At 39.9% G+C, this 142,735-nt stretch overlaps 1 protein-coding gene across 1 annotated transcript; it reads left to right on the top strand.

Moving 5' to 3' along the window:
• Positions 1 to 32,234: 32,234 nt before the first annotated feature.
• On the top strand, positions 32,235 to 122,992 carry LOC126277995 (T-complex protein 1 subunit theta). The gene is made up of 9 exons (XM_049977669.1): positions 32,235 to 32,483; positions 66,126 to 66,428; positions 83,894 to 84,092; positions 90,630 to 90,691; positions 90,767 to 90,904; positions 96,432 to 96,677; positions 105,975 to 106,178; positions 106,617 to 106,853; positions 122,631 to 122,992. The coding sequence occupies exons 1-9, from the start codon at positions 32,424 to 32,426 to the stop codon at positions 122,817 to 122,819; spliced, it is 1,638 nt and encodes a 545-aa protein (XP_049833626.1). The 5' UTR covers positions 32,235 to 32,423; the 3' UTR covers positions 122,820 to 122,992.
• Positions 122,993 to 142,735: the final 19,743 nt, after the last annotated feature.

The following is a 142,735-nucleotide window of genomic DNA, read 5'->3' as shown; positions in this document are numbered from 1 at the left end:
AAACGGTAGCCATAATTTTTCGACTTGAGTAAGGAGAGTGCACAAGGTTTCTGGTTTTGGGGAAGTTGAATGGCACTACACTGAATGTTCTTTCAATTGGTGTATAATATCCGTATCTGTCACCCAAAAGAATGAGAGAACAATTCTGCAACTTGGCGCCAGTGAAATTTGCTTCTTGTATTGGTCGATAAGCATATGCGGTGCTCCTTTTGCACACAATTTGTGACATCCGAACTTTTCATGACATTCACGAAAAATCTTCGAGCAGATCGCAAGCTTTTGTCCATTTGTTACACCATTTTTTCATTTCTGATACTGACTTTGTAGCTGGCTGGAACAATAATTTTCGTGGCCATAATCGTTTGTTTTCATTAACGAACAACGAATAATAATAATAAGAATTCAATTGCTTCGTACACAATCAATAGATGACTCACAATTTCAAATAACTCATACGCAATGGCATTCCTAGGCCCACAATCTACAGTAGAGTCACTCCGCCACGCTTGTATTACCAACCGCGGTAGCAATGCGCCAAGCAGCCAATAAGTTAAACTGTTGAATTCGGCGGGATTTTGTGAAATCGAAAGCGAATAGTACTTCGACACGCTGACTATTGGAAGCGACAGTGCAGGCTTTTCCCATTTACAGTCGCTCCCGTCAGCCAATGCGCCGACCGGCAACTGAGTTTGCGGGAATAATAATTGTTTAAGAGATTGGTTTGCAGAATAGCTTTTACATACGCGATCGTCTGTGGGGCAATAAACTGCAACAACGAGAAAATCACTCCACATCTGTCTTTCTTTAGTTTCCTAGGGGTATTGGAAAGGTGTGAAACGGTACGTTGCAGGCAAGGTTATATACGATCCTCTAGTAACCTACAGATATTTACTGAAAACTGCTGATATCTTTTAATAACAGTAAATGGTTAGTAAACAGCAGCAGACTTTACTTTTAGCACAAAGACGACGTATATCTACTCAACAACGTGGAATTTTGTTCACTACACTTCCAGTCAAAACAGTGAATTCGGAACCTAGGAAACTTGTATGCAATGCATCACCTAATACACTATTTAACGTGCCAAATATTCTACCTTAACTGTAACTGAAGGGCAAACCACACAGACGTGATAATAAAATGCCAAAGCAATAAAACTGTTTCCCAACACAAAAGAAACCCATTCCACAATTGTTGCTACATTTGAGCAACAAACGCAAGACTCTCCTACTCATTCACTTTGGAAGCAAAAGTAATTAAAAAAATATATCGAGCGTCATAAGGTCAACTAACTTGTAAGAAAGTGCGGATCATTAAACGCCATACAGAACTGTTACGCTTAAGAAAAGTGCCTATCATAATAAGAACAGATAGCAACAGAAATATATGCTTCTCATACATGAAATACTGTGTTTATATTCTCTTGCTTTCAACAGAGTAAGCTGCAACTGTGCACATATTCGAAAGTGTTTCTTCGTGGTTAAGTTGTAGCTCTTGACACTGAATCGATGAGATTCGACTCTTATTACATTTATTTCATGATCGTTAACATCTCTTGATAATTTATTGATGCTTGCAACGCAAACATATTGCTACTATTTCTTTAAGTAAGTAGAATGATAAGTCAAAACAAATATTAATCTTAGGAGCTGCTTTGTCACCGCTAGGGGCGGTAAAAACGTTCACAGCAGTGTGTGTCGTGACTATTTACGTTAAGATGTGTTTACACCTGTGCACCTTGCGGCTAGCCGCCGTGAGGCGCTAGCTGGTCTCACACGGAAATAGAGGTGCTCAGTGTAAATACAGATATGAATGGAATCCAGTTGCACGCAGATGTTGAGGAATAGGCATGTACTTACACGTGTGCGATTTTATGTGTGTGTGTGGGGGGGGGGGGGGGGTGCAAGCACATTCTCACGGCGACTAGGCGCAGGTGTAAAGGCACCTTTAGACTGTGGAATGTGCCTAGAGGACTGCAGTCCACATCGAAATCGAATACCAGCTCTGTGGTGGTGACAAAATTTTTAGGTTTTCTTTCTGTCGTTTCATTCCTGTCACGAGAAATTTGTAGGATTTTCCCTGTAAGCTCTTTATCATAGATACAAGTTTCAACAACACATCTAAATTAGTCACTGGTTTTCAAGTTTGGTAGAAACATAGTCTGGAACTTTACAGCCTTAAACGTCTGAGAAACATCAAACTTGTTTTGAAAAACGCAAAAACTATTGGAACAAGTTTGTCAATATAACAGTTGACGATATTACCCTGAGAGCATCTGAAACAGAAAAAAAGGAAGTGGAGAAATATTTTAAAAAGACTGGTGGACGTCACTATGCTTTTGGCTGACGAACTCTTTCATTTTGTAGGCACAAAGAGTATATGGTGGCCGAAAACAAAAGAAATGTCTACAGTTGATTAGATTGTCTTCTAAATATGATACTATACAAAGAGAACACTTGATCAAGCTAGAACATTTCACTCATTCATGGTTGGGAAAAAGATTTAGCACTGCAGCTATTTATTCCCCATTATACAAACTGAATTTGTCTCACTTCTGGGCGGAATTGTTATGGATGAGTTATTAAATGATGCAAAAAAATTAGAAATATTTTTGTGTCATCTTTAGCAGTCCACTAGCATCTCACGCCTAGATGAAATCAGTAATATTATTCGTTATGTTCATGTAGAAAACAAAAAAGTAAAAGTAAGTAAGTCTTTTCTAGGTTAGTTTTAGGTAACTGGGAATGAAGCCATTGACATTTAGATCGAAATGGAAGCATTTCGTAAAAACCCGTAGTCGCTAGTTTTGTTTACGTTTTTTAGGCCAAAATTTCGCGCGAGTGCAGCTTTTCGTTTTTTTACTAGAGTTATCGCTTCAAAATCAAAATAATTCGTCCCTGACATACAGAGTTTAGGTAGTTAAAACTTTCGGAAGTAAGTTTAAAAGTTTTTGTACATTAGTGTTTATTTACTGACTAGTCCAGGTTCCGAAACTACTGTGATCTTGTGCCAACTTATTCTCTGCTTTTGTGTTACGTTTGTCTACCAAATCATGTGGGACAAATGTTCTGGTTGCCGTAGAAATTTGAAAGAGGGGGTGTTTGTGTAGACTGTAAGTTATTGCTTCATTGGGGTGAGGCCAGCAGAGCGGCCGAGCGGTTCTAGGCGTTACAGTCTGGAACCGCTATGGTCGCAGGTTCGAATCCTGCCTCGGGTATGGATGTATGTGATGTCCTTAGGTTAGTTAGGTTTAAGTAGTTCTAAGTTCCACGGGACTAATGACCTAAGAAGTTAAGTCCCATAGTGCTCAGAGCCATTTAAACCATTCAGGTGAATGTAGCGGCGAGGAAAAGAGGGTAGAAAATGTGGCTCTTCCATGGCAGTGTAGGTTATGTAGAAAGGACAGAAAAATCGCTGAAAAGCAGACAAAAATTTGTGTCCTTAAGGCTGAATTAGATCATGCTAACTTGGAATTGTGTAGATTAAGGGAGGAAAAAGAGACGGGGAAGCAAAAGGTAGGAAGCAAATGGCGAAAAAGGGAAACACTTGAAAAAACTCCAGAAATTCAAATAGTAAATCAGTTTGGCTTGTTATCTGAAGTGGAGGAAGGGCCTCATCCCGATGTAGTTGAGAGTAGGTTGAAGCAGAATATTAGCTTAAAGAAAAAAGACAGGTCAGGATCAAACCAGAATGGAAGAAGAAGTATTCTGCTTATAGTCAGCAGTCATGGGAGGGTTGTGGTTAGCATCTTCAGGAGAAATTAGGTGCAGGGTACCAGGTCACAAGTTTTGTGAAACCAAGTACTAGCCTTAGGCAGGTGACAGAAAACTTAGGTCAGTTTTTCAGGGATTTTGAGAAGGAAGATCAGGTAATTATAGTTTGGGGAGCAGGATACAGTCTGGCTTTGAATACGAGATATGGTATTAGGAGTGACCTGGATAAAATAGGAGCAGAAACTGGAAACACAAATGTGGGGTTTGTAGAGGTCTTTCAGCGACATGATCAGCCCTAGGTAAACACTGCTGTAAGGCATGTTAACACTGAGCTGAACAGGATGCTCCGACACTGGCAAAATCTCACATAAGTGTTGTTCCATTTAATTCTATTGGTAGGTGGGGATACACAACACATGGCCTGCACCTGAATAGGAAGGGGAAAAATAAGTTGGCTACTCTCATAGCAGAAACTATAAGGGGGGCCACACTCACACAAGGGGGTGATCCCAGTGATTAATGGGTCCAGGCAGAGAGGTTTACATTGTTCAAAAACGGATTGTGAGAATAACATTTGGTGTTCACCTGTGGCCATCTTGAAGACATCTGTTTAAGGAGTGAGGCATTTTGACAACTGCTTCACAGTATATAGATTTCCTCATGAAATTTGTTGTAAATAACCCACTACAAATCGACATGAATCGCTTTAGGAAAATGCCAAGATGGTTCCTTTGAAAGGGTATGATCGACTTCCTTCCCTGTCGTTCCTGAATATGATTTCTACTCACCACACAGAGAAGGCATTGAGCTGCAGACAAACACAATGAAAAAGACTCCTAAACTTTTTAGCTTTCAGACATAAAAGTCCTTCTTCATGAACAGAAAATACTCTCTCTTCTCTCTCTCTCTCTCTCTCTCTCTCTCTCTCTCTCTCTCTCTCTCTCTCTCTCTCTCACACACACACACACACACACACACACACACACACACACACACACACACACACACACACACACACACACACAAAATCATGGTAAGAACACTTGACAGAATAATGGATGGAACAGAAAAAGTGATCCAAAAATTGCATGTGCACCTAGCATGTCATTTAACGACATGTCATTTAATGATGGTCGGCGAAAAAGCCTAACTCTTATTCTTGCCGCTACCAGAAGCGTGCAATAAAAGGTATGAGGTGTGTCAATTGCAGAAATATTTATCATTTTAACTGTGTAAACATCGCTTCAGACTGGAAGATATGAGTTAGTTCGCAGCCTATCATTGACAATCTCGCTCACAAAATAAATAAACAAGACAGCGAAGGCGATTGAACTGCGGTGCTCTCAAGTGACAAACGGGCATCAAGTTGTAGAAGTGACTGACTAGAGAAGAAAAACAGTCAATGAGGGAAACATTTACACTCTGAAATGACTCCAAATACTCTATCACGAATAATGTAAGTTGTGCTGCAAAAAAAAAAAAAAAAAAAAAAAAAAAAAAAAAAAAAAAAAAAATAATACTGGTTCTGAGAACCTACATGCAGGTGTAAACACTCCAACTGTAGAAAAACGAGAAGTGAACAATTTTGCAAAACAGAAATTCGTACACAAATACGAAGTGCAACAGTTTGGTAAACCTACAGAAACTGAGGTATTTTTTCTGACATCGTGAACGCAATCTTGCAGAACTCTTACATTATGAGCTTAGTACGAAAGCATACGGCTATGCTAAACCTGGGGCACCCAAATATGAAGGTACCAAAAACATCTAGCAAGACAGCTTAGAAAGCAGCAGTAGAGATATTGTGTTGACTGGAGAAGCAAACGATGTTTGTAGAAATGAACTGGTGACTTAGGCTAGTTCTTCATTCTGCACGAAAAGCCATCCTAATTTTAACACATACACCACACAGACACGATGTCATTCCTACTTCCTGTGTACATTTTGAAATTAAAAATGGAGATGGGCAGTTCCACGAGATCTGCAAAATGTACTCAAATGCCTATTTTCCTAGTGTGGATTTTCTCCAAAGGTGAAAAGAAATGAGGTAGTGAGTGGCTAGGGCCTCCCATCTGGCAGACCAGCCGCCTGGTGCAAGTTTTTTTAGTTGACACTACTTAAACGAGTTGTGTGTTGATGAGGATGATAAGATGATGAATATATGACACCCAGTACTTGAACAGAGAAAATCTCCCACCCAGCCGAGAATCGAGCCAGGACTCGCTGCATGGCATTCTGCTGCATGGAGGCGGACTTTCCAAAGGTAGAAGTATACAAAACATGTAATACATCTGAACAGAAATGGCAAAAATCGTTCAAACATTAGGAAAAACAGCCTGCAGGGAAACAGTCTGAACAAATCAGCCAACCCAGTGGTGTATCTAGAAAGAATAATGCAGTCATTTGCATCAGTCAACTACCATTCTGTAAGCAATGGTACAGAAAACACAACCCCAGCTGAAGTGACAACAGAAACAAAAACAACAGAAGCAGTAGGCTTAGCTGCAAAAATGAAACCAACAGAAAGAGCCCTAGAAGTGGATCGCCTCCACACCCACATCAAACGGTGATCATCACAAAAGTTCTACTGTCACCTCTGCAATATGGTCAGTTTCAAATGTAAACATCAAGACGACTGTCACAAACTTTTTCAAGCCTAGTGCAGATCTGGGTCAGGTAACAGAGGATTTTAGTTCTCTATGTAAGGATTTCACGAAGGAGGATGCCGTGGTTATAGTAGGTGGTCCGGGAAACAGCATTGACAGAGACTCTGAATATTCCATAGAGAGTGACCTGGTGAAGACAGCATCAGCAACGAAGCATACGAGTGTGGGATCTGTGTCTGTGTTGAAACGCCATGATCGGCCTCATTTGAGGGAGGGTGAACTTGGAGTTGGAGTGACTGCTTAGGACGGACATAGTGTCCCATATTGGTTTGATTCCTGTGGATGCTATTGATAGGAGGGACTACACTAGGCATGGCCTTCACCTCAATAGGAAAGGGAAGGGAAAACTGTCTGGCTTGATTGCAGAAAACTTAAGGGGGGACACTGTCACAAGTGGTAAAATACCAGTGGTCACAGGTGTCAGAGGGATGCCTTTTTTAGGATAGGGAAGGGGGATAGAAAACGAGTTTTAAGAGAGATTGTCAGACAGACTCAGTTTGAGAAAATAGATGAACAGGGGTCAGATTTTATCATACAGCCTCCATTTAAACAATGTTTAACAGAAAGTAATCAGAAACTGCGAGTTCATCTTCACCAAAGCAGTTATAATCCCATTAGTATGCAGTATCAGTTATCTTTATTACACCAGAACATTCCGGGACTCAGATATAAAGTTGATGAACTGTTCATTTGTATCGATGAAATGAATTCATCTATCGAAATGGACATAATCTGCCTCTCTGAACATCAAGTGACCACTGGTATAGATATGTTAGACATTTAAGGATTTAAGCTAGCTTCCTACTTCTGTAGTCAAAAGATGGAGAAAGGAGGAGTTGCCACATTTATTAAAAACTGCCATAAATTCAAGAACATTGACATTAATAAATTCTGTTTAGAGCAGCATCTAGAAGCATGTGCAACAGTAGTAGAGTTCCATAACAGATACTGCACTCCTGGAAATTGAAATAAGAACACCGTGAATTCATTGTCCCAGGAAGGGGAAACTTTATTGACACATTCCTGGGGTCAGATACATCACATGATCACACTGACAGAACCACAGGCACATAGACACAGGCAACAGAGCATGCACGATGTCGGCACTAGTACAGTGTATATCCACCTTTCGCAGCAATGCAGGCTGCTATTCTCCCATGGAGACGATCGTAGAGATGCTGGATGTAGTCCTGTGAAACGGCTTGCCATGCCATTTCCACCTGGAGCCTCAGTTGGACCAGCGTTCGTGCTGGACGTGCAGACCGCGTGAGACAACGCTTCATCCAGTCCCAAACATGCTCAATGGGGGACAGATCCGGAGATCTTGCTGGCCAGGGTAGTTGACTTACACCTTCTAGAGCACGTTGGGTGGCACGGGATACATGCGGTCGTGCATTGTCCTGTTGGAACAGCAAGTTCCCTTGCCGGTCTAGGAATGGTAGAACGATGGGTTCGATGACGGTTTGGATGTACCGTGCACTATTCAGTGTCCCCTCGACGATCACCAGAGGTGTACGGCCAGTGTAGGAGATCGCTCCCCACACCATGATGCCGGGTGTTGGCCCTGTGTGCCTCGGTCGTATGCAGTCCTGATTGTGGCGCTCACCTGCATGGCACCAAACACGCATACGACCATCATTGGCACCAAGGCAGAAGCGACTCTCATCGCTGAAGACGACACGTCTCCATTCGTCCCTCCATTCACGCCTGTCGCGACACCACTGGAGGCAGGCTGCACGATGTTGGGGCGTGAGCGGAAGACGGCCTAACGGTGTGCGGGACCGTAGCCCAGCTTCATGGAGACGGTTGCGAATGGTCCTCGCCGATACCCCAGGAGCAACAGTGTCCCTAATTTGCTGGGAAGTGGCGGTGCGGTCCCCTACAGCACTGTGTAGAATCCTACGGTCTTGGCGTGCATCCGTGCGTCGCTGCGATCCGGTCCCAGGTCGACGGGCACGTGCACCTTCCGCCGACCACTGGCGACAACATCGATGTACTGTGGAGACCTCACACCCCACGTGTTGAGCAATTCGGCGGTACGTCCACCCGGCCTCCCGCATGCCCACTATACACCCTCGCTCAAAGTCCGTCAACTGCACATAAGGTTCACGTCCACGCTGTCGCGGCATGCTACCAGTGTTAAAGACTGCGATGGAGCTCCGTATGCCACGTCAAACTGGCTGACACTGACGGCGGCGGTGCACAAATGCTGCGCAGCTAGCGCCATTCGATGGCCAACACCGCGGTTCCTGGTGTGTCCGCTGTGCCGTGCTTGTGATCATTGCTTGTACAGCCCTCTCGCAGTGTCCGGAGCAAGTATGGTGGGTCTGACACACCGTTGTCAAAGTGTTCTTTTTTCCATTTCCAGGAGTGTATATAATAGTAACTGTTTACTGAACACCTGCAGGAAATTATAATCTATTCAGAAATCATCTAGAAGCTCTTTTGGGTTATTTAACAGTAAGAAACAAAGAAATTTTGATTGCTGGTGACTTTAATACAGATTTTCTAATTCAATCTTCCAGTAAACATTTACTGCAGTTAGTAACGTTGCCTTTCAATCTAACTCACACTGTAAACTTTCCAACTAGGATCACTAAATCCTCAAGGACAGCCATTGATAACAATTTTATAGACAAATCAAAGAAACAAAATCATATCATAAAACCTGTAATAAATGGACTATCAGATCATGACATGGAAATTCTAAGCAGATTATCAAGACTGCTAAATCTGAGTACAGGATAGTATTTAATCAACCAAAAATTGAGTGTTTTAGAAAACTGCTCAAAGATATGAACTGGAAATATGTTTGTAGTGCTCAGAACAAGAATGAAAAATATAACACATTCATGAACAATGTCAGTACCATGTTTGAAAACTGTTTTCCTCTAAAAGTTACTCAAATTAAACAGGAGTCTATAATAAAACCATGGATCACACAAGGAATAAAGATTTCCTGTAAGACAAAAAGGAAAATGTACCTGTCGACCAAGAATAGCTCCAATGCTGATGATTTAGCTAAATACAAGGAATACTGTAAAATATTAAAAAAAGTAATTCAGACATCTAAACAAATACACTACGCGTAGAAGATAGCGATGTCAGGGAACAAAATAAAAACAATATGGGATATAGTGAAAGAGGAGACTGGTAGAACCAGAAAGGAACAAGAGCAAATAGCACTAAGGGTAGATGACACATTAGTAACCGATGGGCATAGTGTGGCAAATCTATTTAACAAGTACTTTATATCTGTTACTGATAGAATGGGATTGTCAGGATCAGTAAATAATGCCTTTGAATATTTGAAACTAGCCTTTACAAATAGCTTCAGGTACATGTATATGTCACTCACATCACCAAAAGAAATAACTCCATAATAAAGTCTTTAAAAAATAAGCATTCTAGTGGTCACGGTGAAATATGAACAAAGTTAATTAAGGCATGTTCTTGTGAGTTTAGTACAATTCTAAGTTACTTGTGTAACCAGTCAATTATAACTGGTACATCTCCTGACTGGCTGAAATATGCAGATGTTAAGCCTCTATTCAAGAAAGGGGATAAAGAGATGCCATCAAACTACAAGCCGATTTCACTTTTGCCAGCATTCTCAAAAAATTTAGAAAAAGTAATCTACAGGCAGCTTCTCAACCATCTGACCACAAATAACATATTATCAAGAACACAGTTTGGATTTCTGAAGGGTGCTGATATCGAATATGCTATTTACACCTACAGTGACAATTTACTTAATTCATTAAATAACAAGTTACAAGCAGCAGGTATTTTCTGTGATTTGTCAAAAGCATTCGATTGTGTAAACCACAACATCCTTTTAAATAAATTAGAATTCTATGGTGTCACAGGCAGTGCTGCAAAATTCTTCAAGTCATACCTCGCTAACAGGAAACAAAGGGTGTCAGTGCAAGGGACTAGTGAGTTAAGTCGTCAGTCATAATCAGAATGGGAAGAAATTACATGTGGTGTCCCACAAGGATATATCTTAGGGCCATTGCTTTTTCTTGTGTACATTAATGATCTCTCATCAGTTACATTGCCAGAAGCAGAGTTCGTTTTGTTTGCAGATGATACAAGTATTGCAATAAATAGTATGTCGAGTGTAGTTCTAGAAAGACCTGCTAATGATATTTTCATGGATATTAATAAATGGTTTAAAGTCAGCTCACTGACATTAAACTTCGAAAAGACTACTATATGCAATTCAGAACCTGTAAGAGGTTTCCACCCAGTATATGCATAAAGTACAAAGAAGAGCAGATAGAAGAGGTTGACAGTCTTAAATTCCTGGGATTACAACTAGATAATAAATTCAGTTGGGAGGAGCACACCACAGAACTGCAGAAACGCCTTAAAAAATCTGTATTTGCAATTCGAGTGTTAGCAGACATAGGTGACATAAAAGTGAAAAAGCTTGCATACTTTGCCTACTTTCATTCCATAATGTCATGTTGTTGTTGTTGTGGTCTTCAGTCCTGAGTCTGGTTTGATGCAGCTCTCCATGCTACTCTATCCTGTGCAAGCTTCTTCATCTCCTAGTACCCACTGCAACCCACATCCTTCTGAATATGCTTAGTGTAGTTATCTCTTGGTCTCCCTCTACGATTTTTTCCCTCTACGCTGCCCTCCAATACTAAATTGGTGATTCTTTGATGCCTCAGAACATGTCCTACTAACCGGTCCCTTCTTCTGGTCAAGTTGTGCCACACACTTCTCTTCTCCCCAATCCTATTCAATACTTCCTCATTAGTTATGTGATCTACCCATCTAATCTTCAGCATTCTTCTGTAGCACCACATTTCGAAAGCTTCTATTCTCTTCTTGTCCAAACTAGTTATCGTCCATGTTTTACTTCCATACATGGCTACACTCCATACAAACACTTTCTGAAATGACTTCCTGACACTTAAATCTATACTCGATGTTAACAAATTTCTCTTCTTCAGAAATGCTTTCCTTGCCATTGCCAGTCTACATTTTATATCCTCTATACTTCGACCATCATCAGTTATTTTACTTCCTAAATAGCAAAACTCCTTTACTACTTTAAGTGTCTCATTTCTTAATGTAATTCCCTCAGCGTCACCCTATTTAATTTGACTACATTCCATTATCCTCGTTTTGTTTTTGTTGATGTTCATCTTATATCCTCCTTTCAAGACACTGTCCATTCCGTTCAACTGCTCTTCCAAGTCCTTTGCTGTCTCTGACAGAATTACGATGTCATCGGCGAACCTCAAAGTTTTTATTTCTTCTCCATGGATTTTAATACCTACTCCAAATTTTTCTTTTGTTTCCTTTACTGCTTGCTCAATATACAGATTGAATAACATCGGGGAGAGACTACAACCCTGTCTCACTCCCTTCCCAACCACTGCTTCCCTTTCATGTCCCTCGACTCTTATAACTGCCATCTGGTTTCTGTACAAATTGTAAATAGCCTTTCGCTCTCTGTATTTTACCCCTGCCACCTTGAGAATTTGAAAGAGAGTATTCCAGTCAACATTGTCAAAAGCTTTCTCTAAGTCTACAAATGCTAGAAACGTAGGTTTGCCTTTTCTTAATCTTTCTTCTAAGATAAGTCGTAAGGTCAGTATTGCCTCACGTGTTCCAGTATTTCTACGGAATCCAAACTGATCTTCCCCGAGGTCGGCTTCTACTAGTTTTTCCATTCGTCTGTAAAGAATTCGTTTTAGTATTTTGCAGCTGTGGCTTATTAAACTGATTGTTCGGTAATTTTCACATCTGTCAACACCTGCTTTCTTTAGGATTTGAATTATTATATTCTTCATGAAGTCTGAGGGTATTTCGCCTGTCTCATATATCTTGCTCACCAGATGGTAGAGTTTTGTCAGGACTGGCTCTCCCAAGGCCGTCAGTAGTTCCAATGGAATGTTGTCTACTCCAGGGGCCTTGTTACGACTCAGGTCTTTCAGTGCTCTGTCAAACTCTACATGCAGTATCGTATCTCCCATTTCATCTTCATCTACATCCTCTTCCATTTCCATAATATTGTCCCCAAGTACATCGCCCTTGTATAGACTCTCTATATACTCCTTCCACCTTTCTGCTTTCCCTTCTTTGCTTAGAACTGGGTTTCCATCTGAGGTCTTGATGTTTATACAAGTGGTTCTCTTGTCTCCAAAGGTCTCTTTAATTTTCCTGTAGGCAGTATCTATATTACCCCTAGTGAGATAAGCCTCTACATCCTTTCATTTGTCCTCTAGCTATACCTGCTTAGCCATTTTGCACTTCCTGTCGATCTCGTTTTTGAGATGTCTGTATTCCTCTTTGCCTGCATCATTTACTGCATTTTTATATTTTCTCCTTTCATCAATTAAATTCAATATTTCTTCTGTTACCCAAGGATTTCTACTAGCCCTCGTCTTTTTACCTACTTGAACCTCTGCTGCCTTCACTACTTCATCCCTCAAAGCTACCCATTCTTCTTCTACTGTATTTCTTTCCCCCATTCCTGTCAATTGCTCCCTTATGCTCTCCCCAAAACTCTGTACAACCTCTGGTTCTTTTAGTTTATACATGTCCCATCTTAATGTCATATGGTGTAATATTTTGGGGTAACTCTTGAAGTCAAACAAAAGTTTTCAGAGTCCAAAACCGTGTAATACGTATTATTTGTGGAGTAAACGCACAGCCGTCTTGTAGAAACCTCTTCAAAGAACTGGGTATACTAACTACTGGCTCTCAGTATATTCACTCCTCAATGAAATTTGTCCTAAATAATATATCTCTTTTTCCAACAAACAGCTCAGTTCATACATACAATACCAGGAACAAAAATGATGTGCACAAGGACTTAAAAGCACTTACTTTAGTTCAAAAAGGGGTCCACTACTCAGGAACACTCAGATTCAATAATTTGCCAGCAAACATAAAAATTTTTTGTTACAAATAGAGATAAGTTTAAAAGGAGCCTGAAAGACTTACTAGTGGCCAACTCCTTCTACTCCATTGACGAATTTTTTAATAGAAACAAATTATGTGTTGTATGTATTTATTCTATTAGTATTGTTATTGCAGCTTAAAAAATAAAATAAAAAAAGGTGACATGTTCCACATGCACGAGGATCTCATCAACACGGATCTATGGAACGAAAAACTAATCTAATCTAATCTAATCTAAATTGTGATGTCATCCATACACGTTGTAAGTAGGGTATTTTGGTTTTTATGTTGGTAACGACATGTGTTGGTCTGTATGAAAATCGCTGACTGCACTGTGGGCAATCTGTGGCTGGTTGGACTCATTGTTGTGATATTCGCTTGTGTAGTGTTGGGCAGGTGGATGTGAACAGCGCGTAGCGTTGTGCAGTTGGAGGTGAGCGACCAGCAGTGGTGGATGTGGGGAGAGAGATGGCAGAGTTTTGAGAGCGTAAAATCTGGACGTGTGTCCATCAGAAAAAAGGAATTTGTAAGACTGGATGTCATGAATATATATATAATGACTCTCAAACATTATTGAGGTAAATACATTGTTTGTTCTCTATCAAAATCTTTCATTATTAACTATGCCTATCAGTAGTTAGTGCCTTCAGTTGTTAGAATCTTTTATTCAGCTGACAGTATCGGCGCTCGCTGTATTGCAGTAGTTCGAGTGACAAAGATTTTTGTGAGGTTAAGTGTTTCATGAAAGGTATAAGTTATTGTTAGTCAGGGCCATTCTTTTCTGGGGATTATTTCAAGTCAGCTTGTGTTGCGCTAAAAATATTTGTGTCAGTTTAGTGATGATGAGAGTAAGTAAAGAGAGAAATGTCTGAGTACGTTCAGTTTTGCTCAGCTGTTTGAAAATCAAATAACTTAGAAGTTCACCAGCACAGTAATTTATAATTTTCCAATGGGGACGTTTCATCGTACATAATTTTCAAAAGGGTACGTTTCATATATCAACCCTTAGCTGAGAATACCTCACTGGAATCTTTTGAATTTTTTCTTGTAGTTTGTGTAATTAGTGTAGTTATTGTTTATTGCTAGCGCGTAGTTGTAGAGAGAATCTCCTTTGTAGTTGGAGTTTTTCTTTCTTGTACTGTAAAACAATTGTGGCATACATGTAGATCTGCACCAAATATTTTGTAGCTGAGCTTGCAATTAATCAGATATTATTTTCAGTGCCTGTTAATGTGTTTTTTTTATTTTGCTCTTCATATTGTGCTTTTCTAAGTTATTGTGTGAAATATTCTGACAATTATGGCGTGTAAAAAACGTAATTCTAGGCTCCAAAGTAAACTGAGAAATGATAGTGAAGACGAGAGTAGTGTGTTAGCGCCACTGTGTAATGAATTAACTAATGTTCAACATCGTAATTTGGTAACTATGGATAGGGAAATGGACCAGGCAATAAATAATGGTGTAGACAGTGAAACAGTGGTCTTGTCGATCGGTCGGTCGGCAACAGCTCGCCCCACGAACCCGAAATGACAGGACACAATCTTGCAAATACCATAGATTCAGGGTTTACGTCATTACCCGTTTCTCAATAAAGTCAATACTCATTTTCTGCTTTTCAGAATGCGAATGTTGCCGGTGCAAATGCACTACCGAAAAGTACAGAGGAACGTGTTCCAGACACCAGTGCATTGTTACTACAGTTAATGCAACAACTGGGACAACAGCTTCAGAAGTTAGACGCTATGGTACAAAATCAGGAACGAACACACCAACAGTTACAAAAGTTAGACACAATGGAACAAAATCAGAGACAAACACAGCAATGGCTTCAAAAGTGAGACACAGTGGAACAAATGATTGAAGATTTAACTGCAGAGTTATTTAAAATTGAATCTAAATGTCAAAAAGTCTGCAATGATGCAAAAGCACAACCAATTTTTTCGTGTCATGAAAATGCATTACAGAATAACGAAGCAGCCGTAAAAGAACTGCAAACTATTGTTCATGAAAATCATGACACCTTGCAACCTAAAACTGACTCAGTTACATTTACCGATTCGGTTATGCAACTGGCAAAAACTCAAGGAAACTTAAAGGACATAGTAGATACGCTTTCAACACAAATGGAGACTCTGAATCTTCGTACAGATAAACACACTGAGGAAATCAGTTCATTAGCAGAGAAAGTAGCCGAACTTTCGGATCAGTTCACTAACTTATCTACAAAGGTAGATGATGATCTGAATGACACAAGACCTGTCGCCTTCACAAACACAGAAGAGTATGAACAAATTAAGAAATTAAAAAAAAATCAAAACCAAATTGATATGCAACGCAAAAGAGAAATCCTGGAAGTACAACCTCAGCAGGCACAAGTAAGACAAGAATTACATATTTCAGAGGACACTCGTGCTCCAATGTGGGTAGAGTGACACAGAAATACGGAAAAGCCACAAAATAACAACTCAGGGCATTTCGGAAATTATGAAAGAAATTGGCAAGGTACACCAAATTTTGAGATGGAACCGCCGACACGACGTAACAATGACCGATATGCGACTAGTCGTCATGAATACTTTGACTATAATCTGTTTATTACTACATGTAAATTGAAAACATTTAAGAATTCCGGCAATGACATTCATCCACAAGCATGGCTTCATCAATTCTCTCATTATTTTCCTTCTATCTGGTCATTAGAGCACAGACTGGAATTTATGTGTGGCTATTTAGAAAATTAACCTGCTCTAAGAATGCGTTCGATCTTTCGCGATTGTCACAGTGAAGGAGAATTTTATGATGCTTTCCTCTCAGTACATTGGTCTCAAGCTACTCAAGACCTAGTAATACATAGCATCGTAATGATGAAGCATTTTGAACAGTCTGAATTTTCGAATCCGGTAAAATATTTTGTAGATATGTTGCACAAAAATCAGTACCTGTCAAACCCATACAGCCCTTCAGAACTCATCCGCATTTGCTTAATCAAATTGCCTGAACATTTAAGACATATTATTTTGGCAGGACGTTGCAAAGACGAGATAGAAGGCTTTCAGGGACTTTTACAAGAATTAGAAATTGGTACAGACAATCGCAGGACGCGAAACCAGGAGAACAACAATTACAGGTAACATCCGTCACAATACGGTGACGACAGAAATAATAACTGGACACGATAAGGCTACTCTTACAGCGAAAGTCGTGACCAAAACAGACACCACCTGTATGACAACCTATTGGCGGAGAAATAATAATTACAGGGAAAGATCACCTCTCCGCGGTAATGTCTATGACAATCAGAGAAACAGACAATATGGGAACCAGAATACTTATTATCAGACGCAACGGTCCACCGTGCAGTTACGACTCAGGGAGAAATTCTGAACCACGTGTCCGACAAGAAAGAAATTACAAAAACTACCGACATGACGAGAGACGATATAACTTTAACAGTAGACCAGAATTTAATCAGAACTGGCGGGATTCGAACAGATCAGGGCCCTCTCGACAAGCTGAAATTGTAGAGGTTAGATCTCCACATCCCAATTACAACATGCGACAACAAAAAGACAGTAGACAATGACTCACACTGCTGGCAGCCACAAAACGTACTTATGAAGCTGATGACGCAGCTGCCGTGGCTAGTACTTACGTAAAAATGGAAGACATTAGGGACATCTCACTCCAGGAACACGATGTAAAACATCGCAACACTGCATATCCTGTAATTTACATCACAGTAAATGACATAAAATTTACGGTAGTACTTGACTCTGGCAGTCCCATTTCAGTAATTAGTAGAACAGCCTTTAGCAAATGCAACAAATCGAACGATTGCCCTACACTTCCATTACCTAAGACTAAATTACAATGTGTAATCGTTGGCAAAAGTGTAAATGTACGCCAACAAACCAACTTAGAAATCTTTTGTCAAAGCCACAGTTTCTCTATGAACTTTCTTGTTGTTCCATTACTGTCGACAGAAATTATATTGGGAGTAGACTTTTTGAATGACAACAAAGCAATCTTTAACTTTCATGATGCTGAAATAAGTTTGGAGAAAGAAGGTAAATCAATAGCTTTGAAAATTGAAGATTGGCTCTCAAACCATGACGAAGAAATCAATCGGCTTTACTTCCTGTTAGGCAACAGTTCGGATTTTTCGACAGAACTTGACCCTAACAATCACTCCGTAAGTATTGACGGGGATAATATCGACGACGTATTTGATGCTAATGACTTAATTCAGAATAAAATTCAAACAATTGAGAATTGTAATGACACTGATAGGCAGGACCTTCTTGAGATTTTACAAGACATTCCACAGTTTCTACTCACAAAACAGGAACAATCAAGGGATTTCAATACCAATTTCGTGTTAGTGAGAATATTAAATTTTGTGTAAGCCCATACGTAATTCCTGCCTGTGTTAGAACAGAAATACAATCTATTCTTGACGAGGGCATTATTGAGCCAGCAGTAAGCTCATACAACAGTCCATTATATTTTGTTGAGAAGAAAAATGGATCGAACAGGCTTGTCTTAGATTCGAGACAAATCAATATTGTCGTAATTCCTGAAATAGACAGGCCGCAAACATTGGAAGAACTTCTTCAATATATTAATAGTGTAAAATTTTTGTCTTCCATTGATCTCAGCATTTATCAGATTGAACTTCATCCAGAATGTAGAAAATACACAGCTCTTCTTTGTCTGCGGTTTTCTAAGTCTCGTAAATTTTTACTGTCGTTTTCTGAATATGCAAATTCTAGTTACATCAAAACTTTGTCCTCTCACTGGAGAGAATACTATTTGGAACTGGGACGAACAGGCACAATTGGAATTCAATTCTTTGAAAGAACCGCTACTTAACGCGCCAATAGTAGTTCATCCAGATCTGTCACTAGATTTCTTCCTTGCACAGATTCTTCTAAAGTCGGCCTTGGTGCCCATTTTCAAGAAGCCATAGAAAATGACACTACTTTTCAGAAAACCATTGCTTTTGCTAGCCGCATGCTAACAAAATCTGAAAAGAATTAATCCGTCACTGAATAAGAAGCTTTAGCTATCGTTTGTGCATTCGACAAATTCTGTGTCTTTCTTTGTAATACACACATAAAAGTATACAGTGATCATCGTGCATTACAATTTCTTATGTCTTCAAAATTAAATCTTGACAGGTTAAAACGTTGGGCATTGTTTCTGTAAGAATTCCACATCACAATAGTCTACATTCCCAGCAAGGAGAACATTGCACTGTCACGCGCACTGGCTGGGCTTGAGAAAAGTAACACAGAAGGCAACCGCGAGAAAAATTTCAGTATTCTTCACATTCAAAAAACCGCCTTTGAAAACTTCATCACGACATCTTTAAAGGACATTGCTCATGAACAAGATAAAGATCCAATTTGGAAATACATCGAAAGTAAATGGCACGAAAAGACACACACACAGATTCGGCATTATTATCTGGTTAGAAACAACATACTCTTCAAACGCTGCACTGTTGATGACAAGCTATGGGTACGATTTCTGACGATTTCTGACGATTTTGTTAATAAGCTCATTTGGTACATTCATTTCAGCTACGCACATTTTGGTCCACAAAAATGTTACCATATTCTTCGGAAGACTTGTTATTTTAACAATATGGAAAGAAGAATTCGAAGAGTCTTGTCTATTTGTAAACTTTGTCGAAAGGCTAAACCATCTACTATCTCAAATGGTGCTTCAATGTTTCTTATAATTCATTCCAAATTAAAAGAATGTGCAGCTGTTGATCTCTTGGGACCCCTTGTCACAACATCGAATGGATTTTCGTACGTTTTAGTCGCTGTTGAACTTACTTCAAAATTTCTTTCTTTCACTCCATTATGTATAGCCACTGGACAGTCTGTATCCAACGCCTTTGTTAAAAATTTCTTACATGAAGTTGGACACCTTATTAAAGTCATTTCAGATAACGGACCACAATTCAGATCTGCTGTTTGGTCATGCATGCTTCGGAATCGTAAAATCAAACCTGTTTTTATTTCATTGTACTCACCGCATTGTAACCTGTCTGACCGCATTATGAAAGAAATTAATAAGCTTTGCAGACTTTATTGTCACAGAAAGTATCAGTATTGGGACAGATATTTACACTTATTTCAAAATGTGCTCAATGAAATGCCTCATGACTCCACTGCTTTACCACCTATTCTTGTACTGAAGAATGAAGAACCACCAAAAAAGAATCAGAGAGCTTGTACCTTTCCCAAACACACATAAACTTCGACACAAAGACAAAATTGATTTGCTATTAAAAATATAAATTCTGCTGCAGACAAAAGGAGAAAAGTACATGGTAAAGCAAATACAAAGAAATTATATACTGCTCAGAAAGTTCTCATTGAAGCTCATTCATTGTCACATAAGGAGAAACACTTGAGTCACAAATTCTTTCTGATTTACAACTGACCTTACAGAATTCGACGTATACCAAATGATAATTGTGTTGAAGTTGAAATTCTGTGTTCTAGGAACAGCAAAGGATTGCACCACATTTCACTTGTAAAACCGTTTATTGAGAGATTATCTGCTTTTTAACTTAGTCTTTGCCACTTAACGTTACTAGTATGCTTTGTCACACTTAGAAACTGTTAACATGCAGCAATGTTTGAAGTTAACTATCCAGTCAAGAACCTAGAGAACTTATTTAGACAGTAATTATGAAGCATTGTTATAGTGAACAGACGACACAGTGTTCCTGTGTGTATATTCTTGCTTGTTAACTGCATGATTACATAACGACTATAAGGCTTACACATTGGAACAGATACTGCTAAAGAAATTTTAAAGCAACATTCTGGTTTACTTGAAAAGACATTCTTTATTTAAAGTACTTGCTGTGAGAGTACAGATGACTTAGTGTTTGGTATGTTTGACAGCTACACGATTATATCATGGTGCTACTAATGTGTGACACAATTTAACATGCTTTAGTAGTAACTTTGTGGTATAGCTACAATGAGACAGCCTTTTCCATAGCACAATACTTTACAGTACAGTACTTTCTTCATCACGGCAATAAGCATAATAACTACGATATTTATACGCAAAGCATTTCACTTTAGTTTATGATGAGGTAAGTACACTGACTTCTGCAGAACTTTCCTCATGGAGGCCGATAACTACGACACTTCCACAGAATTATCTTACAGCAAGACGCACAGTTTAGCGCTATAGGACATGCATTTGAGTGATTAATTTTTGTACTTAAAACATTTATTTTAAAAGATCTTTGAATTACAAAGATACAAAGAAGTTTTTCGGTGATACATTTCATTCGATTTCTGTAATCTGGAACATCTGATGGTATAATTACATTTATCCTTAGGGGGCACACGCCTACTTTTTGTACTAAGTGTGTGGCAAAGTCTAGGAGCCCTAGCTGATATGGTATTTGGCTATACAACTTTACACATCGGTAACATATTTCTCTAACACAGAATTACACAGCTATCTGATCATTTAACTGAGAGAGAGAAACTTTTTCTTTACTATGTCAGTGACACAAATTTACATACTTACACAGTGAAATTAATTCATACTTACGAAACTGTATTTTGTCTGTACTTTGTGAACACTTCATTTGTTTCGGGACTATTGTGATACTATGTGAGCTTTGAATGATGTATTTGGTATGTGATCATGATTTTTTAAGTACGTTTGAGGTAGATGACTTTACTGAAACGAGCAGAGAGCATTTTTTTGAAGGTTTTGAAATTATTGAAAGAAGCTGCGACGATTTTGAGGTGTGATTGATCTGTTATGATGAGGTTGTTACGACAACGATGTGTATTATGCTGGTGAGATATGTTTATGATCAATAAGATGATGGTACGTGAGGAATGTGATTATGTGTTTATATATATATGAATGATGAATAGTGGTTAGGGACTCTGACTTGTGAAAAGGATGTTGGAAACCAAGAATTGTACTTAAAAAGTTACGAAATGTGTACATGCATGAATGTGAGTGTCACAACACTACTATTTCGTTTCTACACATTTCTACTGTAATTTTTCGACCTGTGAAATGTTATTGGTATCAAACTGTCACTGTTGCGGAAACTGCTGTCGCAAATCTTTAGGTAATGAAGGTAAGTGACCTTGATGTAATGCGTTGTGGGCGCCTAGCTGCGCGAAAGTCGCCTGGAAAAAAAGCCATTGGCTGGAGAAAAAGAGGCCATTAACTTCGCTATTGACATCTCTTTGTAGAAAGCATTGCAAATACGACACGCTCAAACTTGAAAACATATGATTACACTTTGGAGCTCGTACTTCCTGATATTTACTGGAATGCATATAAAACGATGACAGATATTATATGTCTCTACACTGCATTATGACTAATGTCTTTCTAATTGAAAGATATTTTATTGCCTTATGAAATGCCATACGACTAGTGAATGACATTTGATGCCTTGCTTTATGTAAATATTTGTTCATTTTGTTTAATATCTAGTTTCTAGCTGCACTGCAGCAGTGGTTAAAATAAAATTTAATAGATGTAGTAATAGAAAAGTTTTCTGTCTACAGACCCAGTAAAGAATAATTTTATGATCTACATTCTTAGAAAATGAAGCACATATAGACATTTCCCTTCACAGGAATTGCATACATAATTTTTTCAGAGATTTGGTAACTTCTTTGGTAGAGTAAGTTATTGTGATACATCACTCTAGTGTGAAGATGTGACATAGGTATTAGAATTTTCCTATCTGTACTGTAATATTTTTTGTGCTTGAGCTTTGTCATGTTTAGGTATAAGTTATTGAATTTGCTGCTGCTGTTTGTTAGGCATTGTCCTACTGAATTTTACATTGTATTAAGCCAGCTTTACTACTGATTTATTTTTCTAGTTGCTGCACATTGGCTAATATTGCATTTGCTTTGCTAGTTTAGATATAATGCTGCTTGCTTTGCTAATTTAAATTTTTTGTCATTGCTGTTTGTGCTAATTGTTTTGTGCTGCTGAATTGCCTTGTCCCTTAGTTTATTAATCTGAGCTTAGAAGAGCTAAGTTAGCTTTAGGTGGTGTAGGCTATATAAGAGAAGGAGTTGCAACGAATCTGAAGAAATGCATTGAGGAGTTACACAAAAAGAAGTTTGTGAAAGAAAGTAGTGTGCAATGAAGAAAAATTATTTTGAAACAGGATATGAACAAAAAATTAGGGTTTAGGGATAACAGTTATAGATAGGACTTCTTGGGAATAATGATGAACTAAGGGAGATATCCAAGAATTAAGAAAGTTTTGTTTGCAAATGAAATAGAACAAACACTGTAGTACCAAATGTCATACTGAAAACAAACCCTGCCCTTTCCTTTTGTGTTATTCCGCTATATGTTTGTGTAACATTGTATATTTGTGTTCTTTCTGTCTTTATGTGTTTATCTGATAAGAGGTACGTGGTAGACTTTTTCTAATACTCAGCTTCATTCACTATGATGAGGAATACTGTTATCTTCTAATGTAATTTGCATTAATAATATGTTATTTACTCTGTAAAGATATTAAGACATTATTTATTCTGTTCTGTTTTAATGCTCATATGTGAAGTTAATGTTTCGAAAGCTCTTCTCATTTTTTATTTCTTTACTTATGTCATAATTCCTGTAATACATATGTATATGTTTATTTCTATTCTTTTGTAAAGCCTGTATTACTAAAAATGTTATCTGTATTATTATATTCTTTGATGACGTTTTCTGTACCTTTGTAATTGATTCTCATGCCATAAAATTGTAAATGACACCAGTTCTTCAAATTAAGTTTCATTTCACTGCACACATTTCTGTTGGTCATAGTATAAGCACAATATGTGAGTAGTTAAAAAAAAGGGATTGTTAGTGCTTGCACGTGTGTTGATAATTCAGCAAGGGACTGGTTAACAGCATTGCTGGTTTTAAGGACATTTCAAAAATTTTATTTGTGATTGTGTAAGTGGTGGTTCATGGACTTTCTATATTATCCACAAGACTCTTTGACAGTGATTGTGCGCCCTCACAGTCACAACGGACCACTGCTAGCCATCTCTACAAGGACTACAGTGGGTCTGCACCTTTGATGGCCCACCAATACCATGATCTCTACCAGGAATACAGTGCATCTTCTCTGTGGAGACCTACCTACCAATATTCTTCAAACCTTCGACTCATTCTACTGTGGCTTCGCTCTGTTGTGGCCCATTACCTGCCTGCATGTAAAGAGTTGGCACTATCTTGCCATTGGAAGGACAACACTACTTCTTCAAGGTTGCATGGAAATTCACTACTTCCGTGTGCATTTTCTTTTACTGGTCAGACTTTGTGCAGCGTAATTACTACTGTGATGAATGATCAAGACTGTCTTTTTAGACAGTGGAAAATTTTTGCTTTTGACCAACAGTGTGTCGATAAGTGTGTGCATTTGGTATATTTATTAGTGTTAATATAAAAAAATTAACAAATATGTAGTGGCCATTACCCAAAACAATTTGTAAAATTTTTTGTGCAGAGCGTGGGGCTATGTAAATAGGATATTTAGGTTTTTATGTTGGTAACGCCACATAATGCTCTGTATGAAAATCACTGACTGCACTGTGAGCAGTCTGTGGCTGATTGCACTCATTGTTGGGATATTCGCTTGTGTAGTGTTGGGCAGTTGGATGTGGACAGCACCTAGCGTTGTGCAGTTGTAGGTGAGCGGCCAGCAGTGATGGATGTGGGGAGACAGATGTCAGAGTTTTGAGAGCGGACGATCAGGATGTGTGTCCATCAGATAAAGGAAATTTGTAATACTTGATGTCATGAGCTGATATATATATATATATATATATATATATATATATATATATATATATATATATATATATATCAAATTCGAGTAAAGTAGATTTTTGTGAGGTAAGTGAGAAATGTCTGAGTACGTTCAGTTTTGCTCAGCTGTTTGAAAATCAAATAATGTAAAAGTTTACCAGCATAATAATTCATAATTTTCCAATGGGGACGTTTCATCACACATAATTTTCGAAAGGGGGAATTTCAATGTGAGCACAGTCACACACTAATTCGGTCCCATTTAGGACATAGATGAGCTTCTGGTTTGTTTAGAAGATTTAGAATCTGAGGATGAAATAGATATACTATGCCTGTCTGAGCATCACATTGTTACTGATATCGATAAGGTAAATGTAAGTGGATATAAGCTCTCTGCATATGTAATTAGAGAAAATATGGAGAAAGGAGGAGTTGCCATATATGTGAAAAGTTATCATTGCGCAAAAAGTATAGAAACAAAAAAGCTTTGTGTAGAGAAACATATAGAAGCATGTGCCTGTGAGCTTAAATTAAATAAAGGCACATTTATAATTGTATCTGTTTATTGGTCCCCACTGGGAAATTTTCATCTATTTCTGAAAAATTTGGACTCCTTGTTGAGCTATCTGTCAGACAGGGGGAAGCAAATTGTTATATGTGGGTACTTCAATGGAGATTCTCTGAAAGAGGGTAATAGGAAAAATGACCTTGAAGCATTACTCGGTTCTTTCAGTTTGACACCCGTTATTGATTTTCCTACTCGGGTGGTAAAGGATAGCAGCTCACTGATGGATAAATTCTTTATAGACCAAGATAAGTTTAACCAGATAAATGCTCAGCCTGTTGAGAATGGTCTTTCTTATCATGGCGCACAGCTAGTTACAATATATGACATAGCTCCATTCAGCAGTACTAAACACCCCTTTAAAGTAGTACGTTCAGTCAACGATTTAACAATTGTAAATTTCAGGGAAAGCCTACAGCAGTTAGACTGGGATGAGGTGTACCACGAACCTGATGCCAATTTAAAATATAATTTATTTCATGACTCTTTTGTAAATGCATTTGAAAGCTGCTTCACCAAGAAAATAGTTAAATATACTCGTAAGAAACCATGTAACAAGCCATGTCTTACTAAGGGTTTAAAAATACCTTGTAACCGGAAAAGGGAAATGTATCTGACAGCAAGAAAGAGTAGTGACCCAGAAACTATCAAACATTATAAAAACTACTGTGTTGAATTAAGAAAAGTCATTAAAAAATCCAGAAGTATGTGTATCATGTCTGAAATCAGCAACTCTGATAATAAAATTAAAACAATTTGGAAATATAGTTAAAGAGAAACATGTCAACCAAGAGCACAGGAAGACAGTATTACCATCAAATTGAATGAAAACTTTACATACAAAAACTCAGAAGTTGACAATATTTTTAATAATCATTTTCTAAATGTTGTGGATATAGTAGGATCCAGGTGTTCATTAGAAGATGCTAGACTGTTAATGGAAGAGGCCATACCTATTCAATTTGATACAATTGAAATCTCACCCACTTCTCCCTCTGAAATTAGGAAAATAATAAACTTGCTTAAAAGCAAAAACTAACATGGAATTGATGGCATTTCCACAAAATACTAAAAGCTTGTTCTCAACAGATAAGTAAGATTCTCAGCCCCCTGTGTAATAGCTCTCTGGAACAGGGCATTTTCCCTGATAGACTGAAATATGCTACTGCATAAAAAGGGGATACATCTAATGTCAACAATTACCGTCCATTCTCCCTTCTAACAGCTTTATCCAAAAATTTTTGAGAAAGTAATGTATTCGAGAGTAGCTTCACAAATCTGTAAAAATGAAGTACTAACAAAATGTCTGTTTAGTTTCCAGAAAGGTTTTTCAACAGAAAATGCCATATATGCTTTCACCAATCAAATTTTGAATGATCTGAATAACCGAACACCACCCATTGGGATTTTTTGTAATCTCTCAAAGGCTTTTGATTGTGTAAATTATGAAATTCTGCTAGACAAGCTCAAGTATTGTGGCACGAGTGGGACAGTGCACAAATGGTTTAATTCGTACCTAACTGGAAGAGTGCAGGAAGTTGAAATAAGCAGTTCTCATAATATGCAAAGATCAGCACATTCCTCAAACTGGGGAACTATCAAGAATGGGGTTGTACAAGGGTTGGTCTTGGGCCCTTTGTTGTTCTTAATATATATTAATGACTTGCCATTCTATATTCATGAAGAGGCAAAGTTAGTTCTTTTTGCTGATGATCAAGTATAGTAATCACACCTGACAAACAACAATTAACTGATGAAATTGTCAATAATGTCTTTCAGAAAATTACTAAGTGGTTCCTTGTAAACAGACTATCACTGAATTTTGATAAGACACAGTACATACAGTTCCATACAGTAAATGGTATGATGCCAGTAATAAATATAGACCTTAATCAGAAGCATATAGCTAAGGTAGAATATTCAAAATTTTTAGGTGTGTCCATTAATGAGAGATTAAATTGGAAGAAACACATTGATGATCTGCTGAAACGTTTGAGTTCAGCTTCTTATGCAACAAGGGTCATTGCAAATTTTAGTGATAAACATCTTAGTAAATTAGCTTACTAAGCCTATTTTCAGTCATTGCTTGTATATGGCATCATATTTTGTGGTAATTCATCACTGGGGAATAAAGTATTTACTGCACAAAAGTGTGTAATCGGAATAATAGCTGGAGTCCACCCAAGATCATCCTGCAGACATTTATTTAAGGATCTAGGGATATTCACAGTAGCTTCTCTGTATATGTACTCTCTTATGAAATTTGTTATTAACAACCAAACCCAATTCAAAAGTAATGGCAGTGTGCATAACTACAATACTAGGAGTAAGGATGATCTTCACTATTCAAGATTGAATCTAACTTTGGCACAGAAAGGGGTGAATTATACTGTCACTAAAGTCTTTGGTCACTTACCAAATAGTACCAAAAGTCTGACAGATAACCAACAAGTGTTTAAGAAGAAATTAGAAGAATTTCTGAATGACAACTCCTTCTACTCCATAGAGGAATTTTTAGATATAAATGAAGAAAAACAAATTAAAATATAAAAAAGTAAAAACCCCCCAACAAAGTAAAATAGTTGCTATATTAACTTAATTATGTTGTTAAATTAACTTAAGTATGTCATGTATTGGAAAATTTGACTCATTCCACACCTTTATGAAATATCATATTTATGATCCATGGAACTAGTATTAATCTAATCTAATCTACCTGACAGAAAGCAATTGAAGGGTAGTGGTTTTAAGGACAGAGGGATAAACGTCAGGGGAAAAAACCCTGCACTACTTCGGGTGGTTAGAAGTGCTGCTGGGTGGTTTGTGCCACTAGTGAAAGTTTGTGCTTGGGCCTTTGGATATGTTAATGGAGAGATATTGCCATTGTAGCAGTCTCTGACGAAATCTCCAGGCACAGCTACAGCATCAGTGTACCTGCAACATACCACGTCATCATCTGAGTGATCAATTTGATTACAAATTTTTCTGCAGGTTGTATGGGGTTTGTTTGTATCTTGCGTATTCGACTTTTCTGTTAAAGTTTTCTAGTTGGCTTTAAGAGTAAAGATGGCAGTGCCAGTCAGGTTACAGTGATATAGGGGTTTGCATATGTAGGAGTATCAGACCCAGTCTCTACAGAAATAACTGAGTAGTTATCAACATCAGAAACATTTGAGCAGGCATCAGCATAACTACAAAACCTGCAGTATCAACATTGGGTACAGTAGTACAAGCAAAGGGAGAGGTGACATCCAATGTAGAAAAAACACAATCAAAATATTGTATGAATTAGGAAAATAGTGCAGCCTGCTAGTTTGAATAATTTTTTGACTGAAGGCAGAAGGAAGGGAAGCACACAACATAAGCGATATTAGTACAAATAATATATTTTGTAACATAATTAATGTTTAGACACTGGTGTAAGGGTCCATCTCTGTGTTACAAAAGTCTACACAAGCATACCTCTTTTACAGAGACATTCACTGTAGTTTACAGAAAAATCTGATAAAGGTTCTAAATTTATAGCACTTCACCAAAATGTACAATGTACTTTCAATAAATCAGATGAAGCTACCGAGATGCAAAACTTTCTTGTTAAGATGGAGCTTGGGCTAAAAGAAAAAGAAATTACGCTGTGTAATCTACAAGGGTATAAAATGGCCTATTATTGTAGAAGTAATCACAAAAGTAGTGATGTAGCTGTATATGTTGAGAGTAACATAATAGAATGTACTGCATACCAAATATCTAACCATGCAGAACTAGTGACTGAATGAACAGCCATTCAAATAAAGCTCTCAGGAAAAAATGTTTTCTAGAAATACACTGCTTACCAAGCTCAAGAGTGAATTTCAGGTATTGCTAAGCAAAAGTACCAGAGAATTCAATTTTCGATAGTAACAGGTGACTTTAATATTTATATGATGAGAGGAAATGTTTGTGCAAGAAGTTGCCTTGATATATTAAGCTCATTCAACCTGCAGAAGCACATAAAGAGGCCAAAATGATGTATATATACACTAGATACTATTATAGATGATGTAATCACTAAAATAACTGAGAACATACTGACTGTCTCTAATGACTTGGATGTCAATGAGATGTTAAACGTTAATTTTCCTTCCTTTCTTCAGAATGCCCTTAGTGTACAATTTGTAAACAAAGTAATTGATGACCATTGTGACCAATCAATATCTTAGTTTTGTGGACTATATATCAAGAAAGCCATTTGACTACATACTGAAATCAACAAAAGAAGTCTGTGGTACTTTCATTGAGTTCAGAACATGAGTAAACAATTAAACTGGTCGCAAAATTAGCATATTTCGAACAGGTAATAGAAATGAGTTTGTAAATCAGCTTATGAAGTCATTGTTGAAGGTGAATGGAATTCTACTTGAAACGACAATTTCTTACACATCAGAACAAAATGGAGTTGCGGAACTCCTGTGTCAGATGACTGTTGGAAAAACAAGTCAGAGTTGACTGGTGCAGGATCGAGCAAACAATTTCTGGCCTGAAGTCGTTAACACAGCAGTTTATCTTAAGAATCGATCTCCAATGAAAACAGTTCAAAATGTTACCCTAGAAAAACTATGGAGGGATCATGTAATAAATGACAGTCATTTAGAACGTTTTTACATATACTGAAAGAAAAACTAACGAACGTAGAAGACAAATCCAAGAAAGTTATCTTTGTTGGATATTGCGAAGTCCTGAAGGCCCATGACGTGTAATTCATTGAAAAATCAAAGTGCGACTGCAGAAACAGCACCCCAAACATTAATCCAATTGACGATAATGGCATAGGAAACGCCCAACTGGTGGCAACACATACCATCATTCAAGGGGCAATTAAATAATCCCAGCCAGCTGATCTTGAATTAGCACAACGTAACACTGAGCAGATAGTGAATGTCAACTTAGATAGGAAAACTTGTTAATCAGATACAGAAGCTGAACAATTAGAAATTCTTGATGTGAAAGAAAACTGAATCCTACAATTTCAGGTAAAATCTGTTATATTCAACAATCCCTTTCTGTGATAACAATTGAAACATAGAGCCTTTACAGCGCTGTATGTATATACTATGAAACGTCTATGTAATTATTTTCATTACAGGCAGTAACTGCAAACAGAAATTTGCACCATGTAGTATTTATTGCATGTGCAACTAGCAGTTTACAACATCGCTGCATCACCCACAACATTCTTATTTTAAAATCCTTAGGCAAAATCTGTCATGTGCAGCTACACTATCTGTGACAGTAATTGAAACAAGGAGCATGTACAGCGTCATACAAATTTTCTAAATTGAATGTTCTGTGGGATTATTTTCGTTACAGTCAGTAAGTGCAAACAGAGATTTGCCTTAAAAACTGTACTTGAAATCTATACATACACTACTGGCCATTAAAATTGCTACACCAAGAAGAAATGCAAATGATAAACGGGTATTCAATGGACAAATTATTATACTAGAACTGACATGTTATTACATTTTCACGTAATTTGGGTGCATAGATCCAGAGAAATCAGTACCCAGACAAACCTCCTCTGGCCGTAATAACGATCTTGATACGCCTGGGCATTGAGTCAAACAGAGCTTGGATGGCGTGTACAGGTACAGATGCCCATGGAGCTTCAACATGATACCTCAGTCCATCAAGAGTAGTGACTGGCGTATTGTGACTAGCCAGCTGCTCGGCCACCATTGACCAAACGTTTTCAATTGGTGAGATATCTAGAGAATGTGCTGGCCAGGGCAGCAGCCGAACATTTTCTGTATCCAGAAAGGCCCGTACAGGACCTGCATTATCCTGCTGAAATGTAGGGTTTCGGAGGGATCAAATGAAGGTTAGAGCCACGGGTCGTAACACGTCTGAAATGTAACGTGAACTGTTCAAAGTGCCGTCAATGCGAACAAGAGATGACCGAGACGTGTAACCAATGGCACCCCAAACCATCACACCGGGTGATACACCAGTATAGTGATGAGGAATACACGCTTCCAATGTGCGTTCACTGCGATGTCGCCAAACACAGGTGCGACCATCATGATGCTGTAAACAGAACCTGGATTCATCCGAAAAAAATGACGTTTTCCCCTTCGTGCACACAGGTTCGTCGTTGAGTAGACCATCGCAGGCGCTCCTGTCTGTGATGCAGCGTCAAGGGTAACCGCTGCCATGGTCTACGAGCTGATAGTCCATGCTGCTGCAAACGTCGCCGAACTGTTCGTGCAGATGGTTGTTGTCTTGCAAATGTCCCCATCTGTTGACACAGGGATCGAGACATGGCTGCACGATATGCTACAGCCATGTGGATAAGATGCCTGTCATCTCGACTGGTAGCGATACGAGGCCGTTCGGATCCAGCACAGCGTTCCGTATTACCCTCCTGAACCCACCGATTCCATATTCTGCTGTCATCTGGTCCAACGCGAGCAGCAATGTGGCGATACGACAAACCGCAATCGCGATAGGCGACAATCCGACCTTTATCACAAGTCGGAAACGTGATGGTACGTATTTCTCGTCCTTACACGAGGCATCACGAGGCAACGCCGGTCAACTGTTGTTTGTGTATGAGAAATCGGTTAGAAACTTTCCTCATGTCAACACGTTGTAGGTGTCGCCACCGGCGCCAACTTGTGTGAATGTTCTGAAAAGCTAATCATTTGCATAACATAGCATCTTCTTCCTGTCGCTTAAATTTCGCGTCTGTGGCACGTAATCTTGCTGGTGTAAAAATTTTAATGGCCAATAGTGCATACAATGAAAACCAAAGAAATTAATACATCTGCCTAATATCGTTAGGATCCCCGCGAGCACGCAGAAGTGCCTCAACACGACGTGACATGGACTCGACTAATGTCGGAAGTACTGCTGGAGGGTACTGACACCATGAATCCTGTAGGGCTGTCCATAAATCCGCAAGAGTACGAGGTTGGAGAACTCTTCTGAACAGCACGTTGCAAGGCATCCCAGATAAGCTCAAAAATCTTCATGTCTGGGAAGTTTGATGGTCAGCGGTAGTACAGATAGTGTGGCTGAATACTACACATTTTACTTGGACATTTAGAATAAGAATGTTATGGGCGATAAAGTGATGTCATACACTGTTAGTTGCATTTATAATAGTACATGTGGTCTGAAGATGGTAGTTAAGGTACTGGTACTGGTAGCAATTTGTAAAGATTTTTTTATATGTTAAATGTGACTGAGAAATCATATAGAAAATATTAGAAAGTTTTAGAAAATTTATGATCTATATTCTATTGTTTGCTTACCCTCGCTTGCTCTTATTCTGCTAATATATTCACGTATCACTTATTTCGTGTTTTAGTGTACATGTATGAATTCTTTTTTATAAGAAACTCAAGGATGGATTTTTGAAGATTGCTGATCAGCCAAAATAATGTTAAATGAAACGTAAACTATAGATTGGTTTATCTTATCTAGGTACAATGGACTGGCGCCACTGAAATTTAGGCTGAACTTTGGTGCAAGTTGGTAGCTTGGCAGAAGAGACTGTGGCAGAAGTGTGTAAATGTGTTTCCTCTTACTTTCGTGTGTATTAACTTTCGGCGAAAGTCTTTGGTAGTGTTTCGGTGTAGTCCTGTGTCAGAAGCGTGTGTGGTCCGTACATTGCCATTTACGGCAATATTTCTCTTGAAGCACGTTGTTGATTGTATTTATCATTTAATCATGGCCTTACATGTTCCCAAAGCGCCAGGAATGGCGCAGATGCTTAAAGACGGTGCTAGAGTAAGTATGTGTTCGGAACGAATGTAATGTTTGTTATGAAATTGGTGAGTTTCTAGAAGTATCATCGTCTGCGAATAACGACTGTTATAACGTTAGCAAGCTGGCTTCATAAACACGCATCTTGGTGTAAGCGTCAGCATATTGCAAAATAATGTGGAAACTCGCGAACGCCGTGCAGGGTTGTTTGTAATTTTCGGCTCCCTAATAACGCAGGGTGAGAAACTTCAACTAATTCCATAAGCCATCGATTCAACGTTTCTTAATAGGCGTTCTGTTTAATGCCGTACCTCGTTAAATGTCGAATTAAACATCAGGTTTAAGCCATGTTAACAGGTTAGTTGAAACACCAGAAAATAGAGATTGTCCTAAACGCAATAGTGAGCTTGAACAAATTCGCCATTAGGCCACCGATATATATCGTAGTCAGAATGGAACTGTCATTGAAATGAAACTGATTAACTCCAAACTTCTAGATACTGATAATTCTACTAATTTGATGGTCCAATACACGACGCCCAGAAAATACAAAGAACCACATAGACGGCCGTCAGTCATGAAATCCTAACGCAGGGAGGAAATTCAGATGTTTTTATCAAATAAGAAAAAACGATGTTATGGTGAAATTTGTCTAGAGTACAAAAAGCAATTTATATGTACAGGGACCTTTATATATTTGGATGGTTATCTGGACAAAAATGGAACTAGTGGTTGGCTGTGGCCTGTGATAGAACTATTGTCATTTGCACGAAGCCGACTAGTCAAGGGAAATCATGAAGAACCTAAAACAGGATGGCTGAACTGTGCTTCGAACTTCTATACTCGTGCTTTGAGCCCCCATACGAATACAATGTCAGTCAATAAGAACTTCATTATGTTAAACCTGCTTCTCATTTGTCAACACTGTCACAGAATAAAATGTATAAAGCTAGTTTTACACTGTGCTGTCGTTTCTCATCATCACTACAGAAAGTTCGGCAACTTCCCATTTAATAGCAAAAAAGTTTACATATTCCTCCATAAGAAGACAGATGTTACATTCAGGTTGATGATATATTATAGTATGCACAATTTGCGCTTCCTTGGAGTGATTGAAGTATTGGCTGACTTAGGTTTAGTATGGACTGTTTCTGCATGTTGCCAAACTGAGCTATGTCGCCAGTGAAGCAAGCCGTAAGAATATGAGCGTGTAGTAGGCATTGTGACTGCAGTGTGGCTCTTGGTGTTAGATTAGATTACCCCATAATATTATAGCATACGAAAGCAGTGAATGAAAGTAGGCATAGTAAGCTAATTTACTGAGATTCTTATCACCAAAATTTGCAATAACCCTAATAGCATACGTAGCCGAACTCAGACGTTTCAGCAGACCATCAACGTGTTGCTTCCAGTTTAACCACTCGTCAATGGACACACCTAAAAATTTTGAAAATTCTACCTTAGCTACAGACTTCTGTTCAAAGTCTATATTTATTACTGGAGTTGTGCCATTTACTGTACGAAACTGTATATACTGTGTTTTATCAAAATTTAAAGAGAGTTCGTTTGCTGAGAACCACTTAATAATTTTGTGAAAAACATTATTTATAATTACATCACTTAGTTCTTGGTTTTTGGATGTTGTTACTATACTTGTATCATCAGCAAAAATAACTAACTTTGCATCTTCATCAATGTGGAATGGTAAGTCATTAATGTATATAAAGAGCAGTCAAGGACCTAAGACCGAACCCTGTGGGACTCTGTGCTTGATAGCCCCCCCCCCCCCCCCCCCCAGTTTGAGGAATCAGCTGTTGTATTAACATTACATGAACCACTTATTTCAACTTTCTGCATTCTTCCAGTTAAGTATGAATTAAACCATTTGTGCACTGCCCCCCTCAAACCATAATGATTTAGCTTATCTAAAAGAATTCCATGATTTACACAGTCAAAGGCCTCTGAGAGATCACAAAAAATACCAATGGGTGCTGTCCGGTTATTCAGAGCATTTAATATTTGACCAGTGAAAGCGTATATAGCATTTTCTGTTGAAAATCCTTTCTGAAAACCAAACTGACATTTTGTTAGTACTTTATTTTTACAAATATGGGAGGCTACTCTTGAATACATTACTTTCTCAAATTTTGATAGAGCTGTCAGAAGAGAGATTGGGCGATAGTTGTTGACATCCGATGTATCCCCCTTTTTTATGCAATGGTTTTATAATGGCATATTTCAGTCTATCTGGGAAAACACCCTGCTCCAAAGAGGTATTACATACGTGGCTGAGAATCCTACTTATCTGTGGGGAACAAGCTTTAAGTATCTTGCTGGAAATGCCATCAATTCCGTAAGAGCTTTTACTTTTCAGTGGGTTTTCAAACTGCACAGGTATGGCCTCTTCTATTAGAAGCCTTGCCTCTTCTAGTGAAGATCTAGATCTTATTTTCTCCACAACATTTAAAAAATGATTATTGAAAACATTTCCAATTTCAGATTGTTTGTTAGTACACTTGTCATTCAGTTTTATGGCACTAAAGTCTTCCTTTGCTCTTGGTTGCCCTGTTTCCCTTTCAATAATATTCCAAATTGCTTTAGTTTTATTATCAGAGTTACTGATCTCAGACATGATACACATGCTTCTAGACTTTTTAATAACTTTTCTTAGTACCGCACAGTAGTTTTTATAATATTGAACAATATCGGGGTCAGTACTCCCTCTTGCTGTTATAGTTCTCTTTTACGGTTGCAAGATATTCTTATTCCTTTAGTTAGCCAAGGTTTTTTATATGTTTTCTTGGAATTATGTTTCATTATTTTCTTGGGAAAACAATTTTCAAATACCCTTAAAAATGTATTGTGAAATAAGTTATATTTCAAGTTTGCATCGGGTTCCATATACACTTCATCCCAGTCTAGCTCCTTTAGGCTTTCCCTAAAGTTTGCAGTATTTATATTGTTAATTGAACGCACTGCTTTGAAATTCTGATTTGATATACTGCATGGAACTATGCCAGGTAATGTAACTAGCTGTGCACCATGACCTGAAGACCATTCTCAACAGGATAAACATTTATGTCCTTAAACTTATCTTGGTCTATAAAAAAGTTATCTGTCAATGTCCTGCTGTTCTTTGTTATCAGAGTAGGAAAATCAATGACGGAGCTCAAATTGAAAGAACTGAGTAATACTAAAAGGTCATTCTTCCTATCATACTCTTTCAGGGAATCAACATTGAAATTCCCGCAAATGATAATTTGCTTACCTTACAGGTAGACAGTGTTAGTTCTTCCAGCACCTCTCATTTTATCACAACTGCGCATGTGCTGGCTGATTGTCTTCTGACTCTCAGCATCCCCTAAAATATGTTCAAATTTATGTTCTGTGTATAGTGATGATGATGATGAGTCCCATACTCCGTTTACCGAGCGTAGGGGAGCGACGCGGGAGACCCGCGCCGCCATACTAGGCAAGGTCCTAGTGGAGGTGGTTTGCCATTGCCTTCCTCCGACCGTAATGGGGATGATTGATGATGATGATGAAGACGACACAAACACCCAGTCATCACGAGGCAGGTGAAAAATCCCTGACCCCGCCGGGAATCGAACCCGGGACCCCGTGCTCGGGAAGCGAGAACGCTACCCGCGAGACCACGAGCTGCTGTGTATAGTAGCTATTATAATATCACCAAAATTAGAGTGGCATTCCATGTTACTGTTGTAGGGATATCTGTATTTACCTCAAAATATACCATTTCATAAAAAATTTTAAGTTTCCTATGCAATCTGTGAGAAATAGAACCTCCTCCTCAACACGTCCACTTCATGGGATGTAGTGGACAACTGCTGTGGCTGGCTGCTTAATTATCTATCTTGCAAATGCTTTAATTATTCACACCTCTAAAACATCTGCTGCCTTGGGTAAACAAGGCAAACACTGTGCCTGTCATGGCAGTCAGCAGTTTTAAGACCTAGAATAGTGACAGTTAACAGCTGTTGCAAACTCAGTTTTATCCAAGTTGATTTGACTTGAAAACTTAGAAAATTTTATCTAGTTGTGGCAACGTGAAGAGGATGCATGGATGTTTATCATTATGATACAGTATTTTTTGAACCATTCTTGTTTATTTCGTCAGCTGATGAATACTCATTCTTCAACTATACAGGTGACTTTGAGATATTTTAATTCTGCGTTGAGTAGCTCTAGTTCATAGATGTTCCTTGCTCTATCCACTTAATGTTTTTAGAGTGAATTACTTAACTTTGGATGACACGTTTAACCTGCATGTAGGTAATGTCCTCTGTGTGTGTGTGTGTGTGGGTTTCCAGTATACTATGAGGCCCAAAGTACCAGCTTTTCTTCAAGAGTAGCACAGCTAGAAAATTTGGTCTGCCATATATGCCTAAATTTATCCTCTATGGTTAACTGAACCTTTGGATTAATTCTATTGAGTTGTTACTGAAAACAACCTAGGTCCTCCCTGCCATGTCTCCACAAAACAAATGCTTGTAGCCAGGAGACTACTGTCTAATTGAGCTTATAAAAATGTCAGCTAATAGTGGATAGTATGATAGATTATACATACAGGTGTTAGAGATTCCTAACATGCCAATTATTGCGAGTGGAAGGAGGTTTGGGTTAAACTTATTGATATCTGGAGACATGTTTTAAAGGTGTGTATTAGTGTCACTGATGGGAACTAGCAGGTGACACTGATTAATAAAGTCCATTTGTGCTCGAATTTTCAAAATGTGATGTCATTCCTCTACATTGTAGCAGGTGGAAATGAAATTTTACTTCAGCCAGCAGTGAGCCAGTGTGTGGATCGGACTGTCATAAAACCTTAACCGCAACCTGCTCCATCCTTGAACGTGTTTTTCTCAGATGCACATGAAACAGTGGGTTTCTGCTACAAATTTTGCAATGGCACAATATTACCAACATGGTCCATCAAACTGCACATAAAGCAATGCCCAAGTTATAATCCAGAAGGCTCGTGGATTTGAAGGATGTGCTGCATAAACTGTTCCAATCTGTATCATTCACAATACATTGTGAAATTCATGGTTCCACATGTACCGGCTGTAATTAGTTTGTCTCCCCCCTGCCCCCATCTTATGTTTTGTTTGGTCTTTTGTGCTGTTTTGTTCCCATTTTTTTTTGGATCTTCTTTCTCTAGTATTGGCCTCAGTCATGTTCATGGTATGGTTTGGAGATATGGATGATTCGATGGCAGTGCCAGCTACTCGCACTGCTTAGCACCTCTGATGTACACCCTGGTCGGTGTGGAGATATGGATGATTCGACGGCAGTGCCACCTACTCGCAGTGCTTAGTGCCTCTGATGCGCACCCTGGTCTCACCCCTCCCTCCTTTCCCCTTCTGTTGTTTACTCTTCCTGCCACCTCAATGTTCCTTCTGCATCTTTGTCTATTTTCCTTTCCCCAGTGACGAGGCTGTGCTGTTGGTATTCCTCTTTTAGTTTCTGCCACACACCTTAGATCTGGGACTGACATCATCGCTGTTTGGAACTCCCCCTCCCCCCCCCCCCCACTCAAAAAATCAAGTAACTGACCAAAATTTGTTTTTACATAAATATACAGAGTTCAGTATGACCCCTGTCTAAATTTCTTTTTGGTTTTTGAGTGTAATATTTATGAACACTGAACTGTAGTGTATGTTTTTGTATTAGTTTACTGCCTTCATATCCAGTGTAAATCACATTGGCTGTATGACACCAGTGGTACTCTTTGTGTGTGTGTGTGTGTGTGTGTGTGTGTGTGTGTGTGTGTGTGTGTGTGTGTGTGTGTGTGTGTTTTATTTTGAGCAATTTCAACTGTTTCTCAGTATCACAGACACTTGGGAATATTTAAAGCAAGTTGCCAATCTTTGCACCTTTTTGAAATCTTATCAAGCTCTGATTGAATGTTTACGTGGCTTCTTTCAGACAGTACTTTGTTATAAAGAGTACAACTGCATCATCTGCAATAAGTGTGAGGTTATTATTAATATTGCCTGCAAGGTGATTAATATACAATATGAACAGCAAGGGTCCCAAGAAACTTTCTTGGCGTACACTCGAAGTTACTTCTGATGGTTACTTTCCATCCAAGATAACAAGCTGTGTCATCTACCAAAAAGCCCTAATCCAGTCACAAACTTCATTTGATATCCCATATGAGTCTGCTTTTGACAATAACTGTGACACTGAGTGAGATAGTTTTCACAAATTGAGAAATACTGCATCTGACAGCCTTGGTTCAAAGGAGAAAAGTGCAGTTGCTTTTCACACGATCAATATTTTCAGAATTTGTGTGGCATTCTGTTTGAGATACCTCACTATGTTTGAGCCCGGAATATGTTGTAAAAGTCTACTACAGATCAGTGTCAGGGATACTGGGTGGTAGTTTCACAGATAACTTCTATTACTCTTCTTTCCTGTGCTTTCATCCATCTACAGGACATAATTATTTGTTTGAGGGAACTGTGATAGATTATAGTTAGAAGAGGGCCAAACTCGGCAACAGATTCAGTATAGAATTTAAAAAGAATTCAATCTGGCTGTGGGGCTTTGTTTAGTTTTATCTATAGTGAAGGGGAAGGAAATAAAAATTAATGACATAGCAGTGGGTCTTGGACACTCCAAAATATAAAACTAATATGTGTATCAAATAATGGAAAATCCAGGATGGAATGTAACAGTATTATGAAAAGGAAAGTTGCTACTCACCATTCAGCGGAGATGCTTAGTTGTAGATAGGCACAACAACAAGTGTCACAAATACCGCTTTTGGCCACTAAGACCTTGTCTAAAATACACACACACACGGCTGCAGTCTCAGGCAACTGAAGCCACACTGAGCAGCAGCACCAGTGCATGTTGGGAGTGACGACTGGGTGGGGGTAAGGAGGCGCAGGGGCGGGCTGGACAGAGGGTAGAGCAGCTATATGCAGTCGGGAGGTTAGATGGGGAGGGGGGGGGGCAGGGCGATGGAAAAGGAGAGAAGTAAAAAGATTGGGTGCAATAGTGAAATGAGGGCTGTGTTGTGTTGGAATGGGAACAGGGAGGGGGCTGGATGGGTGAGGACAATGACTAGCAAAGGTTGAGACCAGGAGGGTTATGGGAACATAAGATATATTGTGGAGAAAGTTCCCACCTGCGCAATTCAGAAAGGTTGGTGTTAGTGGGAAGGGCCCATATGGCACAGGCTGTGAGAAGCACTCATTGAAATTGTCATGTTTGGCAGTCTGCATCCTGTGACTGGTTTCAGAGGTAGCTCTGCCTTTGATGGGATAGGTGATGTTTGTGACTGGACTGGAGTAGGTGGTGGTGGGAGGATGTATGGGACAGGTCTCGGATCTAGGTCTATTACAGGGTATGAGGCTTGAAGTAAGGGGTTGGGAGCATCTCTTTGTGACTTCATGTCAATTTTAGTGAGTTTTCGTCTTTCGCTATTGTCTGCTCTCTCAGATTTAGTCTTGTTTCTCCCCTTTTACATCCATTTCATTCTTACGATTTTTCACACATTTTTGGGTGTGTTTTGCAAAAATTTTCGGATATAATGCTATGTTATTTAAGCAATTTTTCACATTTTCCACCATGGAGCCTTGCTCCTTCCATCTGCATCAATACAGAAAAGTTTCCTTATCCTTTGCCAAAACCCAGTCCCACATACTGTTTTGGCATTGTTGCTTGGCTCGTGGAATCTCCCCCCAAATGGCCTTACCATCAAATAACCCACTGCGGCTATCACATCTCCTTCCACAATGACCTCCACCTGTTCATATTCTGCCAATCCTTAGCCGTCAGCAACATACTCCTGCAAAACCATATCAACCAAGCCCAAACCTCCTTGCAGTACCTTCTCTCCATCTGCAAAATTCTCTTGCTATGCAGCCTCAAATTAGTGGAACCAATAACACATGCTGAAACTTGTGCCTCTCAGGAACTAGAACAACATGTCCATTGTCACCTCAGAAAGCTCTTGACCCTGCTTACTCCCTACTCCCTACTCCCACCTTGAAGTACCACTGTCCATCACCTTTACCAAACCACCTCCAAACTTCCCCCACACCCCTTCATAGCTGACAAACCCTGTCTCGCAGACCTACTACATTTACTCCAACCTCTAAAACTCACTCCCACCACTACACAGAATCTTGAACCTAAACAGACCTGAAACATAGTCATGAACCTTTCCTCCAGAAGCTTTAGCCCCACAGAAGTATCAGTCCTTTCCAAAGGCCTCACCTTTTGCCCCACTACCAAATTCAATCATGCAGGCCTTGTTAAAGACCTTCTCTCCTTCTCCCGGTCGCTACAGTGGAAACGCTTTTCGCTACCAATCAAACTTGACCAAAGATCAATGTTGAACCCTGACTAACTCAGTTCACTCCTCCATCCAACCATGATTCCCTCCCCCTCTCAAATCAACCCCTATTAACTTTCCAGAGTTTCTTAACTTCAAACTTTTGCATCACCATAATTCCCCAAATCTCTCAACATGCAAACTAACCTTACATCTGCAGAAGGAACTGCAGTCCACCATCTAAAAACTGATCCCGACCTTATAATCCTACCTGCAGACAAAGACGCCACCATGGTAGTTTTGAACTGCAAGAATTACCTGGCAGAAGGACTTGCTAGCTGTCAGATACAGCCACCTACAAACCTTGCCACAGTGACCCCATTCCAGAAATCCAGCAGAATCTCCAGTCACTCTCTCAGAACCTCTCCCTGGAGTCCATCTCTTACCACTCCCCACACTCTGGCCTTCTACATGCTTCCTGAAGTCCACAAACCAAACCAGGACGCCACATTGTGGCTGGTTACTGCGCCCGCTCAACCTATTACCCAGAACCTACCCTCCTCTATAAAAGATACCAAACATTTCCTCCGCAGACTCTCCACAGTTCCTGTCCCTTTAGCACACAGTTCCCTGCTTGTCACTATTGATACCCTCTCCTTTTACTCTAACATCCCTAATGCCCATGGCCTTACTGCTATTGAACACTACTTTCCCAATGCTTAAAAGATTCCAAACCAGCAACTTCCTTCCTAGTTGCCATGACCAACTTTATCCTCACCCACAATTACTTTTTCTTTGAAGGCATTACCTACAAAGAAATCTGGGGTACAGCTATAGGCACCCGGATGGCACTATCCTATGCCAACCTATTCATGGGCTATCCTGAGGAATCTTTCCTACACACCCAGAATCATAGACACCTCACCTGGATCAGATTCATTGATGATATCTTTGTGATCTGGATCCATATTCCTCCAGAATCTCAACTACTCCCCTATTTGCTTCACCTGGTCCTACTCAACCCAACAAGCCACCTTCGAAGATATTGAACTCTACCTCAAAACATGGCTACATATGTACCTCCATCCACATCAAACCTTCTAACCACCAGCAGTACCTCCAATTTGACAGCTGCCACCCGTTCCACACCAGAAGTCCTTTCCATACAGCATAGCCACCTGAGGTCATTGCATCTGCAGTGATGAGCAATCCCTCTCAAAATAAACCGAAGGTCTTGCTGAAGTCTTCACAGACCATAATTATCCTCCCAACCTTGTACAAAAGCAAATCTCCTGTGCCTTGTCGTTCGTCTCCCTCCAACTCCCAAGGTCCCACCATCTGGCCATAAAAGGGTATTCTCATCATAACTCAGTATTACGCAAGACTGAAGCAACTGAATTTCATTCTCCGCCAGGGTTTCGACTACCTCTCATCGTGCCCTGAAATGAGAATTGTCCTGTCCTCTCTTCCCTCCCCCCCCCCCCCCCCCCCTCTCTCTTACACACACACACACACACACACACACACACACACACACACACACACACACCCACACACACACAGCGGTATTCTGCCATCCACCGAACACAGTGTACTCATCCATCCCTACACAGCTGCTGCTCCAATCCTTTACCTGTTGGCTCATACCCCTATAATAGACCTAGATGCAAGATGTGACCTATACATCCTACCACCACCTCCTACTTCAGTTCTGTCACAAACAACACCTATTCCATCGAAGGTTGGAAACCATCCATGTGATCTACAAGCTAAGCTGCAACCAGTGTGCAGCATTCTATGTGGGCATGAACACCAACAAGAAGTCTGTCTGTATGAATGGCCACCAACAAACTATGGACAAGAAACAAGAGGACCACCATGTTACTGAGCACACTGCCAAACATGGCATCCTTCATTTCAATGATTGCTTCACAGCCTTGTGCCATATGGATCCCTCCCACCATCAGCTTTTCTGAATTGCACAGGAGGGAACTTTCCGTGCAATATATTCTACATTCCCATAACCCTCCTGGCCTTAACCTTCATTAGTCATTGTCCTCACCCATCCAGTCCCTTCTCTGTTCCCACTCCAGCATTACACGGCCTGTAATGCACTACTGCTCCCAGTCTTGTATATTCTCTCCTTTTCCACTACCTCCCCCCCCCCTCTCCCCCCTCCCCAACTCTTTACTGCCCACTGTCTCCCGACTGTACAGAGCTGCCCTACCCTGTGTCCATGTCATGTCATCCCTGTGTGCCCCCCCCCCTCCCCCCAGCAGCACTTCACTGTCTGCTGCCCCCACCCTACTATCTATCCCTCCCCCTCCCTGCCCTGCCCCAGCCTCCTTCTTACCCCCGCCCAATTTCCACTCCCATCATACACAGTTGCTCCCAGTGAGGCTTCAGTTACATGAGACTGCACTGTGTGTGTGTGTGTGTGTGTGTGTGTGTGTGTGTGTGTGTGTGTGTGTGTGTGTGTGTGTCTGGCCGAAAGCTTTGTGACAATCTTTTTGTTGTGCCTATCTGTGACTGCATCTCTGCTATATGGTGAGTAGCAACTTTCCTTTTCGTAATATGTGTATCTTGTATCTTCCTTAGTAAACAAACATTTGAAAATGGAGTTAATTTCTCATTTTGCTTTTCTGTCCTCCGTTTCATATGGTGTCTTCCATTAGTGACTGCACATTAACTTTGGAGCACTGACAGTAGGCATGTATTACCAAGAATTTTATGAGACATCTTTCTTAAGGTTCTGTTGCAGTAGTCAGAGAAGGCTTCATTCATTGTCCTTTTGTCAGCCAGATGTATTTCATTCAGCATCTACACTCAAGCTCATAAATTAAGGATAATGCTGATACATGGTGAAACAACACTGATGGGCAGTTTGCGGGTTTCAATCACCTCGGAGTATGACCATGCGGTGCATTTGACATCTGGTTGTCGCACGGTGGTGCTGGCAGCAGTCCACATACAGAGGTGTGTTGGTGCATGTCAGAGTATGGTGCAGTGAGTAAGTGTGCATAAGTTTCCGTCCGTGCCAATGGTGACCGTGTTGAAAATGGCTCAAAGAACACATTGATGACGTTATGAGGAATAGAATACTAGAGTGACTGGAGGCTGGCCAAATACAGCAGGTTGTAGCACGGGCCCTCCGTGTGTCACAAAGTGTGATCTTGGGATTATGGCAATGATTCCAGCAGACAGGAAATGTGTCCAGGTGCTACAGTACGGGACATCCACAGTGTACAACACAACAAGAAGATCGATATCTCACCATCAGTGCCTGAAGATGGCTGCAGAGTACTGCAGGTAGCCTGGTTCGGGACCTTACTGCAGTCACTGGAACAGTTGTCTCCAGACACACTGTCTACAGATGACTGAACAGACATGGTTTATTCGCCTGGAGAGCTGCGAGGTGCATTACACTGACCCATGGTCACAGGGGAGCCCGTAAAGCCTGGTGTCAAGAACACAGTACATTCTCATTGGATTAGTTGTTCCAGGTTATGTTGACGGGGGAGTCCAGGTATAGTCTGGACAGTGATTCTCGCCGGATTTTCATCTGGCGTGAACCAAGAACCAGGTACCAACCCCTTAATGTCCTTGAAAGGAACCTGTATGGAGGTTGTGGTTTGATGGTGTGGGGTGGGATTATGATCAGTGCGCATACACCCCGGCATGTCTTTGACAGAGGAACTGTAACAAGTCAGGTGTATCGGGACGTCATTTTGCACCAGTATGTCTGCCTTTTCAGGGCTGCAGTGGGTCCCACCTTCCTCCTGGTGGGTGATTACGCACGGCTCCACTGGGATGCCATCGTGGATGAGTACCTGGAAACAGAAGATATCAGGTGTATGTAGTGGTCTGCCTGTTCTGCAGACCTAAACCCCATCGAGCACATCTGGGATGCTCTCTCAATGTATCGCTGCACGTCTTCAAACCCCTACGACACTTCAGGTGCCGCGACAGGTATTGGTGCAAGAATGGGAGGTTATACCCCAGCAGCTTCTTGACCACCTGATCTATAGTATGCCAACCCACTGTGTGGCCTGTGTACGTGTACATAGTGATCATGACCCACATTGATGTCAGGGTACATGTTTAGGAAACAGTGGCATTTTGTAAAACGTGTTTCGGGATGGTTTTCTCAACTTATCACCAACACAGTGGACTTACAGAACTGTGTCGTGTGTGTGTTCCCTATGTGCCTATGCTATGAGCACCAGTTTTGTGTAGTGCCATGTTGTGTGGCACCACATTCTGCAATTACCCTTAATTTATGAGCATGAGTGTGTATAAAGCACAATGCTTTTAATCTTAGTAGGCAGAAGTCAGTTTTTTAGGTTTCAGTCACTAGCATATATTTACATACAGTGTTTCTGTTGGAAATACTGGAATTTCGCCTCCTGAAGGTAAATTCTGATCGGCCATCTTTTATATTTACCTTCAAAACATTTGCTTAAGTGTGGTAGTTTTCCTGAACAAATTGTCGTACTTATAGTTCACTATACATATTCCAATTCATTAATGTGAAATGGACTAATATTCTGGAAGTATTTTATGGTTGTACAAAAGGTTCTGTGACCTCCACTGTAACTTAACCTGTGTCTGGTGTAGAAAGGTGCAAATAATGTAGTAATAAAAATATTCAACAATAATTATAGTGAGTTAAAGCTGCTGGTAGCCGATAAGAATGAGAACACACTCATTGTGCAACCTGTGGACAAGATTCAGATGGCTCATTAGTGTGTGATCTGTTGAGCCATTGTTCAGCAGACTTTTGAGTTCTTGTACCATAATTACTGAGAGCAACAAGACCATTTGGGATCTTATCTGAAGAGTACCTCACAGATTAGGAGCAGGATGTATACAAGGCTGGGTCAAGTTTCTTTTATAGCTGAGACGTGCTGATCCTCTTGTCATAGTTTTTATTTATGTGATCTGTAGCAATTTGTTTCTGAAGGCTACTATGATTTTTAGAAATTGCGTCTGTGCTTCAGAGAAACTACAGTGACATTCAGCATTGAAATACTCACTCTCATGATATTCAGATGAAATGAAGAAATAGAACAGCCACACATTGAAACATTGGGATTTATGTGTCATGCAGATTTGAAACGAATAATGTTCTCTTCAAGCAAATTTTGTAGTGTCATCTCACCCTTTCATGGCTGTGACATTTACACATTAATCTCAGAATATATGTGAATGACCTGAATTTTGTCTTTTTCCAATACACCGTTGTCTAATATTTCATTTTGAACACTAATAATCAGGTCAGTTTCAAATATAGCTGTCAATGACCTCTTTTGGAGAAATGTTTTCCTCAATGCAGAGAAGGATGGTACATACATTGATTGTTGCTGATGTAATTATTATCCAACAAGCCTGTTGAGGAAAATTAGGCTATGAAACATTTTTGCAAGTATCTGAGACTAAATTTATCTTGAAAGTTCATGTTCCATTTTTACTCTTTTAACTCTTAACTGTAACATCAGAATGACATATTATTGTGTACTTCACCATATATTTTCCATTGCTGTAATATTAGAATTAACCCAGTTTCTACCATTCACACAAACTGAAAGAAAGGTCATTTAATTTTCTCTAACTTTTTGAAGTCCTTCCAAGTGGGACAGCCACAGTAGTTAAGTCACTGGGCTTAACATTCAGGAGGTGCTAAAGTGTGCTGTTGCATAACAATCATAAACTACACACAATCTATGGGTGGCATTGGATGATGAGCATCAAGGAGCTTAGCCAAATGTGATGTTGTAGTACATGTGAGCTCTGAGCACACATCAGCGATGAGAGCAGAATATACTACAGGAGTGCGTTTAACCACCTAGGTCAGATAGATTACACAATCTTTCCAAAACTGTCCATTAGGAAGTGACCTGTATGCTGAGTGCCTGTAAGCCAAAACATTTGGTAGCAGGCAACCTGTGGGCATATAGCCACATCAAAAAAGTATTGGACTTGCTGAGGTATGGGTCAGTGTTACTGGGGAAGTTTATACAGTTCCTTAGCTTTTTGTGGAAGCTAGATGAATCTTCCAAATGCATCTTGTAGTTTTGTTAAGTCATTTCTGGTACAAGACAGTATTCCTATGGATTTGGTCAGTTTCTTCTCAAAGCCTTCTTTAACCTGAGATTGTGATCACACTGTAATGAAAAAGTTGTTAATGGGATGGCAATGACCTTTCAAATTCCTTTTCTGAATTTTCTGTTGGAGTAGGACAATTAAAAGAAACTGACTTGGAGTTATACGAAGATAGTAACTGTTCCGAAAGAACAGATACCAGTGATGACCATGCAGCTTCTTTAGAAAGAAATGATAATTAATCGAAACCCTCAGCTGCCAACAGGTGTTGTTGATTTACCTCAATGGGGACAGCTGAAAATGTGTGCCCCGACCAGGACTCGAACCCAGGGTCTCCTGCTTACATGGCAGATGCTCTATCCATCTGAACCACCGAGGGCACAGAGGATAGCACGACTGCAGGGACTTATCCCTTGCATGCTTCCTGTGAGACCCACATTCCCAACTGTCCACAACCTACATTTGTAATGTTCCACAGTTGGGAATGTGGGTCTCATGGGAAGCGTGCAAGGGATAAGTCCCTGAAGTCGTGCTATCCTCTGTGCCCTCGGTGGTTCAGATGGATAGAGCATCTGCCATGTAAGCAGGAGACCCTGGGTTCGAGTCCAGGTCGGGGCACACATTTTCAGCTGTCCCAGTTGAGGTATATAAAAAACAAATGTTGGCAGCTGACTGTTTAGATTATCATTACTGATGTGGAATTGCTAAGCTGAATGCAAACACAATTGGAAGTTTTCTGTGGTGGTGGGTTTGTGAGATTGTTTTACAAGCCAGTGGACACATTTAAAACTTCAGGTCTGCAGAAAAAGTAGCTTAACAAAGGGGTATGTGAAGTGAAAAACATAATTGTGTACAAACCTTTGTTTTGGGCTAATATTTGAGTTGCCTAATTTGTTCAGGCTTATTAATGCTATCTGTTTGTTCTAACTCAGTAGTTAATTTTTTATTATCTTTATTTGACCATTTTAGGCAATTTTATAAATGGGTTTTCAGCTTCCTGTTTGCACATTACTTCATTCCCTTGGCTCTCAACTCAAGTCACCTTTCCTATTGTCTGTAAGTTTTGTAGTCTAGTTAGTTTATCTTTGAGTTATTTAACTTTCCTGTTTTGTTTTTAAAGCTTCTGTCATAATTTGTAGTTCCCTCACATCTTCTCTGGATCTTGGTTCTTTAGTCCATCTGATGTTGTTGTTAATGTTCCATAATTTATTTATTATTTTTCAGATTATGTTATCTGGTACCCTTTTTAAATGTCTGAAGAATGAAATGTCTCATCCTGATGGTGATTGTTACTTGCTCAATTTCCTTGTAGACTGCTGCATTTAAAGTTAGTCTCCAGTGTCTTGTTTTTTTGGTATTCTTTTTTTATTTACACACATTTTGATTCTTCTTCTATCTTGAATATTCTGCTCGACACGTGTGATATTTTGCCACTTGTAAACCACCCACCCCCCACCCCCTCCCCTGCTCTCCATGGAGATCAGCATTTGTTTTCTTGGTATGGACTTGGCGAACCCAGATTTCGTGAGCTAGAGGCTGGTGAGTACCACTAGCCCTTTGTAACTGTAACCTTTGGGCATGCCTTAATGACCCTTGTGGGAGAGGTGGTGGAATGTTTTGTGTCTTGTGGAACTGGGCTGGACTGCCTGGATTGCAAGGATGGTAAAAACCTCTATATAAACACTTCAGTCTCAATGTGTGCTACATGACAATGAGATTGCAATGCTGTTTAGGCGAACAGTTATTAGTGGGCAGGCAACCTCTGGGAAACCGGCTGTACCTCTGTTGTATAAGGTTTACCCAGGCAAGCACGGGTCTGTCTAGATGTATACTTACTTCCCCTTTTGCTTGTGTGGTTTCCATGTAGCCTGAATCACTTTTCTGTGCTCCAAGTAGTTTGAGTGATCCAGTGGGAACTATTGACACCCAAACCCAAAGAGGTCTCATGTAAGATGGGCTAAAATTTACAGACGCGCGAAATTTGGTACGGACTTCAATGTGAGATGCCTTTAATAGGTTCTACAACGAAACATTGTCTCGAAATTTGGTAGAAAATCCGAAGAAATTCTGGTCGTATGTAAAGTACACAAGCGGCAAGACGCAGTCAATACCTTTGCTGCACAGTGCCGATGGTACTGTTACCGACGACTGTGCCGCTAAAGCGGAGTTATTGAACACAGTTTTCCGAAATTCTGTCACCAAGGAAGACGAATGGAATATTCCAGAATTTGAAACACGAACAGCTGCTAGCATGAGTTTCTTAGAAGTAGATACCTTAGGGGTTGTGAAGCAACTCAAATTGCTTGATACGGGCAAGTCTTCAGGTCCAGATTGTATACCGATTAGGTTCCTTTTAGATTACGCTGATACAATAGCTCCCTACTTAGCACTCATATACAACCGCTCGCTCACCGATAGATCTGTACCTACAGATTGGAAAATTGCGCAGGTCGTGCCAGTGTTAAAGAAGGGTAGTAGGAGTAATCCGTCTAACTACAGACCTATATCATTGACGTCGGTTTGCAGTAGGGCTTTGGAGCATATACTGTATTCAAACATTATGAATCACCTCGAAGGGAACGATCTATTAATACGTAATCAGCATGGTTTCAGAACACATTGCTCTTGTGCAACACTGCTAGCTCTTTATTCGCACGAAGTAATGGCCGCTATTGACAGGGAATCTCAAGTTGATTCCATATTTCCAGATTTCCGGAAAGCTTTTGACACAGTTCCTCACAAGCGACTTCTAATCAAGCTGTGGGCCTATGGGGTATCGTCTCAGTTGTGCGACTGGATTCGTGATTTCCTGTCAGGAAGGTCGCAGTTCGTAGTAATAGATGGCAAATCATCGAGTAAAACAGAAGTGATATCAGGTGTTCCCCAGGGAAGCGTCCTGGGACCTCTGCTGTTCCTGATCTATATAAATGACCTGGGTGAAAATCTGAGCAGTTCTCTTAGGTTGTTCGCAGATGATGCTGTAATTTACCGTCTAGTAAGGTCATCTGGAGACCAGTATCAGTTGCAAAGCGATTTAGAAACGATTGCTGTATGGTGTGGCAGGTGGCAGTTGATGCTAAATAACGAAAAGTGTGAGGTGATCCACATGAGTTCCAAAAGAAATTCGTGGGAATTCGATTACTCGATAAATAGTACAATTCTCAAGGCTGTCAATTCAACTAAGTACCTGGGTGTTAAAATTACGAACAACTTCAGTTGAAAGAACCACATAGATAACATTGTGGGGAAGGCGAGCCAATGGTTGCGTTTCATCAGCAGGACACTTAGAAGATGCAACAGGTCCACTAAAGAGATAGCTTACACTACACTCGTTCGTCCTCTGTTGGAATATTGCTGCGCGGTTTGGGATCCTTACCAGGTGGGATTGACGGAGGACATCGAAAGGGTGCAAAAAAGGGCAGCTTGTTTTGTATTATCACATAACAGGGGAGAGTGTGGCAGATATGATCTACATCTACATCTACATCCATACTCCGCAAGCCACCTGAAGGTGTGTGGCGAAGGGTACCCTGAGTACCTCTATCAGTTCTCCCTTCTATTCCAGTCTCGTATTGTACGTGGAAAGAAGGATTGTCGGTATGCTTCTGTGTGGGCTCTAATCTCTCTGATTTTATCCTCATGGTCTCTTCGCGAGATATACGTAGGAGGGAGCAATATACTGCTTGACTCTTCGGTGAAGGTATGTTCTCGAAACTTTAACAAAAGCCCGTACCGAGCTACTGAGCGTCTCTCCTGCAGAGTCTTCCACTGGAGTTTATCTATCATCTCCGTACCGCTTTCGCAATTACTAAATGATACGCGAATTGGGATGTAAGTCATTACAGCAAAGACGTTTTTCGTCGCGGCGAGATCTTTTTATGAAATTTCAGTCACCAACTTTCTCTTCCGAATGTGAAAATATTTTGTTGAGCCCAACCTACATAGGTAGGAATGATCATCAAAATAAAATACGAGAAATCAGAGCTCGAACAGAAAGGTTTAGGTGTTCATTTTTCCCGCGCGCTGTTAGGGAGTGGAATGGTAGAGATAGTATGATTGTGGTTCGATGAACCCTCTGCCAAGCACTTAAATGTGAATTGCAGAGTAGTCATGTAGATGTAGATGTAACTAGTCCACCTGTGAGATGTCTGTGAATATCAGTCCAGGCTGTAATGATGATGGAACACATCCTGTGGGAAGGTAATAAACTTATTGTTGTTAAACTTGTCAAAGGCAGCTCTGCATAGGTTAAAGTGCCTTCTGACTGCACAAACCTTGTGGCCTTTCAGGTAGAGATGGCGTACTATCGAAGAATTATTAAGAGATGTCAAAAAGAGTTCATGGCAACAGTTCCTGACCACCATAAACCGTTCCACTAATAATAAAGTTGAATTGGGGGGGGGGGGGGGGTGCCCAGTGGGTCCTGTGATGGGAGCTGGAAGACTCCAGACTAACCTGAGAGACATTTCCCAGTCTGTAGCAGCTTATATTGCAGTTACCTCCACAACCACTGTGGTCTAGGAGTAGTGTCTTTATCTAATAATGAAAACACTGTGGGTCTATGTTCAAACCCAGCCACTACTGAAAAGAAGCCACCCTTGTTCTGCCAACAGCTTCGTCAAAGAGGGTGGAGGAATGGACTGAGGCTCAGGGCATCTTTGCCCTTGGTGTGGGAAATTGCCCCTAAAATGCAGAAGAATCAGCAGTGATCAACAGCATGGGAATGCAGAAGGCAATGGAAACAACTAGATTAAAGACACTTATCTACATGAAGTGTGGCCTATATTTGAAGAAAGTGTCATGATAATCTGTACCTTTGCAAAAGATTCCAGATTAGTCCTCCATTTGTATCTTCACCTGTTATGTGCTCAGAATTTGTTTACTGGGTATGGGCTTGGTGACCCAGGGGTTCCTGAGCTGTGGCAGGTAAGCACTGCCAGTCCCATTACCATAAGCTCTGAGTGTGCTTCAGCGACCACTGTGCAATGTGGCAGTGAACATTGTGTGTGTCACAGGGAACAGGGATCTTGGCCTGACTCGCAGATCACAAAGATGGTACAAACACCTATAGAAAACCTCCCAATCTTAAGGTGGCCTGCACACTGATGAGATGCAAGGCCGTTGAGGTGGAACAGTTGTTGTTGCACAATCTCTGGGGAACCTGCCATACCTTAGTTGTATAAGGTTTACCTAGGCATGCGGGATTATGTCTAGGTGGACTTTTATTTCCCTAGCGACTCAATGGGAGCAGCATAGACCCTTCGAAAATTTCCTCTCCTCACAGTGGAAAGGTTGGGCACTGGTAGATACCAACACACAAACAAGAGGGCTCATGTAACTAGTCCTCCAGACTTAGGAATTACGTAGACTCTTTCAGTATTGATTAACAAACACATGCTGGTGGCCAGAAAGTGTTACTTATAATTAAGTGGAAAGAGAGGAACTTTAAGAAAGTTTCACCTTTTTTGTACAAAATTGGTTAGAGAGAATTGCTGGAAGCTTAAAATCTGTCAGGCACTTGCGAAACGGGACCGTGTTGGTAAAATCATCCAATTTGCAACAAGTGAAGAACATCCAGAAAGCTCTTTGCCTCGGGAAGTGTGCTATAGAAAGTGAACTGCACAACACCTTGAACTGTAGTAAAGGTGTTGTTACTTGTGGGGATTTGGTCCACATTCCCCAAGAAGAGCTGAAAGCTGAGCAGTCCCAAGAAGGCATCGTTGATATACAGAGCATAATAAGGGTGGATGGTGATCTTGTGAAATAAGTCATTTATACTGACTTTCAGCAGCACAAAACTTCCTGAGCATGTTAAGGCCGATTTCTTCCGACTCAGCATGTGGTCTTATTTTCCTAACCCAGTGCACTGTTCTACATGCCAGCACTTTGGGCATATCACCTCAGGTTGTATGGGAGCAGCCACATGGGGCAAATGTGGTAAGACCAACCATGAAGGTGTTGGTTGTTCATCTCCTCCACCGTGTGCTCTTCCTTGAAGAAAGGAAGTTACAAGAGATCAAAACAACCGAGAGTGTCTCGTATGGTGAGGCCAAAAGGATCTAAGAGGCTATGCAGCCCCCAAAGTTTGCAACCTCCTCTTAAACAACCAGTTCAGAAGACCGATGCTGCTACCCAAATGGAGGTTCCTAGTGTCAACACTAGCACCTACTTTGCCAGTGAACCTGTTGTTGCAGTTCCTTCAAAGCCTATACATCCTCCCAAACCGTCAGACAAGTCTGTTGTTGGTAACATTGTGGAGCTTGCAGAGCTCCCTGCTCCTCCAGAGGTTCCACCATCCAGCACGCTGCTACTACTGCTGTGATTTTGGCTCCAAAGCCTACCCAGGGCAGGAAATCAAAGGCCAAGTGTCCGATAGAGTTGGGAAGAAACAAGTCAGACAGCAATGGCATCATACTATCTCATGTCTATCTTGACCCTTTGGTAGAGCTAATGGAGCTTGATGTTGGACTGGGGCAATCGTCTTACCCCAAGCTGGAACCCCCACTCGTTAGGGGCTACCTTCCCTGGCAGAAAGACAGGGTGAAAGTGCAACCTCCATGATAGATGGTTCCCCTGTTACAGTGGAACATTTTGTGACACTTGTAGAGGAAGTGAAACTACTAGTGCTAGAATGCCCCATGTACCTGTTTTTACAAGAAACACATTTTAAAGCTACTAACACCCCTGTGCTATGGGGCTGTACCATTCACTGAAAGGATGATGTGACTGGGGAGAGAGCCTGGGAAGGGGTTGCTGTGTTTGTCAGTAACATGCATCATTCGGATTACTCTTTATTCACTGTATCTACCTCCGCCAAATGCAGTAGACCCTGAGGCTCTCATACATTTTGTGGAACAATTCCTACGACCATTTCTTCTAGTGGGAGACATCAGTGCCCATCATGTCTGTGGGGCTCGACCTCTACTTGCCCTAGGAGTCGGGTTTAGGAGAGCCTCATGATGATGTCTCATGAGCTCTGACTCCTCAACACAGGTACACACACTCATTTTTGCACTGGTAATCAGTCACTCAGCCATCGGCCTCTCTTTCTGCTCTCCAGCCCTCACAGACTGCTCAGTGGGAGGTCTTGGATGACATTCATTCCAATAACCCCTTTCCACTCCATATTCACCTACTGGATGGAGCACTACCTGAAGAGAAGCCACCAACATGGATGTACAGCTGGTCTAAGTGGATGCTGTACAGCCAGCTGGCTGTGTTTGAGCATCACAGTGTCCATGAATGGGTGGACCACATCATGTGAGTGATCCATTATGCCATGGACTTATCCATCCCAAAGTCCTCAGGTCATCGTAGGATGCTATCTCTACCTTGGTGGACAGATGAGTGCTATCCATCCATCCAGGGCAGGTGTGTGGCTCTTTGATAATTTAAATGCTTCCGCACAGCAGACAGCCTCATGGCCTTTAGAGTTGCGGGAGCCGTCTCGACCCATAGTTAAGGAGAGCAAGAAAAGATGACAAGCATTCCTGGACTCTATTGACCGTTCCACTTGATCTACAAAAGTATGGGAAGCCATCAGGAGGATTTCTGGTGAACACAGCCGTTTACCAATAGCAGTGGTGCTGAAACAGGGAGACCTCAAAACAGCACCCAGATACATTCAAACACTGAGAGTGAGTTTTCACAAACCACTGACAACCAAATCCAGTACTGCAAATTTAGACATTTGCCAGCAGTGTCAAAGGAAATCATTCTTGAATGTTTTAATCTTATATGTTATACAAGTAACTTCCCCAGTTTGTGTAGAGAGGCACTGTTTGATTCTGCACCTCAAACCGGGAAAGGACCGCACATGTCCCAGAAGTTATCGGAGTATCACTTTAGCAAGCTATCTAGGAAAGACCATGGAGCGAGTGGCTGACCGTTGTCTGGTCTAGTTGTTAAGACCAGGCAACTCCTTAGCTGCTCTGTGTGATTCCGGAGATTTCGTTCTACCGTCAACAACTTGACCCTGCTAGAGGCATTCAGCAGGCCTTCCTTCGTAAACAACAGTGTCGGCGAATTCCTTGACATCAGTAGGGCATACATGATTACTTGGAGGCACTGTGTTCTTAAACAACTGTGTCACTGGGGCTTTTGTGGCCATCTCCCCATCTTCGTACAATATTTCCTATCTCAGCAGTTTTTAGGACCAGAGTTGGTGAGACACTGTCAGATCAATTTGAGCAGGAGCGTGGTGTCCCTCAGGGCAGGGTTCCAATTTTATGCATGCATGTGTGTATGTTCATTTTAATCACATTTTAGACACTCAGTGAGGTTTCTATGCCTCATTTTTTACTCAGAAGTGTTGTTCGCCATACCAGAGATACCTGAAAGCCAGAACCGTGAAGTCATTGAATTTGTTAGTGTCTTAGCTACAGGTCTTGGGAGTGGACAACATGCATCTGCTCCAGTTTTATAGGGTTTTGGTGCATTCACAGCTGGTCTTTGAATGCACAGTGTATGGATCAGTGTGGCCTTCGTGTTTGAAGATCATTGACACTCTCAACCATGAGAGGATTTGGCTGGCTACAGGTGCTTATAGGACCAGTTCCATACCCATTCTCTGTGCTGAGGGCAGGAAACTACCACTCACCATCCGGTGGGAGCTCCTCATTGTGTGTCATACCAAACTTTTGCTCGTCATCCTCTGGAACATTTTCTCTCCAACTGTCCATGAGCCACATGCTCTTTGGGATCTGCATGTAGCATGTGCTGGAGTTACTTGGTGTGGAGCAAAGCCATGGTTTTAACCATCTGCTGCCCTGGTTACTGCAGAGGCCCAGCATAAGTTTAGATTTAATGCAGTACAGGAGAGACTGGTCTCCTCCTCCTGGTTTTAAAGCAATATTTTCTGACATTTTATGTAAGCATCACAGCTATGTAGCTATGGATCTGAGCAGGGGTACTCTGTTGGTTGCTCTATCTATTTCCTGGATTGTGTTCTCAAGGTCTGACTGCCTCTAGAATGTATTGTTTTTGTTGTAGAATTATATGCTATCTTGCAGGCACTGAAGCAGATGAGACATTTTGCCAGTAGTAAATTTCTTGTCTGTCCTGATTCTCTGAGTGCCCTTCACTCTCTCCAATGTTTGTACCCTTGTAACCAGCAGATAAAGTAATCCAGAATATCCAGGATGCCCTCCTCCAACTAAGACGATTGGGGAAGGAGATGTCTTTCTGCTGGATATCATGGCACATGGGTATTGCGTGAAATGAAAGGGCAGAGATAGCAGCCAAGGAGGCGTGTCCTGATCCTCAGTTCTTTCAGTGTGCCATTCCCCAGCATGGTATCACCTTGCTGCTGAGATACAAAGCCATGCGTCAATGGGAAGATGATTGACTGGAAGTGACCAACAATAAGCTCAATGTAGAGAGCCCACAACTTGGCTGTGGCATACCTCCTTCTAGCCATGTTGATGGGATGAGATCCTCCTTAATTATCTTTCCATAGGCCATGCCCTAGGATGCATGTTCTTAATCCAGTGAGAGGACCCACCAGTGTGTGGTGCTTGTGGCATCACTGTATGCCACATTTTATTGGACTGTGTGGTTTTTTTTTTTTTTTTTTTTCGTCTCCTGAGCAGTGGGCTTCAGTGGACTTGCTGATGGATCTGCCCTCTATTTTTTAACGTTCAAACGAATGTCCTTTAAGTTTTAAAGTTTTGTGAACCATCCAGCATCCTTCCTAGATTTTAAGGAGATTGCTTCAATGCGTTAACGCTGTGACAAGCTCACCCATATTTTTTGTAAATAATCAGCCACTGATATACCTCATGTATACTTCTACTTTTTCACTGTTGTTTTAGCACATGTGAGATTGTGATTTTGTGGTCAGTTCAAGTGCATGAGTGTGGAACAATTTTCCGCTGTTTAGCCACTTTTTTTTAATGAGTGTAAGTGCGCTGATAACCTCACAGTTGAGTGCCCGTAAGCTCGAGTGACGGAGTAACATTCTAAGACTTGGAGCACGGAATGTCAGTAGTATGAGTGTAGTAGCAAAGGCTAGAAAATCTGAAAAGGGAAAGGCTTAGTCCAAGTATAATGGGGGTCAGTGAAGTCAAATGGACTAAAAATGAGGATTTCTAGTCAGCCGAATACAATGTAATTTCAACAGCTGCAAAAAATGGTATAACAGGAGTAGGATTAATGGTGATTAGGAAAGTAGGGCAGAGTGTGAGTTATTGCGGACAATTAAGTGGTAGTGTTCTTCTCATTAGAATTATCAGCAAACCAATTCCAGCAACAGTAGTTCAGGTGTACATGCTGTTGTCACAAGCAGAAGGTGTGTGTGTGGGGGGGGGGGGGGGATGGAGAGAGAGAGAGAGGGGGGGGTTAAGGATATTGAACGGGTAGTTCAATATGTAAGAGAGGATGATGATTTAATAATCTTGAGGGATTGTAATGTGGTTATTGGGGAAGGAGTAGATGCAAGATTCTTGGAAGATTACGGGCATGCCAGTAGAAGTGAGAGAGGACAAAGACTAACTGAATTCTGCAAGAAATTTCAGATGTAATATTGAATAACTTGTTCAAGAAACACAAGAGGAGGATGTATACTTGGAAAAGATCCAGAGGTGTGGGAAAATTCCAGCTGGATTACTTCATGGTCAGACAGTGATTCTGAAATCAGATATTGGACTGTAAGGTATATCAAGGTGCAGATGTAGACTCAGATCACAATTTAGTAATGAAGATGAGTAGATTGAAGTTTAAGAGAATTGTACTGAAGAATCAGTATGGAAGAAAGCAGGATATTGAAGTGCTGAGAAATGATGAGATTTATTTAAAGTCTGCTGAGGATGTGGATACTGCGATAAGGAATACCATAGCAATGAGTTCAGTTGAAGAGGAGTGGACAAAACAAGTAATCACCAATGTTGGACAATCGACCATCAGTACAAGGAAGTAACAGCAAAGAAACACTAGGTTAGAGAAGAAATACTTAAATGGATCGATGAAAGAAGGAAGTACAAAAACATTCATGGAAAGGGAGGAATACAGCAATAAAAATGCCTGAGGTACGAAATAAACAGGAAGTGCAGGACTGTCAAGGCGAAGTGGCTGCAGGGAAGACATGAAGAAATAGAAAAAGAAATGCTCATCAGGAGAACAGACTTGACATATAGAAAGTCAAAACAGTCTTCACTGAAATTAAAAGCAAGGGTGATAACGTTAAGAGTGCAGTGCGATCTCCACAGAGGAAAGATTGGATAGGTGGAAAGAGCACAATCAAGGGCTCTGTGAGAGAGGTCTGGTTTGATGACTGGATAGAGGAAGAAACTGGAGTTGAAAAGGAATAGGTAGGGCTTTCACTATTGGAGTCAGAATTTAAAACGGTGCTTGAAGACTTGAGCTCAAATAAGATGTAAAGGATAGATAACATTCCATTGGAATTTCTAAAATCATTTGGGGAAGTGGCAACCAAACAACTGTTCAGGGTGGTTTGTAGAATCTAAGAGACTGATGATGTATCATCAGACTATCGAAAACATCATCCACACAATTCCAAGGATAGCAAAGCAAATTAAGTGCAAGAAATCTCTCACAATGCATCCAAGCTGCTGACAGGAATAATATACAGAAGAATAGAAAAGGTAATTGACAATCTTTTAGATGATAATCAGTTTGGCATTAGGAAAAGTAAAGGCACCAGAAAGGCAGTTCTGACTTTAAACTTAATAGTGGAAGCAACACTGAAGAAAAATAGACATGCTCATAGGATTTGTAAACATATAAAGGCATTCAACAGTTTAAAATGGTGTAAGATGTTCAAAATTCTGAGGAAAACGAAATTAAGCTGTAGAGAAATACTGGTAATATACAATATGTACAAAAAACAAGGGGGACATTAAGATTGGAAGACAAGTGATTAGATTAAAAAATGATGTAAGACAGAGGTGCACTTCTTTGTCTCTGCTGTGCAATCTGTACAACGAAGAATGGAAATAAAAGAAAGGTTCAAGAGTGGGATTAAAATTCAGGTTGAAAGAAAGTGAACGATGCGATTCACTGATGACATTGCTATCATCGTACAAGTGAAGAAGAATTACAGAATCTGTAGAATGGAATGTACCAGTTGTGGCTTGTAATTAAAGGTTCTGAGGTGGAGCTGCCCCAAAATATATATTGAAATAAATTTCTCAATAACATATTACAGAATTTAAAGTATCGGAACACATTTCACATATTTCCCACACAGATCAGTGTTTTTGGAACTGTTGATATGTGATGTAGTTTTTTCAAACAGTTAGTAACTAGTCTTAAGGCTGCACCTTGAAATCCCACATAGCTCATGGGGCAGAGTACAGCTCTTATGGGCATCCTGAAGTCTGGGGTTTCAGCCTAAGGGTGTCCTCCTACCAACTTGCACACAGTTTTCACGTTCCACTATTTACATCAAAAGGGAATGGACAGAGTTGCTGAAATACACCGACGAATCCCTGTCTCTATATATATCTCTGGTAGAGATATAGCAGGAGAACCATTCTGGAAATAGCTGCGGAGAAGCCCTTGGACGTTGGTGCGCCAGGTACATATAGTCTGTGGCTGCGACCTCGGCTCCAGTCCAGCACCAACAAGGAGGGGTGAAACTTTGACAATGTCAGCCACTCATGCTGGTGAAATGTCAGAAAAATTATCAGATAAACCTTGGCTGAAGAACCTGAGACAGAAGCAGACAGGCAGTTCGTCAACAAGTGGCCACGAAAGCCTTAACAATTTCGTATTTCTGTTACACTTTGATTCATCTTTAATCAATCTTTAATACAGGTTTGATAGTGTTCGACAGTTTGTTTTCTTTCTGCAGTTGGCTATTCTATTGACTGCTGGTATAAGTTTGCAAATGTCCTGCCAGAATGCACTAGTGTGGCACCACCACCTAATGATAGTTTCATGAATGACTAGAAGATAGTGTGTGTGTGTGTGTGTGTGTGTGTGTGTGTGTGTGTGTGTGTGTGTGTGTGTGTGTGTAATACACCACTTGTACAAAATATGCCCCATTGCTTTAGTTTCTTTGCTCATTTCCTTGTATTATGCATGAGTTTAGTGAGTTTTACTTTCTTGCGAATAACAGCAGCATAGCAGCATACCCCAAGTTCAAAAACAACGCAGTATGAATTCAGTGTGCAGTTTACCTTGTGAAATTTTGGAACATGTGATTGGGATGAAAGTGCGGGAACTTGGTGCACCCTGTTCTGATGTAAACTTGAATCAAAAACAAAACAGTATAAATACAGGCAGCGGTATACAGGCAAGTCTAACAGAGCAGTGTACAATGCAGCTGAGTGGTTGTGTGTTATACCACTTGAAATGCATATTTTTGTAATACACAAGTTTAAAGCAAACAAATATGGTGCGTAAATTTCCATGGTGGTTGTTCGGGTTGACAGTGTCAGCCAATCATAGCACAATATCTGTGACGACATGGAAACATTACTGATTCGCCACGCAAACTCATAAACACCATATTTGAGGGCACGAAACATTGTCTGAAGTTTAGAAAGGAAAATACCAAAAACATTAAGCATTCAGCAAAGCTAACATGCAACACATTAAAGATCTCTTCAAATCACATCATTTAGTACAATTTGTTGTTGCAAACTGTTGGAATATGTGGCATTGAGGGATAAATAAGCTACCTATAGATTTTATCTTGGAGTTAGCATATGATATTGTTTAGTATTTGATTATGAAACTGAAAGAAGACACAATATGTAAACGTTTGACTAACCCTTGATGGACAAAGCAAGGGCAACATAAAAAGCAGGCTAGTAGAGACCAAGAGGGCATTCCTGAATTCCTGACCAAGATAATTGTATTGGTATTGAGCATAGGTCTTAATCTGGGGAAGAAATTTCTGAGAATTTACATTTGGAGTACAACATTGTATGGTACTGAATCAAGGACTGCTGGAAAACCAGAACAGATAAGAATGGCCATTTGAAATGCAGTGCTACAGCAAAATGTTGAAAATTAGGTGGGCTGATGAGGAATGAGGAGGCTCTCTGCAGAATCGGTGAAGAAAAGAAGATATGGGAAACACTGATAGGAAGTGGTGACAGGATGATGTGACATGTTATGACCACCTCTGAGGTACTAGAGGGCACTGTAGAGGGTAAACATGTTAGGGGAAGACAAACTGGAATATATCCAATGAATAACTGAGGACATAGGGTGCAAGGGCTACTCTGAAATGGTGTAGCTAAGGAGAGGAACTAACAGCAAACCACTTCAAACCAGTCAGAAAACTGATGACACTAAAACTGCCACTACCACTCAGCATTTCACTTTCCAGTGCTGCATGGTAGCTGCTGAGATGGGCAGTTTGGACTTCAGTTTCACCACTGATGAAGAATGACAGCCCTCTCTTCATGTTGGAGCTTGATTCTGCATTATCTGCAGCTTGTTACACATCACATGGCCACGGTAGAGTTCTTTATAGTATGTTACGGCATCTCACGGGGTGGAACAAAGAACTCCTGTTTGCCCTTCTTAATATCATTTGGATGTCTGGACACTTCTCCAAGTTGTTTTAATTCTCCTTTTAAAACCTGTTAAGGATCACACAGACCTGAGTAGTTGTCATAGTGTTGTCCCCATTAGCTGCGGGGAAAGACCTGGGAGCAGATGGTCAACTGGCATTTTGTCTGGGTCTTAGAATTCAGGTGGCTTCTTAGTTGATTTCAGCGTGGGTTCAAGAGGTATCACTCCACCTTTGATAACCTAGCATTTCTGGAGGCAGCTCTACAATAAACTTTCCTTTGGCGGCATCGCCTCCTGGATATGTGCAGTATTTTAGCATAAAGAAGGCATGCAGTACAACATGGAGGCATCTTATCCTCTGGCAGCTCCATCTTCATTTATGTATACATGAATACTCTGCAAATCACTCTTAAGTGCCTGACAGGGTTCATCATACTTCTTTCCGATTTCTCATCTCAATTTCTGTTGATACTATTTCTTTGAATTCACGCCACTTCTGGTCTAAACTTACATTGTTAATTTGGAAGGAGTGGAGATTGTCTATCAGAAAGGCATCAAGTGAATTTTTATCTGCTTTTTTGAATAAATCTATTTTTTGTTTATTTTGGAGGGTTTAGGGGTTACAGTATTGGGTCTCACGATGATAACCCTGTGTTCTCCAATCCCTATACCCATTTTCATGCTCATTACTAGCTCAGGATTATTTGTTGGTAAGAGGTCAAGTATGTTTGCACAACCATTTACAATTTGTGTGGCCTCATGAACTAATTGCTTGAAATAACTTTCAGAGAATGCATTTAGCATAACTTAGGGTGATGTTTTATGTGTATCGCCATAAATGATGTTTTTGAGGATGTCTTCTCATTTTAATGTGGTCCCTCTCCTCACCACGTGTATTTCGGATATTGAGTTGGTGAAGACTTCTTGGATTGCTTTGAGCTAGAGAATGGTATCCCACAAGTGTGCCAATAGGTTCTATCCTGTGTTCTTTATCTGTTGAAGACTTCTCCGTCTCTTGTTCCCCCTTGAGCCTTGTGTCAACAACTCGTTAGTTTCAATTGGCTCTTTGACAGTTGGCTGAATGGACAGAAAAGAAGAGTTTTAAATTCTCATCGAAAATGTCTAAATATTCTTTTTAACTGTTCACATTGTTTTAAATTTTTCTGAGTCTAGGATGGGGGACACTTCTTAATTTTACAGTCACAGGGAGATTCCATTGCCACACCTTATGGACCTGAAGACAGCCCCTTAAACTGCTTGGTATTTTAAAATTCCTTGCCTCAATTCTTGGGAAGCACACTAGACTCATCTTCTCCTGTTTACAGTGTGTTGAGGTGGTCTTAGTTTGATTATGGGTGTGTGAATCTGCAAGACCCTCTTATTTAAAAATGTCAAACATGGTGTGCTATGAAGGGGCTGGACTGGCCACTGGGGCCTTCAGAACAAGCCCCATTTGGAGCCTCTCTACTGAGGGTGGTGAGCCACCATTCACAACAAGTGAGGTCTCCTTATGGTGCAAGAGGCCTATAAAACACTGTCCACACCTGCACACCATCCCGTTGCTCAGCCACCAGTGGAAAGGATTTTCACAACAACAAGCAATGAAGTGGTGTGAGATTCGGGCGAAAGATTGCTTTTTAAAGATGGTGGGTGGCTGCTTTTAAAGCTGTACTTAAAGGTTGGAGCAGGTCCCCCACATTGGCTTTAATAGAGGCCCATTATTTTTAAATTGATGAATTATAAGGAGGATCACATACCTGATTTTGCATTTGCTACTGTTTTTTAACATTTTAGTTGGGCATTACAGTTTTAAAGTTGTGGCTCGAATCAGGTGGACTCCATAGGACATTCATTGGTTTTTTCCAAGGATTCACCTTCTCTGTGAATATACTGCACTTACTATGGAGCTCAATGCAATCTTGAAGCCACTGGAGTAAACAGTTTCTCATCTGCTTCAGTTCCCTCACTGCCCTATAGTTATTGTGGCAGATATATCTGGGAGAGAATATGGTCCACTCATGCATGACCAACTGTACTTTCTTCAACAGCAGGAGATGGCTGATATTGTTGTGCTGGGTACAAGGCCATGTCGGAATTTAGGGAAATGAACAGGCAGACCAAACTGCCAAGTAGACTTGAGCAGAATGTTATTTGACATGATATTCTTTTCTTATGAAAGCTCTCATTTCACTGGTGAGTTAGAGATCCTTGCAGTTGTGTGAGGAGTATTGGTTGGCAATGACAGACAATAACCTGCAGTTGTTAATGCCAGTAATCCGGCAGTGGCAATCCTCCTGCTGATCACTCTGCAGACTGAAGTGTCACTGACCCACCTCCAAATTGGGCACTGTTGCCTCACACATGGCCTCCTACCCCTGTCTGTGGTGCTTGTGGTGTGCAACTCACTGTGCACCACATTTTAATTGAATGCAATTTATATTGTGATACACTAGCAGTAGCAGATATAGGTAAGGACCCGATCTCTCTTTTACCTGATGATGAGACAAGTGTGATAGTCTTAGTCGTATGGTCTTGCAACCAGGCTAATCTTTTAGGTTGGAGATTTCACTGTGTTGCAGAATGTCTAGTTCGTCCTTTCTCTTCCAGTGATCATCCAGCCACAACAGTGTGCGTTTCTTTTCAGTAACTATTCCATTACTTTGCTCCCTTTTACTTTATTTGCAACGTGTTACCCGCTCTTCCACCCTGCCCCCCCCCCCCCCTCCTTACCCCACCTCTCACCTATCATAGAATGCACTCTTTCTTGCTTATGTTATGCTATTTCAAATCTTGTCTGGTGAAAGTACCAACAAAGCTATCTTTCCATCTCATTCTGTCCAGTAAGTCTCACGTGACCTAGAGTTCCGGGCAGCTTTCCTGTAACCCTCACCAGTCCTCCTCCTCCTCCTCCTCCTCCTCCTCCTCCTCCTCTCTTCCTTTTCCTTCAACTCTTCTGCCAGTCAGAGGAGCCCCTGGTTCCAAAAAGCTTGTACATTTCTACATCCCCCCCCCCCCCCCCCCCCCTGCTGCCACTTGTCGGGTAACTTTTTATATTAATATGATAGAGGGAAACATTCCACGTGGGAAAATATATATAAAAAACAAAGTTGCTGTTAACTTACCAAACGAGGAAGCGATGGTATGTTGATAGACACAATGAACAACACACAAATATATACACAAATTTCAAGGATGTGGGTTTTAAGGGAGAGAGTAAGGAGTCATTCCAATCCCGGGAGTGGAAAGACTGGCCTTAGGGGAAAAAAGGACTGGTATACACTCGTGCCCCCCCCCCCCCCCCCCCGCTCCCCCCTCCCCACACACATACATATGTGCGGATGGACATGTGTGTGAGCGTGTGTGTAAATATATATAAAAACAAAGTTGCTGTTAACTTACCAAACGAGGAAGCGATGGTATGTTGATAGACACAATGAACAACACACAAATATATACACAAATATCAAGGATGTGGGTTTTAAGGGAGAGAGTAAGGAGTCATTCCAATCCCGGGAGTGGAAAGACTGGCCTTAGGGGAAAAAAGGACTGGTATACACTCGTGGCCCCCCCCCCCCCCCCCGCTCCCCCCTCCCCACACACATACATATGTGCGGATGGACGTGTGTGTGTGTGTGTGTGTGTGTGTGTGTGTGTGTGTGTACTTGTCCTTTTTACCCCTAAGGTAAGTCTTTCTGCTCCCGGGATTGGAATGACTCCATACCCTCTACCTTAAAACCTACATCCTTTTGTCTGTCCCTCTCTTTCCTGATGAAGCAACCTTGGGTTGCGAAAGCTTGAAATTTGTGTGTGTTTTCATTGTATCAACATACCATCGCTTTCTAGTTTGGTAAGTTAACAGCATCTTTGGTTTTTATATTAGGTTTACATATGTTGTTAAGTACTATGATACCTAACCTACAAAGAGTTAACCATGGGAGCTTGTTTCTTGTAATTGTCTACTAAAGGTTTACAAAAGCAATAGTTTTTGTGATAGTTTTCTTTTATTGAAATAATGAGTTTTTTCTTGACGCCGGCCGGGGTGGCCAAGCGGTTCTAGGCGCTACAGTCTAGAACAGTGCGACCGCTACGGTTGCAGGTTCGAATCCTGCCTCGGGCATGGATGTGTGTGATGTCCTTAGGTTAGTGAGGTTTAATTAGTTCTAAATTCTAGGGGACTGATGACCTCAGCAGTTAAGTCCCATAGTGCTCAAAGCCATTTGAACCATTTTTTCTTGATATTCTCTTGTAATTCATCTGATAATTTGTATGAATTTTTGTGATATTTTTGATAATAAATTTGCTTCTGTTTTATGTTCGAAATTTTAACATACTTCATGTCTTCTCTTTTGAAGTCTGCCAGACAGGTCTTTTACATGAATTTTAAATGGGCTGAATTTTCAGCTTCTTGTGTGACAATTTGTATCAGTTCTTCTAAATAGTCTCTTAATTCAATGGTTCGTGTAATTTCTTGATAACAATTGTTTCTGATTAACTGATGTGGGTCATAATTCTTTTTTCATTGGTTTCATTATCTTTTTCATTAGAAGTGTGAATTACTGTAAGTCCTTCTGTAAATTCGTTATGTCGTGACAGTCTTTATGTTGTTGTCATATTCTTAAGATTTATATCAGTTTTATGCAGTATCTTTTTGGTAAGAAATAATGATCTATGGTGCCAGAGCTACACATGGAGCTATCAAAGTTTGTCTTAACTTTCTATTGAATTTATTTGATCAGCTTTGGTTAACCTTTTTCCTCAATTTTCAGTATTTTTCTGGTCTGGAAGAAGCTGTTTATCGAAACATAAATGCATGCAAACAGTTCTCACAAACAGTAAGAACTGCATATGGGCCAAATGGAATGAATAAGATGGTGATAAATCACATAGAAAAACTATTTGTTACAAATGATGCAGCTACAATAATAAGGGAGTTGGAAGTGGAGCATCCAGCTGCTAAATTAATGATACTTGCTTCACAAATGCAGGAGCAAGAAGTTGGAGATGGCACCAATTTTGTAATTATTCTTTCAGGAGCTCTGTTAGAAGCAGCTGAAGAATTACTGAGGATGGTGAGTTTATGAAACACTATTTTATATATTGTTTTTTAAATGTGCATTTAATTGTTTTATTTAATGTGTCACTAAAAATTAATATTTATAATTGTTTCAAGTTGCTAAATAAAATTTAGACTGCAAATGTAGTGTATTGAGCCCTCTCATCACCATAATATTTGTTGGATTGACACGGAAAACTCTGAGGACATTCTTGAACTGTGTGCTGGACAGTGCTTTTCAGCACTGCAGTCACAACTTGGAAAAGTGATTTTCTTCCACTTATGCAGACAATCAGAACAGCTGCCAGTGCTGGTTCTTATTCGGTTAAGAACTGAGCAGATCTTGCATGGCAAGTTATAAAATGTATAAATTAAAGTCTGAAGATAATAAGGTGTAAAAAAGTAATCTCAGTGGCTGCTGTGAAAATTTCCAATTTGTTGGATAACAAAACTTTACTTCTTTGTAATCATATTATTAGCATCAGTCACTTCATAAAGACAACAGTACTTGTCTTTCCAGGCCATGGCTGATGGATTTCATGTCAGTGCCATGGCTGGAGTAATTTATTAAATTCTAAGTCTAGTAGATGGTTAGACTTACTGCACCATCTACTGTTGTACAGCAGATTTCCTACATTCTCGTTTAATGGGTTTACAGCATGGTTGAAATTGGGCTACAGTCATAAACTGAGGGTGTAGAGAAAATGGGGGGAGGGGGGAGGAGTGGGGATTTCATGTGATAAATTGAGGAGGAAGAAGCAAAGACAGAATATATTACATAGTTTTGGATGACCTTACTGCATTTGGTGAAGAACGTTAAATTTAGCAGAGAGAGGAAGAAATGGTAAGGTTACTCACATCAGATTTTCATTCTGCTGTGCAAGGTTTAAGTTACATTAGCTAGAACAAACTTCACTCTGCAATGTATCTGCCTTTGTCTGATGGAGCTAGATGGTGCAGTAGTTAAAACGATGGGCTTATATGCAGGACAAGCAGGGTTCAAATTGCTGCCTGTTCAGTAGATTTAAATTATATAGTGTTTTCAAATCACTTCAGCTAATGCCAGAATTATTGTTTCACACCGTGTGGATGATTTTCTGTTCCTTATCCGGCTCAAGCTTGTGATTCGTGTCCAACATTTTTCTTTAGACTTTGTCGTAGAATTCCTTCCTTCTATTATATCTTGAATAACTGCACACAAAGTAATTCCCTATAAATCTTCTATATTCCGGTCCCTGGTTTTGTGTGAGAGGTTGCATATTCATCTTGGCAATCCTCTCTTAATGTTTTTACGACATGCTGCTGTATACCTTTTTGTTTGTAGTATTTAAAATTCACAATGTTCATATGTCTTTCTGTGTGATAGATGCTGCACTGTTTACACCCCCTCCCTGTTATTTTTGACTTTTCATCTGTGCTTTGAGAAGTTTCCACTAATTTTGTTGGCTGTTCTTTCTTCTGAATCCAGTAGTGTTATTTGTGACTGAAGAGTACCACCTTCTTAGAAGCTACCAGAAGTCTGACAGTTGGACTGGGGCTGACAGGGGAATGATACATTAAAATCATTTTTTCCTGCCAGTTTCATTAGAAAACAGTGGTATTGGTTGTGCATCAGTTATCTAAAACAGTATTTTCTATTTTTCATCACCCCATTGTGAATGTTTCTTAGTAGTTCTTGCCTGATTTACCACATTTATCACATGATTCTCCTATTTTCACTGCCCTTGGAAGATTTTTCTGTGCATCTTTTAACTTTATCTGCCAATACAGTCCTACATTGTGGATGCCCTAATCTTTGTTCTATTTTCCTGTATTTTAAAAACAAGTATCCGTTTATTGCCAGAAATCGTAACTTGATAATTTTGTGTGGAATACTAGTATGAGTCCTGTGTAGTACACATTAGGGCCTTGTAACTGCATGGCCTATCCATGTGGCTTGTATGTACCTGAGTGTGTGAGTGACAGCATGAATGTGCTTTGCGAATACTGGCAAAAGTTGCCGAAGAATACCGATTCTGATCTCAGCCTCGTGAGTGCATGTACACCAGCCGTACGGCTGGCACAGTTGCAAGAGGCCTTGTTTAGTCATGCAAATTTCATGTGCAGTGTGCTTTATCACCAGGCTTATTATTCGTAAATAACAAATATTATTCAAAACATTATTCACTTGCATGAACAAAAACACTTAATTGTCATCTGTGAATAAAAGTGTATAGAATAATTGATAAATTTAAAATCGAGTTGCATTTGTTGCTCCAATTCATTTGTAATTTATTAAATGAATTGACTTTTCATTTCTTTTAAATTAGTTTTCAGGACAGTTCTTTTGCAATGTCTCAGGAGAAACTTTAGTTGATTTACAGAGATTTACCCTTGTGACTAAAGAAAATGTGCTCTACATGTGCAATGCACTTCTGAATTTGTCTTCAACTCTGCAGTAGGCGCGTGCTGTATCATTACGGGGTTAGGTGCGTTTGGGACTCTGTCCCCACATTTGTGTTTATTAATTACTCATTGAAATGATTATCAAATTTTCTTTAGTTGCTGTTTTTATGTTTGTAAATGTATAGGGGTGGAAATAAAACACAAATTTCCAAAAAAATATTTCAATAGTTTATTTCAGAGACAGTTAACACATACGATACGCAAATGAGGCAAACACATCCACCTTTTACATTTGACACCATTTTCTAGTTGACTTGGCTTTCTGTCTTCCACACTTGCAGCAACGTCCTTTGGAAACTTGTCTGAGATTGTCTTGTGGTGTAACTGTTGAATTTATGCCCAGCTGCCGTAATTCAATGGGAATTTGAGGGACAGCTGATCTGTACTGAATTTGAGGTTTCATCATTTCCCAGGCCAACCTCTGTAGAAACTCCATTCTTTTAAATGATTTTGGTATTCTAGAATTTGCTTGCTATATGCGCAGTGCGTTCATGGCAGAAACATTACGGAAATTACAGAAAACAACCATAGACCGCATATGAGTGTTTCATGACACTTTTTTTTAAATTAGTTGATCAAGTAAATCAACTCCTATCTGTCATACTGTAAAAAGTTACAATTTCTTGTTTTAATGAATCTCTTGTGTCTTTATCAATGGTATCATCATGATGTAATGTAGATATCAAGAGAACAGCTTGAGTAACTTTATGGCAGTATGAAACTAGTGTGAAATTCTCTTGGAAGCCAAATAAAAAAGAATATTGAGGGCTTTGCTAATTAGGTAAAAACTCCTGGGAATTTCCTTCTTGTTTTTCCAGAGTGTTCCAACGTACATTAGTCCCTTGTCTTCTAGTAGCTTCTTAGCCAGTGGTACACTGGTGAACCAGTTGTCACCAGTAATTTACAGTGAGTCCTGCTGACAGGTTCCACTAAGCTCAGTACTACATCTGTAGGAGAATTACTGTGCTTGAAAAGACCCTCTTACTGAGTGCCAGCTTAAGTTTCTAAGTTGAAAGTATAGGCAGTTTTCGCATCTACCAAAGCAAATATCTCAATGCTGTATTTGGTGGGCTTTTTAGGAAGGTACTGTCTGAATTGGTATTTTTCTCAAGAAGAAAGTAACTGTTCGTTGACAGTCAAATATTCACTTGCAACAAAGTGTTTTGAAAAATTATGAACAATGGTCTCAATGTCTTCCTTACATCATCAAAATATAAACATTGCAGAAGTAGTTTAAATTTTTTTTCACTCATAGTTAGGTAACAGAATTCTAAGACATTTCCTCTAGAGTTATCCCAGAACATGCTAGTGTTTAGAAAAAACTTCTTAGGGTTCCTATTAGGTAGAGTATGCCAAAAAGTGCTCTTATTTCAGTCTCATCAGTGAGTCTATCATCTCTGTCTCTGAAATTTGCTTTTCAAATTTCTTACATAAATATTTGTGCAGCTAACTATAATTTTGAAAACAGTTGTCTAAGAAAAGATCTAATAACTTATCTTCAGAAAGTATTGCTGATGCTTGCATCTTGAGGCCAGGTAGATGAGTTGTTATATTCTCTGAGCTTGTTCTCATATTTCTTTTAGGAAAAGACATAAACCATTTTGTTTTACTGCCCTTCTTAAGATAATAGGAAGTAGTAGACTTACCTTTCTTATTATTGTATTCATCTGCAGATTGTTCAGTTTCAGTATCATGATTGCTTTCCATTAGTAGATCATCTTCATTTGAATCAGACTCTTCAGAATCAAATACGTCATTTTCATCGCTCTCTCCATCTTCATTGAGCCACCTCATCCACACTTCAGGGTCGGAAGACACATCAACTTGTTTTGTTTAGATCTGACATTACTAAAATAAAAACATGTTTATGATTATCAGTTTCTGTAAATTACAGTATGTGTTGAAGGCTGCACAAGTAATCACTTTAGTTAACGTAGATATTTTATTAAGATTAATAAAAAAATTTAATATTGTACTTCCAATGAATTTAGTGTGAAAAATGTTAAAAAAAAGAAAACACCCACATAAGAAATTGTTACGTAGACAGGCATGTGGTGGACAATTGTACCCCAACTCAACTTCATTGTCCTGCTGCTCTGTGTTTAGCTGTCCAACTGACATTAGCTGTTAACGGATCTTCAACAATGCATGCATTTGGGAATGGTACTGAGTGAGTGAATGCTGTAACTTTAAATGTAACAGAAATAATCACAATGTAAAACCACTGGGTGACAGGCGTATCCATTCACCCACTCCAGGGTTAATCATGACTTCGACGTATGACGTTGTTTACAGTCTTCAACAAAAATTGAGAAATCATCAGTTCTGCTGTAGTTTTTGTCAGTTAATTTGTTGTAATTCCACTTTAACTCCACTTTTCAAATCATATTACAAATAAAATCTTTACGTCATAATGTCATTTGAAACTCGTGACCTGATTTCTTAGACATTTCTGTGGCTACTACATGTCTGAAGTTGGTTGTAATCCTCTCTTTATCATGGACAGTAATAGAGGCGTGACCTACTTATCTTTAAATTGTGGGTAATACTTTGCTATAATTGCAGTTGGTGTAGAAAGGTGAAAAAGTCTTCCAGTTGTCTCCTGACACTTTCAGGACATACAAGCTGCAAGTGTGCTATAGTATTATGAACTCTTTTATATACTTGCAGCCATTGTCCCTTCTGAATTTTTTGAATTCAAAGCTCTATGTAATACCATAGACAGATATCTAATGTCCATTTTGTATGGAAAGCCTACTCAGAATTAATCCTAAAACACTTTGGATGACTTTGGATGTCCAGCATCATTCCATAAACATTATGAGAGACTTTAGATTTTTTTGTTTGGTGGTGATGTTAGCCATTAGGAACCACTAAGTTATTGCTTGGGTCCCTCATTTTGTACCACTACAATCATGAGTTCTGTAGTTATATCAAGGAGATGCGCATATCCTATAGTTTTAGCTCTCTAAGAAAAAGTCTTGTCTATTGAGTTTTTTATTGGCTGCATTCTTTGTCAGTGGCTTTTGTAGAGTTCATGTGCCATGTTAGCAGTGGGTTAGCAGTGGGAGAGGGAGACACATTGGCATGTACAGAGACAGTTGAAGGGGCCCAGGTCAGTAGTTAAAGCTGTAAAGCACTAGGCAGGCCATCTGTGGCAGCTAATAAAAGATGACATACATTTTAGTCAGAGCAACTGGGCAGCTGAGATTTCATGGCTCTGTGCTGCCAGTTGTGAGCAGGTTGCCTCTTGGACAACGCATGTGGCTGCCTTCAGTCTCTGCGCACTTGTTGAACCTCCGACCTTGCTTGCATCCTGAAAAAAAATATTTCATGACTACTTTCGACAGCTTGTTGAATGTGGGAATTTCCATTTCTGGAGAGATATACATTGTGCCTTTGAATTTATAGCCCTCTCTTTCTGGCACATTATTTTGAAGAACACAGCATTGAGTTATTATGGAAATGGCAAATTTTTCTCGAACATCCATTGGGTGAAGAAAAATCCTCCGTTCTTCGTTTACAACGTTTATGGACAGTTTCTTGCTTGATGATTCCCAAGTGGTTTCAAATATGTACCAGTAAATGCTTGGGATTTAGTGTAAACAACACATACAACAAGTGTTCTTGCTGTTGATGAGCTATTGTTGACGTTAATTATGTGGCTTATTTGAATCACAGTGTTCCTTTTAAACAACTTCCTATAACAGACTCTTTACACTTATCGTTGATTATTTTCCTTTACTTTCATCACATTTTTCCACTTTACACATCTACATTATTTTCATAGCTCCTATTGATATTACTCCACATAGCTCCACAGCTCATGACAGAAAAAAAAGAAAACCACATATTCATGCTTGAATGGAGGAATGCAAATTGTTAAAACTGCAGTGCCCATCAAATGTTAATCTGGTCGCAAAAGGACTTGGTGTGGTGTATATGGCACCCTCACAGCTGCCTACACTGCATGATACAGGCATTATGGTTATTTGGGGCACTTCGCAGAATTACATCGGAGTGCAACAACAGTAATAGTTACCTTCATGTGAGCTGTATGTCTAGCTGTTTTTGGTCTAGTGCACTCCACGTAAAGAGAAATCTAATGAAATTTCCTGGTAGATTAAAACTGTGTGCCAGACCGAGACTTGAACTCGGGACCTTTGTCTTTCGCAGGCATGTGCTCTACCAAGTGAGCTACCCAAGAACAAGTCGCAGCCCGTCCTCACAGCTTCAATTCTGCAAGTACCTCGTCTCCTGCATTCCAAACTTGACAGAAGCTCTTCTGCGAAGCTCTCGAAACATCCCTCAGGCTGTGGCCAAGCCAGGTCTCCACAATATCCTTTATCCAGGAGTGCTAGTTCTGCAAGATTTGCAGAAGAGCTTCTGTGAAGTTTGGAATGTAGAAGACAAGGTACTGGCATAATTGAAGCTGTGAGGATGGGTTGTGAGTCGTGCTTGGGTAGCTCACTTAGCAGAGCACTTGCCCACGAAAGGCAAAGGTTCCGAGTTAGTCTCGGTCCGGCACACAGTTTTAACCTGCCAGGAAATTACATACCAGCACACCCCCCGTTGTAGAGTGAAAATCACATTCCGGAGAAATCATAATGACTGTTGCAATACACAGCATTTGACACATTATTGCTGCTTTTGTTTTTCTCTGAAAAGGGTAGGTTGCTATTCACCATTTAGAGAACATGAGTCACAGGTGCGCGTGCCCATACACACACACACACACACACACACACACACACACACACACACACACACACACACACACACAGTCTCTGTCCATGTGGCCAAATGGCAGCAGCAATCTGGTGTGGATGGTAGAGAGTTGGGTTGGCAGTGTGGGGTGGGGGAAGCTGTAGGGCAGCTTGTGGGAGTGTGCGGGGATGTGTGTTTGGACAGGGTAGGACTGCTGGGTGCAGTTGGATGGTTTTGGGAGGGGGATGAAGGAGAGTGGAAGAGGAAGACTGTAGAAGAGGGTAAAAGGATCAGTGGATGGAATAGAAGGCTTGAGTGGGAGCAGGGAAGGGGATAGGTAAGTGGAGGACAGGGACTAGTGAAGGTTCAGGTCAGAGGTTACTGGAGTGTAGGATATATTGCAGGAGTAGTTCCCACCTGTCCACTTCCAAAAAACTGGTGTTGGTAGGAGGGATCCAGATGGCACAGGGTGCATAGCAACCGTTGAAACACATTGTGTTGGGCAGCACGTGCAACAACTATGTGGTCCAGCTCTCTCTTGGCCATTTATGGAATTTGACAGCTTGTTAAGCCATTTATGGAATTTGACAGCTTGTTAAACCATTTGTCTATTCCTCATTTCAGTGTACGACGAGAGACAGCCGAAACCCTGACAGAAATGTGCTTCAGTTGCTCCAATCCGGGTGATGCTGACTCATAAAGTGAGTGCTCCTTTATGGCCAGATGATTGGTTTGTGGGAGATGACTGGAGAGACAAGGCACATGAGACACGGGAGTCTGTTTCTGTATGAGTTTGGGGGGATGATTTCAGTCTGAAGGCTCCCTTGAGACCCTTGGTATATTTCAAGAGGGACTGCTTATCACTGCAGATGCGACACCGTCAGGTGGCTAGATGTATGTGAGGGCCTACTTGGAATTGAATGGTTGGCAGCTATTGCAGTATGTGTGTGTCTGATGGTATGTAGGTTTAATATGGACAGAGGTACTGATGTAACCATCTGTGAGGTTGACGTCAACATCGAGGAAGGTGGCTTGTTGGGTTGAGGAGCACCAGGTGAGGCAAATGGGGGGAGGGGGGGGGGGGAGGGGAGGAGGAGGAGGAGGAGGAGGAGGAGGAGGAGGAGGAGGAGGAGGTGGTGGTGGTGGTGGTGGTGGTGGTGGTGGTGGTGGTGATGATGATCTGTAGGAACATGGATATGGTGTCCTCAGTCTTGGTCCATATCACGAAGATGTCATTAATGAATCTGAACCAGTGAGGGGTTTGGATTCTGGTGGTTAGGAAGGATCCCTCTACATCACCCATGAATATAATATTGACTCAAATGTAAGCCTACCTTGGATGCAAGCTGCACCCTAGAAATGAGAACTGAAAAAAAAAAAATACTTGTTGCACAGTACAACTGCTGTTAACCAAACTAAAGGGGAGGTGAGGAAGCCATGTGGGGTAGCAGTTTTTTCAGTTCTGCCGTGAACATCTTATAAGTGCTACATTATTTTGTTTTATAATATTACAATATGTACTTTTGAAAGGTTTCGAAGGAGAAATACTGTTTGCTATTTCTTGATTCATGATTTCTTGCGAATCGTCCACAACAATCCATTCATCAACTTTGCATGTATCTAAGTCTTTGCGATCAGGAATTCTTTTTACTATTTCTGTCATGTCTTCGAAATTTTTCTAAGTCCTCTCCTTTAAATGTGTCATACAGTTTTCCCTTACCCCTTGAAGAGTTTCTGCTTTCACATTATTCCATGCTTGGGCAAACCAGTGAACTACTGTACATGTTACATATTTTTACTGCATTCAACACTTGATTCACATTTTTGTTTTGCATGTCGACATCTTGCAGGGGGTTTCTCATACACCGCTCATGGTAGTGCAGATTAAATTTTACTATTGTGCCTTGATCCAGTGGCTGAATTAGACTGGTAACATTTGGGGGAAGGAAACACACAACAAATCAACACTATTTAACTCACAAGGATATGCAGGTGCACAGTCATTTAATATTTGCTTTTTTAGGAAGACCTTTTTTAGGTAAAAACTTAACTTTCTGTAGAACTGATCACTAAAACATTCAACCAATAGTTAGCAACACATTCAAGGTGTTTTTTGGGTTTTGTAAAAAGCTGGTAATGTATTTTGGGAATATCCTTCAACATTTAATGTTTCTAAACTTTCTGATACACACTCTAAATGTGCCAGAATTGTTTGATGCCAAAAGAACAGTTTTCCATTTTCCCATGTTGTCTCCTGAGGCAGACATTTCTTATAAGGAAGTTAAGAATCTTGTGGGCATCACCTGAAAATCATCATCCATTTCATCGACACTGTAAATATGGCTCTTGTGTAGCCTCAGCTGGTAATCTTCAAACTCTTTCAAAATATCAATTGCATCTGGATCTACAGATAACTTTCCTCCACATACATTAAATTGCCAAATGCCTTATCTGGTTTCAAACCTGTCTAACCATCCAGGTATCATTTTAGCTTTTTCTTGCATTGTTGAGCCACAGAAAGGCAAGCCTTTTTTCCAGATAGAGCCCTGCTTGCTTTTTCAAGTCAAATGCTTTCAGTGTTTTTCTGCAAAGGTTTTTCACAGCTTTCTCTTGAAATTTAGGCTTCACCCTTTCCGCCATATTGCAGTGCCTGTGGTGTTGAGAAGTTCAATGCAATGTTCCTTCAGACATGCATGCAATAAGTGAGAAATCAGGGTTAGAGTCCTGGTCCGACACAAATTTCCATTGTCGTTATTCCATTATCCAGCTGATAGTTGTCTATATCTGCAACTGCAAATACATATCTTGTAGCTCTATAATTAACCACAACAGTTTTCAATAAATTTTATTTCTCGACTTCTTTTATAGCAACTAATTTATCAATGAAAGTAATTGCAACCCACTTCGGCTTATTCGACATAGTGCAGTAATAAACATGCAACAGAAGTAAAGTACTTCACTGCAATGTTGTAGTCAGTGTAGCCAGATTGACTGGTGAGTTGGTAGCTGAGGAAGCAACTTAAGGTCAGGCACCCACTCTCCCCATCAGCTATAGCTCAGAATACTGTTAACCTTGAATTATTTCCATGCAGTAAAATATTAATTTTTGGGTTTGTGATTTTTGAAGATGTTTTGAATGATCTTAGTTTCAGGTCAGAACCTGGTTAACTGAGGCTTTGCTATAATTTGCATGGAATTAAGATTAGTCTGCTGCACACTTAAAATTGCTGTTACATTGCTGACAGTAACAGAAGTCAGAATTCATGATGCCTATCAAAATATTTCAAGTGGAACTAGGGCAGCTGGAGTCATAAGACTTTCACAGATTGTACCGCTACTCGTGTTTCACACGTCAGTCTTTCCATATCCCATGAATGTCTTCTGAAGTATTTTTTCTTTCAGTAATGTAGTGTTCTCATCCAAGAAAGTTACATTTTGGCTTGACAGGGTGTCACATTTGATTTAAGGGATGTAAATTTGGCAAAGAGCAATCTACATATTCAAGACACTGATTTGTGTCCCCTCTGGAAGGATTGGATTGGGTACTTTGTTAGAATACTTTAACATTTCTACACTATCATTTCCAGCACAAGTGACCTGTACCAAGTGTGAACTGTAGTTATTGTCATAACTTTGGAGAATCTTTGTCCTGCGGCGTCTCTTATGTGTCTGTGTTGTTCGACTATGTATGGTGTGTCCGTCTAAAATACAAGGGGGGCATAATTAGAAACTACAAATGTGTGGGCCATGAGCAGTGATGCCATGGGCAAGTCTTGCTGGACCGTATTCTGGAACACAGCTGGGATTTTTCATGTTTTCTTTTGTGGTCAGTGAAATTCTAGTATAAAGCCTCTGAAGGTCATCAGCTTCTTTCACCATCTAGGAGAGCACTACTCTTTTTTTTCCTCTCTCTATGGGGAAAGAGGCTCACAAAGGCTTATGGTAAACCGGACAGACACGTGCTATGGAGAAACCCCAATAAAGAGGCAAACAAGAATACAAATTTAAAGCCCATAACAGAACAAAAATATGTGAATAACTATCACATAAATGCATGTGTAAACACACACACGTGTGTACGCGCGTGCGCGCGCGCAAACCAATGTCTTCTTGTTAGTAGTAGCATAGGCTCACTGACTGGCTGGAGGGATACTGTCACATATCTACAAAGAAAATTACTGGTAAAAGAAAAGCAGAAGTTAATACAGAAATTTTATGGAACTATCATAAACATGCATGTACTGTTTTAACCATCACTCAGACGATTGTCATCATCACTTGTTTCCTTGCCGCTACTCTCTCTTCATAGAGAGCATTGTCCTCTAACCATCGAATGCATTAGAAACACAGCATTTTTAAATGCGTACTGGACAGTTTTATTTGGAATACCTTCCCAAGATTGGTCAATCCACTCAAGATTGCATGCGTAACACATCCTGTAGGCATTAATTGCATATTTTCTTTCATTAGCCATTGCATGTACATATTTTTAAGTTTTTCCGTAAATGGTTTGTTTAAACAAACATGTAATGGCTTTATAATTGACATCATCCCTTCTGGAATTACAACCAAATCCATTCCACCCTTTACTAATCTTCTCTTTACAGTCACAGTAGTATGACCTGCACATGTATCTAGTACAAGCATGTTTGGCAAAACCTAACAAGGCACCAGGACATAGTTGTCATAGAAGTTTAATCCAATCTGATACCATATCTTCTGTGAACCAGCCATTTTTGGTTTGCACAAACAATAATGTGTTTTGGAAATACATCAGACTTACATAAAGTCTTGTGTTATAAAACAATGAATGTTGCAGTTTGTGACAACTGGCTGTGTAAGCGAGCTTGACAGATATGCGCTGCTTTTCACCAGCTGCGGGCAGCATCTTGACATATTTGTTCCCTTCTGCTTCTACTGTGTATTTTGTTGGCATATCAAAATACAACGGAACTTTGTCTACATTACCTGTGTGACCAAGAAGATAATTATTTTTGGTGTGCAGTCTGATTGTGAAACGCTGATATTAGAGTTTTTCCATGTAGTTTTGTGACGGCAGCTTCTGTGCAGTGGGCTTAAGATGAGAAAATCACCAACGTTTCACAAAACAGGCAACTCAATTTTAGGCTTCATTTGAAATTTGTGATTTTCTGCTGACAAGCAACTTGGGTAATTTCTACACTCACGGTAAGCATTTCTGTCACTGCCCCCTCACAAAATAATTCAACACAACTTGTAACACATAATAGCAGCCACATTTTTTGCCCAAAAAATGTACTTTTATTTCTGGAACAATCAAAAAGTTGTTCCTTTCAATGTCTCGAGTTAACTCATCGATCCTGGATCATGGACATGGAGCACAATTTGATGTTTTCTCATTGAGAGAAATAACTTCCTTTTTCGGCCTTGCAGTATGGTGAACATTCTTCATGATGGGCTAAAACCTGGCACTTCACAAAAGTGCTTAAGTAGACAGAAACTGAGGGTGAAATCCAGATGTACTGTTTGCAAATGTTGTAAAGAGCCCTGTTCTCATTGGTCCAGAGGTCAGTGGAATAAACACAAATGAAGTTAACTGGAGGAGGGGAACTAGGCTTGTGCCCTGCGGAGCGGAGAACAATATGACTTGTATTGATTTTCTGTTATGGTAGAAATATCTCACAGAAGTAACAAGATTCCGTGAAAGCTCATTCATAAGGGTGCTCATGTTCAAATGTGGAACTTATTTCTATTCATGAATATGAAATTAAGGCAGTGAAACACTTACTATTGTCGCATCATGAATATTGATAGCAGAGAGAAATAGCTTGACTACAACAGGAACTATCGAAGTGTTAATCTTTACTTACCATGTTTGCCAACTACTTGCAAGTTTCTTAAAAAGGTCCAGTTTGATTGTGTGTGTGTGTGTGTGTGTGTGTGTGTGTGTGTGTGTGTGTGTGTGTGTGTACGTATTTATTTTCATTGCTATGAACATTTGAAAAACTGCTAAATTCAGAGATGAGCAATATTAAATTTTAATTCCCCCGTCATAAAGTAATTAACATTAAATACTCAAAACACTAACACAACAGCTTCTGTGGCAAAATAACTACTTACAGGCAGCTTCTAGTTACATTTTTCAGAACTTCCTTAGGCTTTGCTCATGAAACTAAGCTGCAGCCACATTTTCGGATTGCAAAAATCGGGGAAAAAAGGTTGGCTTGCGTTTGGGTGAATACTTGTAGGTTGGCGTGGGGTGATGTTATGTGGGCACACGTTACTGTACCACTGATTTGTTCGTAGTTGATGCCTTCAAAGGAGAAGTAATGGTGGTTAAGGATGCCGTTGTTCATGGTGGCCAGGAAGGAGGTTGTAGGTTTGGAGTCAGTCGGGCTTTGTAGTAGTAGTAGTAGTAGTATTCAATGGTGGCAATTCCATGGGCATTGGGATGTTTGTGAGACGAAGATGGCACTAACACTTATGAGCAGGGTGCCATGTGGTAAAGCAAAAGGAACTATGGTGATTTGTAGAAGAAATACTTGGTGTCTTCTGTACAGTAGGTTACAGGTAATAGGCTGAAGGTGTATCACCAACTAGAGCAGAGATTGTCTCAATAGGAGCACAGTAACCAGCCACAATGGGGCCTCTAGGGTGGTTGGGTTTAGGGACTTCAGGAAGCAGGTAAAATGTAGCACTCGGGGAGTGTTGGAGTGAGGTTGGCTCAAGGGAAAGGTTCTGGGATGAACCTAAGGATTTGAGGAGGAGCTAGGAATCCTATTGCATTTTGAATGTGGTCACCGTGACAGGAGTTGTAGGTGGATGAATCTTGACAGCTGGCAGTCCTTCCAGCAGTTAATCCCTGTGGTTCAGAAACAACAGTAGTGGAGCCCTTGTCACCAGGATTATAAGGTCAGAATTAGTTGGTAGGTGGTGGATTGTTTTTCCCTCTATGGATGTAAGATTGCTTTCCATGTTGAGGTGTTTGCGGAAAGATGGTGAGACAAGATTTGAGGGTAAGAAATTCTGGAATACTAACAGGGGGTGATTTGGTGGTAGTGGAGTGGATCACAATTCGATGGAGTGAACAGAGTCGAGCATGATTCAGTATCAGTTTTGGGTCGAGTCTGATTGGTGGGAAAAGGAAAGGTCAGTAACAAGTCAGCATGATTGAATTTGGGAGTGGGGCAAAAGGTAAGGCCCTTGCAAAGGACTTATACTTTTGTGGGACTATGGCTTTTTCAGGAAAGATTCATTACTGTTTGGGTTGAGTTATGTGTGGTGGTGGTAGGGAGCTAGTGTATGGTAAATGCAGTAGGTTTGAGTATCAGGGTTTGTTGAGTAAGAGGCAATGTGGGATGCTTAGGGGCTTACATAGAGGGGGTGGTTAGTGGTAGTACAAGGTGGGAGTAGGAAGTAAATGGTTGAAGTTTCTTGAGGGGGGCATTGTGCTTGCCACGCTGTTTCCATGATGGCAAGAGTTCCAATGTGAAAGATGGGATGCAGGAATTCGGGATTGCAGAGCAGGAGAATTTTATGGATGGAGGGGAGATATTGCAAGCAATTTTGAGTCAGATTCACATGGTTTTGCAAGACTAGTGTGGTATGGCCTATTGATTGATGTAATTTGAAAGATAGTGGTTGCATTCATTGATGGATAATTTGATAGTCAGGCCATTTGATGCTGTTCCACATGTTAGGCAGCAATGCAGGAACAGTGTGTTCTGGCAGGGATATGAAATTTTTTGCTATTGGCACAGGTGGAAGGTGCAAGGAGCCATAGTAGGGAATGAAAACAGTAAAAATCTGTAAAACACACGGGAAAAACTCGGAAAAATATTTAAAATTATGTGGGAAAAACTCAAAGGGTGGAATGGATAAAGTATTTTGGACTTGGGACGTTCACATGCTTTATTTCTTCATTTATGGTCCTCAGTGTCGATTTACTGCGTTGCTACACTGGCTGAAAACAGGGGTGGAAGTTCAACACTGATTACTATAAATTATGTAGCCAACAGTTGCACAGTTGCGTTTCATAATTATTTACTTTCACTGTTCACAACCTCCCCCCCTCCCAATAATACACAGTTATGTGGCCAGTTAACTATTGGAAAATTTTGACAAGCCTCATTAATAGTTTGCAAGCATACATCAGCATACTGCTACAATAGTTTATTGTTGAATATCTGAGCAGTAAAAACCTAACTACACAGTTCTTGCAGAATAATACGGTATGCATTGAACAGACACTGTCATTGTTTTAACACATGGCGTATTCATCATAAACTTATTTCACAGTTAAGTTGAATCATTATGGTTATTCTAACCAATACGGGTTCCTTGTGTGAAACTTGGCCGTGGACTATCTCTGGACCAAAAAATGGACCTTTGTATATCATCACAGTAATAGGCACTTAAACTAGAATACTGTTAGTTGTTCCTCCAAATGTTTAAATTTATTATAGAATTTATATTTGTTTGTAAGTGAACAATAGAATTTAAGTTGAGACAGTTAGTGATTTCGCCCAATAACATAAGATATTAACTAGGAATAGTCAAAATAAATTAGAAAATCAATTACATACATAAAACTAAGCTCAAAATTAGATCTGTTGTTATATTCTTTAAAACTGAGGGCCAACATTTTTGTTTTATGAAAAAGTTGATTACACTCGTGTATCTTAATGGTAATTAGATGTGAAAATATGAATTTTAAGGAGGCAGATGGCAAAACAAGAGGGGAAGTAAAAATACACTATGTGATCAAAAGTATCCAGACACCATCAAAAACATACATTTTTCATGCATTGTACTGCCAGGTATCCATATCAGTGACCTCAGTAGTAATTAGACATCGAGAGAGCAGAATGGGGTCCACTGCAGAGATCACCGACTTCGAACGTGGTCAGGTGATTGGGTGTCACTTGTTATACGTCTGTATTTCCACACTTGTAAACATCTCTAGGTGCACTGTTTCTCATGTGACTCTGAAGTGGAAACATGACAGGACACGTGCAGTACAAAAGCTTACAGGTTGACCTCATCTGTTGACTGAAGAGGGTCGTAATGTGTAATAGGCAGACATCTATCCAGACCATCAAACAGAAATTCCACACTGCATCAGCTCCACTGCAAGTACTATGACAGTTAGGCGGGAGGTGAGAAAACTTGGTCGAGCAGCTGCTCAGAAGTCACACATTACGCCAGTAAATGCCAAACGACACTTTGCTTGGTGTAAGGAGCATAAAAATTGGACTATTGAACAGTGGAAAAATGTTGTGTGGAGTGACAATTCATGCTACACAATGTGACGATCCAATGGCAGGGTGTGGGTATGGTGGGTGAATGCCTGGTGAATGTCATCTGGCAGCATGTGTAGTGCAAACAGTAAAATTTGGAGGCGGTGGTGTTAATGGTGTGGTTATGTTTTTCATGGAGGGGGCTTGCACGCCTCATTGTTTTGTGCGGCACTATCACAGCACAGGCCGACATTGATGTTTTAAGCACCTTCTTGCTTCCCACTGTTTAAGAGCAATTCGGTGATGGCGATTGCATCTTTCAACATGATCGAGCACCTGTTCATAATGAACGGCCTGTGGTGGAGTGGTTACATGACAAAAACATCCCTGTAATGGACTGGCCTGCACAGAATCCTGACCTGAATCCTACAGAACACGTTTTGGGATGGTTTGGAATGCCGACTTTGTGCCAGGCATCACAGACCGACATCAGTACCTCTCGTCAGTGCAGCACATTGTGAAGAATGGGCTGCCATTCCCCAAGAAACCTTCCAGCATGTGATTGAATGTATGCCTGCGAGAGTGGAAGATGTCATCAAGGCTAAGGGTGGGCAAACACCATGTTGAATTCCAGCATTACCGATGGAGGGCGCCACAAACTTGAAAGTCATTTTCAGCCAGGTGTCCATATACTTTTGATCACATAATGTATCCCAGCTTGCTTTGTCACAGAGTTCCCCTTTTTTCAGTCTTTATTCTGTCATTAGCAACAGTGTTCCAGACAAGTGAAATTGGAATATTAGAGTCTGTAAAATCCTTGTTGGGCACTAGGCAGATTACAGCTAGGTTATTTGTGAAAAAGAGTGAGCCTTTACTTCCTACTGTTTTGCCATATTAACTTTGACTGCACTCTATTGATGTTTGTCAGTGTCTTTTGTGGCTTGTGGTTGCTACCAGTTTGCCACTCTTTCTTTAACTGCAAACAAGTAATTGTTTTTTGATCACTTGTGGAACATCTGTTGGTTTTCAGAAATTTTTCATCAGCAGTTCCAGCAATCTGATAAGATGACCTATATATAAATATAAATTTTTGTATCTCAATTATTTACAGGGCTTAACCTCATCAGAAATTGTTGATGGATATGAACTTGCCTTGGAGAAGGCATTAGAAATCTTACCAACACTCACATGTTACGAAATTAAGGATTATAGAAAAGAGGAAGATACAGCAAGAGGTATTAAACCAGCAATAATGAGCAAGCAGTATGGAAATGAAGATTTCCTTACAAAGTTAATAACAAAGGCTTGTGGTAAGTTTTATGCTAAATATTAACAGTATATCTTAAAATTGCGGACTTGTGTATGTGTGTGTGAGGGGGGGGGGGGGGGCGGGCGGAGGTGATTTCAGATACTGGATTCATATTTTGGAGGAAGCAATTCAGAGGTGGGCTGCTAGATTTGTTACTGGTAGGTTTGATCATCCGAGTGTTACGGAAATGCTTCAGGAACTCGGGTGGGAGTCTCTGGAGGAAAGGAGGCAGTACAATTGTACTGCCGCCAACTTATATTTCGCGGAAAGACAAAAAAGATAAGAGAGATTAGGGCTCGTATAGAGTCATTTTGCCCTCATTCTGTTTGGGAGTGGAACAGGGACAGAAGATGCTAGTTGTGGTAAGAGGTACCCTCCGCCACGCATTGTATGGTGGATTGCAGAGTATGTATGTAGATGTAGAATAGTGTTCAAATCCCCTTCCTGCCATCCTCTTTAGTTTCATGGTGTTGATAATTTTCTTTGGGCAAAGGCCAGGAGGTAGCTACAAGTTTATAGCTTAAACGAATCACATAACATTATTTATTTATATATTTTTGTTGTTTATGGAATCATAGCAGTATGTGTTTCGAACTTAACTTCGTATGGTGCCTAACACAAGAAGTCTGTATGCTGTAGAATTAAAATGAAATGTATCTTAACTTAAGCTGTTGTAGCTGTCTGTTTGCTGTTTGTAGTTTTGTCCTTTACCAGCTGCTGGGCTGCCTTGACAGCTGAAATGTGAGTGGTGGGGGTAATGGTGACCGGCTCTGTTCTACCTGCATGTCCTGCCATTTAGTTGTGATGGATTGTTGGACGGGTAAACATTGTGACTAAGTGGTTAAAGCGTGTTATACGAATGGTGAGAGTTTGGTGAAAATGCGACGTGCTTTTCGATGCCATTTCAACCGCGCAACAGGCCTTTTACCTTGGATAACGCAATTCGTTTGTGGATAAACCACCTTGAACAAACTGGATCAATGTGCAAAAACCATTCGAACCCCTCAAAACATCGCTGCTGTTAAACAGGCAGTACTCAGAAGTCCACAACGATCTGCCAAGCAACATGCTGTATTTCTTGGAATAAGTACCACTTTGGTGAGAAAGATTCTTCATCAAGATTTACATTTTCACCCATACAAAATACAAATTGTGCAATCTCTCAAACCAAGTGACTATCAGAAACAGTTACAATTTTGTGAGGCAATGACCAGAAGACTTGAAGAAAATGACGACCAAGTAATCCACTTGTGGAAGCGATGAGGCGCATTCCCACCCCTCTGGTTTTGTTAATAAACAAAACTTAAGATACTTGTCGGAGGAAAACCCTGGCGCACGTCATGAAATGCCTCTTCATGCTCAAAAAGTGACCGTTTGGTGCGCAATGTAGGCAAGAGGAATCATAGACCCATTTTTCTTCGAGGATCTTAATGGAAGTGCTGTGACTGGTAACTCTGTGCGTTATGTTACAACGATCCAAAATTTTCTTATGCCAGAACTCTCCTGTTTTCCAGTGAATGAACACACAATGTTCCAAGAAGATGGGGCAACAAGCCACACTGCAAGAGTTGCCATGAATGCTGTGAATGCTTTGTTTCCAGGCAGCGTCATTTCCCGAAACGGGGATATCCCTTGGCCCCCCTCGCTCTCCATATTTGACAACCTGCGACTTTTTTCTATGGGGTTACTTAACAACAAGAGTTTTTCAGAACGATCCACCCAGATCTATCCCAGCCCTAAAACAATGAATTCGGGACGAAATTGAAGGAATACCAGTCAGTATGCTGCAAAATGTCATGGGAAACTTCCAGGCCTGGCTGCAGAAGTGCATAGATTCCAATGGAGGACATGTGGCAGATGTTATATTCAAAAAATAATTTTTTCACTTATTGTACAGTAAGTGGCTACCTTTGTACTTTATACTTATAACCATTAAATTCTTAAATAAATTTTCTTTAAGAATTAGTTACTTATTTAAATCTTCTTGTTTCACTGGCTAACTCTGTAGTATGGAAGGGTGCTAATGGAAAAATAAATATTTTAATGGAAAACCTTGCTGCAAAACAAATAATGGGAAGCACGAAGGTTAACAACTCATCTATACTAGAAGCACTCAGTGGTCATAGACACATGGCTAAAAAGTTAAAGAATTCATGGTCTTGTAGTGATATGGTTTTAAAATCTTCATGGGCCTCCATCTGTGTCAGCTGTTCAGCTAAAATATGCCAGTTTGTGAAGCCTGTGAAAGGTAATCTAGCCTTCACTACTCTCAGCATTTACAGTGTACACAATATTGGTTTTGGAACTGCCTAAGCATGCTAGGCCAATAACTAATAACAGCATCATTAAATATGGATATTTGCAACTGAGTGCAGTGTGTAACCCTGCCATCGAGAGTACAATGTAACTCCCAGTGGTGTACTAGTTTGGACAGTGGCTGAGAACAAATCTTCTCAAAGCTCCTATGTGTATAACTAGTTGATATGGCTAGAAGTCCGATCATATTTTGTTGAAGACTGAAAAGTATTGTGCACATTCTGTTACATATATAAATTATAGAGTGCAGCAATCAGTTGTCCCTTTTTTAGATTTTATTATGCAGATCCAGATTTCGGCTAGTAGCTACCATTCTCAGTACTAAAAATGCAAGAAGTACGTAGTTAGATGATGTAATAAAATGTTACAACTAATGGCATAACTTACATGGATTGTATATTGCATACCACTATTTTCTATTCTTAATGCATGTCAGTCCCTCTGAATGGAGGGTAACCTTCTGTTACATTGTTCTAGTTGCCTACATTTTAATTTCACTCCTACTCTACTGGTTGGGGGGGGGGGGGGGGGGGGGAGAGGAGAGGGGTGTTCTGTTGCATGAAGTTGGTGAGATGAGAAGAGGGCAAGAGAGAGAGAGAGAGAGAGAGAGAGAGAGAGAGAGAGAGAGAGAGAGAGATGGAGGGGAAGTAACTAATGGAGAGAGAGGGAGCAGGAGACAGGATACGAATGTAATGTGGCTGAGCTTGCTCTGGTGTAGGCAGGGAGATTTGGGTATAGCACACAATGAGACTGAGGAGAGGATTGGGAGTGGGAGGTAGAACAGAGGAAGTAGACTGCAGAGAGGAGAGTGAGAGTGCAAAATGTGTGTAGGGGGTGAAGGGGTCAGGAATAGAGATGGGTGTGCTGTAGGTGTGATCATTGATAAAGGTCAGGAGGATTGTGGAATTGAAGGGTGTATTTTGAAGACTGTTTTTGCCTATGTAATTCAGAGAAGCTGGTATTGGATTTTGGAGGGGAGAGGGATGCAGGTGGCATGGGTTGTGAAGCAACAATTGAAGTCAGATGAGTTGTGCTCAGTAGCATGTTCTGCCACTGGATGGTCATTTCTGCATTGGGCTACAGTTTGGCAGTGGGCATTCATTTGTGTGAGAAGCTTGTGAACCCGCTACCCCCACCACCGCATGCACCCTCCCAGTCCACCACAGCCTCTTGGGGTCTAGTGGAGGGTGTGACCGCGCATATAAATGCACCGATCTCCGCGAATCTCAACACTTCACCAGAAGATGCGTAGTATGACACTTCATGAAATGAAATGTTGCGATATATCAACGCTACCACATGGCTGGAGATTTGAGAAACCTTCATCATTTGCTGTACAGCTGTTTCAAATGGTCTTTAAATAGCTTAGTCATCACCACATCTAACACTTGTTGTTGCAAAATCACACCTCCTGCAATGTCGATAAGATTTGTGTTTAATTTCAGGATTTCTACCTTCATTGCAAGTGTCAGATGCCCCTTGAAACACCAAAGATCAACATTCCATAATTCTTTAGAACAGCACCAGGCATCCTGCTCCTGACTATACAAAGTCATTTTATGACCAACTCATTGGTCATGCATCCTTTTCTGTCATAAGGAAATAGGACACCAGGCAGCAGTTTTTCCTTTTGCAAAGTTTTGCAGTTGAGGATGATACAGGGTTGTATATTCGTTCCATTGGCAAGTGCACACATCATCACAGTGATCCACGTTTCTCATTGCCCATAGGTTGAACCAATACACCCTTGGCATTTTTCTTTGCAGTCTTAGCAAAGAACATCCTTACAGGTAAGGATGTTCTGTTCTCAGTATGTTGCTGATACTCGACCAACTTAATCACATATGATGCTGGAAGACACTGAGCAAGGGATGTTCATCATCGCAGCACAAGTCCATTACATTGTGTCGTTCATGTACGCCACCCAGAGCTGGCTTTAAATTGAATACTACCATTCTTTGAGTATTTTTTGTGTGTCTGCTGTGGGCCACTGAAATCTTTCCTAGTCAGTTTCACATTATTCAGATGTCCTTTGCCCTTTTGCCACCTCCGAACATTGTCTTCCTTGACTTCTTACTTCCTTGAAGACTCACAATCCCCTGTAGCTTGTACATGCCAGACAACAATGATTTTGAAATGTGTAATAGTAATGCTTGCATTTTGTTGAAAACCTCTGTGCCGAACCCTGTTGTTCCACAACACAATCAGTTACACACTATGCAGTTCAGAAGTGGGATATCCAAAGACAAACAACTGATATTTAAAAAAATGCTGCATCAAATACTTCCTGCTATTGTACAACGATGCTCAAGGTGCCTGTGTATGTTTAGGGTTAAAGCAGTAGGCATGGCAGAGAATAGAGTTACAGCTTAATGGAAGCTTGAGGTTCCATTTGGTAAAGAAAAGACAAGACTCCACATTATGTGCTGCGAATGCAAAACTATTCCCTACTTCAAGGCACGAAAATTTGGGAAAAGATCCTTGTCTTGAATTTGGAGATATACAGTAAATGATATTGTCTACTTAAACAGTTTTTATGATTCTACAGTTTCAGTCCAGAAAGTTCAGTGAATGTGTGTATATTGCAAATGAATTGTTGGCTTGCATGAAGCAGCAGTCACTGTCATTCGAAATAATCCCCGTTGATGGTAATGCTCTTTTGGGAATGGCTGTCAAAGTTGTAGGGATAGCCTTCAGGTGGGTTGTAAAATTGTTGGATATTGAAAAGTCCAAAGACCCCTGGTCTTTCAGGGCTGTTTTCAGTATAGGGAACAAGAGTATTATATGAATGTGTGGTGTCTGTTCTTTTGGATGTGTGATACATATTATGCAAACTGAAGATGGAAGAGGGAGAAAGGAAAGGAAAGAGAAGGAACTATTGACATCAGCTGCATAGGGACGTTCGGTGGAATCAGTGGTGCTAACTGAAAATGCATAGTGTCTGTTTTTGTGTCTGAATGACACAACTCACCTTTTGGAAAAGAACTGCTGCACCAGAAGGGCATTGTGTGGCCAGGTATTGTCATGGAGAAGGGTCCAGCCACCTTGTTTGGTATAGTGGATTTGTTACAGCAGATGTTTCAATATTTCCACATATGTAGCATTGTTTAATGTAGTCCCCACAGGGAAGAATTATTTATGGATTAGACCCTCACAGTCAAAGAACATCATGAGCAGTGTCTCGATTGGGCATCACCAATTGCACACCTTCTTGCTTTTCAGCAAGCTTGAACTGCGCCACTTCACACTTCGGCACTTGCCTTTGGTGCCATACCGCAGGCACCAGGGCTAATCACCTGTGACGATGGCGATCGTGAAATATGTGCTTCAGTTAGTCGTGATGAGGTCTCTACAGGTGTATTTTGTTCTGGCTACAGAGTGTGAGGCATGAGTCTGGAACAAGACTTGCGTTTACCCAAATCCTGGGTCACTGTGAGGGGCCATCTCACGGCCAGTTCACCCCTCTTGGGCTGCCATTTGCACTGTCACATGATAATCCTGGGATGAAAGTGACTTCACTTTGTGTATGTTGTGCAGTGTTGGCGCAGTCACAAGCCAGCCAGTTCAGGCAGTCTCTATTGTCCCCCTTCCTTCTTGGAAGTGTTTAAACAACTCACAGAGTGAGTGAGTGAGTGAGTGTGTGTGTGTGTGTGTGTGTGTGTGTGTGTGTGTGTGTGTGTGTGTGTGTGTGTTGGGATGAAGGATTTGCTGGTGGCTCTGTCTTGTGACTGAGCCGTATGACGTCATTAATCACTTTCTGTACAAGTGTAAAACACTGATTTGTATTCTTTATTCTGATCACATACCATTCTTAAATCTAGTGTAAATATAAAAAATCAGAGTTTGTAGCTTGTGATGTTGCAGAATCTAGAACACAAAACATGTCAAATAAACATTATTGTTGAAAACATGGGATTTCACAATCTGATCCAGTGCATTACCCAGAAAACTATACAGTTAACATTCACTGAGAGTGCCTGATGATGATTAATAACAATCGTACCCTATGTTTGAAAGAATATGGGGCATCAGATGCTATGTTTGTTTTGAACGTCACACTCGGGAATGTCGATTGCCTTTGTTAAAACATATTGAAAACTTTTGTGAAATAGTGTGCTATTTTCATGTATTCTTATAACTGATTTTTTTTTTTTTTTTTTTTTTTTTTTTTTTTTTTTTTTTTGTTAACATGTATTATTGACATAAGTTCTGTATTTTTCAGTGTCAAATGTCCCTGAAAAGACTACCTTTAATGTGGATAACATCAGAGTGTGCAAGATTTTGGTAAGTTGTCATGTGTATTTAAATTTGACTAGGCATTATTAATGAATGCATTTACTTATGTACTGCTTGCTTTAGGGTTCGGGACTGCAAAATTCAGACGTTGTGCAGGGGATGGTATTTAAACGTACGGTTGACAGTGATGTTTTGAAAAAATCACCAGCCAAAGTGGCAGTATTTACGTGTGCAGTGGACATCATGCAGACAGAAACAAAGGTAATCCTCCTTTTCATTGAACTTCTTTCCTTCTCAGAAGTAGAGAAATACACCTGTAATAATTTCTGTTGGTATAACACTCATTATTAAGTGCAGTAGTGTAGTGTCAACGTTTAGAAAGAGTATATCTCTCTCTCTCTTTCTCTCTCTTTCTCTCTCTCTCTCTCTCTCTGTCTCTCTCTCTGTCTCTCTCTCTGTCTCTCTGTCTCTCTGTCTGTGTCTGTGTCTGTGTGTGTGTGTGTGTGTGTGTGTGTGTGTGTGTGTGTGGAGGGGGAGGGGAGGTGGCTAAGTAAAGACCAGCTTTTTTATTGCTGAGCAGGGAGATTTTGAGCAATGTTTTTTTATCCAGTGGAAGTGCGCTATGCAAATTAAGCAAGACACATTTGTCACACAAATAAAAAAGGCTGCAGTGATATTCGATCCGACATATACTGCAGCTATCGGCACAGTAAGCTGACATGCTGTCAACGAGCCACGGATCTCTTCTTTTTAGCGTAATGGTTGAATAGGCCTACCGTAGTAGAAGAATGAATATTAAACTGGAAACAGAGACTGGAAGGCACATCTACTTGCTTGTATAAAATATGCCAGTCAGCAGTCTCTTAGCTGAAAACTATAAACACACCAGGTGACGGTCGAAGTAATTACAAATAAATACATCCATTTTCAATATTTTTTACTATGACCATTTGTCTGTTTAAAGATTAGACTATTATAAAATGGAATCCTTTGAAGGAATGTGTAACCTAGAAAAGCCTACAACTGCACAATTTGTAGTGAATTAAGGCTTAAAATATTACCTGAACAGATCTAAATTAAAAAAGACATTTAACTCCATTTGGATTTGAAAGGTCGTGAAATACTCAACAATGTGGATTTCTCATATTTCAGCTGTTTCTACATGTTCAAAGAATGATTTTCAAAAGAAATGATATGATGAATTAATTTACAGCAAATCTTGAAATGTACTGTATTCTAACTATTAAAAAATATTGCTTGTATTTGACGATATAACAACCAAGCTGAAGCTCTGCAGACTGCTGGAGTTGTGAATACTGGCACTTCTGAACCTTGGCATGTGCAATGCTTCGTTCTTGGACTCTAAATGATTCAGCCTGGGTAATATTTTTGCTTCTATGTATATAGGGAGCACAGCATTGTATGTTAGTAAGACATGAGCTGCGGGAAAACCAGAACAGAAAAGAAGGAAAGCCTTTAAGATGTGATACTATAGATGAATATTGAAAATTAGTTGGAATGATAAGTTAAGGAATGAAGAGGTTCTCTGCAGACTCGGCAAGGAAAGGGACATGTGGAAAACACTGACTAGGAGGTACAGGACAACAGGACATCTGTTAAGATGTCGGGGAATAATTTCCATGGTACTAGGTGGGACTGTAGAGAGTAAAAACTGTAGAGAAAAACAGACCATAATACATCCACCAGATAACTGAGGACATAAAGTTGCAATTGCTTCTCTGAAGAGAAAAGGATGACTTCTAAGAGGAATTCGTTGTGCGCTGCATCAGACTAGTTGGAAGACTGATGACTAGATGACGTGGTGGTGGTGGTGGTGGTGGTGGTGGTGGTGGTGGTACGACTAATCAGCAATAATAAGTGCTAAATCATTTGTTTTTGTACACTGCAATAACTAACCTATAAATTTATTCATTTTCCCAAATGACTTAATGGATGGCAGGCTCTGAATGACAGTTATTGGTTGGTAGCTCAGTATCCTTTGTTCATGTGTTTCTGAACCGATGCAGATACGTCATACATGATTTGGTTGCTTTTGATTTATGATGTACATCAGTCAGTTTATATTTTAGTGTGGAGTTTCAACTGTTAAGTTCATAAGTATTCCTAGGCATTTTCTAAATTGTGCTTACACATGTTATACTTTGCTTCAGTTATACTGTATAACAATAACATACAGAGAAGTAAAGACAGCTTAGTTTATCAAAATAGTAGAGGATTTAATAGCAAGGTAGAAGAGCTTCTTGTCTGGAAAATTTCGAGCGTTCTGAAAGTATGACCCCTCTGCCTGTCTGTGCACGACGTAACCATATGTTAGATAAGTTACGTATAAAAGATTACACTAGTGCAGCTCTCTCATGCAAAAGTAATATAGGAAAAGGAGTTGTTACATACTTTGAGACAGCAAGCAAGTTCAAAAACATTGAGACAAGTAGATTTTGTAGTGATCAGCAAATTGAAGTATGTGCATGTGAATTAATGCTGAAAAATAGTTCACTTTTAAATATAACTGTTGAAAGATCCCCACTGAACATTTATGAGGAATTCCTTTTTTTGCTATCTGTTAGACAGCAGAAAGTCTGTGGTGATGGCAGTATAATTTCCTAAAGGATTCCAATAGGAAAAATGATCTTGCGATATGGATTATAAGATTTGATTTTAACTTTTCAACATGAGTGGATAAAGACAGTAGGACTCTAATTGATGAGGTTTTTATTGATGAAGCTCAAAGTAATAAAATAACTGTTTGTCCAGTAACAAATACTCTCTGATCATGATGCGCAGTTAGGATAGATAACATAGTGCTATACAGTATTGATACTCCTCATTGGAAATCAGTTTGAATAGTTAATGACTCCAGGACAAATATTTTTAAAATTAGTTTACAGGAGATGCTTCGAATGTAATTCACAATGAACCAAATGCTAACAGAAAATTTAATCTACTCCATGATAAATTTGTTTCATTATATAAAAAAAAATCTGCATAAGCTAATCATAAAGGACATTAAACACGCATGTAAAACACCATGGATCACTAGAGGAATAAAAGTATGCCGTGAAAGGAAAATGGAAATATATCTTTTGGCAAGAGCAAGTTGGAATCCTGCAGTAGTTGCACATCACAAAAACTACTCAAAATTACTAAGAAAGGTTATTTTAAAAAATCAAGGAATATGCACAGAATGTCAGAAATCAGTACTTCTGACAACAGACAAGGCCATGTGGAATGCGCTGAAATGAGACAGGACAACCAGCCTTACAACAAGATATCACCACTATTGAACTGAATGGGAGGGCTATAATTGAGGAGTCGCAGGTAGCAAACACATTTAATAAGCATTTTTTAAATACAGTATTATGCAAAGAAAAATTGTCACCATATAGCAGAGATGCTGAGTTGTAGATAGGCACAACAAAAAGACGGTCACAAAGCTTTCGGTCTGTAAGACCTTCATCAAAAAATCAAAAATAGATGACACACATACACACACACATTCACGCAAACGCAACTATCACGTATGTGCGATGAAGACCTAATGGGCTGAAAGTTTTATTTGTGAAAGTCTTTTTGCTGTGCCTATTTGCGACCCAGCTTCTTTGCTATATGGTGAGTGGTAACTTTCCTTTTCATAATATTGTTACATTCCGTCGTGGATTTTCCGTTTCATTTCTAAAATACAGTAGAAAGCATAGAGACAAACAGTTAGAGAAAAACCACAGCAGTTCATAAAATTCAGTCATATGAGTGTATCAACAACTTCTCCTCCTGAAATTAGAAAATGACAGATTCTCTTAAAAATAGCTCATCTGGTTTTGATATTGTTTCCATGTAATAAGCCCAGTCTTATCTGCAATATGTAATGCATAAATAACTCAAGGCATTTTTCGAGAGACGGAAATATGCCATTGTTAAACCCCTGTTTAACAAAGGTGGTAAGAGAGATGTCAATAACCACTGACTTGTTTCACTGCCGATATTATCCAAAATTTTTGAGAAGATGGTGTAGTCTAGAATAGTATCTTACCTTAGTACCCTGAGCAAATCACAGTTTGGGTTTCAAAAGGGTTGCTCTATTGAGAATGCCATTTACGTGTACTCACCAGATTTTACAAGCATTAAATAATAACATAGTACAGATATTTTCTGCGACCACTCTAAAGCTTTTAACTGTGTGAATCACAGTATTATCCTAGATAAATTGATGTTTCATTGAATTGATGGTATAGCCAACCAATGGGTAGTCATATCTGATCAAAGGAATACAGAATACTTAGTAATTCAAGGAGTATAGTTCAGGGGCATAATTCTGACTGGGGGGGGGGGGGGGGGGATTTCCACATATGGGGCTCCCCAAGGTTCAATTTTAGGTCCACCAGTGTTCCTCATACATGAAAATGATCTTACATCTAGTATACAACAAGCATGATTAATTCTTTTTGCAGATGACAGTGCAATCCAAGCATACACACAGGAGCAGAAGAAATGGTGAACAAAGTTCTTAAAAGTATCATTGACTGGTTTTCTGTGAAAGGTCTTGTTCTCAATTTTAAGATGACACAACATATTTAGTTCTTCACGTGATAAGTGTAACATACGGTGAGGAAACAATAAATGGGGTGGAAACTTCAAAATTCTTAGGGGTCCATGTTGATGAGAATTTAAATAGGAAAACAGAAACAAACAAACAAAAAAGACGCATTGTGGAACTCCTAAAACAACTTAGTCACATTTGCACTTAGAATCATTGCAAATATCAGGGAGAGAGAAATCAGTAAGTTGACATATGTTCATATTTTCATTCAATAATGTCGTATGGAATAATGTTCTGGGCTAGCTCATAGTCTTCATTACAGAAAAAAACATGGTGTAATAATAACATGTGGTGCTCACTCACGACCATTTTGTATGCCTCTGTGGGGTATTTTGACTACTGCTTCATAGTATATGTATTCCCTTATGAAGTTCGTTGTAAATAATACACTACAGTTCAAAAGGAACAATGAGGTACATAATTACAATACCAGAAAGAAAACTGCCATTCATTGATCCACGTAAAGCTTGTCTTTAGCACAACGCTGCAACAAAAATTTTTGATCTTTTTCCCAGTGATGTAAATTGTCTGACAGCTTAGTAAAATAAACTTATAAAGTTTCTCCTTGACAGTCGCTTCTTTTCCATAGAATAATACCTATTACTGTAATGTGTGAAAGGTGGTGGGTTGGAATTACTAACTTGCATCTGTATATGTTTTTTTTTCTTTTTGGAAAAAGAAACCCCCACAGACCCCTTAGAAATTTCAGAAACTAGCTGTGTGTACAAATTAATTTGGGATGTGAATGTAAAATGACTCTTTAACATCGTTACAATCTACCTTGCAAAATGATCCATGGAACATGTAAATAAAGAACTATCCAGTGTAGTGATACATTGTTGCCATGTTTACAAAATTCTCATATTCAGTATACCTTTAATCCATAATTTATCATTCTCTTCAAAAGAGTCAGATCACAACATTTGTCTTGTGCATATTGCTATTCTGGCACAAAGAAACTATTACTCCTTTTAAAGATAAACAATTTTGATGATGCTTGTATCCTGATGTTTGTAAGTGACATTTTCTGTGTGTTGCAGCAGTATATCATACATTTTGTTCTTTGTAAGATTGTGTTTAAGTTATTTCAATAGTAGGATGTGTGTGCACTTACAAAAATGTGAATATGCATAATTTAGAAATTGTATTTTGTTGTCATTATTCTTTTTATTTAAGGGCACTGTACTCATCAAATCAGCTGATGAGTTAATGCAGTTCAGCAGAGGCGAGGAAAATTTATTAGAAAATCAAATAAAAGCCATTGCTGATGCTGGTGCTGACGTTATTGTAAGTGGAGGAAAGTTTGGAGACATGGCACTCCATTACATAAACAAATATAATATGATGGCTGTTAAATTATCCAGCAAATGGGACATCAGAAGAGTTTGCAAAACAGTTGGTGCCACAGCTCTTCCTAGACTAGTAAGTTCAACATTTCCTGTGATTCTCATTCTTCGTGTGATAATATAAAGAGCACTTACCATTTCTCAAAACATAATACAATGACACATTAGAAATTGTTCATAGTCTAAAAAACATTTGGTTAAGATCAAGTAGTACTTCCACACGAAGGTTTCCTTATGCACCTAATTATGTTTATATGTTGATAGTTCATCCATACTGTGAATTAAGGCACTGGACAACTTTAGCCTATTATGAATATTTAAATTCCAGGATCTTTGAAAATGTTTTAACTTTAAATTTCTGTAATTTCACATTTGATATTGTAATTTTTCATTTATTTTATTAATTTTGGAGTTATATTAACATGCAGTGTTAAATAGCAGTTGGAGATGTTAACTTCATGTGCCTTTGTTCCTGTTGCAATTACTGCTAGGATTTGATGGAAATTTCCAGAGAAGGAAATGGTGCAGCTGACCAAAAGGCTGCTACTGTTAAGTAAATGTTGGATTTTTCTGTGGAGCACTGCAATGGATATTTTATGGGATGTTAGAATCTCACTCCAAACAATGGAAGTACAATCCTGAATTAATTACCGGTATTACTTTTATTTCAAACAGTGCAGATGCTGTATACTTTGAAGGCATAGATTGTCAGCATGGTGGCTGGGTGGCCTTATGCCTATCACTGCTAAATAACAAAGGCATCATTTGTACAGTGGTAGGGTATTTACTTTCATGATAGCTCAGCTAGTTAGCACAAAATAAACATAAATTATATACACAAATCTTACTGATGAGTCCCTTTACCTGTTACTGGAATCCAGATAAGAATCTTGCACTAGTTTGTAAGATTATTTGCTGGATTACAAATGCAGTTTCATTTTACATAGAAAAAAAAGTTACGTGAATAATTAAAATTTAACACTTTACTTATCCCCCTCCCGCCTCTTTTCTATCTCGTAACCTTGCCTGTGCCAAATTACTTGATTCCAGATAAATGGGACGCACCTTATAGGTTTGTGAGTTTCCAAGTGTCAGAATATGTGACTTAAATAGTCACATGTTCTGATTGCATTGACATAGAGGCGTAAATTTTTTCTCCACTAAGGGATCTCAGATCTTAGTGTGTGACATAAATTTCACTTGGATATTTCTACCATTCCTAAGAAGGGGTTTTGACAGACAGACGGATGATCAGATAAGAAATGACAAAAGAAAGTTTTACGTATGATATAACCACAGATTAACAGTTTCTGGATTTTGCCCTTTACTTGTACTGGGAAATTTTGCTTCTTACCAAATTTAATTATTTGAGGTTAATGAGAAGTAACTTATAGGTTTTGATCAAGTTTGTGAGTATTAAATTTTGTACATAAATTGCCATATTTTTTTACATCTAACAGTTACTGAAGGAAAAAAGTTATTACAGATTGAGGTATGAAACCCTAATAATGGCATCTAAATTTTTTAATAAAGGAAAATAGCCTGGTATAGAATGAACATTACTGTTTGTTCTAAGAATAATCCAATATGTCAATTTAGGATGTAATTGTAGTATGTTTTTTACATTCAAAAGAAAAAAAAGTTATCCAAAATGAAACCACAGATAAGAAGACTACTAGCTTTTAGAACCAGTCTTGCAAAAGGGAAGCAACAGGCATATTCACAGGCCATATAAGATCTTGAATCAAAGGAAACAGGTCAAGAGAAAAATGGATCTACAAAATGTTAGCAACCAATACATTTGAATACCTTAAGAGTTAGAAGTGGCAGAGAGCACACTCCAAAGACATGAGCAGCAGGATCTTACGTAATGCTGAATCATTATTATGTATTACGCCAGTTAGATTGTCTGCGATAGTATATTGGGGGGAGGGACCTATGTGGCACCTAATGAGCACTCTTCTTGGCTTAACAATTTCACTATTCAGTCGTCCATCAGAACTCACCTTCATTCCCTTGTGGATGCCCTCTTATGCAGAGTTTTACTCCCTAGATCTTAAATTAACAAAATTGTCATTGATACGTCAGTGTGTTTATTTGTTCTGACATAGTGAGCTGACGTGAATATTTTGCACACGGAAATCAAATTCTGAATTTAACATTATATTACTCACTATCAAGTATTAAAGATAACACTTTTTTTTTTACGTAGCAGTATATTGCAGACTAGTTCTCGTGTCAGGTACTGATCATAGCTTATCTCAGTATGATTCTCAACCGATGATTTGCAGCTTGATCAGAACTCTGCAATTTCCATTACATACATGTCTGAAGCATTCAGTTAGCAATTCTTTCATATTACATGGTGATGTGTTCTTCGGTCCGAAGATTGGTTTGATGCAGTTGGCCATGCTACTCTTTCTTGTGCGAGCCTCTTCATCTCCAAATAGCTCCTGCAACCTACATTCTTCTCAATCTACTTACTGTAATCATCTCGAGGTCTCCCTCTACTATTTTTACCCCCAACACTTCCCTCCAATACTAAATTGATCACTCGGTGTCTCGAGTGTGTGTCCTAGAACCAATCCCTTGTTTTGGCAAAGTTGCACCACAAATTTCTTGTCTCCCCAATTCTATTCAGTACCTGCTCATTAGTTACTTGATGGACCCTTTAATCTTCAACATTCTTTTGTAGCACCACATTTTGAAAATTTCTATTTTCTTTTTGTTTAAACTATTTATCATCCATGTTTCACTTCTGTACATGGCTGCACTTCAAATAAATGTCTTCAGAAAAGACTTCCTAACACTTCAGTCTGCATTTTTAAATATTCTATTTTCATCATTTAAATTCAATATCTCTTGTGTTATCCAAGTATTACTATTAGGGCTATTCTTTTTACCTGTTTGATCGTTTGCTGCCTTCACTATTTCATCTCTTAAAGCTTCCCATTCATCTTCTACTGTATTCTTTTCCTCTGCTGTAGTCATCTGTTGCCTAATGCTCCCTCTGAAACCCAAAAGCCCCTAGTTCTTTCAACTTAATCCAAGTCCCATCTCCTTAATTTTGTGCCTTTCTGTAATCTGTTCAGTTTTAATCTATAGTCCATAACCAATAAATTGTGGCCAGAGTCCACTTTTACCCCTGGACATGTCTTAAAATTTAAGTTCTGGTTCCTAAATCTCTGCCTAACCATTATATAATCAGCCTGAAACATTCTTGTGTTTCTTCCATGTTCTTAATCCAAGTGTTAGTGATGATTAAATTATGTTCTGTGCAGAGTTCTACCAGGCATCTTACTCTCTCATTCCTTTCACCCACTCCATATTCACTTACTATTTTTCCTTATCTTCCTTCTCCTACTATCAAATTCCAGACCCCCATCAGAATTAAATTTTTGTCTCCTTTAACTATTTGAATAAGTTCTTTTTTCTCATCATACATTTAAGTCTCTCCATCTGCAAAGCTAGTTGGCGTAGGAACTTGTACTACGGTGGCAGGAGTGTGCTTTGTGTCTATTTTGGCTATGATGATGCGTTCACTGTGCATTCCTATTTTCATATTCATTATTAAACTGCCTCCCGCATTAACCCTATTTGACATTGTATTTATAACCCTGTATTCACCTGACCAGAAGTTCTCTTCCTCCTGTCACTGAACTTCACTAATTCCCACTATATCTAACTTCATCATATCCATTTCTCTTTATAAATTTTCTAACTTACCTTTCTGATTAAGGGATCTAACATTCCACACTCCAATCCATAGAATGCCAGTTTTGTTTCTCCTGATGACATCTTGCTGAGTAGTCCACACCTGGAGATCTGAATGGGGACTATTATACCTCCAGAATATTTTTACCCAAGGGGACACCATCATTTAACTAGGCTGTATGCCATTGGGAGGAATTATGGCTGTAGTTTCCTTTTGCCAGCAGTTTGCAGTACCAGCACATTGAGGATATTTTGGTAGATATTACAAGACTAGGTCAGTCAATCATCCAGACTGTTGGCACTGCAACTACTGAAAAGGGCTGCTGCCTCTCTTCACGAACTGAGCGTTTTTCTGGCCTGTCAACAGATAAATCCTTAACTGTGGCTGTACCTATGTTATGGCTATCTGTATTGTTGAGGCACACAAGCCACTCTAACAGCAGCTATGTTCATGCTTCATGAGGGTTTACTTGATAGGATAGCCCCAACAGGCTGCATTACATGATAACGCAATGAACTGAAATAGACATATTTATGGTGACCTTTCATGGTATCCCACACAGTCGTCGTAGGAGTAGCAATTTTGTAAGCAGTAGATAGTAAGGGAAGTTTACAGTCTCATAAAGACAGTGGTGTCCAAAGTTAAAGCAACAAATGGAAATTTTACAAGTTTGCATTTATTTTGCCACAAAATAGTATAAACAGGTGATAGCAAAGTAGAAACAGTGTAAAAAATGCAGAAAGTAAAAAACTGCGACATGCAGAGCACTAGACGAACGTGTTCTTTGTTTTTTCAACTTGGCAGATTTGCATACACTTTCCAACAATTGTTTAATGTTTTCACTATGGGATGTGACTACCTCTGGCAGCAATATAGGTCTGACAACGATGAAGCATGCAATGAAAGTCATCAGTGTCACATTGAGGCTATAACGTCCATTCTTCCTGCGGAGCTGCTCGCTAGATTGGAGATTGGTTAGTGGATGCTGAAGTGATATAACCCATCTTCCTAGTGCATCCCAGAAATGCTTTATGGGATTCAATTTGTTAGAGCAAGCAGGCCACAGCATGTGTGCAGTATCCGTTGTTTCCAAGAAAACATCAACCACTGTGCTGTATGAAGTCAAGCATTATCATCCATAAGTACGCGCATCATCTTGCAGCAACCAAACATGAAGTCCCAAGACCTCGTCACGGTACCTGACCCCAGTTGAACCTTGCTGATTCACCTGTCCAATTTCATTAAGAGGTATTTGACCACAGAATCCATGCCCCCACGATTAGCGATCCTCCTCAATATCGGTCTCCTTCCACAATGTTCAGGTGTTGAAATGGTGTTCCACATTCCCTTCAGACGCAAATCCATCAAGAATCAATTCCCAGACCAAACCAGGATTCATATTTGAAAAGAACATCGGTCCATTCTTCGACTGTGCAGTTGGCATGTTGAAGACTTCACTCTAGACATCCCATTCTGTGTGCACGCGTGCACTCTTCCTCGATACGACATGTCCAGTGTATGCTGTGAGGTCTGATACCAGTTGTTACGCAGTACTAAAACAGTACTGTTGTGCCCTTACAGACAAATAGGTGTTCTGTCTCTGATGTCATATGTGGTAAGCCCTACCATGGTATTTAGGATACAGTTTCGGTCTCCATTAACTATCAACACATCTGAGGAACAACATAGTGACTCACATTAAGCCATTGGGCCACATGAGTTTACGACTGTCTTGCTTCCATTATTCCTATGGCCCTCCACTGCAGAGACTCTGGTAGGCATGTTTTCTGTGCCATACTGCACCGTCTGTGGCTGTGGACACAATGATTGTCAATGTGGCACAGCCCAATAAATGCTACTCTGATTGATGGATGGCCTGTCGTCGCCATTAACGTTGTTTTCCATTGACAGAAGTTCCATCTTCTGAGCAGAACATGATCATATTGATATCTGTTGACAGTTTGTATGATTATATCACGAATTAGACACAGGATGGGGAAACAGCGGTTTGTTGCTTTAATTTTGGACATAATTGTAGTTGTGTATCCTTCCCTTCAAAGCCATATAGTTTTTGCAGATGACACTATACAAAATTAATTAAAATCTTGCATCTCAAAGCCACTTAATTGCAGTCCTTATGGTGCAATTAAGGAGAGATCAAGTGCAACAAGATAGTAGTAAAGTTACACCATAGCAAACATCGAAAAATATTTGGATGTGTTATGAGATGGATTCTTCAATTTGGGGGAATAATTCAAAACATCCTGTTGAAGTTCCTTCCTCCAATCTTCACTTTGATACTTGAGTTGTCTAGAACACTTACTTGTCACATATACATTGAACAAGATGGATGTTGCTGTATGCTTTATTAATATTAAATCTGTATGAAGGCTAACTGCAGTCTTAGTTGTGGCTGTTTGGTTTATGCTCTAATTAGTTCATTATGTGAACTAATAGCAACTTTGTGTGAAATATTTTGGCGTCCTCTGTTGTCCATTACAAACTACATTTTGTCAGGAATTGTCTGAGTTTCTTGAGGATTGGTTCATGGTGTGTGCTGTCTTGCCTAATGAGTGCTGTTTGAAGCTGCTTTTCTTATGGAATTTTACTTTCCATGATTTGTGAAATGTTCATATTAGTTTTACCAAAGTTATGTGCTCGTGCTAACATATAAAATGATTAATTTTTGGCACTGGTATATAACTTAAATTGCCTTATTGCTGGCTCTGACCCCTTCCCCCTCCTCCTTTGCCCTTTTGAACAAAATAGGCCGTGCCAGTTATGGGGTTGTAGTTGGCATAGTTAGAGCTTTGAAATGGTTTGTTTATATGCATTAAGGCATTGCTTTTGTATCAGAAGTATAGGATACAGGGAATCACCAACAACTTCTAGAAAAGTCTTCAGTTGTCAGGGGAGAGCTGTAGAAAAATTGTCTACCACAATAAAGTGTATTAGTTCTAATGCTGTTCATTGTCTACACAAATGACTATCCATTATTTGCAGACACCAGAAGGTTTTTGTGTACTTACCATGCTGCCCTAAGCACACAGAGCACAAATTAGAAATAGTGGAAGTAATGTCTATGCCTTTGGAACCCCTGTCAATCTGTTACAGTACAAATTAGTTAAGACCCAACTCTATAAAGGTCCAGGTGTGCACGTTTCATTTGAGAAATACTGAAGCTCATTGCATGCTGAAAAGGATTTGATCTGGTACTGATTTAGAAATGTGAAACTCTCAAATACCTGACAGCAATGTTTGTCTGGGACTCTCAGTTTAAGAAGTGCTGTGTAAATTGTGTATTGAAGTTCACTTCATGAAACAACTTGCTGTATAAACTGGCTGGATCACAGAGATTATCAGGAGTGTATTGGGTGTCCCACTTGTAAGTGTCCCAGAAGAAGCACCAATAAAACAGGACATGAAACCAAATTTGTGCATGAAATACCTTTATGGTTGAGAAATGAAGGTACAGTGCAAGAAGTGCTGTAGGAGACTATACACAGCTCAACAAAGAGCTATATGTTTGTGAATGCTGCTGCCCGAGTATTTGGCATGATGGATGTTCTCATGTAACTCATTGATGTTGTGTGGTTTGTTCTTGTACACATTACCTTCAAGGTGACCAACAGAAAGAAGTCAGGCAACAAGGTTTAAGTCAAATGACTATGGGGCCTGTAATCCTTTGGAAATCACTCTGTCAAGAAGAAATGATTCCACCCATACTCTTTAGATATGTGGCATGTTCGCCCATCTTGGTGGTACCAACCAAGTGGCAGTTCCTTATCATCCAACCTACTTCACAAATTCATGAAACTATATCAACAACTGGTGACTAGCATTAAAAAAATGGTCTGATGCTGCACTGCAGCGATAATGCCCAGAACACTTTAACATAAGACCCACACACAGCTCATGAAACTCATTGTCGCCACTGTTCACGGCTGCTGCCATGTCGAAGAGTTACATGAAAACATTTTCTGTGAAATGCAATACTCTGGCAGAAACATTCTCAAAAATACAGCACCGTGTTGAACTGTGTGTACTAGCGGAAGAAGTCATTTCCAGCACCTTTTGTGATGTACATTAATTTCTCAGTTGTAAAGGAATGTCATGCACAATTTTTGTTTCAGAGCTTGTTATATTAAGATTTTTATAATACATTCCCCAGGGTTCCTTAAGAGTGGGAAACCCCCCTATATTTCTGGTACTGTCACAGAATACATGTACCCAGTTTGGTACTCAATTTCATGTTGAAAAAGTGGTCACCTCTGAGAGACCCACTAAACTATTGACAGGCTACAGAAACTTGTAGTGATACCCACCAAGTAGTCTCAGAGGAGTAGCTGTGAATAAGGAAAGAAAAGGATTAAGATATGTAAAGGCCTATACACTGCATAGAGATATAAGGCCAGTTAAGGAACAACTTATTGCAAACATCACTGGGAATAACTAAATTACTTGGACATGTGGACTGTTGTGAGTAGGCAAGGTTCTCTACATGCTTTCCAGAACATTTGACAGTTATGGAGATGGTACGACCGGGTTCCAGTGAAAATCTTTGAACAAATGAGGATAGAAGTTGCCAGGTTGAAAGCAAATCAAATTAGCACTTCTATCAATCCTGAAAACATCAACTGTGAGCTGAAGACCAAATTGAGTGAGGTGGCACAGTGGTTAGCACACTTGACTAGTCTGGCCACCCTGATGTAGGTTTCCCACCATTTGCCTAAATGGTTTCAGGCAAATGCCAGGACAATTCCTGTGAAAGAGCACAGCCAATTTCCTTCCCAAATCCGAACTTGTGCAGCATCTCTAATGACCTCGTTGTTGACGGGATTGTAAGCACTAATCTCCTTATCCTTCAAAGAACAAATTGTGAAACATTATGCTCCAGTTCTTCAGTTTCAACATTTCATTTGATTTTGATTTGGTAACTGGCATGTGTAGATTGTTTCATTCATCCTCAAACATTTATAGAGCATGTGTTCCCACTCAGTGTTTATTATTAAGATCAGGCACTTTCAGTGCAGCCTCAGTAGGCCAGGCTTGAAAATGAACCTGTAAGTTTTGAAACTAGACACGTAGAAAATACTGCAACTGTTGACAGGACCATTAATAAACATTTTAAGAAATTGTACTCCAGCCTTTAGAGCGCTTTCCCATCCTTATATTGCGAAATGAATTGTTTCCATTACAGAATATGCTCATTGCATCAAAGTATTAAATTGTTTCATTGTAATATTTAACTGTGTAAAAATGTTTGTCATAAATAATAATAATAATAATAATAATAATAATAACAACAACATTAACATTTTGGAGCACAAACTAAGAAAATCAGCTTGTGGCATGTTGCTTGTCTGTACTGCAGGCTTATTGTTTATTCTGGCACATTCCAGTTCAGATTTGAAGCAGACTTGGAATTAGTCCTTCTTGTCACAGTTTTATTTTCAGCAAATGGCTACAGTTACGTAGCTGCTTTTTGTTGATGTAGTCAGTCAGCTAGAACACACAGCTAGGTGTTGTTTATAAACATTAGGTTACCATTTCATTTTGCAGGTATATGTTGATTTATTTGATGTATTATATCTATACTAGCATGAGTTCAGTATAATAGTTATGATCAAAGACAGTGGTTTTTTTATTTATTTATAGACAGCTCCTACTAAAGAAGAATTAGGGTATGCTGACCACGTATATGTTGATGAACTTGGTGACACTTCAGTAGTAGTTTTTAAATTGGAAGGACGAGAGTCTCGAATTGCAACCATTGTTATTCGTGGCTCAACTGACAATTATATGGATGATATAGAACGTGCAGTGGATGATGGTGTGAATACCTTCAAGGGAATCACAAGGGTAAGTTTGGTTTGCTGATACTTCAGTTTCTTGCTTTTTAGGGATGTGATAACTATACTGTTATTTTAATTGATTTTATTTTATGGACTTAAGCACAGGCTCAAATGCTGTAATCACTGTGAGTTATATATCAGATTTAGTGTTATCAACACTAATGCATGTGATGAAGTAACAACAGTTGTGGGTATGAGTGTCAGGATTATAAAAGCGGAAGTACTTGCATGTGAATATAATAATGATACTGTGACTGAACTCTTTGCACAGTTCCAAGAAAAGGAAAAAAGTTAACTTCATTTAACAATAACATTTAACAATAATTGGACAGTATTGATCTGCTGTACTTGCCAGCTGTGGTTTCCTACTCATAATTTTTTTTAAAGGTAGTATTGTAGTAAATTTGTATGCTGAGAATAATTATTTCTAATTTTGCCTCTTTAGGATGGAAGATTTGTTCCTGGTGCAGGTGCAACAGAAATAGAACTTGCACGCCAGATAGCGTCTTTTGCAGAAACTCGACCTGGCTTGGAGCAATATGCCATTAAAAAATTTGCTACTGCATTGGAAACCTTTGTAAAATGTCTTGCAGAAAATTCTGGTGTGAAGTCAAGTGAAGTTGTCTCAAAACTGTATGCTGCACATGAAGAAGGAAAGAAGAATCATGGATTTGACATTGAGGTAATTAAACTATTGAGTACTTTTTATTTATTATCTTATTGAAGAACATTGTGCTTAGTACTGAGAGTTGCTATTGTGTTTTCATGCATATGTTACTTGTATTTAAAAAACTGTTTGCATTCAGAGATTATTTTGCTGTTTACACATTAATGGGAAGTCTGTTTACAGAAAATGGATCAGTAATTTTAGGAAAATGTTCACATAGCATTCCCCTTTTCAGCATGGCTCTGATGGGCTATATTAGGATACCTTTTTCACTTTATCAGTATCACTTTAAAATCACTAGAACAGGAGTTGTCCAAATGTCATTTGTAATTAAAATCCCCACTCGGAAGGTGGTAAGTTATGCACATATCTTGTAAAAGGTCCTCAAAAATAATGCCACTGTGCAGTGGTTGATGTACCTGCCTAGTAAACTGGAGATTCGGATTTGAATATTGGTCCGGCACATGTTTTCACTCATCGCTGCTGACTCCAGATAATGTCCCAAGGCAACTGACATCATTAATATCTTCCCTCTCCTTTCCTTTCTCCCCCTCCACATTCAATTTATATATAATGAATCACAGCTATAGATTTCGTGTGGTGTCTGTTCTTTCAGACATGTGTGAAAGAATGATGCCACACACTCAAATAGTTACTGGAAAGATGTGCCACGACTGCAGAAATGTATCTGCAAACAAACAAAAATAGTGTGAATTAATTTTTTGAATTGATAGTTGTAACTTTGAAGTTGTAACTTTAATTATCCATAGTAATAAGTGATTGAAGCATTGGAATCCCAGTTTGATGGAGCACTGATTTTAGATTGATACTTCAAGTTCTTGACTTATAGAAAGTAAAAACTTCTTTGGTCTCTTATTTAATACCTATGGACGATTTACCATATTTTCAGAAAGTTTTACTATCATATTATTGGAGGTGCTAACAGATAGATGTAGGAACTACTTTATGACAAGCCTGACATTCTTATTAGAGTTACACATGAAGGGAAAGAAGAATGGTAGAGATATGAGTTTCATTTTTTTTAAAAAAAGAGGAAATACTTTAACAATAATGGGATTTTGACTGAGAGGTGCTCCTGATTAGATGCTAAACAAACAAATCCAAGAAGAGACGGAACAAGAAATCATCAAACAATTAATCTCTCACAAAATTTCTGAAAATATTTATAATAATGGATATACATAAATTACTCACCAAGTGGCAGTAGATGGGAAAAGGTAAAATTTTCTAGCTGTAGGAATTAGGGGTTCCTTCTACACTCATTTTGAAAGCTAGCCATTTTTGCATCTCTCTGTTTCCATCTGTTTGTGCACAACAAGTAGAATTTTCTGTGTCAGTATTGTAAAATAAAGGGTGTTTCAAAGAGATCCATCTTGTTCTGCTAATCTTCTATGTGAATGAAGATATAAATGTATGGTAAATTTTAACTAAAAAGAGACTAAAAAATTTTTATTTTCAAAATAACCATCTGAAACTACACGAGTAAATGTGCTATAGCCTGCAGTGACAATGCTGTGATATTTGTTATCTCTAAAGTTAGTATGAAAGTTTTCATTTACCTTCTACAAATGTTCATGATGCCCTCCACTTGACATATGACAAAAATCCAGGGGGATGTCACACTTGAATGAGCACATCTGGTGTTTCTGCATTCACTACTGTTGCTATAGGGGGATTGGGAGGGGTAGGGAGAGGGATCAGGCAATGTTGGAGACCAACAATACTTTAATGAGGCAGGTGATTGTTAGAAATGCTCTTAGATACTTCTGATTGTGTGGTGATCTGTCCTGTTGAAAACTGAAATTTTCAGCATTTTCTTGCATGATCTCTAACATAATCTGGTATGTGATTCCTGTATTTTTTCTGCAAAAGAGAATGGGCTGCAAATACTTCCTCGTGAAACATATGAAGCTCTGGAGAGTGTAACTACTCATGTTGACTGTGGTGTGTGGTTGCTGTGTTATTCAGATTCTTTCATTGTGCCAGTTTATTTTTCAACTTAAATGAAACATAGTCTTATCATTAAACATTAAATGTGAAGGGAAGTTGCTGTTTTCCATTTCTGCACCCAGAATGAATTTGTAAGATTCTGTACATAAAAGCCTTTTAGCAACTTAAATGCTTAGTTTGAAAAACAAATGTTACAAAACGCATCTACCCGACACATAAGGAATGTCTAACTCAGTTGAGTAGACTTCGGTGGATCATACGCAGAGCACTGCTGAATGCACTCTGCTTCTTCAACAAGTACATGGAAACGGCCTGTGGATTTTCTCTTACATAAACAACCATTGTCTTGAAACTGCTGATGCCATGGTCAAATGTTGTAAACTGTAAGAGGTACAGAGACACTCTCAACAAAAATCATACTGCACAGCTTTAAGATAATTGCTCGTGTTGAAACGGCGAAAACAAATTATTTTTGTTGTGATATTGTCACTATCTTAACTCCATACACATTGGGTAATGAATAAGTGTGTGAGCTACCTGCCTGAGAGAGATCCCTACTGGTAACTGTGTGAACCGGCAATTTGTAACTGGCTCTAAGGTAAACTTGTTTTCATGTGCAAGTTAAAATTCATCTTAAGTTTTTGCCTTCATTATGTAGAAGTCATAAACTTCTGAAATTCGATGAATCATATTGAAACATCCTACTTGTTTAGTTCGTTGAGTATTCTCATGAAACATGTATGGTAAGATTGGTTTTTAATGGAATGTCAATAATGGAAGGAGCAGAGGTAACAACTCACTGTGTGATTGAGGTGTTCAGTAGTTAACGACATGTGAGTAGAACAAAAAGAAAATTGATGAGGTCTTGGATGATGTCCTCGTCCAGATCTAATAGAATACACGCACGGCTGCATAGCCATATTGTTGTGGCCAACTAGATTGCAGCTAGACTGTGTAATTGAGATATTTCTCAGTGTTGTGTATGACTGTTCTGTCTTCCTTTGAGATGTTTGTGTTATTGAGAAGAGAGCTGGGGGGAGGGGGGGGGAGGCAAATGGAAGGTAAGGAATACCTGGTGGCGTAAACAGGGTTGGGGTTGTTGGGGAGTGATACAGTTGAGCAGATGCATGAACTGGAAAAGGCAAGGTTAAGTGTTCGCTTTTGGCCATATTATGTCGAGAGGTCTGTGTGTGTGTGTGTGTGTGTGTGTGTGTGTGTGTGTGTGTGTGTGTGTGTGTGTGTGTCAGTTGACTTCTATATGGAGATTTGTTGATTTGCTCCTGTCATTATTTATGATACATTTTGTTACAGGAAAAAATGAAGGAAAGACAGGGTTTTAAAGTATACACACCTACTGATTAGCTCAGATTTCTCTATTCTTACGATTTGGTCATTTTCAAATTTCAGGGGGCTTGCTTGTGGCTTTGCTATCTTTTTATAAAAGTATTTAATATGACTTCTATCGATTTGATGTAGGTTCCTAGTGAAGTAGAACTATACATGTAAAAAAATATTTTTATTTTTCACTATTTATTTTTGTAACCTACACGGCAGGTTGTTATTCATTTTGTAGCATTACTGTGCTGCTCTAAGTTAAGCTACCTTTGCTCTTCCTGTAATTGCTATCTTGGAAACAAACAAAAAGTCCTCTCCACTCTACAATGGCATACAGAATAATTTTCTGGCACAGCTCACTGGTTAGAAAGCATTGATGGCACAACAGTGGGCAGTAAGGATATGAGATGTTAAGTGCCTTCACAACACACACACACACACACACACACACACACACACACACACACACACACACGATGATGTAAATAAAATAGAAAGAAACTTCCACATGGGAAAAATATATTAAAAACAAAGATTCCAAGACTTACCAAGCGGGAAAGCGCCGGTAAATAGGCACAATGAATAAAACACACAAACACACATACAGAATTTCGAGCTTTCGCAAAAAGCGGCTGCTTTGTCAGGAAAGAGGGAAAGAAGAGGAAAGATGAAAGGATGTGGGTTTTAAGGGAGAGGGTAAGGAGTCATTGCAATCCCGGGAACGGAAAGACTTACCTTAGGGGGAAAAAAGGATAGGTATATACTCGCACGCACGCACGCCCACATCCATCCATACATACACAGACACAAGCAGACATATTTAAAGGCAAAGAGTATGGGCAGAGATGTAAGTCAAGGCGGAAGTGTGGAGGCAAAGATGATGTTGAATGACAGGTGAGGTATGAGTGGCGGCAACTTGAAATTAGCGGAGATTGAGGCCTGGTGGATAACGAGAAGAGGATATATGGAAGGGCAAGTTCCCATCTCAGGAGTTCGGATAGGTTGGCGTTGGTGGGAAGTATCCAGATAACTCGGACGGTGTAACACTGTGCCAAGATGTGCTGGCCGTGCACCAAGGCATGTTTAGCCACAGGGTGATCCTCACTACCAACAAACACTGTCTGCCTGTGTCCATTCATGCGAATGGACAGTTTGTTGCTGGTCATTCCCACATAGAAAGCGTCACAGTGTAGGCAGGTCAGTTGGTAAATCACGTGGGTGCTTTCTCACGTGGCTCTGCCTTTGATCGTGTATACCTTCCGGGTTACAGGACTGGAGTAGGTGGTGGTGGGAGTGTGCATAGGACAGGTTTTACACCGGGAGCGGTTGCAAGGGTAGGAGCCAGAGGGCAGGGAAGGTGCTTTGGGGATTTCATAGGGATGAACCAAGAGGTTACGAAGGTTAGGTGGATGGCAGAAAGACACTCTTGGTGGAGTGGGGAGGATTTCATGAAGGATGGATCTCATTTCGGGGCAGGATTTTAGGAAGTCGTATCCCTGCTGGAGAGCCACATTCAGAGTCTGATCCAGTCCCGGGAAGTATCCTGTCACAAGTGGGGCACATTTGGGGTACTTCTGTGAGAGGTTCTGGGTTTGTGGGGATGAGGAAGTGGCTCTGGTTATCTGCTTCTGTACCAGGTCGGGAGGGTAGTTGCGGGATGCGAAAGCAGTTTTCAGGTTGTTGGTGTAATGGGCCAGGGATTCAGGACTGGAGCAGATTCGTTTGCCACGAAGGCCTAGGCTGTAGGGAAGGGACCGTTTGATATGGAATGGGTGGCAGCTGTCATAATGGAGGTACTGTTGCTTGTTGGTGGGTTTGATGTGGACGGATGTGTGAAGCTGGCCATTGGACAGATGGAGGTCAACGTCAATGAAAGTGGCATGGGATTTGGAGTAGGACCAGGTGAATCTGATGGAACCAAAGGAGTTGAGGTTGGAGAGGAAATTCTGGAGTTGTTCTTCACTGTGAGTCCAGATTATGATGATGTCATCAATAAATCTGTACCAAACTTTGGGTTGGCAGGCTTGGGTAACCAAGACGGCTTCCACTAAGCGACCCATAAATAGGTTGGCATACGAGGGGGCCATCCTGGTACCCATGGCTGTTCCCTTTAATTGTTGGTATGTCTGGCCTTCAAAAGTGAAGATATTGTGGGTCAGGATGAAGCTGGCTAAGGTGATGAGGAAAGAGGTTTTGGGTAGGGTGGCAGGTGATCGGCGTGAAAGTAAGTGCTCCATTGCAGCGAGGCCCTGGACGTGCGGGATATTTGTGTTTAGGGAAGTGGCATCAATGGTTACAAGGATGGTTTCCAGGGGTAACAGACTGGGTAACAGAAAGTGGTTGGTGTGTTTGATGAAGGATGGGAGACTGCATGTAATGGGTTGAAGGTGTTGATCTATGAAGGCAGAGATACATTCTGTGGGGGCTTGGTAACCAGCTACAATGGGGCGGCCAGGATGTTTGGGTTTGTGAATTTTAGGAAGTAGGTAGAAGGTAGGAGTGCGAGGTGTCGGTGAGGTCAGGAGTTTGATGGAGTCAGGTGAAAGGTTTTGTAGGGGGCCTAAGGTTCTGAGGATTCCTTGAATCTCCGCCTGGACATCAGGAATGGGATTACCTTGGCAGACTTTGTATGTAGAGTTGTCTGAAAGCTGACGCAGTCGCTCAGCCACATACTCCAGACGATCAAGTACCACAGTCGTGGAACCCTTGTCAGCCGGAAGAATGATGATGGATCGGTCAGCTTTCAGATCACGGATAGCCTGGGCTTAGGCTGTGGTGATGTTGGGAGTAGGATTAAGGTTTTTCAAGAAAAACGGAGAGGCAAGGCTGGAAGTGAGAAATTCCTGGAAGGTTTGGAGAGGAGGGTGATTTTGAGGAAGAGGAGGTGGGTCCCACTGTGATGGAGGACGGAACTGTTCCAGGCAGGGTTCAATTTGGATAGTGTCTTGGGGAGTTGGATCATTAGGAGTGGGATCAGGATTATTTTTCTTCATGGCAAAGTGATATTTCCAGCGGAGACTATGAGTGTAGGACAGTAAATCTTTGACAAGGGCAGTTTGGTTGAACCTGGGAGTGGGGCTGAAGGTGAGGCCTTTGGATGGGACAGAGGTTTCAGATTGGGAGAGAGGTTTGGTGGAAAGGTTAACTACTGAATTGGGGTGTTGTGGTTCCAGATTGTGTTGACTAGAATTTTGAGGTGTTGGGGTGAGTGGAGCTGGAAGTGGGAGATTGAGTAGATGGGAGAGACTGGGTTTGTGTGCAATGAGAGGAGGTTGAGGTTTGTTGGAAAGGGTGTGGAGGGTGAGTGGGTTGCCTTTCCGGAGGTGGGAAACCAGGAGATTGGATAGTTTTTTGAGGTGGAGGGCGGCATGCTGTTCTAATTTGCGGTTGGCCTGTTGGACGATGATATGAACAGCCGGTGTGGATGTGGGAGAGGAAAGATTGAGGACTTTCATTTGGGATACCTGACTCCATCAAACTCCTGACCCCACCGACACCTCGCACTCCTACCTTCTACCTACTTCCTAAAATTCACAAACCCAAACATCCTGGCCGCCCCATTGTAGCTGGTTACCAAGCCCCCACAGAACGTATCTCTGCCTACGTAGATCAACACCTTCAACCCATTACATGCAGTCTCCCATCCTTCATCAAAGACACCAACCACTTACTGTTACCCAGTCTGTTACCCCTGGAAACCATCCTTGTAACCATTGATGCCACTTCCCTATACACAAATATCCCGCACTTCCAGGGCCTCGCAGCAATGGAGCACTTCCTTTCACGCCGATCACCTGCCACCCTACCCAAAACCTCTTTCCTCATCACCTTAGCCAGCTTCATCCTGACCCACAATATCTTCACTTTTGAAGGCCAGACATACCAACAATTAAAGGGAACAGCCATGGGTACCAGGATGGCCCCCTCGTATGCCAACCTATTTATGGGTCGCTTAGTGGAAGCCGTCTTGGTTACCCAAGCCTGCCAACCCAAAGTTTGGTACAGATTTATTGATGACATCTTCATGATCTGGACTCACAGTGAAGAACAACTCCAGAATTTCCTCTCCAACGTCAACTCCTTTGGTTCCATCAGATTCACCTGGTCCTACTCCAAATCCCATGCCGCTTTACTTGACGTTGACCTCCATCTGTCCAATGGCCAGCTTCACACATCCGTCCACATCAAACCCACCAACTAGCAACAGTACCTCCATTATGACAGCTGCCACCCATTCCATATCAAATGGTCCCTTCCCTACAGCCTAGGCCTTCGTGGCAAACGAATCTGCTCCAGTCCTGAATCCCTGGCCCATTACACCAACAACCTGTAAACAGCTTTCGCATCCCGCAACTACCCTCTCGAACTGGTACAGAAGCAGATAACCAGAGCCACTTCCTCATCCCCACAAACCCAGAACCTCTCACAGAAGTACCCCAAAAGTGCCCCACTTGTGACAGGATACTTCCCGGGACTGGATCAGACTCTGAATGTGGCTCTCCAGCAGGGATACGACTTCCTAAAATCCTGCCCCGAAATGAGATCCATCCTTCATGAAATCCTCCCCACTCCACCAAGAGTGTCTTTCCGCCGTCCACCTAACCTTCGTAACCTCTTGGTACATCCCTATGAAATCCCCAAAGCACCTTCCCTGCCCTCTGGCTCCTACCCTTGCAACCGCTCCCGGTGTAAAACCTGTCCTATGCACCCTCCCACCACCACCTACTCCAGTCCTGTAACCCGGAAGGTGTACACGATCAAAGGCAGAGCCACGTGAGAAAGCACCCACGTGATTTACCAACTGACCTGCCTACACTGTGACGCTTTCTATGTGGGAATGACCAGCAACAAACTGTCCATTCGCATGAATGGACACAGGCAGACAATGGTTGTTGGTAATGAGAATCACCCTGTGGCTAAACATGCCTTGGTGCACAGCCAGCACATCTTGGCACAGTGTTACACCATCAGAGTTATCTGAATACTTGCCACCAACACCAACCTATCCGAACTCCGGAGATGGGAAATTGCCCTTCCATATATCCTCTCTTCTCGTTATCCACCAGGCCTCAATCTCCGCTAATTTCAAGTTGCCGCCACTCATACCTCACCTGTCATTCAACATCATCTTTGCCTCTACACTTCCGCCTTGACTTACATCTCTGCCCATAATACTCTTTGCCTTTAAATATGTCTGCTTGTGTCTGTGTATGTGTGTGTGTATGTATGGATGGGTGTGTGTGTGTGTGTGTGTGTGTGTGTGTGTGTGTGTGTGTGTGTGTGTGTGTGTGTGTGTGTGTGTGTGTGTGTGCACGCGAGTATATACCTATCCTTTTTTCCCCCTAAGGTAAGTCTTTCCGCTCCTGGGATTGGAATGACTCCTTACCCTCTCCCTTAAAACCCACTTCCTTTCATCTTTCCTTTTCCTTCCCTCTTTCCTGACAAAGCAGCCGCTGGTTGCTAAAGCTCAAATTCTGTTTGTGTGTTTTATTCATTGTGCCTATCTACCGGCGCTTTCCCGCTTGGTAAGTCTTGGAATCTTTGTTTTTAATATATAAAATAGAAAGAAACTTCCACATGGGAAAAATATATTAAAAACAAAGATTCCAAGACTTAGCAAGCGGGAAAGCGCCGGCAGACAGGCACATGAACAAAACTTACCAACACACACACACAGAATTACTAGCTTTCGCAACCGATGGTTGCTTCTTTTAAAACCCACATCCTTTCGTCTTTCCCTCTCCTTCCTGAAGAAGCAACCATCGGTTGCGAAAGCTAGTAATTCTGTGTGTGTTTGTGTGTTTTGTTCATGTGCCTGTCTGCCGGCGCTTTCCCGCTTGGTAAGTCTTGGAATCTTTGTTTGTAATATATTTTTCCCATGTGGAAGTTTCTTTCTATTTTATATATTAAAAACAAAGAGTCCAAGACTTACCAAGCGGGAAAGCGCCGGTAGATAGGCACAATGAATAAAACACACAAACAGAATTTGAGCTTTAGCAACCAGCGGCTGCTTTGTCAGGAAAGAGGGAAGGAAAAGGAAAGATGAAAGGATGTGGGTTTTAAGGAAACTTTCGAAATTACAGTAGTTACAATTGTCAACAACAGATGGCACTGCGGTCTGGGAAACTCTATAGTACGATATTTTCCACATATCCACCATGCGTAGCAATAATATGGCGTAGTCTCTGAATGAAATTACCCGAAACCTTTGACAACGTGTCTGGCGGAATGGCTTCGCATGCAGATAAGATGAACTGCTTCAGCTGTTCAATTGTTTCTGGATTCTGGCGTTACACCTGGTCTTCCAAGTGTCCCCACAGAAAGAAGTCGCAGGGGTTCATGTCTGGTGAATAGGAAGGCCAATCCACGCTGCCTCCTGTATGTTTCGGATAGCCCAAAGCAATCACATGATCATCGAAATATTCATTCAGGAAATTAAAGACGTCTTGCATAAATCACGAGGTGTTCGCAGTGTCGTCTAAGGCAGTTTGTACCGCCACAAATTCACGAAGAATGTCCAGATAGCGTGATGCAGTAATCGTTTCGGATCTGAAAAACGGGCCAATGATTCCTTTGGAAGAAATGGCGGCCCAGACCAGTACTTTGTGAGGATGTAGGGACGATGGGGCTGCAACATGGGGCTTTTCGGTACCCCATATGCGCCAGTTCCGTTTATTGACGAATCCGTCCAGGTGAAAATAAGCTTCGTCAGTAAACCAAATGCTGCCCACATGCATCTACATCTACATCCATACTCCGCAAGCCACCTGACGGTGTGTGGCGGAGGGTACCCTGAGTACCTCTATCGGTTCTCCCTTCTATTCCAGTCTCTTGTTGTACATGGAAAGGAGGATTGTCGGTATGCTTCTGTGTGGGCTCTAATCTCTCTGATTTTATCCTCATGGTCTCTTCGCGAGATACAGGTAGGAGGGAGCAATATATTGCTTGACTCTTTGGTGAAGGTATGTTTACGAAACTTTAACAAAAGCCCGTACCGAGCTACTGAGCGTCTCTCCTGCAGAGTCTTCCACTGGAGTTTATCTATCATCTCCGTAACGGTTTCGCGATTACTAAATGATCCTGTAACGAAGCGCGCTGCTCTCCGTTGGATCTTCTCTATCTCTTCTATCAACCCTATCTGGTACGGATCCCACACTGCTGAGCAGTATTCAAGCAGTGGGTGAACAAGCGTACTGTAACCTAATTCCTTTGTTGTCGGATTGCATTTCCTTAGGATTCTTCTAATGAATCTGTCTGGCATCTGCTTTACCGACGATCAACTTTATATGATCATTCCATTTTAAATCACTCCTAATGCGTACTCCCAGATAATTTATGGAATTAACTGCTTCCAGTTGCTGACCTGCTATTTTGTAGCTAAATGATAAGGGACCTATCTTTCTATGTATTCGCATCATATTACACTTGTCTACATTGAGATTCAATTGCCATTCCGTGCACCATGCGTCAATTCACTGCAGATCCTCCTGCATTTCAGTACAATTTTCCATTGTTGCAACCTCTCGATACACCACAGCATCATATGCAAAAAGCCTCAGTGAACTTCCGATGTCATCTACCAGGTCATTTATGTATATTGTGAATAGCAACGGTCCTACGACATGCCCTTTGACACACCTGAAATCACTCTTACTTCGGAAGACTTTTCTCCATTCAGAATGACATGCTGCGTTCTGTTATCTAGGAACTCCTCAATCCAATCACACAATTGACCTGATAGTCCGTATGCTCTTACTTTGTTCATTAAACGACTGTGGGGAACTGTGTCAAACGCCTTGCGGAAGTCAAGAAACACGGCATCTACCTGTGAACCCGTGTCTAAGGCCCTCCGAGTCTCGTGGACGAATGGCGCGAGCTGGGTTTCACACGACCGTCTTTTTCGAAACCCATGCTGATTCCTACAGAGTAGATTTCTAGTCTCCAGAAAAGACATTATACTCGAACATAATGCGTGTTCCAAAATTCTACAACTGATCTACGTTAGAGATATAGGTCTATAGTTCTGCACATCTGTTCAACGTCCCTTCTTGAAAACGGGGATTGACCTGTGCCCTTTTTCAATCCTTTGGAACGCTTCGCTCTTCTAGAGACCTACGGTACACCGCTGCAAGAAGGGGGGCAAGTTCCTTCGCGTACTCTGTGTAAAATCGAACTGGTATTCCATCAGGTCCAGCGGTCTGCCCTCTTTTGAGCGATTTTAATTGTTTCTCTATCCCTCTGTCATCTATTTCGATATCTACCATTTTGTCAACTGTGCGACAATCTAGAGAAGGAAGCACAGTGCAGTCTTCCTCTGTGAAACAGCTTTGGAAAAAGACATTTAGTATTTCGGCCTTTAGTCTGTCATCCTCTGTTTCAGTACCATTTTGGTCACAGAGTGTCTGGACATTTTGTTTTGATCCACCTGCCGCTTTGACGTAGGACCAAAATTTCTTAGGATTTTCTGCCAAGTCAGTACATAGAACTTTACTTTCGAATTCATTGAGCACCTCTCGCATAGCCCTCCTCACACTACATTTCGCTTCGCGTAATTTTTGTTTGTCTGCAAGGCTTTGGCTATGTTTATGTTTGCTGTGAAGTTCCCTTTGCTTCCGCAGCAGTTTTCTAACTTGGTTGTTGTACCACGGTGGCTCTTTCCCATCTCTTACGATCTTGCTTGGCACATACTCATCTAACGCATATTGTACGATGGTTTTGAACTTTGTCCACTTATCCTCAACACTATCAGTAATTGAGACAAAGCTTGTGTGTTGAGCCGTCAGGTACTCTGTAATCTGCTTTTTGTCACTTTTGCTAAACAGAAAAATCTTCCTACCTTTTTTAATATTTCTATTTACGGCTGAAATCATCGCTGCAGTAACCGCTTTATGATCTTGATTCCATGTTCTGCATTAACTGATTCAAATAGTTCGGGTCTGTTTGTCACCAGAAGGTCTAATACGTTATTGCCACGAGTCGGTTCTCTGTTTAACTGCTCAAGGTAGTTTTCAGATAAAGCACTTAAAAATATTTCACTGGATTCTTTGTCCCTGTCGCCGTCATCAATCCTGTGCACTATATCGTTAGCGAATGTCTCTCGTGCAGCAATGGCAGCGGCACTGAGCGGTTGCCGCGTTTGAATTTTGTATGGATAGAGGTGTAAACTCTGGCACATGAGACGATACGTGGACGTTGGCGTCATTTGGACCGCAGCTGCAACACGGCCAACGGAAACCCGAGGCCGCTGTTCGATCACCTGCTGCACTAGCTGCGCGTTGCCCTCTGTGGTTGCTGCTGTACACGGTCGCCCTACCTTTCCAGCACTTTCATCCGTCACATACCCAGTCCGTTGAAATTTTTCAAACAGGTCCTTTATTGTATCGTTTTTCGGTCCTTTGGTTACATTAAACCTCCGTTGAAAACTTCATCTTGTTGCAATAACACTGTGTTCTAGGTGGTGGAATTCCAACACCAGAAAAATCCTCTGTTCTAAGGAATAAACCATGTTGTCCGCAGCACACTTGCACGTTGTGAACAGCACACGCTTACAGCAGAAAGACGACGTACAGAATGGCGCACCCACAGACTGCGTTGTCTTCTATATCTTTCACATCAATTGCAGTGCCATCTGTTGTTGAAAATTGTAACTACTGTAATTTCGAAAGTTTGTCCGCCTGAAAATGTACTGTTGTCCCAAGCATATTGCAACAAACGGTGTATTTCTATCGCTGCTCGTTTAGTTTTTATTGCCGTTTCAAATATACCGGTCATTTTTGAAACACCCTACACACACACACACACACACACACACACACACACACACAGAGAGAGAGAGAGAGAGAGAGAGAGAGAGAGAGAGAGAGAGAGAGAGAGAGAGAGAGAGAATTTCTAGCTTTCGCAACCGACGGTTGCTTCTTCAGGAAAGAGGGAAGGATATATATATATATGTCTGCTTGTGTCTGTGTATGTGCAGATGGATATGTGTGTGTGTGCGAGTGTACACCTGTCCTTTTTTTTTTTTTTTTCCCCCTAAGGGAAGTCTTTCCGCTCCCGGGATTGGAATGACTCCTTACCCTCTCCCTCAAAACCCACACCCTTTCATTTTTCCCTCTCCTTCCTTCCTTCCTGACGAAGCAACTGCCAGTTGCGAAAGCTCGTAATTTTGTGTGTGTGTTTGTGTGTTTTGTTCATGTGCCTGTCTGCCGGCGCTTTCCCGCTTGGTAAGTCTTGGAATCTTTATTTTTAATATATATATATATATATATATATATAAAACAGAAAGAAACTTCCACATGGAAAAAATATATTAAAAACAAAGATTCTAAGACTTACCAAGCGGGAAAGCGCCGGCAGACAGGCACATGAACAAAACACACAAACGCACACACAGAATTACGAGCTTTCGCAACTGGCAGTTGCTTCGTCAGGAAGGAAGGAAGGAGAGGGAAAAATGAAAGGATGTGGGTTTTAAGGGAGAGGGTAAGGAGTCATTCCAATCCCGGGAGCGGAAAGACTTCCCTTAGGGAAAAAAAGGACAGGTATACACTCGCGCGCACACACACACACACACACACACACACACACACACACACACACACACACACACACACACACACATATCCATCCGCACATACACAAACCCACATCCTTTCATTTTTCCCTCTCCTTCCTTCCTTCCTTCCTTCCTGACAAAGCAACTGCCAGTTGCGAAAGCTCGTAATTCTGTGTGTGTGTTTGTGTGTTTTGTTCATGTGCCTGTCTGCCGGCGCTTTCCCGCTTGGTAAGTCTTAGAATCTTTGTTTACTTCCACATGGAAAAAATATCTTAAAAACAGAGATTCCAAGACTTACCAAGCGGGAAAGTGCCGGTAGATAGGCACAATAATTTTTTTTTTTTTTCATCATTGTGCCTCTCTAACGGCGCTTTCCCGCTTGGTAAGTCTTGGAATCTTTGTTTTTAAGATATATATGCATTGTCGGGGTGGGTGGGGAGTTCACCTGGAAAGATGAAATTGATTTTGATCTGATGATGGCTTGTGCCACCTGGGGGTTAGTAGATTTACTGATAAAGGTTTGTGTTGTCTGCTAATGTGTAGCGTAGTAGCTACCAGAGCAGCAGTGGCAGATTGTACAGCTACCACAGTACAGATGAGAGGGTTTGTGAGCCCAGATTGTCAACACAAACTGTTGCGAACCAATTGTTAACAGTGGGACTAGCTCGTCTTGCACTCACACCACAGCATTGATGTACATGACTCGACTTGTGCTGTCAAAGGACCACTGGTAGATGGTATGGTGTATCATGTTCCGCAGCAATGAAGGTAGATTCTGCCTGCACGCAACTGATTGTGCCTTGAATGCACAACATAGACCTGATGAATGCTACCATAGAGTTCTTCTCAAAGACACTCTGCCCCCTCCCCAGGCTTTATGGTCTGGCTTTTGGCCAACTTTCCTAGCCAGCACAGTCTGTGAACTTGTCTCCAATCAAACACGAGTATGATATGATGGGACAAGAAGTGACTTGTGCGACTTGTCAACCAAAAACTCTTACAGTACTAGCTGATCTGGTTGAGCAGTGAGGCATAACATATCACAGAACAGTATTCGCCGTCTGTTCAGTTGAGTGGATGTTGTAGTCAGCACCTGCATTGCCGCCTTTGGAGTGTACACCAGGTACTAATATGGGTGTTTCAACATGGGTTGCTACCTGGTACCTCAGAACCACTTGTGCTATTGATCTGTATATGTACCCCATATACACTGTTGCAACAATGAATAATTGTGAATGAATTCAAAACCTCTAAAAGGGTGTACTAATTTTTTTTCTGGCAGTGTATATTCACTAATGAAATTTACCGTAAATAATTTGTTACAATTTGAGAATAATGATGTTCCTATCTACAACACTAGAAGGAAATGTGACCTTTACTATCCATTATAAAAGCTGATAAGTGGCTCAAAAAGGAGTTAAATACGCATCAATGAAAGTTTTTAATCATTTCCTCAATAACATAAACTGTCTAACAGGTAGTAAAGAAAGTTTTAATGTAAGTTAAAATCATTTCTTCTAAACAATTCCCTATATTCGAGAGACAGTTTTATTTAAAGCCAATAGCTTAAAAAACCTAGTTTTTAAGTTTAGTTGCATGAGTAGGACTGATAATAGACATTAAATTATGTTAAAACTAATCATATATAAATATCCTACAAACTGACCCATTCCACATATTTTAGAACCAAATAAGATTATGACCTGCACAATGTTAGGAACATCAGTGACCTAATTTCTTTGATATAAATTCTTTGATCTTAATGTTAGTATCATTGTGCACAATGGTGCCTTTGTCAGTATTGGTAGGCAGTGGGCCAATAACCTGAAATCTAGGTGAAATAATTAGTGAAACGTGGTGAAAATAGCTGTTATTCCTGTGTTTTTTAAGCTTTGTGAATTATTTTTACAATCTTGTTTTCTCTTTTTATATAGGGTGAAGGTGCAGCTATTATAGATGTTGCCGAAGCAGGAATTATTGATTTGTATCTTACAAAAATGTGGGGACTGAAGTATGCAACTAATGCAGCATGCACTATACTGAAAGTTGATCAAATAATAATGGCAAAACGAGCTGGTGGTCCAAAAGCACCTCCAGCAGGAGGCCAGAATGATGAAGATTAAAGACATTCCTCTTATTTATACAGTTGTTACTAAACCATAATCATTATTACAAAAATCACTTCTTTACTTGCCTGAAATGTTACATTATTGGCTCTGTAAGTTGGTTTTGTACAAAACTATTTAACTCATTAATTTGCTCACATTGATCTGCCTTACCAATAAAGTTTTTATTTATTTAAGAAAACTACAATTACTGTTTGTTCTACAATGCTACAACCTGAATTTTCTGGCAGTTAACATTGATTTTATTAATTTAGAACTGTAATTATCTGTTCAGAGGTTTTTCTTGATTTATGTTTTGGACTAATTTCCAAATTAAATTCACTAAATGCATTCCTTTCTGGAACCACACTTGGATACTTTATTTTCAGTTGACAATAAATTAAACATTCCATTTGATGTACCAAGGATTTCAGTGACACACTATAAGTAATGTTCACTGTTTGTAATTCACATTAGCATGAAGTTTACTAGAGCTCAGCTCAATACATGAAGTCTTAAAGAATAACAGTAACTGAAAAAAATCATCGTATTGAAAATACTAATTTAGAGTCAGTGTGTTCTATTTGTACATTCTTTCAAGGCCTCCATCCAACACCCGGCAGTGGCCAGCATACTAAGCTCACACATGGTGTCAAACTTGGCATGTGGGTGACACTGGAAACTCTGAAACTCTCAATATAACTGAATCTGAATTAGCATTAATGACAACATATCATGGGTCTGGTGATGAACACATCAGCTTTTTTTAAAATACAAGAAAGATGCTAAGGCTTTGTACCCTTCCACATTGTATGTTAGTAAGTGAACAAAACTGGATTTGAGATCAGTGGTAAATTTTCTTCTCACATATGGAAGAAACAAGAGTACAAGCTCATCAGGTGTGCAGCAATAATAATCAAATGTTTCAACTTTTTTATTACAGAACATCATTAAATTTTTACAGTAATAATGGGAAAATTGACCAATCTCTATATAGAATATCATAAACTGGGGCAGCTTTGCCACATTTATGTTCTGCCTGGTTTACCTAATAAAGCAAAAAGGTTTTGAAACCATCCTAAGACATGTGTCCTGATCTCTAGTTTTGCAGCATGTGAAGATGAGTGTTCATAGATTAAAACAATAAAAAATCTGTCTGTCCAAGTTATCTGATAAACTGGGCAACTTTGCTAATTGTATTAAAATCAGTGTGACTCATCAAAGCAATTACAGAAAAAGAAGTTTAAAGAAATGGAAAAAGTTTACACATTGGTATTAAACACTCTAATGCAAATATACTTAAAAGGAAAGTTAAACAAAAAGGTACATACAGAAATTCAAATCTTAAAAGTTTGACTTTACATCAGAAAAGAAAAAAAAATTGCCTTGGTTTTGACTGTAAGGATGATTAATTATGTGTACAAAGTCTTACATTCAGGGAAGCTTCATCTGGCATATTTGGGAACTAAAAACTTTTCTCCTTGTGTTGGACTAAGGAACACCAATCACTCTCCATCTCAATGGAATTGAGTAAGTTTACCTAGAAAATGCTTGATACTTCTATCATAACAAATGTTCCAAGCTGTAGACATTTAAAATCATGGTCATTCTGGTATTTGTTTCATTATGTTCATCAATGGGTGAATTATGATCCTCTTCACAGAAAAAAATTTTGATACCTTCATGCTCTCAGTTTGGTTCGAATGAGCCTTTGGCATTTTAATGACATGTACAGAAATCCAAAAATGCTTGATTAAAAAGTGTGAAAGGGGGAAGAAAAAAGACAAAATTCTAGATTGACAAAGTTGTCCTATTTTTACCAAGCTTTCTGGTGTAACTTGCGAAAGTTACATTATTATGCTAAATACACCACACAGTTTTATTTCTAAAAGTGATTCTGAAATGTAATCATACAGGGTCCTCTTAAGTTCCCTTTACAAACATCTAGCAATTGTAGAGGGTACTGAGTGGATAATATTTTGAATTGGAATCCATGTGTGAAACATTTTGTTTCTGTGCTACAACCATCCAAAAACATGTTGGTAATGTGACCACTTTTACAAGTAATTAGGCATGGCACAGTACATCCCTTGTTTTACAATTCCATTCACTAATAACCAGAGAAATAAAAAGGAAATTGAATTAGTTTTCATGAACACTTTTTTAATGTTAACCTTAAACCGTTTTTGTCCATGGGTTAGCATTCTGATCCAGTACGAGTGTGGTTCAATGTGGTGTCCATAGACTTCAGTGCACACATGTACCTACGAATGATGTACAAACACAATATCACAGCTGGCTTCTGCAATCTTTACTGCCATGACCACAACTCGTGCTAACATATCTTATGCCTTTGTAGAAGTGTCATAAATCAAACACTTCATTCCGCTCCAGAGGAGAAAGACCAATGGAGTCAAATCCAGTGATCATGAAAGCCACTGATTGGACCACCTCAGCCTATCTATCTGCACCTGAATCTTTAGTCCAGATGTTTATGAACATGATGTGAAAAGTGAGCACATCTGCTGTCAAGTCGAAACTACACGTAAATGAGGCTCGAAACACTTCAGAGGTAGGATAGACATCAAATGATGACAGCTGATCCAATGTAAGCCACCCCCCACATTATTGGATACCTACCTAGCAAACATGTTTTCAAATGGCTGTCTACTCAGTCCCTTCTACAAGCCCTAGAAGTTTCTAAGGAGAAGTTTAGAGCTCTGAAGACAAGAAATTCTATAGTTTTCATTTACGGCAGAATGAGTGAGCAGGACGAGACACTTTTGTAGACTACGAGAATATGCGTGTTATACAAGCTGAAAGAAAATACACTGCAAAGACCAGGAAACAATAACTAAACCTAAAATGCATATCAAATCAGTCATTCATTGTTTGTCCCTTGCAATGAAAGCATTGGTGCCTCCATTGGATAATTAAGGGCACCAAACACAAGTGGCTAAGTTGCTCTGCTTGGCAAAGTTGTCCCACTTTATGGTACACTTTTTCTTCTATACTATTTAGAGGTAAATTTTGATAACAATTTTGTTGTAATTGTTGAGCTGTATTATTTAAAGTATGCTGCTTTAAGTGATTCAGTATTTGGCCATTATTATTTTTTGACAAAATTTGAAAATATTTAACTGCTTCCAAATCCATACTCTTCATGCCTTATGTAAAACATAATTATATGCCATTGACAAGCTGAATACCTCTGTCACACTAATTATTGAGTGTGATTCATATCTGATTCTACCTTTGTGTACATTCTTCGCAAGCCATTGTGAAATGCATAGCAGAGGATACTTGGACCATTGCTAGTCATTCCCTTTTCTGTTGTACTCACACATGGCGCAAGGGGAAAAATTACAATCTGTTTTCTGTGTACGGACTGTAATCTCCTTTTCTTTTTCGTTATATGATATGAAAATTGGAGTCAGTCAGAATTGTTCTGCAGTGTGCCCCAAATACTGGTTCTCTGAACTTTCTCAGTAATGCTCAGTCTTCTGTGTGAGATTCATCATCATAGTTTTCAATGTCAAAGCATACTGTGGATGGATGTTTCACATTTATATCTGTGAAAAAAACTTTGACTCATGTGCAAACGTGGTTTGAGGAACAATACGGGGCTTACCTCGACAAATGCTTCAAAACTTTACCTTGCTTTTTTACAAATCATTTAGTGCCTCTTCTTTGATTCATGTGTTCCCGAATCCAGGTAGAAAGTATTTTTTACCATCTCTTCATTAACTGAACTGTTGTACAAAAACTGCCTAGGTGACGATGACGTCATTAGAGATAGAGCACAAGCTTGGATTATGGAAGGAAGGGGAAGGAAATCAGACATGCCCTCTCAAAGAAACTATCCCAGCATTTTCCTGAAGTGATTCAGCAAAATCACAGAAAGCCTAAGTCAGGATGGCCTGATGTGGTTTTGAACCGTCGTCGTCCTTAAAGCGAGTCCATTGTGCTAACCACTGTGCCACCTCACTTGGTGAGAGGAAAGTAATTTGCTATTTGTTGCAAATACCATGACTTATTTATTGACGTATCTTTGATTTGGTGGTTAAGATTAAAAAACTGATGTGACTGTCTTTCAGAAGTTTCTGCAAGAATTGTTTCGGCAACCATGAGCCAGACAACCCTGAGAAACTGAGGTAATACCTTTGTATGTGGTGTAACATGTCATTTACACTATATTTCTTGGGTGCCCTTTTGAAGTTCTTTTGACGACTTGGGTGATATTAGTGATGATGATTGTGAACAGTTCCACTAGTGCATTAGTTACATGGAAAAAGTCTTGTCAAGGCAAATGGGGTGCTGCAACGTTCTCTGACTGCTGCTGTAACCTTCAAAGAAATATGCCCGAGACAAAATGCATTTGGATCTCTTTGTGAATGGTCATCATTTTTCTGGAAACATTTTGCAAATAGATCACACCTTGGCAATAAAAGTGAGAATCCGACCCCTGTGGCAGAGCGGTTCTAGGCACTTCAATCCGGAACCGCACCACTGCTACGGTCGCAGGTTCGAATCCTGCCTCGAGCATGGATGTGTGTGTGATGTCCTTAGGTTAGTTAGGTTTGGTTTAAGTAGTTCTAGGTTCTAGGGGACCTATGACCTCAGATGTTAAGTCCCATAGGCCGAGCCATTTTTGAAGAGTGAGAAAAGTAAAAAAAAAGGCAATTTTTGTCACAGAAAAATACATGTGAAGTGCCCCAATGTACATGAAAAAATATTGAAATGTACTGCCAATAATACTTACTTGAAATTTTAAGGACGCTTATACTATTTCAGTATGAGATTAAAAAAATTGAAGTTCAAGTTGGAATATCAACAATATTATAAAAGGATAGTGTGCTACTTACCATAAAGATAACACATTGTGTTGCAGACACACACAATGAGAAGACTGTTATACTTTTAAGTTGAAGACTGTTAACAACCTTTCCTTAGGACATGCTGATTTTAACTGTTTCTTGGTAATTTGTGCATGGGTATTTCAATTATGTACAAAAATGTGTGTTTCTTTACTCAATCTAGTTGTCTAGACAAAAATACGCAGATGTGTTTCCTTTTCTTTGTTAATGAAACTGAAGTATGAACCCAAGTACTAGTATTTTATTAGGTATGGCTTGGAAAAAATGACTGACATGCTTAGTTGCATTCAGGAAATAAGCCATTTACACAGTTGTAACATACAGAAAAGGTGGTAAAGATGTTGCCTGCCTCATTAAGAGCCAAAGTTCTGATGCTGTAAGAGTGAATACAAATGTTAAAACATTTTCTCGGAAGCCTAAAAGTGTAAAGATGCTAAAATGAGAATTTTGTTTTTGAATCCCTGTAATAATTATTTGCATTCCTCAGCAACATTTGAAAATAGAAAAAGTGATGTTTTTAAACAGCTGCTGCAGTTTATAGTGCCATAAGTTCAAAATATGACCACATTTTTATTTTGAATGTGCTTCTGCACCTCATTCACAATGCACCATCGTTTGTCAGAGTTTATACAGGCCAGTCACTTGGTGGCACTGCAGCAGCAAAACTGCAAAAACATGCTGAAAAATGTGGGAGCTTTGTGATTCAACAGCGAGTTAGAAAAAGAAAAAAAATCAGAACTGGGCTATTTGCAGTGTCATATTATTCATTTTAGTTGTAGATGATCTGCGGTGTTGGTACTGTAGTTCGTAGTTGTTTACAAATTATCAGTTTTCATTGTGTATTGATGGCTATTGTGTGGAATTAACACAGTTGAAAAACAAATCATGGTAGTTTTGCCTTAAAGAAAGGTCTACAGCCAGAGTTACAGAAGAGAGTGGAAAACGACATGGAGTTCGTGTTGATTGAAGCCTGTGCCAGGTAACACAACTAAAGTCTATTGTAGCCATTGCCAGTCCGAAATATGTGTAGAACTTAATGACTTGAAGAAATATTTGGGAACGAAAAAATGCAGAGCAAAATATGAAATGATTTCTCAAAATAAGGAGCTGACATTTTCACTGGCACCAGTGAAGAGCTGAGTGTATGTTAACTTTGCACATTGCTGAATATAGTTAAATTTCCAACATTGATCACTTGACTGATGTGAATAAAAAAAATGCCCTAAGGCTTAGAAATCAACAAATGTCATGAAATTATGTAGAACCAAATGAACAGAGCTAATAAATTATATTCTAGCACTCTTTAAGTGACTTAGGTGGCCAAAAATATAGTTCATTAGTAGGTGACTCCATGGATGTGAACGTCAGGAAATAGTTGCAAGGTAGTTTGAAACAGAAAAAGTAGTATATGGGTTGTAGCTTCGCAGTTTCTGGAAAGTTCTGATGCCATTGGAATGGTGTCAGTTCTGAAACAGTGTTTAAGTTCATGACCTCAAACTACACAACATTTAATTACAGTAGGAACTGATGATGCAGCTCTAATGGCAATTGTGAAAATGCAATGTAATCTTCTGTATCTGATTTTGATATATTGTGTCTGTCACTCATTGCAGTTGGGAGTAATGCGCACATCGGAAATTACTTTGTCACGAAACATAGATTTTCTGGTCTGTGAAACATACGCCTGATTCTCATACACGTCAAAGTGCCAAACTGAGTATAAAAATATATTTGAGCTTACTAATTTCGGTGATGCACCATTAAAAACATTCAAGGTGTGTGACACACAATGGCTGTCTATCGACCCAACTACAGCAAGAATATTATCGCAGTGAGATGAATTAAAATTGCATATTATGACTACTGATTACTAAAGACCAATGTCACACAGCAAAGGTGCTTTATAATATACACTTTTTTTAAAACTGTTCTTAGTGAGGTACAACAGACATTCAAAATCTTTGAGAGAGAAAAAGCAAACTCTGTAAAATAGTTAAGGTCTGTGGCAGCTTTGCTATGTTCAGTCGTCTGCCAAACAATTCTGTTACCGACAGCAGCAACAACCAACTAAGACTACATAGATCTCAAAATTAGAGACCAACTCATTATCGTCCCATACCTCGGAAATTTTTTTTTAGTCACATGTGCAGAAATGTTGTCATATGTCAGTGTTGCATGAATAAAAAAATGATCTGTTGATTTGAATGTGAAGCTAGGAGAAGAAATCCAAAAACGACTTCCAACCAATTACAAAGCTTCAGAAGAAATGACACTCTTGAGTGAGAAAGAAACTTTGAAAGGATCAGAAGACACTTTGCCTCATTAACTGATAGCGTAAAGGAAGTGGGATACTATGAAGAAAATAACTGACAAAATCTTGCAGCAGGTGGCAAATATTCTCTTTGTTGATAGGAATCTCCTAAATTAGTAGATTTTGGGCTAAAGTAGCAGAATATAAAAAAAAGCGGTTGGAATAAAGAATTGAAGTGACTACACTGTTGCTGTTACATCCTTATCACTCTCTAATGCTGAAGCAGAAAGGGTGTTTAGCTTCATACTGTGAAAAAAACTCTCCAAACAAACTGTATGGTAAATTCTCTTCTTCGCATCAGAAACAAACTAAAGATTAAAAACATGAGTTGCTTGACATGATGTGCCAGATGATGTTATTAACCAAGTTGGTAAAGGAAGACCAAGTGAAATTGGAGAGGCTTCAACTTCTTTTCAGTTAGCACAGTTGATGATCCTGGAGACTTCTTACATGATTTTGAAATTTTAGTAAAAACATGTAACTAGTAATTATATTTTCTTTTATGAAAGCTTTGCATTATACATGCACCGAGATGTCATCAAAAGTCTGATCAATATACTCATAATTGCGAGCAAATTTTACTATGGAAGCAGCCGTGAGATCACAAAAAATTAGCTGTTTCATACTTCATATTTATGAGTGCGTTATCCGGGATTTCAAGGTAACACGTTTAAAATGTCCCAGTGTATGAATTTTAACAACAATTTAATGTACATAATTAAGCTAGAAATTGTTAACAGCAAAAAGTATATTTTTGTCTTTAATGATAATGATAATGATGATGATAATGATAATATCAATAAATTAATGTGAGTTTTAGTTTGTCATACCAAGTTTGTAAAATATCACAAGAATAAAAGAAAAATAGGATCATTAAAAATATCTTGTAGTACATTATTGTCTGGCAATAACAAAGAGCTCAAAATAAACATAATTTCCCGCCCCTGACACTATCTTTGCCATTAAGAAAGTTTACCAACATCTGATGGATTTTAGTGAACATTATTTTACATATCTAGTGCAGCTTTTTAACATGACTAGCGACTTTACGTTTTATGCAGTGGCCCTAACCATCACTGGAGCAATATGGGAGAAACAAATGCCACAGCTTTTCGCTATCTCTGAGGTAATGGTGGTGGACTGTAAAGTGATGATTGCACTGGCTCTTGGTTTCAGTCTCAAAGGAAGCCAGTGCTTTGCCTATTCTACGACAAAGGTGCAAGTACCCATATCGAAAAACATTAAGGAAACCTTGAGAATATTCGTTCATCAGAAGTCCTTTTCTTCCAGGATACCATATTGTAAGAGGAAAAAACTCATGATACTGCACACTCAATCCCTTTTTCTGCTTTTGCTGACATTTCTTGGTTTTGGAAATACACAAAACACAATTTTATTTATGAAACTGTGGTGCTGAACAATTTTCTAACTGGACTTCGTAATGCATGTAACCCAGGTGCCAAATTTCCATGCTACTTTAGCATGACACAAGACAAAAAGTAAGTATGACCTTTTGAAGCCTAAAGTGTGTAATAGCTTGCTAATGTGTTCTGATTTGGGATGTTCATATTATATACACCTCATTTTATTAAAACAGGTTATAGTGTAAGTTGTAGTTCATTTGTATTTGTTTTGTGTGTATTTTAATAGTGTCTTTCCATTAGTTTATTGACCACAACAGTAAAAATAAGAGAGGAATGAAATATCAACAATATATTGTTAACATTCTGTAAAACACACTGACAATGGCTAAGTAATTTACCAATTCCATGTCTGTAGAAATCTGCTTGTTTGAAGCTAAAGTTATTGCCAAGCTAGGTTTGAAATGCATTTTCGTTTGGAAAGGAATTATGTTGATGGTTGTTAGACTGGGAATGGGATGGGTAAACATTTGAGGGTGGAGTTTATGTATTTAATTTGCTCATAACAAGTAATTTTTACATGCATGTGCCTTTTTTAACGAAGTATATAAAGAGCAAAAGTGAAATTTTTACAATTAGAGTTTCATTTTACATTATTTCTTATTACATTACGAATGTAAATAAAGTATATAAAACAATAAAAATTAATTTCTTATTACATCATTTTTAATTTTTTCAATTAGAATTTTCTTTTTACATTATTTCTTATTACATCTGCTGTCTTATTACTTCATAATTCATTTAGGGGCAGATTATAGGGGAATTTTTTAATAAACAACTGCTGTTCGCACTTTTAAAAAGTATGGCCCGTCACTGTTTTGATTTCATCCGGTAATGAATTGTGGAAGACAGCTCCGTGGATATAGGGACTTTTAGCTGTTAGTCAATTTTCTGGTAACCATATGAAAGTCTTTTTTTATGCCTCGTTTCGTAGTAGTGGATGTCCATATTTCTTTTTGTGATCTTAATGTCTTCTTTCACTAGCATTATGGTTTCTAGTATATACATGGCATAAACTGTAAGAATATTGTGTCTAGTGTACACTGTTTTACAAGAGGTTATTTGTTTTACTTAGTGATCCTTACGGATCACTTTTGCAGTATGAAGACTCTCTTCATATTTGTTTGGCATGTGCTGCCCCACAGCACATCCCATATGACAAGAAAGGGTATACTAACTCATAATATACAGTCCTTAGAGTTTCCGAATTTAGATATGGTGATAATCTTCTTAGTACATACAGACTGGATGTTTTTTTTTGCAGACATGGTCAACTTACTGCTTCCATAAGAGTCTGTGGTCTATGTATAGTCCCAAGAATTTACAATCTGAACAGCTATTTGACAGAGTTTCCTTAGTCTCAATGTTGTGCCTGTTTATAACACTGGGTTTAAAAGGAATGATATTTGTTTTTTCCATGTTTACTTTCAAATTGTCTTTTTTGAAGTGTGCTGTTGCCTTTTCAATAAAGCTACGAATTTCTTTGACTAGGCTGGTCTCACTGTCTACACAACAGACACCAGATGCATCATCAGCTTACATAGTGACCAATTACTTACTGTCTAGAGAACTTGTGAAATCATTTACGTAACATATGAATATGACTGGACCTAAAATGGAGCCCTGGGGAACCCCAAGATGTATTTTTCTTATACCTGAGCTCTCCCGCTCTAGTATTTATCCATTGTAATATAGGGTATCTGTGCACTGTTGCCTGCCTTCTAAATATGTTTCAAGCAATTGCACAAGTTTTCCAGTGACACCACTCTTGGCAATTTTGACAAGAGTACATCATGGTGTACTCTGTCAAAAGCTTTTGAGAGGTCCAAGAATAATCCTGCTGTTTGAGACATTTCATTTATGTTTTCAAGTACACGGTGAACAAATTGTACAGCTGCTGACATGGTACTTCGACCCTTCCTGAAACCATGCTGGAAATCCCCTAGTACCTCAGCGTTATTGTAGTGTTCCAGGATTCTTTTTAATATTATTTTTTCTATCAGTTTGCTGAATGTTGAGATAAGGGCTATGGGCCTGTAGTTCTGTACATACTGTCTTCCCCCTTTTTTGTGTTATGGTTTAATTATAGCCAGTATCAACCTGTCGGGGAAAACACCTCCTTCGAGTGTACAATTTATAAGATGAAGTAGTGGTTTCAACAGTTCATGTTTGCATTTCTTCATTAGATGTGGAGAAATTTTATCTATTCCTGCTGATCTTTTGTTTTTGAGGCTATCAATGTGCTGCGAAATATCATAAGCACTTATTGCGGGTAGTTTACTACTGCAGTTCTGTTTGTCACTACTTGTGAATATGTGATGTTTATCCTGTTTCATACATACATCATTTTTGACAATGTCTATGAAGTAATTATTGAAAATATTGCTGACCAGACAAGGATCAGAAATGGCCTTATTGTTTGCGGTTAATTCTACATTATTAATTTTGGTGTGTGTTTCCTTCCTTCTTATTTTATTTACAAGTGATCAGCAAGACTTTGAGACATTATCTGAGTTTTGTATCCCTTGGCTGATTATTTCTGCTTTTAATTTATTAACTTCTTTTCGGTACTTGTATTTGTACTACTTGTGGTTTCTTTATGTACCTCTGAGTCAGTCTGTGTAAGCGATACACGTTTTCCATTTTTTTTTTTTAGGTCTTTTGTTTTACATCTAATGGTACAGGTTTTGATGTTAAAGGTTGGTTTTTGTGAATGTTTACTTTTGTTATTAGCATGATCCTATTTAGGTGCCCAGTCAGGATTTCTGCAAATTCGTTCCATTTATTGTTTACCCCATTGGTAGTAATAACTGATTCCCATGATTCCTGACTTAAACTAAGTCTTAGCTTGGCAATGTTGTTTGCAGATAGTATTCGCTTGTGCTCATACATTTTTCTTGGTTTGAACTTGGTATTACATTTTAGTACTAGTGTTTGGCCTAAATGATGTGAAAGGTGACCATTTATGATGTCTGCTGAGATGATATGGTCAGAATTTGTAATGATATGATCAATTGATGTGGGTTTGTTAGACATTCTAGTGGGTACTACGCCAAGAATGTCTTCAGCCCCATAGGAGAGCATAAAAGCTGCAAAACGCTTGCTTTCCTGGTTGTTGAGTAAGGTGTTTACGTTCAGATCTCCAAATATAACATTTACATTTCTGCAATCTGACATTGATTTACTTAGAACTGCATCAAATGATACCAGGAAAACATCAATGTTTCCACTTTGAGGTCTATATATACCTATAACAGTGAACGAAACAGTACAAAATGTGAGTTTAAGAGCTGTAATTTCGAAATCTTTGTGAGCATTGATTTTTTTTTTCCATAACACTTTTTGTGGCTGTTATTAACTTACATTTTCTCACGTAAATGGTGACACCACCGCCTTTATTTTATGTTCGACAGCAGAATGCTGCTAGGTTGTAGTCTCGTAATTTGAATTGATGAATGTTGTCTATTGTTTTTAGGTGTTCTGTGACTATTACTACATGTGGAGCTAGCTGTGTGATGAATGATTCAGATGCATCTATTTTGTTTCCTAAACCCTGTACATTATAATGCAGACATGATAAATTGCACTCATTTGAAATGAGGTCTGCTTGAGGCATATGTGGATCATGTACACTCGCATCTGGTGTTGCATTGATGGAAAGTTTTACTGCCCTAAGAAAAATGTCACTTTTGTCCTGCTGATGTGTTGTATCACTGACCTGGTATTTTGTGGTTGATTAATCTGTGAATTAGTGATTTTTGTCTTTGAGAGGGGTGGCCACTGTAGCATAACACTCCGCATTCAGTTTGTTGTTTACTATTTCTTCGATCCGTGTTATAACCATGTCTCTTCCTAGTTTGTTGAGGTGTAGACCATGGATTGTGTGGAAACAGTTTCAGAGATGACTTTCCACACACACTCCTGGATAGTTTTGTTTGTGGAATCAGTAGACTTTGATATCATGTAGTAGATAGAGCCAATTGGGGCTGTTTTGTTAGTCATTTTTCTTTGCAGAGAAGTTTGTAGTGCATAGCACCCATTTGTGCGATTGGATGGAAAAAATTACCTGCTCACACCACCCTTTGCTGGAGGTAATGTCTTTTTGTTATAACTCAATCATCAATTGCTTCTATTATGAATATTTATAATGACACGTCATCAGTAACAATATTTTGTAGGAACGCTTGGTGATCAAGATGATGATGATGATGACGATGATGATGATGATCAAGCCAAAGTGCAGTAATATTCACTCCATTGATTTCTGTTGCTTTGAATCAGAAAATGCAGTAGCTTACTTCAAAGTAGCCTATTTAGTGTAAATGTTGCAACATATCAGATAATATGTGAATTATTGAGGCTTCCTGAATGTGGAAAATTATTCATGCCACAACGATCTTCCGTGAAACAAGGAAATCTGATTGCACTCGCCCACACACATTGTGCCGTACTGAGGTGATCCTGTGCCTTCCTCCCTCCAGCCAGATAAATTGTCTTTCTGCAATTTTTTTCCTACATACATTTAGGAAATTTTGTAAGGTAGATTAAATAAAAATGAAGTGTTATTGAAAAATATTACTGAAATGTTCTAAAAAGTCATTCAAATTGTCACTGCCACAAGGCCAAGTATCATCTAGATATCTGAAAAACGAAAAAAAAAAAGTTTCAAAGCTGCAGACTCCAAAGCATATTCCTTGAAATCCTCCATAGGTAGGTAGACGATACTATAGTTGTTTAGCCACATAGCAGTGAAAATTTGGATGACGACTTAGAACACACAAATTCAGTCCACTTGAATATTCGTTTTCCGATGGAGGTGGAAAACAATGGCTGTCTTTCCTTCCTTGATATTTCGGTCGGGGAAGGTGGATGGTACGTACGTTGGGACATGCCGTTTGTAGAATCTGACTCACACTGGTAGGCAGGTAGTTGGCACCATTCGGTTCAATGTAAATGTAAAGGGGTACTTAGTACCTTGGTTCACACGGCCCATGTCATCTCAGGCCCTAAGAGTTTGTCAGCAGAGTTAGCCCATTTTGAAGACACCTTTCATCAGAATGACTATAGTGAAAGACAGGTAAGACATGAGTTGTGCTGTCAACCAACTGTATACCAGGTGAGTGATGATTATGCTGAGATGGTACCAAAGTCTATGGCCTTTTTTCCTGACCTAGGGACCATTTTGGACAGGATTGGTCGTATTTTGCGGAATATGATGTGAAGTGTGTGTTTAGACCGCCATCTAAGATCAAGGTCCTGTAAAGGATGATCTCATTTTGCGTAAGGCGGATGTCTACCGTGTTCCTTGCAGTTGTGGCGTCTCATATTATCAGGACTGTGCAGGACCGGTGTACTGAGCATAGGCGGCACATTCGCTTACAACAACAGAGCAAAACTGCCTGCAGAACATTGTCTTGGCACCGGTAATCCTGTAGAATATAACAAGGAGATTCTGACAGGCACTTCCAGCTACTGAGATAGTGTTGTTACGGAAGCTGTTGAAATTAAATTACCAAGTAACCTTATAAATAGAGATGGTGATTTTCATATGAATTCTTTATGAAATCCAGCTCTCGCACTTGTCAAAAAACAGGACAGTACTATCTCACCTGTTGATTATTAATTTCACTATCGATAACTTCCTCTCATGAACCATGGACCTTGCCGTTGGTGAGGAGGCTTGCGTGCCTCAGTGATACAGATAACCATACTGTAGGTGAAACCACAATGGAGGGGTATCTGTAGAGAGGCCACACAAACGTGTGGTTCCCGAAGAGGGGCAGCAGCCTTTTTAGTAGTTGCAGGGGCAATAGTCTGGATGATTGACTGATCTGTCCTTGTAACACTAACCAAAAAGGCCTTGCTGTGCTGGTACTGCGAACGGCTGAAAGCAAGGGGAAACTACGGGCATAATATTTCCCGAGGACATGCAGCTTTACTGTATGGTTAAATGATGATGGCGTCCTCTTGGGTAAAACATTCCGGAGGTAAAATAGTCCCCCATTCGGATCTCCGGGTGGGGACTACTCGAGGATGTCGTTATCAGGAGAAAGAAAACTGGCGTTCTACGTGGAATATCAGATCCCTTAATCGGGCAGGTAGGTTAGAAAATTTAAAAACGGAAATGAACAGGTTGAAGTTAGATATAGTGGGAATTAGTGAAGTTCGGTGGCAGGAGGAACAAGACCTCTGGCCAGGTGAGTACAGGGTTATAAACACAAAATCAAATAGGGGTAATGCAGGAGTAGGTTTAATAATGAAAAGGAAAATAGGAATGTGGGTAAGCTACTACAAACAGCATAGTGAACGCATTATTGTGGCCAAGATAGATATGAAGCCCACATCTACTACAGTAGTAAAAGTTTATATGCCAACTAGCTCTGCAGATGACGAAGAAATTGAAGAAATGTATGATGAAATAAAAGAAATTGTTCAGATAGTGAAGGGAGATTAAAATTTAATAGTCATGAGTGACTGGAATTCGAGTGTAGGAAAAGGGAGAGAAGGAAACATAGTAGGTGGATGTGGATTGGGGCTAAGAAATGTAAGAGGAAGCCGCTTGGTAGAATTTTGCACAGAGCACAACTTAGTCATGGTTTAAGAATCATGAAAGAAGGTTGTATACATGGAAGAACCGTGGAGATACTAAAAGGTATCAGATAGATTATATAATGGTAAGACAGAGATTTAGGAACCAGGTTTTAAATTGTAAGACATTTCCAGGGGCAGCTGTGGACTCTGACCACAATCTATTGGTTATGAACTGTAGATAAAAACTGAAGAAACTGCTGAAAGGTGGGTATTTAAGGAGATCGGACCTGGATAAACTGACTAAACCAGAGGTTGGACAGCGTTTCAGGAAGAACATAAGGGAACAATTGACAAGAATGGGGGAAAGAAATACAGTAGGAGAAGAATGGGTAGCTTTGAGGGATGAAGTAGTGAAGGCAGCAGAGGATCAAGTAGGTAAAAAGACGAGGGCTGGTAGAAATCCTTGGGTAACAGAAGAAATAATGAATTTAACTGATGAAAGGAGAAAATATAAAAATGCAGTAAATGAAACAGGCAAAAAGGAATACAAACGTCTAAAAAATAAGATCGAGAGGAAGCGCAAAATGGCTAAGCAGGGATGGCTAGAGGACAAATGTAAGGATGTAGAGGCTTATCTCACTAGGGGTAAGATACATAGATACTGCTGCCTACAGGAAAATTAGAGAGACCTTTGGAGAAAAGAGAACCACTTGTATGAATATCAAGAGCTCAGATGGAAAACCAGTTCTAAGCAAAGAAAGGAAAGCAGAAAGGTGGAAGGAGTATACAGGGTGTTAAAGGTACAGCCAAACTTTCAGGAAACATTCCTCACATACAAATAGAGAATAGATGTTATGCGGACATATGTCCGGAATGCTTAATTTCCATGTTAGAGCTCATTTTAGTTTCGTCAGTATGTACTGTACTTCCTCGATTGACCGCCAGTTGGCCCAATTGACTTCGGTGCTTGTGTTGACGTGTGACTCATTGCTCTACCGTACAAGCATCAAGCACGTTAGTACGTAACATCAACTGGTTACTGTTCATCACGAACGTGGTTTTGCAGTAAGTGCAATGTTTACAAATGCGGAGTTGGCAGATGCCCATTTGATGTATGGATTAGCACGGGTCAATAGCCGTGGCGCCGGTAACTTCGCATCGAGACAGATTTCCAGAACGAAGGTGTCCCGACAGGAAGACGTTCGAAACAATCGATCGGCGTCTTAGGGAGCACGGAACATTCCAGCCTATGACTCGTGACTGGGGAAGACCTAGAACGACGAGGACACCTGCAATGGACGAGGCAACTCTTCGTGCAGTTGACGATAACCCTAATGTCAGCGTCAGAGAAGTTGCTCCTATACAAGGTAACGTTGACCACGTCACTGTATGGAGATTGCTACGGGAGAACCAGTTGTTTCCGTACCATGTACAGCGTGTGCAGGCACTATCAGCAGCTGATTGACTTCAACGGATACACTTCTGCGAATGGTTCATCCAACAATGTGTCAATCCTCATTTGAGTGCAAATGTTATCTTCATGGATGAGGCTTCATTCCAACGTGATCAAATTGTAAATTTTCACAATCAACGTGTGGGCTGACGAGAATCCGCACGCAATTGTGCAATCACGTCGTCATCACAGATTGTCTGTGAACGTTTGGGCAGGCATTGTTGGTGATGTCTTGATTGGGCCCCATGTTCTTCCACGTACGGTCAGTGGAGCACGTTTTCATGATTTCATACGGGATACTCTACCTGTGCTGCTAGAACATGTGCCTTTACAAGTACGACACAACATGTGATTCATGAACGATGGAGCTCCTGCACATTTCAGTCGAAGTGTTCGTACGCTTCTCAACAACGGATTTGGTGACCGATGGATTGGTAGAGGCGGACTAATTCCATGGCCTCCACGCTCTCCTGACCTCAACCCTCTTGACTTTCATGTATGGGGACATTTGAAAGCTCTTGTCTACGCAACCCCGGTACCAAATGTAGAGACTCTTCGTGCTCGTACTGTGGATGGCTGTGATACAATACGCCATTCTCCAGGGCTGCATCAGTCCCTCAGGGATTCCATGCGACGGAGCGTGGATGCAAGTATCCTTGCTAACAGAGGACATTTTGAACATTTCCTGTAACAAAGTGAAGTCACGCTGGTACGTTCTGTTGCTGTGTGTTTCCATTCCATGATTAATGTGATTTGAAGAGAAGTAATAAAATGAGCTCTAACATGGAAGTAAGCGTTTTCGGACACATGTCCACATAACATATTTTCTTTGTGTGTGAGGAATGTTTCCTGAAAGTTTGGCCATACCTTTTTGTAACACCCTGTATAGAGGGTCTATACAAGGGCGATGTACTTGAAGACAATATTATGGAAGTGGAAGAGGATGTAGATGAAATGGGAGATATGATACTGTGTGAAGAGTTTGACAGAGCACTGAAAGACCTGAGTCCAAAGAAAGCTCCGGGAGTAGACAACATTCCATTAGAACTACTGACGGCCTTGGGAGAGCCAGTCCTGACAAAACTCAACTATCTGGTGAGCAAGATATATGAGACAGGCGAAATACCCTAAGACTTCAAGAAGAATATAATAATTCCAATCCCAAAGAAAGCAGGTGTTGACAGATGTGAAAATTACCGAAATATCAGTTTAATAAGTCACGGCTGCAAAATACTAACGCGAATTCCTTACAGACGAATGGAAAAACTAGTAAAAGCCGACCTCGGGGAAGATCAGTTTGGATACCGTAGAAATATCGGAACACGTGAGACAATACTGGCCCTACGACTTACGTTAGAAGCTAGATTAAGGAAAAGCATACCTACTTTTCTAGCATTTGTAGACTTAGAGAAAGCTTTTGACAATGTTGACTGGAATACTCTCTTTCAAATTCTGAAGGTGGCAGGGGTAAAATACAGGGAGCGAAAGGCTATTTGCAATTTGTACAGAAACCAGATGGCAGTTATAAGAATCGAGGGCCATGAAAAGGAAGCAGTGGTTGGGAAGGGAGTGAGACATCGTTGTAGCATATCCCCGATGTTACTCAATCTGTATATTGAGCAAGCAGTAAAGGAAACAAAAGAAAAATTTGGAGTAGGTATTAAAATCCAGGGACAAGAAATAAAAACATTGAGGTTCGCCGATGACATTGTAATTCTGTCAAAGACAGCAAACGACTTAGAAGAGCAGTTGAATGGAATGGACAGTGTCTTGAAAGGAGGATATAAGATGAACATCAACAAAAGCAAAACAAGGATAATGGAATGTAGTCGAATTAAGTCGGGTGATGCTGAGGGAATTAGATTAGGAAATGAGACACTTAAAGTAGTAAAGGAGTTTTGCTATTTGGGGGGCAAAATAACTGATGATGGTCGAAGTAGAGAAGATATAAAATGTAGACTGCCAATGGCAAGGAAAGCATTTCTGAAGAAGAAAAATTTGTTAACATCGAGTATTGATTTAAATGTCAGGAAGTCGTTTCTGAAAGTATTTCTATGGAGTGTAGCCATGTGTGGAAGTGAAACATGGACGATAAATAGTTTAGACGAAGAGAATAGAAGCTTTCGAAATGTGGTGCTACAGAAGAATGCTGGAGATTAGATGGGTAGATCACATAACTAATGAGGAGGTATTGAATAGAATTGGGGAGAAGAGGAGTTTGTGGCACAACTTGACTAGAAGAAGGTATCGGTTGGTAGGACATGTTCTGAGACATCGAGGGATCACCAATTTAGTATTGGAGGGGATCGTGGAGGGTAAAAATCGTAGAGGGAGACCAAGAGATGAATACACTAAGCAGTTTCAGAAGGCTGCAGTAGGTACTGCACAGGATAGAGTAGCATGGAGAGCTGCATCAAACCAGTCTCAGGACTGAAGACAACAACAACAACAACAACAATGGACAAAAGTATTTTACTCAAATAGTAATGTTACGTTTGTTGTATTGGCCGAAGAACCAATATCGTGTTGCGAATGGAGGCCGAAATGCACGCGATTTAGCTCACGCAGGCTGGCGTGATACGGGAAGAACTATACTGACGTGAGGCCTAGAACATGCAAGGAATGAGAATTCAGAAAGCGGACGTAATTAGTTTGATACTTAACTTTAATCCATTAATGATGAACGTCGCTCTTGACGGTACATGATTCACAACATTATCTGTTCAGAATACATTCTTGTAACTGAATATGGCGCCTTGCTAGGTCGTAGCAAATGACGTAGCTGAAGGCTTTGCTAAACTGTCGTCTCGGCAAATGAGAGCGTATGTAGACAGTGAACCATCGCTAGCAAAGTCGGCTGTACAACTGCGGCGAGTGCTAGTGGGTCTCTCTAGACTAGACCTGCCGTGTGGCGGCGCTCGGCCTGCAATCACTGATAGTGGCGACACGCGGCTCCGACGTATACTAACGGACCGCGGCTGATTTAAAGGCTACCACCTAGCAAGTGTGGTGTCTGGCGGTAACACCACAGTTTGCTTCCAAAGTGCTTTGGCTAAGCATTTTAAATGAAATGAAATGATCGTATGGCATTGTTGGCCGGGAGGCCCCATGCGGGGAAGTTCGGCCGACGTATTGCAAGCTCTTATTAGTTGACGCCACTTCGGCGACTTGCGAGTCAATGATTAAGAACACACAACAACCAGTCATCACGAGGTACAGAAAATCGCTGACACCGCCGGGAATCGAGCCCGGGACCCCGTGCGCAGGAAGCGGAACGCTACCGCAAGACCACGAGCTGCGGACAACATTTTTAATTATTAAATGGTTTGGCAGTATGACAG

The sequence above is a fragment of the Schistocerca gregaria genome, chromosome 6 (genome assembly GCF_023897955.1).
Source record: "Schistocerca gregaria isolate iqSchGreg1 chromosome 6, iqSchGreg1.2, whole genome shotgun sequence".
Classification (NCBI taxonomy): Eukaryota; Metazoa; Arthropoda; class Insecta; order Orthoptera; family Acrididae; genus Schistocerca; species Schistocerca gregaria.
This window is presented reverse-complemented; position numbering and strand designations above follow the sequence as displayed.

What these genes read in the sequence shown, in the direction of transcription:
- LOC126277995 (XM_049977669.1), top strand. Translation starts at nt 32,424, where the DNA reads ATGGCCTTACATGTTCCCAAAGCGCCAGGAATGGCGCAGATGCTTAAA. An exon ending in GTTAATAACAAAGGCTTGTG is followed by an intron (nt 84,093 to 90,629) that starts GTAAGTTTTATG and finishes TGTATTTTTCAG; the next exon opens with TGTCAAATGTCCCTGAAAAG. An exon ending in TCAGAGTGTGCAAGATTTTG is followed by an intron (nt 90,692 to 90,766) that starts GTAAGTTGTCAT and finishes TGCTTGCTTTAG; the next exon opens with GGTTCGGGACTGCAAAATTC.